This window comes from Ooceraea biroi, chromosome 10, assembly GCF_003672135.1.
Source record: "Ooceraea biroi isolate clonal line C1 chromosome 10, Obir_v5.4, whole genome shotgun sequence".
Lineage (NCBI taxonomy): Eukaryota > Metazoa > Arthropoda > Insecta > Hymenoptera > Formicidae > Ooceraea > Ooceraea biroi.
The window spans coordinates 9,813,264-9,957,442 of NC_039515.1; the positions used below are offsets into that span (position 1 = coordinate 9,813,264).

At 33.1% G+C, this 144,179-nt stretch overlaps 6 protein-coding genes, 2 long non-coding RNA genes and 2 pseudogenes across 21 annotated transcripts; 6 read left to right on the forward strand and 4 right to left on the reverse strand.

Annotated features, from left to right (window-relative positions):
* The first annotated feature begins 4,621 nt into the window (after positions 1 to 4,621).
* LOC113562795 lies at positions 4,622 to 6,648 on the forward strand. The gene is made up of 2 exons (XR_003407180.1): positions 4,622 to 5,622; positions 5,705 to 6,648. It is a non-coding gene; the product is annotated as an uncharacterized LOC113562795 (long non-coding RNA).
* Positions 5,644 to 17,955, reverse strand: LOC113562794. 3 transcript variants are annotated; one of them, XR_003407179.1, is made up of 5 exons: positions 17,773 to 17,955; positions 17,589 to 17,686; positions 16,993 to 17,461; positions 6,007 to 6,125; positions 5,644 to 5,898 (listed from the first exon to the last, which is right to left on the reverse strand). It is a non-coding gene; the product is annotated as an uncharacterized LOC113562794 (long non-coding RNA). The 3 variants fall into 3 exon arrangements; XR_003407178.1 differs by having other exon boundaries at positions 5,644 to 6,125; positions 17,589 to 17,645; XR_003407177.1 differs by having other exon boundaries at positions 5,644 to 6,125.
* LOC113562789 lies at positions 7,275 to 10,930 on the forward strand. Of its 5 annotated transcripts, none has more exons than XM_026973242.1 (3): positions 7,275 to 7,386; positions 7,476 to 7,625; positions 8,298 to 10,930. In XM_026973242.1, the coding sequence occupies exon 3, from the start codon at positions 8,317 to 8,319 to the stop codon at positions 10,486 to 10,488; it is 2,172 nt and encodes a 723-aa protein (XP_026829043.1). In that variant the 5' UTR covers positions 7,275 to 7,386; positions 7,476 to 7,625; positions 8,298 to 8,316; the 3' UTR covers positions 10,489 to 10,930. The 5 variants fall into 5 exon arrangements, with proteins under 5 accessions (XP_026829043.1, XP_026829044.1, XP_026829041.1 ...); XM_026973243.1 differs by having other exon boundaries at positions 7,275 to 7,380; XM_026973241.1 differs by having other exon boundaries at positions 7,280 to 7,386; positions 7,471 to 7,625.
* Positions 11,021 to 14,549, forward strand: LOC113562791 (annotated as a pseudogene).
* Positions 17,956 to 20,976: 3,021 nt separating the features above from the next.
* Positions 20,977 to 98,672, forward strand: LOC105278895 (cytochrome P450 4C1). The gene is given in 17 exon segments (XM_026973257.1): positions 20,977 to 21,695; positions 22,300 to 22,547; positions 22,854 to 22,963; positions 23,204 to 23,294; positions 23,586 to 23,651; positions 23,654 to 23,770; positions 23,991 to 23,996; positions 23,999 to 24,086; positions 24,306 to 24,340; positions 24,343 to 24,407; positions 24,646 to 24,739; positions 24,846 to 24,947; positions 25,269 to 25,339; positions 25,538 to 25,601; positions 25,604 to 25,705; positions 97,511 to 97,690; positions 97,757 to 98,672. Coding segments are annotated over 16 exon segments (1,533 nt in total). The 5' UTR covers positions 20,977 to 21,695; positions 22,300 to 22,390; the 3' UTR covers positions 97,942 to 98,672.
* LOC105287430 lies at positions 32,210 to 33,130 on the reverse strand (annotated as a pseudogene).
* LOC113562792 lies at positions 88,702 to 93,404 on the reverse strand. Of its 2 annotated transcripts, none has more exons than XM_026973255.1 (3): positions 93,266 to 93,404; positions 89,481 to 90,544; positions 88,702 to 88,857 (listed from the first exon to the last, which is right to left on the reverse strand). In XM_026973255.1, the coding sequence occupies exons 2-3, from the start codon at positions 89,769 to 89,771 to the stop codon at positions 88,711 to 88,713; spliced, it is 438 nt and encodes a 145-aa protein (XP_026829056.1). In that variant the 5' UTR covers positions 89,772 to 90,544; positions 93,266 to 93,404; the 3' UTR covers positions 88,702 to 88,710. The 2 variants fall into 2 exon arrangements, with proteins under 2 accessions (XP_026829056.1, XP_026829057.1); XM_026973256.1 differs by having other exon boundaries at positions 93,157 to 93,404.
* LOC113561403 (protein Tube-like) lies at positions 91,889 to 95,015 on the forward strand. Its single transcript, XM_026973251.1, is given in 6 exon segments — positions 91,889 to 92,444; positions 93,583 to 93,762; positions 93,911 to 94,042; positions 94,044 to 94,078; positions 94,247 to 94,429; positions 94,526 to 95,015. Coding segments are annotated over 6 exon segments (699 nt in total). The 5' UTR covers positions 91,889 to 92,316; the 3' UTR covers positions 94,567 to 95,015.
* A 1,209-nt stretch (positions 98,673 to 99,881) lies between the features above and the next one.
* On the reverse strand, positions 99,882 to 102,933 carry LOC105278893 (protein Tube). 5 transcript variants are annotated; one of them, XM_011338332.3, is made up of 5 exons: positions 102,533 to 102,915; positions 101,203 to 101,382; positions 100,884 to 101,053; positions 100,530 to 100,712; positions 99,882 to 100,433 (listed from the first exon to the last, which is right to left on the reverse strand). In XM_011338332.3, the coding sequence occupies exons 1-5, from the start codon at positions 102,658 to 102,660 to the stop codon at positions 100,147 to 100,149; spliced, it is 948 nt and encodes a 315-aa protein (XP_011336634.2). In that variant the 5' UTR covers positions 102,661 to 102,915; the 3' UTR covers positions 99,882 to 100,146. The 5 variants fall into 5 exon arrangements, with proteins under 5 accessions (XP_011336634.2, XP_026829048.1, XP_026829051.1 ...); XM_026973247.1 differs by having other exon boundaries at positions 99,882 to 100,712; positions 102,533 to 102,933; XM_026973250.1 differs by having other exon boundaries at positions 99,882 to 100,712; positions 102,552 to 102,639.
* On the forward strand, positions 101,363 to 106,295 carry LOC105278894. Of its 3 annotated transcripts, none has more exons than XM_026973252.1 (3): positions 101,363 to 101,811; positions 104,451 to 105,514; positions 106,140 to 106,295. In XM_026973252.1, the coding sequence occupies exons 2-3, from the start codon at positions 105,224 to 105,226 to the stop codon at positions 106,284 to 106,286; spliced, it is 438 nt and encodes a 145-aa protein (XP_026829053.1). In that variant the 5' UTR covers positions 101,363 to 101,811; positions 104,451 to 105,223; the 3' UTR covers positions 106,287 to 106,295. The 3 variants fall into 3 exon arrangements, with proteins under 3 accessions (XP_026829053.1, XP_026829054.1, XP_026829055.1); XM_026973253.1 differs by having other exon boundaries at positions 101,363 to 101,701; XM_026973254.1 differs by lacking the exon at positions 106,140 to 106,295 and having other exon boundaries at positions 101,363 to 101,701; positions 104,451 to 105,604.
* The last annotated feature ends 37,884 nt before the right edge of the window (positions 106,296 to 144,179 follow it).

The following is a 144,179-nucleotide window of genomic DNA, read 5'->3' on the forward strand; positions in this document are numbered from 1 at the left end:
TACCATTAGAACTCTTTACCTTGATATTTCTTGATATATATATATATATATATATATATATATAATATATATATATATATATATATATATATATTATAGAGCAATTTATTTGTTAATATTCAGCGTCAAACATGCACTTGTTTAGTTTCATTAGAATTTTTTCGGTTTTCATACGTGCAATAGAGTTAAATATTGTATTAAACTATTTAGATTAATTGATAAGCGTCTCAAGATCAATATGAGACTGTGTACTTCCGACTGGGAGATGGCTCCTGTGGATTGCGTGCGAATTTGACTGCGTTTTTTGTCTGCATCTTACATTGATTGTTATACACACGGAAGATGGTCTAATGGTAGACCGAAATGTTTGTGGCGATTTATATGCATTTTGATTAAAGTATAAGCACGCATATTCTGCTTTGCTCTTTATCTTGATATTTCTTGATATCTATATAATTAACATGTATGTTTGGAAAGAAGATGAATAATTTAATGTTGCCTATAACTTCTACCAAACAATAAATAACGAATGTATATTTTACAGCAAATCATTTGTTCTAGATTATTGCGGAAAGAAACGATATCACGAATCCACTGGTGCACGATATCTAAGTTTTTAAAATGAAACAAAAGTTGACGACATGACTGGGAGTATGTATAGGTATACAAATTAAAAAACAATATCTCTATTATTATATTAAGAGGATTTTTGATTTTTTTTGGTTCATTTTTAGCACGTTCTATTTTTATTATTTGTTTAAGGTTGAAAGAAGCGGCTTATCATGCTGGATCTCTTGATAGCGGCGTACAAAAATAATCAAATGAGTGATTTAGGTATCAGAGAAGAAGTTGATACATTTATGGTTGAAGTAAATTCTTTCACGTTTTTCGGAAAATACTATAAGACATTTGGATAAATCGGACAGACAGATTAAAACAAATAGAAATTGTTTCAACTATGTTTCATGTTTTTAAATTATCATTTCTCTAGAACACTACAATTCAAAAAAGTTTCGGTAAATATTGACAATAACGGAAACCGCCCCGATGATCTTGACCTTGACATTATTGTCAGGGTAACCCTTCTGAGTGACCTTCAAAAGGTTTTAGCTGTCGCTCATTGTTTATTAAAAAGTTATTAACAAAAGAAGTTTAATAATTTTGCACGAATTTTCAACTGTCCACGCGAAGCAAGGACTTGAGTTTGACATATATTACAAAGATCACCTTCCCGAATAACCCGCACTAGGTTTCACCCTTCGCTCGTTGTTTGTTAAAAAGTTATTAACAAAAAAGTTTAATGAATAAAGCATAATTTTACGAACTATATACGTTTACGAAAGAGTATATTTGATGGAATTTTAGCTTTAAATCAGAAATAGGTGTGGGTTAGGTTATATTTTCCGAAACTGGAGCCCTGGACAACATACACTCGTTCTCAGCCCGCTTTGCGGGAGGGCGGGGTAGCCCTCCTTCCGCCGGGGCCAGTGTAACAGATTTCACCGTACAGATTTTGTCACCTGGTACACGGCACGGATCCTGGCGGGGGGAGAGAAGCGCAGCCCCCCCCCCCGCCCTCCCGCGAAGCGGCTGAAAACGAGCGTATGTATCCGGGGCTCCAGTTTTGGAAAATATAACCTAACCAGTTAGATTAGGTTAAGTTAAAGCAGAGACTACTTTGTATTTAACTGTTTATGCTTTGGTTAAAGTGAAGAATATTTGTACTTAATAAAAGAAACTATTTTATATATTAACGATTCACTGCTTTAAATGACTTTCCTTCCTTCGTTCATATGCATATTCGTCGTTTATATCTTTCAATATTCAAAATAATTACTATATTTCCGAAATTTCTTTTGTTAATAACTTTTCATAAACAACGATCAACGACTAAAACCTAGTGCAGGTTATTCGGGAAGGTGACCTTTGTAATATATGTCAATATCACCCAGATAGCACAATGGATTCCTAACGTATTCCAGAAGTTTTCTTTTTTCGAATTGTAATTCCTTAAGAATACATAGGAGTATACTTTAAGAATGTATCAGGAAGTTACATGCACCATAATTGGACTTCCTGACAACTTCTTAGAGTATTCATTTCGAAGTACTCCTCATCAACAGATGTATACTTTATGAATTCAAAAGGAACAGTTTGAGAACAGAGAAAGAACTTAAAAATATGCACTAAAAACAATGATTACGTTTACACATCACTTTTAATTAGGTCTAATAACATCCGTACTTCTACAGCCACCTTCTGAAGAATGGAATGGCTGTATTTGGCCAGCTTTAGAACTACGAATGTATTAAACCTGATTAAAAGTGACGTGTAAATGTGTTCAACAACATATAATTTTACTAATGTTGTATATAATACTTACGTCTATTTTTTTGCCATCTCGATAATTCATTGAATGGTTTTACTCGACGTTTCATTTTTGCAAACTAAAGTTTCAATACAAATAATGTAAAACGTTAGATTAAATAGGTTAGAAGTAGCAGAAATTTGTATAAATATATTAAATTACGTCCAATCATATATACTCATAATTTATAACTGTGGATTTGGTTTCTCGTTGCGAATATCTCGTCAATATATGACAAATAATGCACACACGTAAATATAACGTAACACTTCACTACGACCCCGCGGATGCCGTATCATTATAATCAGAATTACTTCTATGATTTTCACCTACACGTTTTCAAAATCATGTAATCCTCCATTTAGGATATTCCTCACGAATTCTTAGAGTATTCGCGTACTGAATCGTGAAATATTTATTATCATGAATTTATAATGAATACTTATGTATACTTCTAGATGAATTTGATTGTGAGCAATTCTTAAAGAATTCTCCAGATATTCATCTCTCTATTTCTGTAGGTACTCTTTAAAATGAATTCATTATGAACTTCTATTCACCTTTGTGCTATCTGGGCATGTTCTTGCTTCGCGTCGACAGCTTCGACAGCTAAAAATTCGTGCGAAATTATTAAACTTTTTTTGTTAATAACTTTTTAATAAACAACGAACGACGGCTAATACCTTTTGAAGGTCACTCAGGAGGGTCTATACTATATGTCACGGTCAAGGTCATCGGGGCGGTCTCCATTATTGTCAATATTTACCCTCGTACATTAGTGTTTTCATAATATGGAAATTAGAAGAGGACGTAATGTTACGTGAGCAGTTAATAGTTAGTATACACAGAGAGGTATACATTATATATTTTTTGTATCACAGCAAAAAAATAACACGTGCAAATCAAGAATAGAATAGAAATTAAGTGTTTCATGCAATAATGTAAACTCATGATGACGTTGATCCACAAAAAGTTGTCTTATTATCATAGCAAAACATTTCTAATAAGTAAACCTTACCAAGTGTTATACGCCGATTTTCTTCATCTTGTGGGGTTTGATTCAGGAACCCAACAGATAATACTTTTTGCAAACAAAATTAGCTCAATATTGTTTAGACCAGTCATACAAGGTATTCAGTTTGAAAGAAGGTATGATAAAATATCATGCAAACAAGACATTTTAGAAAAACAAGACATTTTAGAAAAAGACTTTTGAAACAAAAGTTGCTTGGTTTCAAAGGATGTGTAAGGCGGTGACCTTTGTTTGGCCTTGGGAGTCTCTTCCAAGGTCACGATAAGGTCGCTTCAAATCTTTTTCAATAAAATCGTAGCATTTTATAATATAGCAATTAATTTATCTCATAATTTTGCATTACGATAAGTAAATAAATAAACAAATCTACATAAGTAAATATATCTTTAAATATACGAGGATAAGAAGGAAAATATCCAATAGCGAACTTCCGCATCACTCTAGAGATTTCGCTAGCGGTGCGTTAGGTTTTTTTAAAGTAGTTCTTCACCTGGAGTCCTATCTCACCAGTCACTCATGTAATCACTTGTAATTGCGTTCTCGTAAACATGCGTGTTCAGGTTGAGCTAAAAACGTTATGTTGAACTAAAAACAAGAAAAAAGTTTCACTATTGTTCAAACTTTCAAATCAATATTTCTGATAGAATTAATGTTTCGAATAGAAATTATATCAAATAAAAAATTATCGTATCCTTATTCTATATAATTATTACGTATATGAATATTTTCAATTAAAAAGTAATTGCCACGAAAAACAAATTGCACCACCCTAGTAGAAATTTCGTGCAGTTTTTAAGCAGTTATTGAACAGTTATGTTATATCTGTCCAGTAACTAACGAATAAAATTGTTGGGATCCCGATCAAGATGTAACGCTTTTCCTGCAGTTACTGGGCACAAACGATACACAAAATCTGACCTCATTTACTGAACAATAAGTGGATAAAGAAACTATTTATCCGATTAATACAAGTTTGCTGCTTATAAAATGGGCAGTTGCGGCCTAGTAAAATTCATATTTTGTGCATACTTGCTTATTTGTACAAAAGGCGTGGAAAAACTTTGTTTTCTATTCATGTAGATAATAATTAATAAATATTAGACAATATAGATATAATAATAGATAATAATTAATAATATAGATATAATAAATATTAGATAATATAGATATAATAATAGATAATAATTAATAAATATTTACTCTGCACACTCTGCACATGCATATTACTTTTTAATTATAATAACTGCTTTTATATAAATAAAGTACTATGATTCGCCAGTGGAATATTAAACTAAGTAAGAATTTTTGATCGATTATAACTGGCAAGCATTAGACAAGATGATCAGTCATAATAAGCAGATAGTTGGATTAGATGGTCAGTCTTAATTAATAGAAGAATCATTTTTTCAAATCCGAGTTTTCTGCGTGCCGACAGGATTCATCAGTCTTTAAAAACTGCGTTTTAGTATAATTGCTTTTATTTTTATAATCTACACTTGGTCGTCGACTTACGACCGACTTCCGTTCTGACTGACAGGTCGTAAGTCGATCTGGTCGTATGTCGGCCATATAATTATTAACAGTATTTTTTAATATTTTTATCATCTTTATAATTTATTTTTATAATCTTTTAAATTTATAATTATATTGCACATAATGTGAAAAATAATACTGTACATACTGTACTGTAAACACAAAAATTCAATCTAAAATGAATGTAAAAAATTTGAGTTTTCCTTGACTTCTTAGCTGGCGTATCTGTAGATGAAGCCATTTTTCTTTTACTAGACATTTTATGGGTAGTATTTCAGTAGAATTTTAATTAATACACCACACGCAACAGATGCTTGAAAGCAACTGAGTGTATGTGAGAGAGAGAGAGAGAGAGAGAGAGAGAGAGAGAGAGAGAGAGAGAGATACCTGCGTGTTGTGTTCTTCGTGTTATCGTGCGCGCAGCTGTCTGATGTATTATTGTTTTTTTGGTCGTAAGTGCGGACCGTCGTAAGTCGCATAGGTCGTAAGTCGACGACTAAGTGTATAAGATTATGCTATTTTGAGACTCGTATCTGGTGCCTGCTTGTATACTGCGGACTTGTATATTGATATTTTAAATCTTCACAAAAATCCTGAATTCTGGCCAAAACCAGACAGAGTTTTGCCGGAGCTGGTATAAGATCGTCATCCTTTCGCTTATGTAGCGCTGGTTCACGGAATTGCATAGGTAATTTACGAGATTATAATATTTTGAGATCATAATATCTTGTTGCGTACAAAGCAGATTATAATGCGTTTTCTCATAACAGGTCAATAATTCGTCATGATGGAGCTGAAAATTGTAATTGGTACTTTGCTACAACTTTTACTTGGAGCCCTCACTTGAAAGACGTCCGATGTTTTATCGATATAGTCATTCGCCTTCGACAATCGATGCGCGTAAAATTCGTCTCAATCGAAGATGTTCAATTAGTATAACGGAATGCGAATTATACGTGAAAACCTGATGATAAGAAATGACGAATTTATTAAACGAGCATTATTGTATTACTTCAGTAGTATCACAAGATAGATATTGCACAATATTAGTCGTAACTTATGGTTTACTTACTGATTTAGGAAAATCTTTTTGTTTGCTTTAAGCTTGTAAGTCAGACATTTCTTCGAGTAGTGCAGAGAGTGCTGTGTCGAGAAGTGTAGCTTAGAGCAGCCCATACAGCAAAGAATATGCTAAGAATGTGTTAAAAATATGTTATAAATATTCTAATATTCGATGGGTCATTGAGAATATTCTATAGACGTTCTATGAATATTCCATGGAATTTTGTTCATTCAGAATATGCATATAATATTCTATAAATATTCCAATAAATATAGTATATATCGCAATTGCCTGGAATGTTCTATAAATATTTTGACAAATACAGAATATTTCGAAATATTTGAAATATTCATAGAACATATTGTAAATATTCTTAAAGTATTTATAGTATGTGCTATGAATATTCTGAAAAATTTTATATAACTTGCTATAAATATTTCGATAATATTCTATGATACATTTCGATTCACATGGAATATTCAGAATATGATTATAATATTCTCTAGATATTAGTAGAACGTTCTTAGAATGTTCTATAAACATTTTAGGAAAACATTGAAAACATTTTGATTATTTCAGGAATATTTAAAGAATATTCTTGAAACATTCTATGAATATTCTGGAAACATTAATAAACACTTTTTAAAAATATTTCATCAATATTTATACAATATTTCGTAGTTTTCTTGAAGTATTTACAACTAGCTGGCGCTTGTTCCTCGCGCGCTTTGAAATTCTCAACTTCATTTCACTTCTTAAAGTAATCAGTTAAATCAATTAATTAGTTGAAACAACCAAGTGATCTTATTTAAGCCCGCCAAATTTTTTGCGCCCATAAGCTGATACATCACTGGTTAACCGTCACTACTATTCGCGAATGCGCGAAAATTCCGCAGCGTCCCGCCTAACATCATTGATTGTCATAGACCGGATCGCTATGCCGTTTTCCCCAAAACAAGCAGATACTGTCTATGTCTAGCTGTCTAAAGGAAAAATCGTAGCATAGAGTATAGAGAGAAAAATATTTATACGTATATAAACAAAAACATAGATATATATATATATATATAAACAATATATATAAATATATAAATTATTCGTTAGATCTGTAAACTTAAAATTTAATAATTTAAGTCAATATTTCATTATATATTATTCCAGATCCAACAAATAATTTATATATTTATATGTATTGTTTATATACATATATATATACATATACATATATATTTTTTATATAATTAAAAATATTTTTGTATACTTTATGCTGCGGTCTCCCCTTTAGAACATTAGACCAACACGGCGTAGACGATACTGCTTCTTGCGGCGCTTAGTCGCTAACGCGCACTTGTTTGGAGGAAACGGCACAATCCGGTCTCGCAGGTAATCGTACGTGTTCATTTCTGTTACAATCTTATTTCCTCCTTGGGAGATTAATTGTAAGACTAGACCATACCACCTGTTTTTGGCCAGTGTAGGCAGGTTTTAGCTTGCCAGGCGGTGCCACTAAATTCGAAGAGGAAAGATATATAATCGTACGGTGTGCATGAAGAAAATTTTAGAAATATCTAGTATCTACGTAATCGTCGTGACCAAGTGATTACCAAAAATATTTAAATTTATTGCAGGTAAGTTAATGATAACTTTAATATTTCTACATATAAATTCATAAGATCTATAATTTGAGAGGTTATATAACCCAGTCAGAAATGACTCGTCGATCGACGTCGAAACGATGTCGTTTGACTTAACTAGATGTTGATGTGACGGTTTCGACATCGATTCGGCATCGTTTCGACATCGATCGACGAATTATTTCTGACTGGGAAGTCACAGCACATATTTAAATATAATTTAGTACAGAAGAAATTTAATATAGACTGCAATCCGATATGCATTGCCAGTACTGAAAATCTATAGTTCACGTAACGTATACTGTAGATTTTTAGTACTGGCAGTGAATTTCGGAACGCAGCCATAGAAGTAGAAATTATAAAATTATTAAATATTCGTTATGAGTATAACTTTATAAAACAATTTGAGGTTATAAATCGCAACACGTATTTAAAAATTATCATATTAAAATTGTAGATTTTAATTATATAATTTTCTAAAGATTTCTATCTTGCCTAATATATTAAAATGTTATAAAAATGTTGGAAATGTAATATAATATGAAGAAAATTTATGTTTATGTTTTTAATTATTGTTTCAGATATTTTACGTAGACCTAATACACACATTATTATAATAGTCCTAAGTTTAAATCCTTAAATAAATCTTTATTATTTCAATTATAGGTAATATTTATCTCTAAACATGCCAAAAATAAAAATGAAGACTAAACGACATTTCAATCGAAAGATAGCTGACAATGTAGAAGCTTCGATGGCTTTAATTGAGTTACAAAGCCAAATTAACTCACTTGAATCGACCGAAAGTACTTGTTCAAGCAACAAAGGGATGAATATCAGTGAAGACATAAATAATGTGAATATTGATACACGGCATGGCTTTCAGTCAACCAATGTATCATTAAATAAAGAGGTTTGCGAAAATGTCGCTGAATTAAATTTGCATGTCAACAATATGGAGGAGAGTTTTCCAAATGATACATCTCTTTTAAATAATTCTATAATATCTTCAAATAGCATTGATAGTGATAGGGACATAATAAATAGTAATAATGATTTATCCACTTATGCCAAAAATGAAAATAAAGATACATCATTGCGAAAAAAATTAGCATCATGGGCCATTGAGGAAAATATTCCTCAAAATAGTTTTAAAAAACTTTTAGAAATTCTTCGGAATGAAAATGATTTGACCCCATTTCATAACTTACCTAAAGATCCGAGGACAATGTTATTAACTCCAAGCAATCTTACTTCTATAAAAATGAATACAGGTTCTTTTCATTACTTTGGGATTGCACAGTCAATTAATATATTAATTAATCAGTGTGGTGTATCCCTTCTTAATTGTACATCTTTTGAATTAGCCGTAAATATAGATGGTTTGCCGATTAGTAAAAGCAGTTCAAATTGTTTATGGCCAATATTAGTTCAAATAAAGTCTATTGAAGTTTTGAAAAAATATGTTTTAATGGTAGCCCTGTATCATGGTAATGGTAAACCGGAAAACCCAAATGAATATTTAAAAGAATTTGTAAATGAAGCAATTTACTTGACTACGAATGGAATTTTTATAAACAATCAAAAATATGATTTAAAAATAAAAGTTATAATATGTGATACGCCTGCTAAATCTTATATTTTGAATGTAAAAAGCCATACGGGTTATTATAGCTGCACTAAATGCAAAGTGGAAGGTTGTTTGATAAATAAAATTTTGTGCTTTTCACACACAAACGCTATGAAAAGAACAGATGTTGAATTTAGACAACAACATGATGAAGATTATCACAAAGGGATGACTATTTTGACGAATTTGCCTCATTTTGATATGATTAAAGATGTTATACTAGATTACATGCATCTTATTTGTTTAGGGGTAATGAAAAGATTGATTACACATAAAAAATATGGTTGGGTATATGGTAAACAACCATATAAACTTTCATATAGACAAGTAGAATCGATTTCAAATAAAATTAAAAACTTAAATAAATATATTCCTGTTGAATTTCCACGTAAAGGTAGATCGCTTGAAGAATGTCCTCGTTTTAAAGCAACGGAATTTAAACTCATACTATTATATACAGGACCTGTAATTTTCAAACAAATTCTTGCAAAAAAGAATTATTATCATTTCTTGACATTACACGTTGCTACTCTAATAATGTGTAGTAATGAATTCTGCAAAAAAATAGACATGGTGAATTATGCAAAAGATCTAATGAAATGCTTTGTTGAAACAAGTATCGATATTTATGATCAAGATTTTGTTTCTTATAATGTACATAATTTATTACACATACATGAAGATGTCATACGATTTGGCAATTTAAATGAATTTTCAGCTTTCCCGTTCGAAAATTATATGATGCAATTAAAAAAAATGATAAGAAAGAAAGAAAAACCACTTGAACAAATAATACGTCGTGTTTTCGAATATAATAATATTCCAAGATTAGAAAATCAGTTTGAAAATAATATTGTCGCCAAAGAATATTATATCGGTCTCTTATTACCAAATTGTGTAGGTCAATACAAGGAATTAAAATTAAAATCCTGTGTTTTCAAATTAAACACTGCTGATTGTTATGTACAAATGTTTGATAATGACATTGTAAAAATATGCAACATAACATACTATAATAATATTATTTGTATTATTGGGCAAAAGTTTCTCGAGAAAAAATCATTTTTTATGAAACCTTGTGATTCTGCAATTTTAGGTATTTATATTGTAAGCCTTGACAAACTTAGTAGTTTAAAAATATATTCATTAGTAGACATTAAATGCAAATTAATGTTGTTGCCATATGAAGATAATAATGCAGTAATTTTTCCTTTGTTGCACATGTAAATAAAATTTTAATATTCTGCATACTTTTTTGTAATAAGTTCCATCAAAGTGTAAAAATAAAGGAAGATTTAACTTAATTAATTAAGTAATTAAACTTTTGTATCAGTTACTTGTATCTCATTAAATTATATCCATTTCTGGTAAGCACTATGTGACAGTGATAGTAACGATTTAATGGTTGCTGTCAGGTTACGTAACTTACCAGAAATGTTGCGAGGGTATTAATTCTTTAAAGTGTTAAATGTTTTATTATTAATTCGATTGTAAATCTAAAACGAGATTTTCATTTATTATCTTTTTAAATATTTAATTCATTGACTTTTACGTTACGCTCTATATCTCATTAATGGACAGTTTATGTACAAATTTTCGTACATTTTTTGCATTCTTTCTATCCAATATTAAATAATTGTATAAAATAAAATATGTCATTTCAATAAAAGCAGTCTTTATTTTTGAGTACCTCGATTCCATTATATATTGTATTTAGAATTTAGCTTCATCAGTTATACAAATTGATTTTTAATTTTAGGTTATTTTTTAAAGAAAATTATTGATTTTTCTGTAAGAGATCTTTAATATCAATTATTTTTATACATGGATTAAGTTTCATTTTATAAACTCCATATGATTGATGCAACTTATCTTGTAAGCATCTTTCTTTTATTCTTTATTTTCATATTCTCAATGTCATTATTTATTACTATTATATCATCTCAAATTTACTTTTCTCTACTTTTAACATTTTTAATATTAATTTTAATTCTGTTAGTTTAACTTATGATTGTACTTCTTGTTCTAATGCATTATTAATTTATTTTTTATTATTTAGTTTAATATTATTAACAGAATATTTACATATTTTTTTATCCTTATGTTATTTATGTTTTCTGTGTTATTTACTGCATTACTCTTAAAAGTTTATTGCTTGACAGATTGCTTTGAATATTTATTAAAGTAATAATTTTATTCATTTGGATTTTAAGCATGCAACTCTCAAATCACATACATATCTTCATATTGTATCATCAATGATATGTGTAGATATATTACCAATTTGATATAGAATGAAAAAGCAACTGGCTCGTGCAACCTGTGTACATTTTTTACACTTGTCTATCTGTTGTCGTATCACCTCTTTGATTTCAACGAAATACATTGATCAAGTAATCCATTATGTATCATTAACTCTAGCTTCTGATATGCAATATTGCAACCAGTCTCATCTTAACTGTGATGGTACAAAGATACGATACGAGCAACAAGTCCATACGTAACTAAACTTCACTCTTCCTGAACAGCTATTTGCATTTTTCAGAAATATGGAATGGTGCGTTTGCCATTTTGTAATAGATAACTCTGTAGAAGTTATCCCAAAGAAGTGGATAATTAATGAAAGCCAATGTGTGTGGCCATTGACAACAAAATCATCTAAATTATCCGAGCTTATTAAAAAAAGAGAGATTCCACAAGATAATTGGAAAACAATTAGTGTCAAAATTTTAGGACAATATGGTAAATATTATACCAAAGTACTTTAATATATTTAAATTAAAATTGCATCTTATGTTTATATATTTTTAAAAATTTGTATATTTTTTATAATTTAAAGAGTACGTAAAACCGAATAAATTTAATACTGAAGTTGAAACAATTTTGCAACAGTTTAGATTTTGTACAATTTGTTATGGAAAAAGATCTTTTAAAATTTATAATAAGTTTGAAAATCTATCATACTTTACCTATAATATAATCTTACTTTATGTATTTTTTTCATAATTATTAATATGCATTTAACACTATCAATTTGGATATATTTAATTAGATAAATATATATGTTTTAACTAAATAAGAAAGTGTTATTATGATCGTAACTGGCAAAGTTAGACAAGATGGTCAGTCATAATGAACGAATTGTTAGACTAGATGGTCAGTCTTACTTTGGAATAATTTTCCTCAAATCCGAGTTTTCTGCGCGCCAACAGGATTCGTTAGTCTTAAAACGCAGATATTAATTGCTGAAAGGCAACAACCCTATTGATAAAATTCATCCGGAATAATTAATTAGTTAAAATCCTACTGCGAAAAATAACTCCTCAGCCAGGGTTCGAACCTGGAGCCTCCTACATACCGGGCAGGCGTCGTACCAATATCGACCACCAGCATCTTGTCTAACTTTGCCAGTTACGATCATAATAATACTTTCTTACTTATTGTTAGTTAATATCTCACTGGCGGATCATAGTACTACATATATATATATATATATATATATGTTTTGTTGATATTTTTATAATTTGAGCTTTCAGTTTATTAAAAATTCAGTTAATTGAATAATAAACAGAACTTTATTATGTGAATAACAATTTTTAAAGACATAATTTTTAAGTAACTATAACTTTATTATATTCTTCCTAGACGACTATAAAACAGCTCAAAGAAAATGCAAAAGAGCATTGGATAGAGATAATCTCTCATCACTATCTGAATGTACTGAATATGGAAAAGGACTTCGTGTACCGAAACGTAAAAGAAAAAAACAGTGATACAGACATAGATACGGAAAGCAAGTCTAGCGAAGAGGAATTGTCATCCATTAATTTTCCGACATACAGGGCAGATAATGCAGATAAGACTGTATTTTTATCAAATTTGGCACATAAAGGTACGGTTAAGTGAAAAAAAATGAACAATTGTAACGTTATTTTTCTAAGAAGTTTGTTTTCAGATTCAGCTAATAAAGCACATATCAATAAATCGAATAATAATGTTAACCAATTGAGCAAAACAAGCAGCAAAATTCTGACAATATTTTAATTGAAATCCATACGAATTTTCAAAAACATGCGAATGAAATGAAAGGTAATGGAGAAAATATGTTCTATTTATGAAGAATGTATGTTTCAAGGCATATTGTTATGCATACTTTCTAATTCGCTTGCAACAGCAATTCGTAAAATGTGCTAAGACTGTTTTGTGTTCATTTATATGTTTTGAATTTTTAAGAATTTCAACGCCAAGTTCTGAGACATCTACATAGCATTAATGGCCGAATGGGGGAATTAAATGAGCTCGTAGAATCATTAAAGCAGTCTAATTTTACCATTGATCAAGATAATGCCAATCAAAATATCACTAATGAAGTCTCATTACAATGCATTGAAAGTTTGCCAGTAAAATCAAACATCGAGCTTCAAAATATTGAGAGAATCTTACAAGATAAACAAATATTCCATGATGTAGTAAGATGATTGTTATGTTATTAAAATTATATCATAATTACATAAATGAATATACATATATTTTAATGTATGTTAATCTTTTAGGCTATGGAATTATCGAAAATAGGTGGTAATAATCTTAAAATCATTGTCAAGAAAGTGATGTGTCGAATTTTAACACCGGAAATTGGAAGAGAATATAGCTGGGAAGGACACAAGGGAAACCTGATTTTTAAGGATTTAATCCTGGCAAAGTTAGTCCTTAGTAAGTAAAACAAATTTTTTCTTAATTTCTATATGATGTTTTGAAAGGTTGTATTTTATTTATTAATTAAATTAATTAATAAATTAAGAATACTTAAACTACTCAAGATTTTAATGAAATTTATTTCTTCAAAAATGTTTGAATTGCAATGGAAAATAAAAGAAATTTCAAAGAAATTTACTAGAATATCTATTTAAAAAAAAAAACAAAATACTATTCCTTATCATTTCAGAATCCGTAAGACTCACCACAAAAAAAGTCAGGAAAATATAACAGAAAATGATATTATCAACGCCATTAAAACTTGGTTGGTGAAAGCCAAATTAAAAACAAAACAACCAGTACAGCAGAATGAAGCCAATCGTTCAACATATGATAGCGAACATTAAAAATATTCAATGTTTCTTGAAGTATCTGCCTTTAAGTACAAATTTAATATTGATATTTATTCTGAAGGCCTGCATATAATTGAATAATATATTGCATTTATGATAGTTATTAAGTACTAAATTTAAGCAAAATACCAAAGATGCAACCTTAAAGCAAATATAGTTTTTTTATGTTTTTATATAATATACTTCGATAAGATTTTATTAATAATTAGTATGATTTATTTTATGTTGCGTTAAAAATAATATGATTATAATACATAATATTATAATTCCAAATAAATATAGATATATACATATAATTTTAAAATTTCAGTTATTGAATTTCACTTTTCCAGTACTTTAATAATACTTACAATATAGCATAGAATATCGTATAAATATTGTTTAGAATATTCGTGAATAATCTAATTGTTTTAAGTATGTGCATAGAACATTTGGTATCCCTCCTTTAAATGTTTTATTAATATTTTCGAATATTCCATATTTTTTAAATATTCGAGAATATATTCGTAGAACACTTATAGATCTTTCTGGGAACATTCAAAATGGGGCATCGCACATTCTATATATATTCATAGAACATTTATAGAATATTTGCGAATATTCGTAAAACATTCTTAGAATATTGACATTTTTCTTAATATATTCGAGAATATTCACAAAACATTTGTACATTATTCGAGAATGTTTATAGAAATTTCTAAGAGCATTCAAAGCGGGACATCGTACGTTCTTTACACATTCATAGAACACTCATAGGATATTCACGAACATTCTAAAGAATATTCATAGAACATTTTTGGAATATTCCATACTGTATGGGAGGGATCGGCAAAAGTCTGAAATTGGGCGCGGGCGCCCGCGAGTGCCCAGCTGCTGGGCATATCGACAATTGAATGAGACTGCAATTAATGTGTTAAGTTTTAAATTATTAATTAAATGTATTAAAAATTTTTAATTAAATTTATTATATAACTTTAATTTATTATTAAAATGCTATGTCACACACGCAAATATTATTTGTTACTATGTTATATGTTATTATTTAAGGGGTTATGCCACCTTGAAACTTTCAAGTTTTCAAAAACAATTTTTTTGTTTAATTTCAAAGTTTGAACATTTAAAAATAGTTTAAAACAAGTTGCATGTAAAAATTTGTAAAATTGACGAAGTTATAGCCATTAACTGAAATAGTGTTCAGTTCGGTCGAAAACCGGTACGGTCCGCTTAGCGCCGGTTCGGTTCGACCGCCTAACTACAAAGGGCTTTTGTGTGTTCACCTTTCAGCTGAGTTTGCCCCTCACAGTATCTAGTTTCAAGAACCTAAAGCTGAGCAAACGAATTCTCTCAGTTCAAATCTTAAACAACGTAAGAATTTATTAATGTTATATCGATGTAAACTCTTACGAAAACTTTAAAGTTGTTTTTCTCGAAATCACTTTTTTCCGAACGGTGGGCCTTCTAACTCCTTTTTGTAATGCACGGATCGCTTTATAATTTTACAGCAATATTTGTTATTATGTTCTTTATCGCTTATCGGGAGCTCTTTTCGATTTTTTTCCTCGTTTTTTTGGCATTAGAAAGAAGGCGCATTTTTTCGCCAAAATTCCACTTTTTTCATTTGTTTGTAATTTCTGTAATTTTGTAAAAATTAAAAAAGTAGCCTGATAACCGATAGCGACAAGTTCAAACATTAAGAAGCAGTTTAACTTTTTGCTTTCAGATAACAGTTGTGAGCTGAATCAGGCCCACCACTGACTCCAATTTTTTTTTCGGCGTTCCACTGCAAGAAATATATCTTTTTATTTATTATCATAATTAATGTCTTTTAAAATTTTTTTAATACTTCAAAGTATGGCAAATACATATACAAAAACATATACGAAATTATGATTGTTGTTAAGATACATTCCACAGAAATTCACGAAAATGGTCTATTTTTGAGCGCGTCAAGGTGGCATAACCCCTTAAGAATCGTCATATATATATATATATATATATATATATATAGTGCGACATATTTGTGGGGGCTGCGAGTGCGTATCTCCGCCCCTGTTTCAATCTCCCTTCTTTTCACTCGCGGGCATCTAACGCATTCAGCTTTGCCCGCGGGCAACTGGCGCCCGCGGGCAGTGCCCACTTGCCAATTCCTGGGCTTAGAGAATGCTTATAGAAAGAATGAACAGCATTTATAAAATCTGTGAGACATTATGAATTTTTTTACAATATTAATTTATGATCGACAACCTTGTTTGTCGCATTCTTCAGAATATAATTACGATTTGTATCCGCCATAGTCTCTCTCTTTCTCTCTCTCTCTCTCTCGCGCGCGCGCCTCTTCAAGCTGTCCGCGAACGTCATATAAATATTGCAAAAGTTTTCCGAACTAAATTCTTCAATTGTTCTTTAGTCACGGAAATTCCTATTAAAAATTGACTAGCCAAGTACCTAGAAGCAATTCTAGTTGAGTATTTTACCCAAACGTTTTCCATACATATATTCTCTCATCGCATGACAATATTAAAGTACTTGACGTGCGCAAATCGCAGTGGTTATGTATTGCAAACTGTTACAAGGAAGAATGGAGATATAAAAATATTTTACGTTTTGACACTTATGCACGTACCTCCAGTCAGGTTACCATTCTTATATGTAGGCCGAAACAAGGAAAAATGATTAACGTCAGCACCAGTAACACGTATTCACAGATTATTACGTATCCACAGAGTATCGAGCATCTCATGCGTGGCTTCTCGTTACATTCCTCTCACAATCCATCCAACTTTGACATCATGCAATCTTTCGCTTTCATTCTCACCATCAAGAAAAGAACAGAAATGCAATAAAAGGTTATTAGTTTGCAAAATGTTACAAGGAAGAATGGAGATATAAAGATATTTTACGTTTTGATACTTATGCACGTACCTCCAGTCAGGTTACCATTCTTATATGTAGGCCGAAACAAGGAAAAATGATTAACGTCAGCAGCAGTAACACGTATTCACAGATTATTAGTATCGAGCATCTTATGCGTGTCTTACAATTCCTCTCTGCATCCATCCACCTTTGACGTTATGCAATCTTCCACCATCATCCTTACCACCGATAAAAGAACAAAAAAGCAAGAAAATAGTATAAGCTTTTAAAATTGATATAAGCTTTTGAAATGTTACGATGGAGAATGTAGATAATTATTTTACGGTTTAAAAATGATGCACGTACCTTAAAAATGATGCCCGTCAGCACCAGTAAAACGTGTCCGCATATTGATTAATCGAACTAATCAACATAACCAAAATATAGTAAGAGCATTCGCAACACTACACCAGAAAGAAGGTTGAAGTGTATTCATTAAAAATTAGACTGGTTGTCGATAATTGTTTACACTATTGTTGACGTAACTCACTTTCGTGCCACGGCGATATTCACACATGGCGCGAGACATTATCGTGCCTTGATTGGCCAAGTCTCTAGCCAATGAAGAACGTTCTGTAGCACATTTCTTCTCCCCTTCCCCGACTCCCCTTGCCAACACTTGACGATGACGGAGAAAACGGAGTATCTTAATCGTAAAATCTTTATATTGATCGAAAAAACTTTGCATGCATTGCAATATCTCCGCTCCTAGAGCTCGTAGGAGAAAAATAAAAACACTTTTCTTATACATATCGAACCCAAACTTTCCATTGAGCCTACTTAGAAGTTAATCGGATCAGCCGTATTGAGATCTGATAATCTTGGTTACTCGCAACTCGCGTACTCGCGTACTCGCGTAATAGAGTCACGGTGCGGTCTCGCGCTGCGCATATACTTGGCGCGAGACACTATACCGTGTCTCTTGATTCTTGTAAATTTGAACAGTATTTTGATCATTTTCAATAATGATTTGCAAATGATTTGGGTGGAGTTCCGTAAAGGGTACGGCTCCGATTTCGATCAAACTTTGTAAAACGCTTTCTCTTAGGTTAAAATGAAAGTATTTAAAAGGAATTTTGGCGACTCCCATAAAGAAGGTCATTTTTTAAGGGAAAATAATAAAAGGTATAATTACTAGAAATTTGAGTAAGTATTCCAGTTTTGATAAAACTCTGTGAAAAGGTTTCTCTCAGGTTAAAATGGAAGTTCTTAAAAAGAATTTTGGCAATTCCCATAAAAAAGTTATTTTTTATGGGAAAATGATAAAAGGTATAATTATTAGAAACTTGAGTATATTATTGAGTAGAGGAGAATCCCCTATTATGAGATATGCTCCTAATATGAGATAATGGGGTTTCTGCTAAACTAGTGAGCACCATCTGTTAGTTCCACCATGAACTTATTACTCTTAGTGTAAAATGTATTTAGTGAAAAATTCATTGTTCGTTATTGCGTTTAGCCTTTGCAAGAAAAGATTTGTGAAATTGTGAACATGTCAAAGGAACTTGAGGTAAGTCTTTAAACCTTGTTTATTATATAATAAAAAAATGGTTGGCAATAAATTCAGTATGCAATGATAGAGTAGAATCGTAGTAACAGGAAAATACGCAATTTGTTGAATTGCTTAATTGTAGAGGTTAGATTTCATGATCGCGGAACCGCTAGGCGTGTGGCTCGTATAATGATATTCAGCGTACTCTTAATATGAGATAATTATTGTTCGAATATGAAGATTATGTAGTGTAATAAAAAGAAAGAAATACTACTTAAGGTTAATGAAAAGTTAATACGAATTTATATTACGTATTTTTGTGTATTTAATTTTTATAGAATCTGACTATGGAGGTTAGAGATACGAGGAAGCGTTGACAGTGGAATCGTGAAGATTTGGCGAAGGCTGTGGCAGCAGTATTTTTATAAAACTATCTAATAAAGTTTTTTAATTGCAATACTGATGTATTTTGCACTTTTAACACCGATTTCTCGAGGTATCTTATATTAGGAGCACACTTTCTCGATCCTGCGTAAAGCTCTTTTTTCAAATTTTTTTAATTTTCAGAAAAAATATTTAAGTTAGATTTTCCATTTCACCAACCTAAAGCTTATTAAATTCTCTTCAAGATAACGTATTACATTTTAAAATTCTGCCTATAGATTTCCTTACATTCGGCAAAATCGATATGGTATCTCATAATCGGGGACTTTTCTCTATATTATTCAAATATTGTATTGTGGAGATTTGTAAAGTTTAGTATGCTATTGTTTACATTCTGTTCACACATTGAAGGACGAATTTGTTTCTATTTGGTAATTATATAATTTAACGGAGCACCCTCGGACGACCTTGACCTTGACATATATTATAAAGGTTACCTTCCTGAGTACTGTAAAAAAGATTTTAACTGTCGCTCGTTGTTTAACTAGGTTAGATTAGGTTAAAGCAGAGAATACTTTGTACTTATATTAAAACAAACTATTCTAAATATTAACGATTCACTGCTTTAAATGACTTTCCTTCCTTCGTTCATATACATATTCGTCGTTTATGTCTTTGAATATTCAAAATATTACTTCAACATAACTACTACATTTTCGAAATTTCTTTTGTTAATAACTTTTTAACAAACAACGAGCGACGGGTGAAACTTAGTGCGGGTTATTCGGGAAGGTAACCTTTGTAATATATGTCAAACTCAAGTCCTTGCTTCACTCAAACAGAATGGCTGAACATATGTGTGAATTTATGTGGCGTCGTCGTGTACATAAACTTAATATAGATCTATTTGAGCAACTTTTGAAAGATATTAAAACTATTTACCCAGAAAAAACCAATTAAAATTTATTATAACATGTATTACTTTTTGTAAAAACATAAAAAAATCAATACAATCAATACATATTCACTTAAATACAAATAGAGATCATTGTTAATTTTCTGAGAATTTATTATTAAAAAATGACCTTTTTATGAGAGTCGCCAATAATCCTTTTAAAGACTTTCATTTTAACCTGAGAGGAAGCTTTTTACAAAGTTTCATTAAAATCGGAGCCGTACCCTTTTCGGAACTTTATCCAATGATTTTGTGTCTCTTATAGGTAGGACAGTACATTTTAATGCAATTCATTTTTATAATGTAAATTGTTTTTATATATTTTATAACTTTTTTTCTGTTCTGCTAGTAAATTTTCTCTATGTGATTCATAATATTTTTTATTATAAATACCTTTACTTTCAAATAAATCATTTTTACGAGTTTTATAATTTTATGCAATGAATATGGTAGCGCTCGTCGTTTATGCAGTGAATTTGATAACGTTCATGACAATGAATATATACGTGTGTATGTGAGACTGAAAACTGAATACTGGAAATCAAAAGTGTTATTTTACATGGACGCGAGATCTCAGGATTGACTGCACCAAATTTACTCGCAATCGAAAGAGCGTATTAACATTATGTAATAAAAGTATATCATTAGATTTTTTATTTCTGATCTTTGCTCCGAGATTATTTTATCGGAAACTCTGACAAGTCAAAAACTCGAGATAAAGCTACTTGGTAGGACCTCGACCATGCAGCGCCAATGCCGTATCAAACGGCTATTTCTCATGCGACTATGTAGTTTTGTACTTGGCGTCGCGACGCTGATCAGTAAAAATTTCTTTACGTAGCGAAATTTTTTTCGAGACGGATCTAATTAGATTGAATGATATGCAGAATTATACATACCGAAAACTATAAGACGAAATCAGAGACATGGTTTGGGTTTTGGCTTATGGGCAGTAACGTGCTCTCTTTTCTCTCTATTGCGTTGACTTGCAGTGGTTAAAGCTTAACATATTGCACTAAAAACTGTTTTTGCGAAAGTCGTCAGTTAAAATGGCATCAGTTATCATATTCATGCATATGTTATTTGGATAAAAAGTATAAAAAGTCATAAAGAATTACTTTTTATAAAATGTAGTATTTACATCATGATCACTTGTATCAAGTTAGCAATAAAAAAGGGATAGTGTAAAAACAGTATCGCTTATTTTATAATTATGATAATTCTGCAACATGGAACATGTTATGTCTACCTTATTATCTTATATAAGATTTATCTTATATAAGATGTTACTCGCAACTTCGCAGAAGTGTTGCAGTAACGATAGTGGCATCATCATTGTCGGCAACAGACATAACGATATTAAACGAACGTTATAACATATAATAACTCATAAATAATCAATAACTCCTTAATTATCGAAATTGTAGTTATCTCGTTATCATATCGTAACTTCAAAGAATTAATATAGTATTCAAGTGCATGTGCCTTTAAAAGTTTTCTGGAGCGAAAGAAGTAAGCAGAAATTTCACGATTTACATCATTTACTTTTTAAGAAGAACGTGGACTACTACTTTGGATTCTTGTAAGTTTATAAATTTGTCTTTCCAGTTATTGTATTCTGATATTATTTTATATTATTTCCGCATATTTCGGTTATTATTTCCGTACCATATGTGAGGATATTCGATTAGTTCGTAACAAATTTTAAAATAAAATTTAACTTAAAATATTTGTAAGTGTGACTCATTGTAATCATACATGTACTATGACTATGTACATTGTTGTAGGTATATAGTTGTAGTTTTGTCTCATAACCTTTCCCCATCCCATTTTCAGTTTATGATTGTCAGCAATGATAATACTGAACTTGTTCAAATATAATCTAAATAAAAATGTTGCTGTGCAAAAGGTATCGCAAGAATAGTTACACGAAAAATGTCATACTAATTGTCATATAATATACTCATTTTTTAAAAAATATTATAAGATTTAATAGTAAAGTAAGATGTTTTTATTATGCACTATTGTCGACAAATTCTAAATACTAAGGCGTATTTTACGTATTCTCCTATTTTCTTTCTGCATACATTATTTGTGCAGTTATCTTCAGATTTTCTTTACTAGTGAATAAAATCTTTTGTGAAACTAAATTCTTTTATTATCAAACAATTTACCATTTTTTACAGAGTATTACAGATAGAACATAATTAACATTTCACAAACCCAGAGAGACGAAGCGAAGGAAAGTCGGATACCATTTATATTACCCAATAAACGATGATTACCAGTGTACTACTCTCATGTGCTGTTATCGTATTTTTATATTATTATGTTATCCACCTTGCAAGATTTAGGCGTCTTATCAATCTTATTCCGGGACCACCAATGTTTCCAATTATCGGTGATCTTGAAATCATGTCTCTTACTTCACGTGGCAAGTTGAAAGTTTGCATAAATCTTCAATCTGATTTGTTACACAACTAATCAGAATTATTTATTAGCAAAATACAAAATAATAGTAAAATACAAAATAAGAGACTAAATTAGACAATGAGAGGTACATTATTAACATAATGCTTTGCAGTTAATAATAGTTATTGAATTTAATATTTTAGTAAGTAAACTGATCGACTCTATTTTCTACAAATTTCTTAATTTTATAATGTGTACTCTCTATTACTAATATTAAGTGTTCAAACGTAACATCTTCGTAAATTGTTTTGTATTTTCTATATTTCAGAGAAATATATGGAAATAATAGTAACACGATTTAAAAAATATAATCCCATTTATAAATTTTGGCTCCTTACGATCGCTTATATTAGCATTAGCCATCCGGATGACATGCAGGTAAATTGATTGTAGATCAAGTTTATTTGTTATATAAAAGTTTCTCGATACTGACATAGATATTTTCTATCAATAATCATAAGTAAGAACTGATCAAATGATCCTTAATATATTTGCTCAAGTAGAACTTTCTAAGAACTTATCACGGAGTGATAAGTTTTCGCCTTACATTTTATTATTTGAACCTTGCTCTGTTTCTTAATTAAAATTATCATTTAATTTGATTTCTCTTGTTTTTAGACATTAATGAACAGCACGAGAAATAACGAGAAGGGCATGGCGTACAAATTACTTCATACATGGTTAGGAGACGGTCTTCTGCTTAGTAAAGGTATCACAATAAACTTAAAATTATTTTTCAGATCTAATGTATAAATATACACATATACACAGAAACTTGTTTTTGAATAATAACTTATACAGAGTATTTATATTTTCTGTTACTTAATATTCATGTGGCTCATATACTGTATGTAATAGTTTAAAAAACAGATCGATGAAAAAGTAAATTATATATATATATGCATATTTTAATAATAATAAACTTAAATAAGTGGATAAATTTATTGTGTATCTCGTTAAAAACATCTTGATTAAAAGTGCCATCTTATTTTTATTTCAGGAGCAAAATGGCAAGAAAGGCGAAAGATTCTAACGCCTGCGTTTCACTTTCATATATTAAAAGATTTTTTGATATCTTGATCGAGGAAAGCAATAATATGGCGAAATCATTGAAAGATATAAAAAACTCAACTGTCGAGGATTTAGAGTCTTTCATTAGCCGCCATACCTTGAATATAATAAGCGGTAAAACGAAAAGACTTGTAAATACAGGATAAAGAGAGGAAATAATTTGCTTTGCTTTGATCTAACTTTTTTAAAAAAACTGATAAAATTTATTTGAAAAAAATTATTAAATCAGACATTTGTTATGCGCTGTATTCCTGCATTAAATTAATATGGATAAGTACGTATGGTATATTACGTTAGCAAATGTTTGTTCAATCTTAACTCTTAAATTTATTAGAAACTTCTATGGCACTTCCTTGCGAAATCTAGATGAACTTGAACAACAGCAGTACCGCGAAGCAGTCTATGAGTTAGGAGACATACTATTTTACAGGTAATAATGCAAGAAATATTAAACATTAAACAATACATTCTATGTGATATATGATAAAAATTATAAGAAGATTTAAATTTAAATATATAAATTCTACGAATCCGCAAAAGTTTGAAACGCTTAAACAAGAGATATAGTTATATATTTTTCCGTACAATTATTATTAACTTAATTAAATTAAATTAATAATATTAAATTAATATTATATATTTTTCATAGGGTCTTCCGACCGTGGTATTACAGCGACATGACATTTCGATCTCGCCGAGATACAAGGATCACGTTAAATGCCTGAAAATACTACACGAATTTACGGAAAAAGTAAGTAAAAATAGTAAAAATGTATTATACAAAATAAAAGTTGATAAGCAGAATTTTTGGAAGACAGATAATAAAGAATTTCATATAATACAGATGTATACATATATATCGCGTACGTTTTTGCGTTCATATGCGTCTAATGCGTTGCCGACGCTTTTTTTAATAATGTTCGATTCATAAATTTGCATATAAATTATAGTTATATTATAGTTCTGTTATAATATATCTTATTATACAGGTTATTAAGGAAAGGAAACAATATCACGAATCCACTAATGGACGATTTCTAAATTTTGAAAAAGCTGGAGAAGATGAAGAAATGATAGGAGGAGGTGTGTCTAATGCAGAATATACATAGAATATCTACATTACCGAATTATTAATCTTTTTACTAAGTTATTTGTCTAAAGAAATTTTATTTGTTCTGTTTTATTTAAGGGAAGAAGAGACTTGCCATGTTGGATCTTTTGATAGCGGCGTCCAAAGATAGCAATTTGAGCGATCTGGATATTAGGGAAGAAGTCGATACCTTCATGTTGAAGTAAATACTTCGCCTTCTTTATATTTTACAAAAATACTATCCAAACAGCGGTATGAACTGAACAAATAAAATAAAATAGCAAAAAGTTGTCAGTGCAGTATTCTGCGTTCCAAACTCTTTCTTGAAATTATTAAAACAATTCTCGATAAATATACCTAACATCTACAAAGACTGTTTTCAAGTAAAACTGTAAGCTAATTGTTGTTGATTTTATTAGTATATGATACGGTAAACGGTAGTTAATTAGAACAACTTATTCGATAATTACATGTGATTGTATACATATATAGGAAAACCATAATTTCTTCTTGTTATATTATAGGGTCATGATACCGTAGCAATGGCATTGATTTTCGCTATATTACTGTTAGCCGAACATAAGGATATTCAGGTTTTTATAATAAATTGTCATATTAGGATAGATATGATTAAGTAAGATCGACTAATTTCTTAAATTTTCATATTCTCATGTTAAAATGAAATTATTTATATACAGAATTGCATGCTTATTACGGTATTTTTATTTAATTATTAACTATACGGATAGTTAAATGATCCAAACGTATCAAAATCTATTTTATGATGATAGGATCGTGTCAGAAATGAAGTCAATGCTGTGATGGAGGAGAACGGAGGAAAACTTACTATGGCAGCGTCACAGATTTGACATATTTGGATAGATGTTTGAAGGAAGCGTTGAGATTGTATCCCAGTGTTTTCTACATTCTCCGAAAGTTAACGGAAGACGTAATGATGCGTAAGTAATTAAGTATAATAACTATACTTATGTATATTGTGTATTTTGTATCGGGAGGTGCAAAGAAAATAACACATAGAACATAGAAATTAAATGTTTCATGCAATAATGTAAAGATGTTGCCGGCATAAAAAGTTATCGTTCTTGGAACGACAATTTATTAAACTTAGTTTTCTTCTAAGGTATAATGAATTCATCAATACATAATTGAACGAAGTTATAAATTTAATCTAATATGCGAGAACGGTGTTTATTAGGTGTTTTGGTTAATTTCCGCTGTTCGCATGTAGATGGCTTCAGCTGCAAATGTAGTGAACTGTGACAACTAGAACTCATGCTATATTAAAGGTTAGACATTTTTCAATAGAATTCAGTCCATTAAGGTTTACTTTTGCAAGCAGTAATATTTTTTTAATGCAATTCAAAATGGAACGCGATAAGTTGTTTTTCGATATGTTCTCCTCCACTACTTTGATATAAAGAAAACTACAGCTGAAGCACATTGAATATTAGTGGAGTCACCTTATGGTGACTCTGCTCCATCAGAAACAACATGCAGAGATTGGTTCGACGATTCAAAAGTGATTTTGATGTGAAAGACAAGGGACGTCCAGGTCAGCCAAAAAAGTTTGAAGACGCCGAATTGCAAGCATTATTGGACCAAAATCAATCTCAAACACTCAGGAATTGGCTGAAGCACTAAATGTTGCAGTTTCGACAGTTTTCTGACCGTTTACATGCAATGAGAAAAATTCAAAAGGAAGGAAAATGGGTGCCACATGAAACTGACCAAAGCGAACATGCTGAACCGTGCATCCATCGCCACTGCTTGCCAGACAGAAAAAAAAAGTTTTTTGTATCGGATTGTCACTGGTGATGAAAAGTGGATCCATTATGACAATCCTAAACGCAAAAAATCATGGGTAGATCCAGTCAACCATTCACGTCGGCGCCAAAACGCAATATTTACGGTCATAAGGCATTGCTCTGTATTTGGTGGGATCAAGAAGGTGTTGTGTACTATGAACTCTTAAAACCGAATAAAACTGTTACGGTTAACCCGTACCGACAACAATATTATACAGTTTGAAGCTAGCGTTGGATAACAAACGACCACAAATCGCACACAACAAAAGAAAGTAATTCTGTTACACGACAATGCCCGGCCACATGTTGCAAAAGTCATCAAGGAAACGCTGACAGAGCTGAGAGGTTCTTCCTCATGCCGCGCATTCTCCAGACCTGGCCCCGTCTGATTACCACTTGTTCCGTTCAATGCAGTATAGAAGACACACGCTTTCGAGATTACGAAGAAGTCCGAAAGTGGGTGGATTGCTTCAAACCTGAGTTGTTCTATTGCCGCGGAATTCATCTCTTACCAGAAAGACGGGAAAAAGTAATAACAAAACGATGGAAAATATTTTGATTGACTAATCAGTTCACTTATAATTGAAATAAATGTGTTTTTCAAGCAAATAACAGCGGAAATTAATCAAACACCTAATATTTATATAAGTGATAATTTATACGTGAACATTTACTTGGCACACACTGTAAATCCTATTTATTTACTATTTATTGCTGTTTTATTAGAACAATCTGTAAGATATGCTTTATTTTGCTATTTTTAGAATCATATCTAGTGCCTGCTGGAACGCAAGTGTATGTTGACATTCTCAGTCTCACAAAAATCCTGAATTCTGGCCAAATCCAGAGGTGTTCGATCCAGATAGATTTTTGCCAGAACTGGTGCAAAATCGTCATCCTTTTGCTTATGTACCGTTTAGCGCAGGATCGCGGAATTGCATAGGTAATCCACGAAATGCTTTTACTCCTTTGCGTGCAAGCAGATTATATGCGTTTACTCATAACAGGTCAACGATTTGCCATGATGGAAATGAAGGTTGTAGTTGCTTTCCTGGTGCATAAATTTTATTTGGAGCCCATGCAACGCGCGGCAGACGTTCGACTTACAGGCAATATAATACTTCGTCCTGCGCACCCGGTACGCGTAAAATTTGTCCCAGTCCAAGGTGCACACGCAACGAAAGTTGCATAGGAACACGAACATACATAAAAACCTAACATGTTTAAAGGAAAAATGATAAATTATTTCGTGCATTGTCGCATGACATGAATCAATATCACAAATAAGATAATTATTGTATACATATGAATGTCTAATAGGAATATGCATGATACTTATTCAGATTGATTGGCTTGCTTTGAGTACTTTTTCTTGACTAGTCTAATTTAGGATATGATAAGGGGAAAAACAATATTTTTTTTATATACTAGACATTAATCACTTTTATCGCGTTGATTTATAATCAAGGTTTCTTTTTCATTCTTATATTCTCGATAATAAAATATCAATGTATATTTATTACAATTTGTATTGCTCTTGCTGTGTCTCCAAGCTGCCCGCAAGTCTGTAGTGCTCAAGGTTTTTCTTAGTGAGTTCACGTGTACTATTTTGAACAAAGGATTATTGGTTACAATAGTACCGGTTAACGCAGTTTAGACAACATTACGTCATGACTTTTTATTATAATTTATGGCCTGTATTCGAGAATCCATGGCGAGTCACTAGTACCATAACGCTGAACCGTTTTGAAATTACACGATAAATTCAGCAGGATAGGATTTCAGCAACGCAGGATGGTTGACGCGACTCGATATAACAAGGTACAAAGGGTGGGAATCGAAAAAACTCTTCCTTTATCGACACACCTGGCAATTTATTAATCGTCAAAGAACACAACGTTTCAACCAGTAGTTTTGGTCCTTTTCAAGTGTGAATGTCCAAGAATTAAATATTATAATGTCTTTTTCTAAAATAAACAATCAATTAACACATACACAGCATAAATATAATAAAAACTTTTCTTTTCTCCGAGTACCTATCTGTTACTTAATATAATTATTGGTGTCTTTTTCTGGCAGTAAGTGTGGTTAATCTATTAGTTTTTATTATATTTATGCCGATAATTACTTCCAAATCATCTGTTCATAGCTCTATGCAAATCTATGCAAATGATTAATGCAGTATAGCGTAAAGTATTACGTGCAAAACCTCATCTCAGAGAGAAATCATAAGAAAAAATTTATTATCTCCAAACCCAGAATATTATATGAAAATGTATTACGATTAAAGAAAAAATATAGACGTTTGAAGAATATAGTCAACGAAATAAAAAGAAAAAAATACATCACGAACAGTGAACAGACATTATGCACAAGTGACAATAAAGAAAGAATAACAAAACTGCATCTGCGATGCAACAACAATTTATAGACATGGTATTGAGAAACAATAATGTAGCACCACAGGTATAAAATTTCCATACGTTCCTAATAATTCCTAATAATGTCATTACAATTAATGTTATTACAATTAATAAAATATAACTTATCACTTATTAGTTATTGTTTTTTTTCAAATTTTGTATAACATTTTTTATAAACAGCTATACATTTCGCAAATTATCATTTTATAATTGAAATTGAATACATGTATCAGAAGTACAATAAATTAACATTTTTAATTAATTGTATTATAATAGGAGCTTACTGATATTTCTTGCAATTGTGGTAAGTGATTTAAATGTATTATATTAAATTTAAAATTTAATCATTTTTCAATCAAGTATGATTTATTTTCTTCAATCAAGTATGAATTATAATCGTTATATAAATATATTATATATATATAATGTATAGTATTATTTTTTAATTGTAATAATAAATTAAAATTAAAATAATTGTAATATAATTCTGCAATACTAATGTTTTTACATACTCATTTGAATAAATATTTGAATAATACACCGTATTAATATTATTTCTCCAATATTTATTATTATGTTACGTTCCGACTGTCCGTGATTATAACTGCAGGTATGTTTAGATACGAGGATACTTCCCGAGGATCGCGAAGCTAATTGTTTTCGAGGCGAGGGAAAGAAATCCCCGTCGACTCTTCTCGTGATCAAATTACTGTCGGGTCTGAAAGCTCAAAAATATCCTCTCCGGTTGAATTTAATTGATCGAGCAACTCTAAATATCCGTCGGAGCAGATTTCGCAATTGTAAAACGGCGCGTACCCAGCAAGGTCTCTATCACAAATTACGCACGTAGGAACGTGCCGTCTCAATCCCACTATTAAATCGTGTTTTGATAACAAAGTATAATTTTGTTTTTGTGAAGGAAAAATTCTGTTAACGAAGCAAATGGTACAAAATAGAGAACCGTCTATAGGTCGGAGATACGCCGTATATCTCATGCACGCGACCACGCCGGATCGCCGGTTGATACTCTAGTACTAAATCGGTACGCCGGGAAGGGTTCGATATTCCGCGACACATCACACGTTTGGTTTACGGTTTTATTCCGTTGTGATTAGAACTTGTTTGTATATTTAAAACTCTTGGATGGGTGGTAACACTGGATATGAACTCGGAATCTCGATTTCTTTACGGTTCAATCCGAACAACTCTCGTAATTTATAAACAACTCGACGAGGATCACCCTTACGGATGTTGCGGTAATCAGGATAATTGTAGTCCAAAGTGAATTCGCGGGTTACGTACGGAATTTGCTTTGATAATGCTCGGTCGGTTTCTAGATTCGTTAATTTTTGGATGAGAGGAAACGGGTCCTGATTATTTGAGTAAGCAAGTCGGAGATGATAACGGAGCTTCTTTTCCTGGAATCTACGCCCCTTTTTAGTAGGCATGGAAATGAATTGAATTATATTTATCCGCGGATTCCTGTAGGATTATGGTCACAAATTAGGGCCACACTCTTCGGCAGCGCCAACCTGAACAACTAGGGCCACACTCTTCGGCAGCGCCAGTTGCAAATCCTCCAGGAAATCAGAATGAACAATTTGAACGAAAACAAGAAATATAGAGAAGAAGCTTCATTAATTTTCAGTAACTGTTCCTTTAAAGTAAAGTTATTTATTGATACTATATGAGTGTGATGATCGGGTTCGGAAACGCAGTGTCGCAAATAAATCTACCTTGTCGTGGCTCTGGAGTGAGAGCAGTCGCCACAGTCTCGCTAACACTAGATGCTCGGAATTTATTCTTAAACGTAGAGATCAGACTCGACACCCAAGACTACGAAACGCTTAACGAAATTGATTACTTATTGCTGCACTTATAACTGAGTTCCCTGGCCTTCTGAAGGCCCTTTTATATTGTGGACGAAGAGGCGGGTGGTTGAAAATATCGATGGTGGGACTGATTTTCCACCAATAATGTTTAGGAAAATCGGGCCCGCGTCTTCGTCTCGACGGTTATCTCGGTTCTGTGGAGGGAGGCCCTTCGCGTAAACATCCCTGTACAGAACCTTAATACCTAAGTTAATTAATTACGTAGTTCGCCTTATGATTATAATATTTTCCTCTCGGTATTAATTTCCTGATTGCAAAATGGATCTTCTGGGATTTTGAATGATTGTTGTATCTGTTTTTAATCCAAAGATATGTGTATTAAAAGAAATAATGCTTATTTTGAAGACTGTAATCGTATTAAATTCCGTCTATATGATCATTTGCATTCAGGAAAATAATAATATAAAGTTTCCTAATTATAAAATCGCTATATATATATATATATATATATAGCGATTTTATAATTTAGGAAACTTTATATTATATATATATATATAATATGATATTATATATATATTTTAAGGTTTTAGAACGTGCTAGAAGGTTCTAGAAAGATGCTGGTATGCGCGGATGTTTACACTATTTTATTGCCGGGCTCGCGATAACGCTCGCTACGGCTAGCAGGCTTGCTGCCGGAGCCTTCGAAAATCGTTCGAGAACCTTCCATCCGATGAAGGGTTACTGACGTAACAATTAATTAATTATATACTTATTATTATTTTAAAGTAGTCAAGTGTACCCTAATACGAGGGCGGTTTGATAAATAACTTGGTTTGATATTAAAAAGACTAATTTGAGTTTGAAACGTACTTTATTTTTCGACATAGTCCCCTCAAAGTTCAACGCACTTGTTCCAACGTTTTTTCAGGTTCGTGATTCCTTCGCAGAAGTGGGTTTCTTCGAGGCCTCAAAATACGCGTTTACCTCTTGTATGACCTCTTCATTTGATCCAAATTTTTGTCCAGCCAGGAAAGTGTTAAGTTTGGGAACAGATGGTAATCCGAGGGAGCTAGATCGGGTGAATAAGGTGGGTGCGGAAGCATTTGAAATCGTAGTTCTGTCAATTTTCGCTGAGAGACACGGCTTGAATGCGAGGGTGCGTTGTCATGGTGGAACAACACCTTCTTTTTGGCCATTCCCGGACGTTTTGCCGCGATCGCTGCCTTTAGTTTCTCCAAAAGTGATGCGTAGTATGCTCCAGTAATGGTTTTCCCCTTCTCCAAGTAGTCAATCAGGAGAATTCCTTTCGCGTCCCAAAAACTGAAGCCATCACTTTTCCAGCACTTCGCCTTTTTCAGAGCCGATTCCCCTCGTGCGGTCCACTATTTAGACTGTTGTTTCGTTTCCGGCATATTGTAATGAATCCAAATTTCATCCATAGTCACAAACGCCGCAAAAAATCTGTTGGATTCTTCTTAAACACTTCCAAACAGTCGGCCGATATTCGCATGCGATTCGCTTTTGCTCCGGAGTGAGCAGACGCGGTACCCATCTTGCGCAAAGTTTTTTCATGTCTAATTCATTATGCAAAATAAAATGAACCCGCTCAGTTGAGATGCCCATGCCTCTGTTAACTTGCGCACTTTTACTCGTCTGTCAGCCAAAACCATATCATGGACTTTATCGATAATTTCTGGCGTCACAGCTGTTTTTCGAGCTCCAGGACGTGGTGCATCTTCGATGCTTGTTCTGCCACGCTTGAACTCATTTACCCAAAGTCGAACGGTTTCATAAGAAGGGCATGAGTCACCCAATGTAAGTAAAATCCTCTCATGAATTTCCTTCGCTGTTTTCCCTTCCAGAAAAAAGAACTGAATTACATCACGAATTCCTATTTTATCCATTTCTTACTGGCACTTAAAACACTTGTGGTTAAGTAACTGCCAAACAACGAATTAACATCAGAATGACTTGTGACCATAGAATATTCATCCTTAAGAAGGAAACTTTATGACCACATATACGAATGTCGCTGTCGCTCTCTATTAGTATGCGAACCAAGTTACTTATCAAACCACCCTCGTATTTCTTGTACTCTAATATTGCTTTATTTGAATTTTATTTCAGGCAAGATGTTATGCAGTAGAAGATAAATTGTTTTGTATTAGTATTTATCGAAGAATACGTTTCTCGTAAAATTTTTTATCAAAATATCTATTATGTCCATCTAGCAACACCTTAGATACTCAATTAAGAAACACAAGTACCTAAAAGCAATTCAATTTAAGTATTTTACCTAAAAGCAATTCAATTTAAGTATTTATCTAAATATTTCTCATGCATACTCTCTTATCGCATGACGACATTGAAGTACTTGGCGTGCCCGGGTCGCATTAAAATATACAAAACTGATCTACCTATTATCTGTACTTTAAATGTAAATTATTTGTATCGACTTGTAAGTAATGAAAAGAGATATTTATAATCACTTTACTAGTCTGTACAACTGTAAATATGTTTATTTTAATATTATCTAACTAAAAAGATTTGCGAGTCATTATTGCAAATCGAGATGCAAGATACAGTACAAATCAAGATACTGTAGAAATTTATACGAATTTATAAGAATATTTACAAGAAAACATGTCCAATGCGACCCGACTGACGTCCCAGCTGATACGTGCAGCGAAAAGTGTGAAAAGAATTTCAGAAAAAATGCAAGAAGGAGAAGATGTAAGTATTGTTTATGTCATATTTATATTAATATTCTTTATCCCCAATACAAGAAGGTTAATCAGCCAGAAATCAATGATTAAATCAAACAAACTTGTCGACGAATACTGGCAGTTTTATTTCCACACAATGAGTGCACAACGTTTCGATCTTTCATCAGGTCCTTATCAAGTGCTTAATATAAGTCAATCTCTAAAATAATACAAAAATGCATGTAAGAAAACAAGGGGGGTTATTATAATGATATAAAAGGAACTTACTGATTGAGAAAGACTTAACAATATTCACTAAGAAGATGGAATTAAATCTTAACGTGTCCGTATTATAATAACCCCCTTGTTTTCTTACATGCATTTTTGTATTATTTTAGAGATTGACTTATATTAAGCACTTGATAAGGACCTGATGAAAGGTCGAAACGTTGTGCACTCATTGTGTGGAAATAAAACTGTCAGTATTCGTCGACAAGTTTGTTTGATTTAATATTCTTTATATTATATTTAATAGTGTTGTGCCCGGGGATGACGGAGCCATCCGGTGTGTCGGGCAGTCGACCATCGCACAGTGTCGGATTTTATCAAAAACTTGGCCATAATTCTAAATCATGTTTTAAATGCAAATTTATAAGATTTTAAGTGTACAATTACTTTAAATGCATTAATAATACATAAGATGAATACATAAGTTGAATTAAATAACTATATATTATTATACATACTATAGCAACACAGGCGCGCGCTATGCGCGCGCTATTTTATTTTATTTTTCACGATGAAATAAATAACACAAATTTATCAATATAACCGCACTGACAGCCACTATGACATTCTGACATTCGCAACACGAAGTTTGAGCCAAGCGAGATAACCAATCAGCATCGCGGAAAAGAGGCCTCAATATTCGATAAAAAAGAACTTCAAGAAGTTAACACGCCTTTTTTAGAATAGGATAAATTAACTACATATTGTTATTATTATTATTATGTACAATTATTCTGCGCTTGCATTCGGCGGTAGGTCGGACTAATATAGCGATTGTTAATAATTAATAACTCGTTAACTATTGCGAAAATTTCAAAACGGCAAAGGACTTTTCTTCTCAGTTCGATGCGTTCTACCCGCTCACGAGCGCTTCATACACAATTCTGGGACACCCTGTATATGGATCAGACGAAATCAAAAGTCTTTTCATTACATCTTCTATATTTTTGCTGCGTGAGCATTTTCTTGCATAATTTTCTCTATATTTTCTTATATCTTTATGCCTAGCTTCTTGGGCCTCTTCCGAAAGCATACCAATTGGTAAAATGCATGATGATATTACTATGGGACTATGAATTAGTATTTTATGTACAGTAGTACTCATATAATACCATGGATATAATTCTACATACATTTTAGCAGTATCCAAACTAAATTGTTCAAATTTAGATATATTTATAGAATATCCTGAAGAAATAACTTGTAAAATACATCGAAACCTGTTAATTATATTAAGATCTAATCCTGTTATTTCAGTCGATATCTCAGCATCATTAAAAAAGCGACGAGCAGTGTTTCCATCATCAGAATTTCCATATGTGGATTTAGGTATATCAACTATTAGTCCCATTTTAATCTTAAATTCATGTTGAATACGCTTTTTATTTTCAGCAACTATTTTTTTCTCATTAACAACTCTAACTTGTCACTATTTTATTGGTAATTTATAAGATACATGTAACAAATTTTCAAAAAAACGTATCCAAGCATGTAACGTAGACAATCCGAATTTTGAGGCCGTCTCATCAACATTAGTTTTTAAAACTAAATCAATATTATTAAAATGTTTTTTATATGTTGTATATAAAATTGAATGTTTAGATTGTGATGCGTGTTACGTTGACCAAACTAAGAGGCATCTCGATCGAAACGGATCAAGGAGCATAGATCTGACATTTTAAAACGCGATAGTTGTCTTTCCGTGGTCAGTAAACATAGAGTTAATATAGATCATGAATTTGACTGGGACAATGTTAAAGTTTTGCATCACGAAAGTCATTTAAGGAAAAGAGAAATCGCGGAAATGTGTTTCATTAAAAGACACTCTAATGCGATAAACATACAGAGGGACACAGACAATTTGCCAGGTGTTTATGACTCCATCCTGAAAAATACCTAGTTGTGTGGTGGAATGTTAGTCGATAGATGATCACTGTACAATTATTGTCACATTGAGATGCTCCTTGAAAAGTTTCCAGTTATTTTCAGCCAGTGAGTGCTTTTCGTTTTCTTTCGTTTTTTATATTAAATTGTTTCTTAGATTAACTTGTAATTGAATATTGTTTCAGAAAATAACTGTTATTGTATTGTGCACTTGATAAAGGCCCGAAACGTCGTGCTTTTTCGAATAATAATAATAAACTAGCCAGAATGGTCGACTAATAAATGTTTTTTTCCTGAGTTAAATTTGTCTGGCGAAAGTAAAGTATTCTTTGTGAAATTATTAAAATTTGTTGGTGTTAAACCACATAAATAAATACAAAAAATAAACAGAAGCGAGAGCGAAGCTGGGTGTAGTTGCTTATTATTATTATTATAGATTGAACATCAATCTTGTGACTCACAAACGTTTCGGTCTACGTTAGACCATCATCAGTGTGCAGAATTAACGGAATGGGTTGACGGCTACTCAACCTGTGTTTTTTGGATGTTAAACAATATAATGCATATAAAAATATAACAATAAATAAAAATAAAAAAGTAAGAGAGAAAAGAGTTAAAATAGCAGTGCAAATAGTTAAACAGTGAGATAAAATGATAAATCATAAAAGGCTCAACATACCGTAAACCAAGAATCCAGCACTAATACATATAACGTAAATCGCAGAACAGATCGCATTCGTTTCACCTGACGCATGTGGGAGCTCATTACCCTGTATTGTTTATAATATATTATAATAGTTATACAATAAAATGTGGTATCGAAAAATAAATATTCAACAATAAATAATCAACAGTAGAGAGTCAGATGTAAATAAAATTAAATAAAATAAAAGAATAAAAAACAATATAATACGTCGTACAATAACAGTGTATAAGAACAATAACTAAATAACAATAATCCGGTCATGGAATAAAATGTATAAAAGTGTATAAAAAATAAATAATAATTAAAATGTGTCGAAGTGTATAAGAAGTAAACGTGTATAATAACAGTAAATGATAACAGGTAATAAATTAGATATAAATCCGGTCATGAAATGAAATGTGTAAAAGTGTATAAAAATAAATAATAATTAAATGTGTTGAAGTGTATAAGCAGTAGACGTGTATAAAAACAGTAAATAATAACAGGTAATAAATTAGATATAAATAACAATACGAAAATATACATATAACTAACCATTGAGCGCAACAAGATGGTCAGGAACCGCTTCCGTTGAGTGTTATAGAGCGAGTGAGCATAACGTGTAAAGTCGCGCACACAAACAGACTCATGTACCGACAAGCAGAGGCTAGGGGTCGGAAAATAAGTTTAAAATGGGAAAATACTCAACGAGTAAATAACTTTGTCGAATACGTATTAGTAACAGCATTACATATTTTTCCATCAATCATGCTAAATATCATTACATGTTGAACATTATTATACTCGCCTGTATCTAAATCTTACTAGGAATCAATTATTGTATTTGATTTTCAATGTAGGTCTTTTCTTGGACAGATACGTTTGTATCTTCGTGAATACATTGGAGTCTTATGGGTCTACAAAATCTAGCAGAAGATGGTCGAGGATTTTGCCAAATAATTTTGTATCTTCTATTGCTACAAGCTAAAGAGGCACAAATGAGGTTAAAAACATATTTTGATCTGAATTTTCAAAATTCTTAAATTTTTGTTTGTACATGGTACGACCTGTGCTACCATCACATCCCCACTTTGAAATTAAACACAATTCTTTATTTACTAAATTATATTGTTCTAGAATCGCTTTTTGAGACAAATTATTCTTTCTGTAGTATGATTAATATATCTTGAAGTTTTACTTCTGCCTTTATCTCTGTAGCAACTATGTTTGGATAGCAGCGCATTTTTTCTTCTTTAATTTTGTCATACGAAGGAAATATATCGCAGCCAATTTCTTTAGTTACAGCCCGTATTATATCATATTGGTTTGTAGATAAACCGGCCTCGATAATCATTGACAAAGTTTTTTTTACAGACAATTTTAGAATCGTAAAATCATTTTTTAATAATTAGAGTAGAGGAACTAATATTAATATTTTTTTACTATATTTGCTGCATCTACTTTTCCAGATAATCTTAAATTCATTTGTGCCGCATACAAAAGTTCATTTGATTCATAATTTTGTCGCAAAGATGCCGTCTTTCTTCTTTTGGAACGCTCGCTACTATTATTAAAAGCTATTTTAGGTCTTTCGAGAACTGATGTTGTAGATATTGCTGCTATCGATACATTATTAAGTTTAATGCGAATTCTGAGTCTAACCATTTTTTGTTTGCCTTTAAAAATCTTTTATGATTTCGTTGTACAGTACGCCACTTCTGTTGAACTTCACTTATAAATCGTGATAATGTTCGTTTAATGTCTGGATAGCAGAACGAGAAGCATGAACAATGTCTATAACACGTTGCGTCAGATGCTCACGTTGCATCTTGTCGCAAAAGTCTTGGGTGAACTTCTCCAATAATATCCCTCACGGAAAATAACTTATAGTAACTACTGAAATTACAACTATTAAAAACTATTAGTGCACATTACATTAGTAATTTCGCGCACTGTTGAACTTCGCACTAGTAGTCTGCACTAATAGTTTTACATTGGTACTTGTGCGTTTGGAAAACCATTGACTGCGTTCAGCAGAAAAAGCAGCTTTGCGCGCAACTGTTGTAATTTCTTGTGCTAAGATTAATTATTCCTCTAGATCCATCTAGAGCCAAAAGAATAATCCAATCTCAACACAGAAAATTGCAACAATTGCAAAGCTGCTTTTTCTGCTAAAAATGATTTTTTTCATAAAATCCGCAAATTTTTACAATTGCAGAATAAACTACATTAAAAAAGCTTTAAGTACATACGTAAACATTATTTGGGGAATGCCCGGAAATGTAATAAAAATCTAATCAAAGATTGTAATTTAACGATCCATGAATGAGGTTAATTTTTATGCAATAGAAATAAGAAACGCTTTTATAATATTCTTTACATACTTTCTGGTGGCACCTCCATGATGTTAAAAGGCGATGAAATGATAAAACTTTGTAGGACTTACGTAGCGAAACACTGACTATTTCTTCGGAACAGGTGGCAGGTTGATCTTCTTTACGCTTATATAACTTAACAATGTCTTTATTTGCTGAATACAGTTTCTTGTTTAAAGTTCGTCACTCGCACTCGCTCTGATATCGATTATCGTCACTATATATCTCTACGTCTAGATCGTCCGAAAGCCAAGGTACGACTATCTCTTATTTTCACATTTGGATGCCCTGTCGAATTCTCTCGAGTTTTCTTTTACATAGGATGGATCCGCTTAGGCTTGCCGATACGCGGATACATACATCAGGGCCGTATGCCGGCACTCTTGTACGCTTTCCCTTACAACTTAGTACAGTGTACAATATACAAGAAATAAATAGACAATACAAAATATATATCGTGTCTTTTTATCCGAACGTTGTAAGAAATATTAAAGTTTATATTTATGCTAGTTGCCTAGCAACTAATGTGATGAACTAATGATTATCATTCTAGCTAATACATATATTTATCTTTCAATTTAGATATTCAAGATCATTCAATATTTCTATACAAAAGTATACAAAAATTTTTATTTTTGACCAGATTTTTTCAAATTTCCGACACTGTGCGTCGGCATCGTCGGCCCGGTCCCGTTGTCAAGAGACTCCCGTCCTCTTGTTCAGGACCAGGCCGACGACGGTCGACTGCCCGTCGCACCGGATACTACCGCCACCCTCGGACACAGTAATATTACATTATATAACAATAAATTATAATTTATTTCAAAGTTTAGAATCTAAACTTTAGATGATAATAGAAGAAGATTTCTTCAATAAAATTTTCGAAGAAGATAGCGTCGGCGCGGCTCCCGACACCGCACCTACACGTCCCATCGCGGCGCGTTCCGTAGCGACGCATTCCGTTGCCGAGGAACCCGACGATCAGGACAATAGACGAGGTATATTTTAATTATTATATACTTTTAATTCATCTAGAATTTATTTATTACTTTTTTATACTTCCTTTTTATTTATATTTATAGTTCAATGACCAAGAGGAACGGCAGCAGGCGTTCGCCGTCAACAGGAACGCTTTATGCGATTCCTCTATCAATTGTCCTCGGCCCATTATAATTGGGACAGACGAGGAAAACGAGGTAAGAGAGTTTTTATTATTATTTTGGAATAATAACGTCCTTCTAAAGTTCTTCAACTTTATTAACTATTCCGTTTTGACTAGTCCATTTGATTTCAGCAGACCGTGGCGAGAAAAGCTAACAGAATGACAGAATAAAATACAATAGAAATATAATGGAATAATAATACAGAAGTGTAAATAAAAACATACAATAAATATAATGTAAAAACCATTTTTTTATTTTCTCACTTGCGTGAGGGCAAGAGTACGAGAGAACGAAAGGATGAGAGAGAGAGAGAGAGAGAGAGAGAGAGAGAGAGAGAGAGAGAGAGAGAGAGAGGGCGAGAGGGCGAGAGAGAGAGAGAGAGAGAGAGAGAGAGGGCGAGAGGGCGAGAGAGAGAGGGCGAGAGAGAGAGGGCGAGAGGGCGAGAGAGAGAGGGCGAGAGGGCGAGAGGGGCGAGAGGGCGAAGAGGGCGAGAGGCGAGAGGGCGGAGAGAGGGCGAGAGGGCGAGAGAGAGATTATAAGAACGTGAGACAGAGTTTATGAACAGCATTAGTTATATCTTATTATATATTATATAGTCCTACCTATAATCTCTGTCTCTCTTTCTCTCTTTCATTAAATAATGTTTAAATTATTTTAATTATATAATGTATAATATTTATAAAATTTATAAAAACAGAATATTATGTTTTTAGTAAGCTTTATATCACGACTCTTATATTAGGTTGGCAAATAAGTTCGTTCGGTTTTTGCTTCGGTGCAACTTCTTTCCAATTCACTCTTGTTTTTCTCGACACTATCGCGCAACTTCAGAGTGCATTTGAAAGTACATGTTTCACATAACCTTTCTGTAAATTTTGGTTTGACTAACATCAATATTGTGTGTGCTGCGTAGCTGTAAAAATGGAAGTAAATAACGTGCATTATCGTCATATTTTGCTCTATTATTTCAAGAAGAGCAAACGAGCTGCAAAGGCTCATAAAAAGATATGCCGTGTTTATGGAGATGATGCCTTAACAGAACGCGTATGTCAAAAGTGGTTCGCCAAATTCCGTTCTGGAGATTTCGACGTCAATGATGCGCCTCGCTCCGGTCGCCCGATCGAGATTGATTCAAGTAATGTCAAAGCTATCATCGATAAAAATCCATCCCAATCGGTGCGAGAGATTGCTACAGCACTTAATATATCTCATACAAGCGTAGAAAACAATTTGCGCCAACTGGGATACGTTCTCGGCTCAATGTATGGGTGCCGCATGAATTAACCGAGGCCAACTTGGCCACTCGCATATCCATCTGCGATTTGCTGCGGAAACGTCAAGAAAACGATCCATTTTTGAAGCGGTTAGTGACAGGAGATGAAAAATGGGTCGTCTATGAGAATGTAACGCGGAAAGGATCATGGGGACACAGCAGCGAGCCACCACAAACAACCTCGAAGGCAGGATTGCATCCGAAGAAGATCATGCTCTCCGTATGGTGGGATTTCAAAGGTGTCATTTACTACGAGCTGTTACCGTCAAGCAAAACGATTGATTCAACTACATACTGCTCGCAGTTAACAAAATTGGACCAAGCACTCCGCAAAAAACGTCCAGAATTGATAAATCGAAAAGGTGTTGTTTTCCACCACAATAACGCCAGACCTCACACATCATTGACAACTCGGAACAAATTACTCAGTCTTGGCTGGGATGTTTTGCCTCATCCTGCGTATTCACCGGACCTGGCCCCTTCCGATTATCATTTATTCCGGTCGTTGCAGAACTCTTTGAACGGAAAAATCTTCAAGGATGAAGAGAACGTCAAAAGACACCTGGATTGGTTTTTCGCCGATAAGCCTCAGATGTTTTACGAACGCGGCATAATGAAGTTGGTGGAAAGATGGCAAGAAGTCATCAATAAAAATGGTCAATATATAATTGATTAAAATTTATTTTGTGTATCAAAAAAATTGTATTTTATTCCACCTTAAAAAACCGAACCAACTTATTTGCCAACCCAATATTTTATTATATAATTCTATCTATAATTTCTCTCTCTCTCTCTCGCTCTTTCACTCTAATAGCTTTAACATCATACTTGAAATTTATATCTTTATCGTGAAATAAAATATTTCCCATGTATTAAAATTATTTTCAATTCCTAATAAAGTAAAGCGTGCATGTGTGAAGGCACATTGAGGGACAAAATCGCTTTGCTTGTGTGCGTGCGAGAATACGTACGTGAGTCTGAATCAGAATATGGAAATGGAGAAAAACGGAATGTCACAATTTTTACATACGATTACAATATCTCAGCATTGACTGCACCAATCTTTTTCAAACTGATCGCAATCGAAAGCTTGCACCCATATTATCTTATAAAAGTGCCGTTAGATTTTTGATAACGGCTTTAGTTCCTGAGATAATGTAGTCAAAAGTTTGTGTAACAGGAAATTCCAGATAAGCTATACGGTAGCGCTCGACGTCTATGCAGTGGCTCTTATCGTTTGGAATCTTGTTTTTTATGTACTTGGCGTCGTGATGTTATCGCGTCGCTTGATGGTCCGAGAACAAAACATTATCTCATTGTACGATTATGTTCATCTCCAAAAAGGAGTAGGTAATAATTTATTAATAAAATACCTGCTTGTCGATAAATATAAGAAAAAAGGAGATAAAATGTTTGTGTTTTGGAATCATATTATAGTAACATATGAACATAGATCAATATTCACATTATAGACAACGACAGCCATCAAAATTGAATGATAAACATATTTTTTCAAATGTAATCCCAAAAATAAAAGTAAAAGCTGCAAGTTCTTAACCATACGGTAGCAAAGGCCATAGCCGGATAAGCATATTAAAAGTGCCCCGGCGAGTTTTAGAACGACACTTGGACTGTTATTTTGTCATTATAACAAAAACATTTCTCAAAATTTCAGTCCTTTAATTGTATTATTTCTCGAGTTATTGAAAAAAATGCGATTTTCAGTTTTTATTTTTTTCTTCCATAGATATTATAGATGGACTTCTGTCGATTTTTTTTAAAAGACTTATTAATATAAGACATAAAAAAAACTTTTTTTCATAGTTCCCGATTTAAAACTCCATTTACAGAAAAATAATAAAATTAAAAGTAACTTTTCCGAAATGTTCTCTTCGAGGTACAATCACTAAACTTTCACAGAAAACTCTTCTCTTTTATGAAATTGTTCTCAAATTTTTTCAATTTTTTCAAGTTGGTGCAACATCATGAAAAAAATAAAAATCAATTTTTCCTTTTATTTTTGCAGTAAAATAGAAAATTATTTATTTCTCTCAATACAAATGTAGTTATAATTATACAAACAAGATTCTAGAAAGAATTTTTATACAAAAATCATAATTTTTATCGAATGTGATCAACAAATTAATTTTTTATCAGTCTTCATCACTATCTTCAGTAATTACTACGGTGCTACCCTGTATCGTAAACAGATGGCTCAAAATTTCAGCTGGTTTTATTATTTTTGCTAAATATCTCGCATAAGATAAGTAATATACAGCTAGGGTGTATTACTAAAGGTGTTACAAGCTTATATTTTTAAAACTAGATGAAGTATGAAATTTTTGTTTTCCAGCAAATATTTGGTATCGAAAATAACATCATATGATGAAGTTAGTCTTTTCTTAGGTGGAGTGGTTAAAGTCACATCAAGGACATTTTGATTTTTTAACTGTCGACATATAGTTTTTGAATGGCGCTAATTTCGAACATTTGCTAAGGATTTATTACTTTGTTTTGTTATTTCTATTTGTTTTGTTATTATAACTTTGTGGTCAATCTACTCTTCAGGAGACGGGCTACAATCGTATGCAATAAAAAATATATGTCGACAGTTAAAAAATCAAAATGTCCTTGATGTGACTTTAACCACTCCACCTAAGAAAAGACTAACTTCATCATATGATGTTATTTTCGATACCAAATATTTGCTGGAAAACAAAAATTTCATACTTCATCTAGTTTTAAAAATATAAGCTTGTAACACCTTTAGTAATACACCCTAGCTGTATATTACTTATCTTATGCGAGATATTTAGCAAAAATAATAAAACCAGCTGAAATTTTGAGCCATCTGTTTACGATACAGGGTAGCACCGTAGTAATTACTGAAGATAGTGATGAAGACTGATAAAAAATTAATTTGTTGATCACATTCGATAAAAATTATGATTTTGTATAAAAATTCTTTCTAGAATCTTGTTTGTATAATTATAACTACATTTGTATTGAGAGAAATAAATAATTTTCTATTTTACTGCAAAAATAAAAGGAAAAATTGATTTTTATTTTTTTTCATGATGTTGCACCAACTTGAAAAAATTGAAAAAATTTGAGAACAATTTCATAAAAGAGAAGAGTTTTCTGTGAAAGTTTAGTGATTGTACCTCGAAGAGAACATTTCGGAAAAGTTACTTTTAATTTTATTATTTTTTCTGTAAATGGAGTTTTAAATCGGGAACTATGAAAAAAAGTTTTTTTTATGTCTTATATTAATAAGTCTTTTAAAAAAAATCGACAGAAGTCCATCTATAATATCTATGGAAGAAAAAAATAAAAACTGAAAATCGCATTTTATGGACATCCCAGCCAGCAAAACGATAACATAATGAGCTCTTAAAGAGATTATATTTGAGAGTATGATGTCTTACAATACCATCAAAAAGATATCATAATGATATCATAATGTTGCCCAATGCGTCGATTTTAGAGGAAATGAAGACATCATAGAAATGATATCGTAAAGAGCTATTCAAAGTGACATGTAATAGATGTCACAAAAGCCTTTATATTAGGAGGTGGACAGTGACCAAAATAATGTTATTAATAACAGGGCAGCGATCACTTAACTGTTCTCTTAGAGAGGAAACGTGATAAGTTTCATTAATATATATGGAATTTATCAATGACACTTTTCGCGTTTCTTCTTTAGCAGAACAGTTATAAGTGATCGCTGCCCTAGCTGTTATTAATTATTTCTGTGGAATATTTTCTATAAAATAAGTGTAGAATATAACGTATAATTATTTATTTTTTCTTAAAAATTTGGCTGAACAGTTTTTAACAGATCTAAAATGGCATTTTTGAGTCCATAATGAACATATTCTCCAGGAGGAACATCACGCACAATAATATTTTTTGGAGTCTTCAGCAATGTCTTAGGATCAAGTGGAAGATTTTTCACGTCTTCTCCATTAACATTTTTTAATAATTGCAGTAGTGCACCAGCTGCTGCATGAGAAATGTTGTATTCACATATCCATTGACTTAATTGCTCGTTAAAGTTAATACTTTCCTGGCGTCTTAGAATATTTACATCACAATTTTCTCGATTATCACTATCCGACTCTGATTCCATATCAGAATAACATTGGAACACACATTATATTTTTCTTATCGAGTCTGATTTGGGTTTCTGGATGTGCTTGCACATGGTTATTTTCAATATTTTCACTTTGAGCAACTTCACTTTGAACAACTTCAATATTTTCACTTTGAGTTGCATGATTATGCAACTCACAAACTTTACGAAGTCTTCTGGTTTTTTGACTTGCTGACAGGCTTTTAAAATCTTTGCGGAAAGACATTCTGACATTCACAATAACAGTTTTGCAGGTTATCAAATCTAGCTATAATCAGAGAGAAGCCTGAGAGCGGTCACGCTCGCGTTTTAACTGTAACGCCTCAAACGTGGACATATGCGTTCCACTTGACACTCCCAACGCTCGCGGCGTCATTCTATCTTTATTCAATATTCAGTGAGCAATAAAGACAGAATCACTTCAATCACTTCAATGTCCACGTTTGAGGCGTTACAGTTAAAACGCGAGCGTGACCGCTCTCAGGCTTCTCTCTGCTATAATATACCGAGGTCATCGACTATACTGAGAACACATTATGATCTCGTTTCCATGATATCTTTTATATTTCTTTCTAAGGATAACATCGCGAGTTCTCTTATTAGACACCTCTACAAATAGACAACATAAAGAGCTCGTTTCAAAGATGTTTCTTAGAATGACAACTTAAAGAACTCATGTTCCCAACGATGCTGACTGGGATGATATTGCCTTTGAAGCAAAGTAAAATACATTCATTCATTGATGTTCATCAATAAAATAATTCATCAGTAATAACTGAAAAAATAATGGGTTTACTTATAAAACATAATGATTTCTGAATATATAATATATAATATAAGAATGGCTCTTTGTCAATGTGCCAACAATTCACGCTTTTTAAAGGGAAACTTGGTGAATACTTGGTTTAGCTATGTATGTGTATATCTATATATCTTATATATATAGATATATATGCATATCTATATACATCTTATATATATTATGTATTTTTTTCATTAAGTATTTTTCAGAAATCATATTTATTATATTAATTAGATTGCAAATATTAAATAAAAACGTACAATAAAAATAATAAATACATTTTATATATAATGTTTTTATAACTTTTTAGTATTTACAATCTTCTGAATACTCGTATAATAAATTTAAATATAATTTCTGAAGTATTTTCAATTTATTTTAATAAGAGCTTTGTAATTTGTGTGCAACATCATAGGAAAGTTTCAAAATTATTTCAATTAACCTTTAGTAATATATCAAAAAGATTTCAGCTATTTTAATAATCTTTCGGCAATATTTCAGAAAGGTTGCAGATTGATCTATACCTTTCAGCAACCTTTCTATAAGGTTTTGAATGCAAGTGTCGCGGACATTTTGCTATTCCGGAGTTGTCTCATAACTGTTGCAGAAACATTTTGCAATATTTCTGAGATGCTTTCATCTGTCAGATGAAATACTTCTGAAATATTTCTGAAATGTTTTTGTGCTGTATGGGTATTAATATTGAGGCTACATAATATCCTTTTATAACTGTAATATTACTTTGTTTTAAAACTTTATTATAACTGTGTTATTTCCTGGTTATAATAATATAACAGCAATATAAATGGAACATAACACGTGATATTACAAATGCTATATTATTATTACTTTGATGTTATACAACGTGTTATATAGAGATGTTATATTCATTTTATATTATATATATTTAAAATGTTGCCTCTTTTCGTTGTTGGTATCCTTGCGTTCTTTTCAGTTTTTGCTGGTTTTTTATCGTGTCAGCGTGTTGTTGCGTGATATGGAAGTGCTCTCTTTATCCAAGGTAATCCTTAATTTCGAACATTGATTAAAAGTATTATTATAAAGACTAACTATTTGTGCATATATTTTTACTAGTATTTTTTAACTTATTGCAGTTAACCTATGTATATGTAATTAAAATGGTGTAGTAGGTTATGTATGCAAAAGTCACATTGCAAGAATACAATACCGGTCGTCTTCACTTCTACGGAACATTTAGAAATGCTTATCATTATCAAATGTACACAACTCTAAAGATTGATAATGAAATTAAGTATTTCTAAATGCTCCGTAGAAATGGAAATGATTCGGCGTTGCATTCTTGCAATGCGACTTTTGCATCTATATCCATTTTACATATGCATAGATTAATTGCAATAAGTTAAAGAATACTGGTAAAATTATATATGTACAAATATTTAGTTTTCTTTATAATATAATACTTATTTTGAATACTTTTAATATTAATGTTACTGTTAGAAAAGATTACCTTGGATAAAGAGAACTCTTCCATAACACGCAACAACATGCTGTGTATATTTTATATGTATATGTTTAGAGTGCAAAATATAATGATTAAATATTTCTATTTTTCCCTTTCCTCTGGAAAAACTGCGTCATTATAATATAACTATAGCGTGATTGTATCGTATATGGTACTGTATTAACTTATGTATTTTATACACACTAATTCCAGGAAAGGTCTTTGAATTAATTTCGAGCGAAAGCAAATGAAATAGTTTGTTCTCGCTTAGAATTAATTCAAAGACCTTTTCTGGGATTAGTATGTATAAAATATATACATAAGTTAATACAGTAACATATACGATAACAATCACGCTATAGTTATATTACAATGACGCAGCAAGTTATATTTCTGCTATATAACTGTTATATAACTGTTATATAACATTTTAATTACTTGTTATATTTATATTATATTACTGTAATAATCCATGAGTGGGAAATTACAACTAACGTATACGTTACATGTAACGTATACGTTATATTACCTGTTACATTTCGTTATATAGTGGCAATATAATAGTAATATGTCTGTGTTTGCTGGGTTTTCTGCTCCAAAATGCTTAAACAATTGGATTTGGAACTTTGCAAAATGTCAGATTTTCACATTTTTATTTAAAATATATCAAAATCCTATTGAAAACTGCTTTAGACAAATAAGAGATAATGAACATTAATTCGCCTCCGTTTGGAGAGTCTTTTAAGATTTTGATTACGACGAATGATATCCCGATTGTAGAATCTTTGTATCTTTTAGTTTATGGCGTTATGGCGTTGTTATATAGAGAGTCCGCTAGATGGCGAGACCAGAGTTGGCGGTTTTTAGACAAGCAAGAAGAAGCTAAGCGCGCGAACAAGCAAGCGAGCGAGCTGCTGCGTACAGTCATAGTTTTCTTTTATATAATAAACTTTTGTTTAGTTGTAAAGTCGTAAGAGAGTTATTAATTGACATTCCTTATGTAAGTGGATATCTTACACTTTTATTATATAATTTGACCCCAAGCTATCCATTGAGCCTACTCTGAACTTGATCCGTTCAGCGGTTATTGAGATCTAATAATCTGAGTGCCTGCGAAAGCGTCGCTTCGCGTAATAGTGTCACGGTGCGGTCTCGCTGCGCGTATACTTGGCGCGAGACACTACCGTGTCTTGATATTTCCGACGATACAGTAGTTTTGTCAGCGCTAAACCAGTTAAAAGGCCGTGCTCTTGATTGGTATAACAGACAACCGATTGATTCAGTAGCGACGTGGGAAGAGTTTAAATTTCGCATATGAGGATATTTTGAGCGAAAGGAGTCATATACCATGACGTTGGCGAGGATAAATGCGCGTACCTGGAAGGCCCGTACGGAAAGATTCGTGGATTACGCGGAGGATAAGTTAAAGTTGATGCAATTTCTGAGACTGTTCCGAGAAGGAAGAAATAGAATTATTAACCGATGGAGTGAGAGAGCCGTGGTTGAGAAAGCTAGTGTTGAATTCCTGGGCGGTTACAGTGTCGAAATTTATAGAACATGTCCGAAAGATAACCGAGGATAGTATTCAGCAAAGGCGAACGAGTTTTGTAGGAGGAACCTCGTATAAGAAACCAAAGACAGCGGGAGTTAGCCAGGAAAAAACGTGTTTCACGTGCAAGAAGCCAGGACATTCGGCTAAGGACTGTAAGATGGCAGGCGTTACTTGTTTCAAATGCGGACAACCAGGGCATATCAGTTCGTCATGTCCGAAGAAAAATACAGGCAAAAGGGAAACATTGAACTTAGTAGAGGAAGCCAAGTCATCAGCAACAACAACTCCGATGATTGAGCAGGAAGAAGAAGCGGCTGCGTCAATTTATAAAATAGTGAAAAGTAAAGAAAAGGGACTGTGCGTTAGAGTAAAAAGCGTGGACAGTGAATTAAATAATTTTGGAGCATTGGTGGATACGGGTAGCCCAGTAAATTTAGTTAAAAAGTCAATATTTGATAAATTTTATAAAAGGTAGAAAATTTTTTAGAGTACAAGAAAATTTACGTTTAAAGGGAGTAAATGATTCAATAATTAACGTGCAAGAAAAGATATATGATCAAATTATTTTAGATAAATTGCCAGGAGAAATTTTCGATATAAAGTTATTGGTAGTAGACGATGTAACAATGCAGTACGATATGATATTAGGATGCGAATTTTTTAACGAATCAAATGTTAAGTTGTGGTATCAAAATGAGGAATTTAATTTTGAGAAAATCAATAAAAGTAGTCGAGGTATTGAAACTATATTACCGATAAATGCGATAGAAAAAGAAGATATGAATGAATGAATGAAAGGAAGAAATGCGATAGAAAAGGAAATAAATATTGTATGATTCCGTGATTGACAATCTGGAGGAAAGCCTTGATCTGAAATCTAAGGATAATTTGTTACATCTCTTACAGGAAATTGATCAGATGAAAGTGGAACCGATAAAAGACGATCATTATGTGAGAGTTTACATCAAGGACCATTCATTGTTTAGATATGCGCCTAGAAGGATGTCGATAACGGAAAAGAAAGAGTTGGATGAGATAACAGACGATTTGTTGAGGAGAGGCGTAATAAAACCAAGCATATCGCCGTATTGTGCCAGAGTGGTATTGGTAGCCAAACGGAATGGAAAAAAGCGTATGTGCGTAGATTTAAGGCCGTTAAACCAGTATATTTTTCTGCAAAAGTTTCCGTTTCCGATACCGGAAGATCAAGTAGATAAGTTATACAATAAGAAATGGTATACAAAGCTCGACCTTAAAGATAGTTTTCACCAAATAAATATACATCCCGACTATACTAAGTATTTTGCTTTTGTAACACCAACCGGTTAATTTGAATTTATTAAATTACCTTTTGGGTATTCTGAATCCGCTGCCGAATTCCAAAAAGTAATATTATCAGTTTTTCAAGGATTAATTTGTGCAGGAATAATTATTATTTATATTGATGATATCTTAATAGCCACTGAAGATCTTGCAGAACATTTTGAAATTTTAAAAGAAGTATTGATTATATGTAAGAAACAGAATTTTCAACTAAATTGGGCAAAATGTTTATTTATAAGGCAGGAAATTGAATATTTGGGATATTCCATTTTAGCAAAGGAAGTAACATTAAGTAAAAGGCATGTACAAGCGATTATAGATTTTCCACAACCACAATCGGTTAAACAAGTGCAAGCATTCCTTGGTTTGACTAATTATTTCCGTAAATTTATAAAAGATTATACATTAAAAGCAAGACCGATACAATTGTTAACTAGAAAGGAATTTAAATTTTCGGAAGATTGTATGAAAGCATTTGAACAGTTAAAGAAGGAATTAATATCTATGCCAGTTTTACATGTATACAACCCAACAGCCGAAACGGAATTGCATACGGATGCAAGTAGTCATGGTTTTGGTGCAATAGTATTGCAAAAGCAAAAGACAGGGAAAATGGCACCGATTGCGTACTTTAGTAAAGCAACTACCGAAACAGAGAGAAGGTATCATAGCTACGAGCTTGAGACATTAGCGATCGTAAAATCTATCGAAAGATTTCATGTGTATTTGCAGGGAATACCATTTAAAGTAGTGACTGATTGTAATTCACTTGTTCTAAGGAATACCATTTAAAGTAGTGACTGATTGTAATTCACTTGTTCTAGTGATGAAGAAAATTAATATTGGGTCGTCCGGAAAGTTCGTGCTGATTTTGAAGGAAAATTCAAAGGTAACATTTTTTTATGTCGATAAATATTTATTGACTTATGTATGCACCGTTTTGTTTCACAACCTTTGTCCATCTTTCACGCAACTGGAAGATTCCATTCTCCCAGAACTTCTTAGGTTTCTCGGCGAAAAACTCCTCAAGGTGGTTTTTTATGTCGATCAAAGAGTTGAAGTTCTTGCCGCTAAGAGAATTTTGCAAAGACCTAAATAAGTGAAAGTCTGAAGATGCAATGTCTGGTGAATACGGTGGGTGAGGTGGCACATCCCAGCCAAACTCCAACAATTTTTGTCGGGTAGTCAAAGAAACATGAGGTCTGGCATTGTCCTGATGGAACACGACGCCCTTCCTATTAGCTAATTCTGGACGTTTTTCCCGAATCGCTGTCTTTAATTCGTCCAGTTGCGAGCAGTACTTATCTGCATTTATCGTTTGGTTGTGTGGTAGGAGCTCATAATATAGGATTCCTTTCCAATCCCACCAGACACAGAGCATGACTTTTTTTGGATGAAGGCCGGCTTTCGGAGTGGTTAATGTTGGTTCATTTCGCTTATCCCAGGATCTTTTTCGTTCTACATTGTTGTAAATGATCCATTTTTCGTCACCCGTCACTAATTGCTTCAAAAATGGTACGTTTGCGTTGCGCTTGTACAGCGAGTCGCAGATGGAAATGCGATCCATTAAATTTTTTCGGCTAAATTATGCGGAACCCATACATCATAGCGATTTACGTAACCAAGCTTCACTACATGATCGTGGACAGTGGTTTTCGATATTTTCAGTATCTCTGCTAATTCACGTGTCGTGTAGCGCGTGTTATTCTCGATCAGTGTCTTGATTTGGTCATCATCAGTAGTAGAGGGTCTGCCCGAGCGTTCTTGGTCTTTAAGGTTAAAATCACCAGCTCTAACCTTAGCGAACCACTTACGTACGGTTCTTTCAGCTAAAGCGCCTTCTCCGTAAACAGAACATATCGAATTTGTTGCTTGTGAGGCATTTTTGCCTTTCCGGTAATAGAAAAGCATCAAGTGTCTAAAATGTTCTTTGTTTTCTTCCATCTTCAAAAGAGTACAAAACTGACACGAATCAATTTATCTCAAACAACTTTTTTCCTAAAGATGCGTTGAAATGTCACCTTTAAGCATATGTATATAAATCGTATGTTTTCAATAACATTGATATATTCAGACATGTTCCAACGCCATCTATTAAAAATCGGCACGAACTTTCCGGACGACCCAATATTAACCCGCGTATAGCTCGATGGAGTTTGGCACTCCAAAATTATAAATTTGAAATGATACATAGACCAGCTGAAAAAATGACACACGTAGATTGCCTTAGTAGAAATATAATGAATATTAGTATAGAAACAATTGAAAACGAGTTATTATATAAGCAATTAAAAGACGATAAAATTAAGCAAATTGCGGAGAAAATTGAATGACAAGGAAGTAAAGAGTTCACAATGACTAAAGGGTTAGTCTTTAGAATACACAAAGATAGAAATTTATTTGTAGTACCGGAAGGAATGATCAATAATGTAATTCGAATATATCACGATGACATGGGTCACGTAGGAGTGACAAAAACTATGCATGGTATTTTAGGACATTATTGGTTCCCATGCTTAAAATTAAAAGTTCGTCAATACATAGATGATTGCATTAAATGTTTATCATATTCAATAGTTGCGGGAAAGTCAGAAATGCAAATTTTTGAAAAAGATACAGTACCATGTAAAACGTTACACATTGATCATTTCGGACCATTGGAAAATACCGTAGAAAATTATAAATATATATTGGTAATAGTGGATGCATATACAAAATTCGTATGGCTCTATCCAACAAGATCAACAGGTAATGAGGAAGTTATATTGTTAGTAGGTATAAGTTAAAAGTTAGGTTGTAAAGTTCGAGGACGAACTAATTCGTCAGGCTGGCCGAAACTGTAAGAATATCGAGAGAAGCCAGATAGAAGGAGATATATATATATATATATATATATATATATATATATATACCGAGTTTATCACATATTCCTCTACATACGGAATAGTAATAAAACTTTTATGCTTATTATCATTTAATTGTACCTCATCGTCATTATTGTTCTTATTCCTATGTTTAATAATTTTCAATCTATTTGTGATGTGTTCATGTATAAAGTCCGGACGACAGTTATTAGTCAGAATCGATTTTACAATGTCTAAATTACTTTCGTGAAATCTGTTGTCAGATAATAAAATTGCTCTGTCGACGAGACTAGTTATAACACTAACCTTGTGTTTCAACGGGTTACTGACAAAGAAATTGATATAACGACCGGAAAAGGTCGGCTTCCTGTACCAATTGTTAATTAAGATTCCACTGTCACGGATGACGGTCGTATCAAGAAAACGTACACTTGGCGCGAGACACTACCGTGTCTCTTGATTAAGAAAGTCATTGCATTCACGTTCCACCGTAAACTTTAATCTTGGGTGGTAGTTATTAAAGATATCTAAAACGTATTGTATCTTGTCAGTTGGTAAAATGGTAAAAATGTCGTCGACATATCTATAAAAGATTTTGACTTCAAACTCCAGACTTCCAATGCAACAACTCTCCAAGTCACTCAAAACCATATCCCCTAAAATTGGTGACAACGATGAACCCATAGGACTGCCAAATATTTGTTTATAATATTGTCCATGAAACACAAAGCTAGTAGAGTCCAAATTCAGGTCAATTGCATAAAGAAATATAAGAAGCCAACTGGTTTCTGTTTAATAACTATATATGTAATTTAGGTTATATATATATATATATATATATAGGTTAGCAGATAGATATAGAGATAGATAGCAGATAGGTACAGAAAACAGGTGAGACAAATAAGGTAGTGAGACAAACAAGGTAGTGGTAGGATAAGCGTAAGAAGAAGAAAGCAAAGTAAGGACACTCGGTATCAGGCGCTCATTACCAAAGGAAACAAGGGACCGCTATTCCGGAAGTAAAGATTGAGACGTGGAGAAAGAGAGGACTCGAGGCATCGGGATAAAGATTGAAGGAGGTCACTGATAAAGGAGCTTCGGTGAGGCCATTCCAATTTATAATCAGCATAAGGAAGAATTTGCGTGATTAGGCGAAAAAGACAATAGTGTAGGAACATTGATAACTGTAAGAGACGAACATTGTTAAATTACATATATAGTTATTAAACAGAAACCAGTTGGCTTCTTATATTTCTTTATGCAATTGACCTGAATTTGGACTCTACTAGCTTTGTGTTTCATGGACAATATTATAAACAAATATTTGGCAGTCCTATGGGTTCATCGTTGTCACCAATTTTAGGGGATATGGTTTTGAGTGACTTGGAGAGTTGTTGCATTGGAAGTCTGGAGTTTGAAGTCAAAATCTTTTATAGATATGTCGACGACATTTTTACCATTTTACCAACTGACAAGATACAATACGTTTTAGATATCTTTAATAACTACCACCCAAGATTAAAGTTTACGGTGGAACGTGAATGCAATGACTTTCTTAATCAAGAGACACGGTAGTGTCTCGCGCCAAGTGTACGTTTTCTTGATACGACCGTCATCCGTGACAGTGGAATCTTAATTAACAATTGGTACAGGAAGCCGACCTTTTCCGGTCGTTATATCAATTTCTTTGTCAGTAACCCGTTGAAACACAAGGTTAGTGTTATAACTAGTCTCGTCGACAGAGCAATTTTATTATCTGACAACAGATTTCACGAAAGTAATTTAGACATTGTAAAATCGATTCTGACTAATAACTGTCGTCCGGACTTTATACATGAACACATCACAAATAGATTGAAAATTATTAAACATAGGAATAAGAACAATAATGACGATGAGGTACAATTAAATGATAATAAGCATAAAAGTTTTATTACTATTCCGTATGTAGAGGAATATGTGATAAACTCGGTAGAATGTTTAGGCGTTGTCAACTTAATGTCGCTTATACAGTCTCAAACAAATTGGATTGCATAATTAAACGCGGTAAAGATTGTCTTGATAAAGGAAAGATAACTGGCGTAGTCTATAAGATTAATTGTAACGCCTGCTATATCGGATAGACGAAAAGACATCTCGAGACACGTATAAATGAACATAAGTCTGATATAAAGAAACATCATGATAGTTGGTCTGTGGTTAGCAGACACAGAATGGTTCATGGTCATAGTTTCGATTGGTCAAACATTAACATCCTCCACCAGGAGAAACACCTGAGGAAAAGAGAGATGGCTGAAATGATATTCATAAAAAGATATAGTAATTCGATCAATCTCCAAAAAGACATTGAAAGCTTACCCAGTATATATGAGTCTATTTTGACAAACATCATAACATCTCCTTGAATTCACTTGCCTGTTGACTGCCACCAATTACAGACGTGTTTCACCGCAAGTCGATCTTTGTCATATACAGAATTTTTAATCTTTTTCTGTCAGTAAATGTTTTAAATTGTGTTATTTTTGTACTCCAATAAATTGTATAGCTTGGTTTTTCTGTCCATTTTAGAATAAGATCAAAAAACACGGTAGTGTCTCGCGCCAAGTATACGCGCAGCGAGACCGACCGTGTACTATTACGCGACGCGACGTTTTCAGAGACGCTTAGATTATTAGATCTCAGTAACGGCTCATCCGATCAACTTCTAAATAGGCTCAATGGATAGCTTGCGGTCGAATTATGTAATAAAAGTGTTTTCATTTTTTCTCCTACGTGCCCTACGAGCGGAGATATTGCGATGCAAAGTCTGAAATTGGCAAATTTCCGATTAAGAAACGTCGTCGTCATCATTATTATGTCATCGTCGTTTGTACAGTACAGTTTTGCTCCGATAGGTGGCAGCAGCGCCGATCTCATGCTGTTGGTATATCCGTGTACAGGCATAGAAGTTAGAAATATAGAACGAGTAAGTTAGCGTCAATTTTTACTTGTGAGGCGATGGCCATTTGTTGTGCCCTTAGACATTCCCAATCAACGGAAGTCAAAACGATTTCGGTTTTTTCAGATTCTCTTAGCGTGTTACAAGCAATTGTATCGTTTAATCTTTTAAGTAATAAATCTTATTTAATTAGAGAAATAATTAATTTAGTACAAAATCTGTTACAAAATGGCAGACAGGTCACAATTTACTGGATACCTACTCATGTCGGCATACAGTATAACGAATTAGCGGATACGTTGACGAAGAATGCAATTAGAACAGGTATAGATACCGACTTGCTTATACCAGCACAAGATATAAAAGCGCATTGGAAAGAAAAAATGTTCTCTGATCTTGATAATTATGTTAGAAGGGAAGGTAGGAGTAAGGGGATGAAATACTGTGATATGTTTTATAGTAATACCAGAAAACCGTGGTTTTACGATGTACACTTAGATAGAAGACAAATAGTTATAATCAATAGGCTGCATTCCGGACATACTTCTCTAAATCAAAGCTTATTTAATCACCACATAGTTGATTCTCCGTTATGTTTGTGTAATGACTACAATCAAACAGCGAATCATGTTTGTTGGCAATGTTTTCTATTCGATAATGAAAGACAACAGCTCCTCAGGGAGTTAAAGAGGCATAAGTTTTATAGTCCTTATAGTATTGAGCAAATTTTATATACAATGAACTTAGGTGCTATTACAGCGTTAACTAACTTTCTAGAAACGATTAAAATCGCAGTCTAATAATGAGACTTATGCAAAGGAATTTATAAGTAATGATATGGTTGTGTACTGAATGAGTTTTGTATTCTTCGATAATCTTTGAATTTCATAGTTATTAAGGTGGTTATTGTTATACAACATATGTGCGAGAGGTTAAGAGTTCATATCACTCATGTTTTTCTTAAAAAAGTTTAAGGAATGTTTTTTTTTAATTTGTAAAGAGCGGGCAATATGGGCTAGTTCCCAGCGCCATATGTATTTATATTTTGTTTTAATAAAAAAAAGTCGGTATATCCGTGTGACTCACACATAACGATCATATGTAGAGGCTCTACATTAGAAAACTCTAACTTATCGACCCGACCGTCATGTTAAGTCACATGGATATATGGACAGCATCTCCGCTGGTCGGTGTACAAGTGTACAACGCGATGTAGTCAGCCCTGGATCTACACACAAGCTAGATAAGCTGTAGCTTAGGGCCTCACATTATAAGGGGCCTCCTAGACTCATTATTTCTTGTTAATAAAATTGGTATTATAAAATAATTTTTTAAAATTATTTTTTGTTATTATGAACTACTTTTTATTAATTACATTTTTTATATTTATCACAAAAAATAATGTATTATAATATTTCTTCGTGAAGAGCTATAGATTATAAAATCTTAGTTTTTTCTATTGGCTACAACTAAGGCTGTGTTTCGTTATTCACTGCCAGTACTGAAAATCTATAGTATACGCACGATGTAAACTATAAATTTTCAGTACTGTCGTCAGTGTATTTCAGAACGCAGCCTAAAATATATGAAAACTTATTTATTTGTAACTATGGAGACGGTATGGTACGTCCGCGCCGCGGACTCTGCGGTTGCACTGAGGCAATTGTTTTTACGTTCGATATCCAGAGAGAACAGCCAGAGCGCTTGAATGCATTTCTAGTACAGAAGACAGTTTATCACTGATTTACTTCCGTGCTTGGTTCAAGTTTTATTTAAGATATCTAATATTAAAAATGAAGAGAAGGTTTACAAGTGGATGTGAAAAGAGGAAGAAGAAGAAGTTATTAGAAGCTGAATTATCTAATTTACCCCAAATTGACAGTTACTTTAAAATAACACAAAATGAGGATTTATTTATTGGGAATCAACCTGATGTACCAACTACTTCTACAAATATTTCTATAAATACTCCTACAGATACTACATCTGAAACTGTAGACAGTAGAACGGACGTTATTTCTCCTAATACTTCTAAAGGTGAGTATATACTAAAAAATGAACAATGAACGAACAACATGAAAGACATAAGGATTTTGTTTTATTCTGTCTCGATTTTTTAAAGTCAATATGCCGAAATCAGATAAACAAGAGTTGGTCACCCTAGTTCATGCCTTATTCGTTTCTTTTCATATTTCATTTAACATATCCGCTTTCAATTCAATTTTGTATTCGTATTTACAAGCAATAAAAGCAAACATGTCAAACAATACAATAATTAATGTAAAATTTATTATAATTACTAATATAAAAGTCTACTCGAATTTGAAAAATTATTATTAATATAGTTAAAGTATAATTTGCAAAGCTAATAATTATTATCATCAAATTTATTCAGGTTTTATTTATTCGACCTTTTTATTGTATTATTTTAAATAATTTGAGAACTTTAAATGATTTCCACTTAGCATTATTTTGTAACTTTTTAATTTGTAACTTTTTCAACTTTTGTTATGAATAATAACACGAAAATGAAAAACAATACGGATTTTCTTCCGAACAATAACGAATAAATATGTGATATATAATATTTTCATACAACTTATGAACATTTTTTATTAACAAGTTAAACCAAATACGAATTGAAAGTTCTTCGCATTCACATTCGTATTTAATATACATTTCGTATTATAATATACATATTTTTCAAATTATATGCAAAAAAAAGAAATTTGCATTTTCTTTTTCGTTTAGTGTTCTTTTGGTATATATCCACTTTAAAGAAACTACGATTATATTTTAGATGAAACAAGAAGCTCTCAAGAAAACATCTATATAAAATATAATGATGTCGGCCTATGGAAAACTTGAACGAAGGATGATATTTCGTTTTGGGTTCAAAAAGGACCTGTTGATTGCCAACATTGGACGGATTCATTTAAAAACTCCAAACAGATATATAAAAATCAAATAAGATATTGCTCTCGAGGGCTTTTCTATTCCACAAAAATTAATGGTGAAAAATATAACGAGAATGGTTAGTGTATTCTCCATCAACTGGATGTGTTTATTGTTTCGTATGCAAACTTTTTTCAACTTCAAACTGCGCTTTAGCTAATAATGGTTTTAATGATTGGCGAAATCCTATTATAATTAAACAACACGAGAATTCCAGTTATCATAGAGCAGCTTTACTCACATATTTAACAAGAAAAGGTGAATCTACTTTAAATACAAAATTAGATAAACAAATCATGAAAGAACAAAAATATTGGAGACAAGTGCTTCAGCGTGTTGTTGCAGTTATATCTACATTGACAGAACGAGGATTGCCATTTCGAGGCACTGATGAAAAATTTGATTTACCTCGAAATGGAAATTTTCTCGGATTATTAGAATTAATTGCTCAATTTGATCAATTTCTTGCTGATCATATTGACCGTTATGGGAATTCTAAAAAGTTATCATATCTATCTAAAACAATATATGACGAAATTATTGATTTAATGGCTAAAAAGGTAAGAGATTCCATTTTTGAAGATTTAAGAAAAGCTGGATATTTTAGTTTATCTGTTGACTCTACACCTGATTTGTCACATATTGATCAATTAACTGTTATTGTGAGATATGTTTCTCCTCATGATGGTTATCTCGTTGAACGATTTTTAACATTCATACTAATAGAAAACCATTCTGGAGAAAATTTAGCCAGTGTAGTACTTAATTATATTACAAATGGGTGTAACATTGATTTTAATAAATGTAGAGGTCACTCTTATGATAACGCGGCCAATATGTCAGGAAGATATAAGGGTATGCAGAAAAAAATTTTAGAAAAATATAAATATGCTACATACAGGGTGATTCAAAACAACTTCATGTCCTTGAAATGTCGTATTCCTGGTTGAATTCTGAGACGATTTTTCCTTTACCAAAATTTTCTCCGAAGCTTAGTTTTTGAATTATAAAAAGAAATAATTGTCGAATAACAGGCCGCGCGTGAGAGGCAGACAGGGGCGGCGCGCGGCGCGACTCACCGCGGCGCTTACGCGGGACGCTCAGCTGATCGCTACATACGATCTCTCATAATTCTCTCTCATGATTCTCTCTCTCACTCACTCACTCTTTGTTTTTATAATTGAAAAACTAAGCTTCAGGGACAATTTGGAAAAGAGAAAGTCTCAGAATTGAGTCAGGAATACGACATTTCTCTCACTCACTTACCTTGTAGAGAATGACTTCGTGTGTTGTAGTTCCTTGGAAAAGACGAATCGATCATAATCAATATTTTATTCTTCCACACACAAATTTTACGCAGATATTCAATCACAGTTTCGAGACACTGAGAGTTCACAGCAGAGTAATTAATCGAAAGTTTTTTTTATAAACTATTACGTTTCACTCACTCGATCAATGAAACGAGAAATGTACTAATGACTCTCAATCACTCGCCGACTAAAAATCACTCACAAGAAAGAAAGAAACACGCAACACAACACAACGCACGGTACACAACATGTTTCTAACCTCAACACATGTTTACGCGGTGACAGGAAGCAGTCGACTGATTTTTTATTATGATTGTACTAGCGTTGTCCAACTTGTGATCGGTTGAGGCCTCAGTATTCAGATCGTGGCAATTCGAAAAGTATAAAACGTATAATGCCGTATGATGTTCGTTTTGAGTTTAATTAAAATAGTGTTTTTAAAATATTTAATATTTTATTACACTTTATTATTTAAAAGCAATCATAATATGAAAAAATTTGAATTAAAACTCTTGTAACTTTTTCTTACATTTTGATAAATGTAAGATATTCGACGTAAAAAATATTAGTCGCCCTGAAAAGGGCGAATTACTTTTGATCGTCCTGAAAAGGACGGATTGTTTTTGGTCGTCCTGAAAAGAACGGATTGTGATTCTCTTTTACAAGAGATGCTCAAAATGGCCCCCGTCCATTCGAATGCAGGCCCTCATCCGTCGTAACAAATTTCTTTGCACATTTTCCATCACGTCGTCTTCGATGGTCCATATGGCTTCCCGCAATCTTCCTTCAAATCTTCTAGGCTTTCGGGATGCGTTTTATAAATCATCTCTTTTGCAATGACCCCAAAGGAAGAAGTCCAGCGGATTGAGATCCGGGGATCTCGCAGGCCAACGTATCGGGCCATATCGACCCATCCAGCGTCCAGGGAACTGCCGATTTAGAAAATTGGTCACAATTCTTCCGTTGTGTGGCCCAGCACCGTCTTGTTGGAATATTATTTTGCTTCTTTCGTACAACGGCACTTCTTCTAAAAATTCTGGTAAATTGTCGCTTAACAATTCCAGATATGTTGCGGCAGTTAAAATGTCTGGAAGAATAATTGGACCTAGGATTTCAGTTCCAAAAATTCCACTCCAGACATTCATCTTCCAACGAGTCTGAAAGTTCCTGACTCGTGTACCGCCGGGATTTTCCTTGCTCCATAAGTGCATGTTGTGCGAATTAAATACCCCTTCTCGTGTATAGCGTTAAATAGCGTAAATAGCGATTCATCGCTAAATATCACACGAGAAGGGAATGTGGGATCTTGTTCTGTTCTTCTTATAAAATCTTCGCAGAACCTTCTTCTCAGAGGATAATCTTCTGGTTGTAAATGCTGTACGCGGGTGTAATGAAACGCGTGCAGCTTTTCTTCTTTTAAGATCCTCTGTACGGTTGAATATGCTAAATTGTGTTCTCGAGCAATGATCCGAATACTTGTTTCGGGATTTTGCTCGACAGCGCAAACAACTGTCTCTGTATTTCGAAAATTTCTTGCGCGACGATCTCTCCCTGTGTCGTGTTTGTTCGGCAGGACATTCCCTGTTTCGTACAACCTTTGCGCTGCACCAAGTATGACACGGGCCGACGGATGTCTTGGTCTATTTGGGTATAATTCGACGTATCTTCTTGCAGCAACGTTATGCTGCCCGTTGCATTCGCCGAGTGCCATCAGCATATCGTAGTATTCTTCGTATGTGTATGCTGCCATGTCGTTCTCCTAATGCTTCTTCTAATGTCGTTCTTCTAATAATCAAGGGATTATTGATTGCAGTATCGATCGCTTCATCCTATTTATACGATCTTCGCGGGGAGTCGATACCCCCTCCGCGACCCCCCTGACGAATCGCGGATTTCGCGACACGCGACACGCGACACGCGACACGCGACACGCGACTCGCGAAATCCGTGATTCGTCAGGGGGGTCGCGGAGGGGGTATCGACCCCCCGCGAAGATCGTATAAATAGGATGAAGCGATCGATACTGCAATCAATAATCCCTTGATTATTAGAAGAACGACATTAGAAGAAGCATTAGGAGAACGACATGGCAGCATACACATACGAAGAATACTACGATATGCTGATGGCACTCGGCGAATGCAACGGGCAGCATAACGTTGCTGCAAGAAGATACGTCGAATTATACCCAAATAGACCAAGACATCCGTCGGCCCGTGTCATACTTGGTGCAGCGCAAAGGTTGTACGAAACAGGGAATGTCCTGCCGAACAAACACGACACAGGGAGAGATCGTCGCGCAAGAAATTTTCGAAATACAGAGACAGTTGTTTGCGCTGTCGAGCAAAATCCCGAAACAAGTATTCGGATCATTGCTCGAGAACACAATTTAGCATATTCAACCGTACAGAGGATCTTAAAAGAAGAAAAGCTGCACGCGTTTCATTACACCCGCGATACAGCATTTACAACCAGAAGATTATCCTCTGAGAAGAAGGTTCTGCGAAGATTTTATAAGAAGAACAGAACAAGATCCCACATTCCCTTCTCGTGTGATATTTAGCGATGAATCGCTATTTACGCTATTTAACGCTATACACGAGAAGGGGTATTTAATTCGCACAACATGCACTTATGGAGCAAGGAAAATCCCGGCGGTACACGAGTCAGGAACTTTCAGACTCGTTGGAAGATGAATGTCTGGAGTGGAATTTTTGGAACTGAAATCCTAGGTCCAATTATTCTTCCAGACATTTTAACTGCCGCAACATATCTGGAATTGTTAAGCGACAATTTACCAGAATTTTTAGAAGAAGTGCCGTTGTACGAAAGAAGCAAAATAATATTCCAACAAGACGGTGCTGGGCCACACAACGGAAGAATTGTGACCAATTTTCTAAATCGGCAGTTCCCTGGACGCTGGATGGGTCGATATGGCCCGATACGTTGGCCTGCGAGATCCCCGGATCTCAATCCGCTGGACTTCTTCCTTTGGGGTCATTGCAAAGAGATGATTTATAAAACGCATCCCGAAAGCCTAGAAGATTTGGAAGGAAGATTGCGGGAAGCCATATGGACCATCGAAGACGACGTGATGGAAAATGTGCAAAGAAATTTGTTACGACGGATGAGGGCCTGCATTCGAATGGACGGGGGCCATTTTGAGCATCTCTTGTAAAAGAGAATCACAATCCGTTCTTTTCAGGACGACCAAAAACAATCCGTCCTTTTCAGGACGATCAAAAGTAATTCGCCCTTTTCAGGGCGACTAATATTTTTTACGTCGAATATCTTACATTTATCAAAATGTAAGAAAAAGTTACAAGAGTTTTAATTCAAATTTTTTCATATTATGATTGCTTTTAAATAATAAAGTGTAATAAAATATTAAATATTTTAAAAACACTATTTTAATTAAACTCAAAACGAACATCATACGGCATTATACGTTTTATACTTTTCGAATTGCCACGATCTGAATACTGAGGCCTCAACCGATCACAAGTTGGACAACGCTAGTACAATCATAATAAAAAATCAGTCGACTGCTTCCTGTCACCGCGTAAACATGTGTTGAGGTTAGAAACATGTTGTGTACCGTGCGTTGTGTTGTGTTGCGTGTTTCTTTCTTTCTTGTGAGTGATTTTTAGTCGGCGAGTGATTGAGAGTCATTAGTACATTTCTCGTTTCATTGATCGAGTGAGTGAACGTAATAGTTTATAAAAAAACTTTCGATTAATTACTCTGCTGTGAACTCTCAGTGTCTCGAAACTGTGATTGAATATTGCGTAAATTTGTGTGTGGAAGAATAAAATATTGATTATGATCGATTCGTCTTTTCCAAGGAACTACAACACACGAAGTCATTCTCTACAAGGTAAGTGAGTGAGAGAAATGTCGTATTCCTGACTCAATTCTGAGACTTTCTCTTTTTCCAAATTGTCCCTGAAGCTTAGTTTTTCAATTATTAAAAACAAAGAGTGAGTGAGTGAGAGAGAGAATCATGAGAGAGAATTATGAGAGATCGTATGTAGCGATCAGCTGAGCGTCCCGCGTAAGCGCCGCGGTGAGTCGCGCCGCGCGCCGCCCCTGTCTGCCTCTCACGCGCGGCCTGTTATTCGACAATTATTTCTTTTTATAATTCAAAAACTAAGCTTCGGAGAAAATTTTGGTAAAGGAAAAATCGTCTCAGAATTCAACCAGGAATACGACATTTCAAGGACATGAAGTGTTTTGAATCACCCTGTATATTCCTTGTGCTGGATATTCGTTAAATTTGGTTGGATGCACTGCGGTTAATTTTTGTATAGATGCAGTAAATTTTTTTGCGATTTTGCAACAAATATAATATATTTTTCTTCTTCGACAAAACGATGGTCCATTTTAAAATCCAGTTTGGGATCTAATTCTGAAATTCCAAAACGTCGTTCTGATACAAGATGGGAAGCAAATGTTAGAGCTACAAGAGCAGTTTTGAAAAATTATGATTTAATTATTGACGCTTTAAAAACATTTGAAGATAATGAATATGAAAACAGAGAAACTAAAAGAGAAGCATCTATTATTCACGAGAAAATGGAAGAATTGGAATTTATGTTTATGCTTATATTATACAATAATATATTGGAAAAAATTTCAAAAAACTAGCAAAATATTACAAGATCCTCAAACATCATTAAATAAATGTTCAAACTATATGCATATTTATCAGGATTTATAAAAGAAACCAGAAATAATTTCGATCAATTTGAACAAAATGGCGAAAGAAAAATTACGAGATGATATAGATTATAAGAGCGCAAAAAAAGAAAAAGATTGAGAAAAGTACAAATTAATGATGGAAGTGCACCAGACATCAATGATCTTTCATCTAGAGATTAATTCCGAATAAAATCTTTTATTCCTATTATGGACTCTTTAGAAGCCAATTTACGGGGATACTACGATTTCCGGAGCGCCAAGTTTTTGACCATGGATTCTTCATCTACAGGTCATCACAAACAAACTTAAAGAGTGGTGAAAGTGGCTATCTGGTTTAGTTTAGGAGATATAGAGGTTTTTAGTTGGAATTTGAGAAATCGACAAAAACGCTTTTTTGCCAGTTGTAGACTATTTTCGCGTTATTCAGAACAATATAGGGTAAATATTGACAATAACGGAGCCCGTCCCGATGACCTTGACCTTGACATATATTATAGAGGTCCTACTGAGTGATCTTCAAAAAGTTTTAATTGTTGTTCGTTGTTTATTAAAAGTTATTAAAAAAAAAGAAAATTTAATGATTTTGCACGACTTTTCAACTGTCCACGCGAAGCAAGGACTTGCGTTTGACATATATTATAAGGTCACCTTCCTGAATAACCCGCACTTGGTTTCACTTGTCGCTCGTTGTTTGTTACAAAATTATTAACAAAAAAGTTTAATGACTAGAGCATAATTTTATGATACCATATACGTTTACGAAAGAGTATATTTGATGGAATTTTAGCATTAAATCAGAAATAAGTTTGAGTTAGGTTATATTTTCCGAAACTGGAACCCCGGACACATACGATCGTTTTCAGCCCGCTTCGCGGGAGGGCGGGAGGAAGGGGCTTTACTCCTCTCCCTCGCCGGAGCCGGTGGAACAGATTTCACCGTACAGATTTTGATCACCTAGTTCATGGCACGGATCCCGGCGGGGGAGGGGCATCGCCCTTCCCCCCCGCCCTCCTGCGAAGCGGGCTGAAAACGAGCGTATAAGTCCGGGGCTCCACTTTCGGAAAATATAACCTAACCAGATTAGGTTAAGTAAGGTTAGGTTAGGTTAAATGACTTTCCTTCCTTTGTTCATATTCGTTGTTTATGTCTTTCAATATTCAAAATAACTACTGTATTTTCGAAAGTTCTTTTGTTAATAACTTTTTAATAAACAATGAGCGACGGCTAAAACCTTTTATAGTCTGGAACTAGCAAAAAAGCGTTTTTGTCGATTTCTCAAATTCCGACTAAAAACCTCCATATCTTCTAAACTAAACCAGATAGCCACTTTTATCACTCTTTAAGTTTTGTTTATAATGATCTGTAGATGAAGAATCCACGGTCAAAACTTGGCGCTCCGGAAATCGTAGTCTTGCCCAATTTACAGAAAAGAGCTGAAGTATATGAAAATATTTCTAACAAATTTTCATTTCTTCTAAATTTTGAACTCACACAAGAAAACGACAAATTAAAAGAAAATGTACAAATATTAGTAAATAATTACCCTGATGATATAGATGATAATTTATGCGAAGAAATAAAACATTTTCACTTATACGTAAAAACAAATTATTCTGATATAAAAGAATATACCTTTCAAAGCTTATATAATATAATAATAAAAGATAATATACAGTCAGTCTTTCCAAATGTCGAAACTATATTTCGAATCTTTCTAACTTTAATGATAAGTAATTGCTCTGGAGAAAGATCATTTAGCAGGTTGATAAGGATAAAAAATGAATGCCGTATAAGCATACTTCAAAGCAAACTATGTTCTTGATATTTATATATAGAGAGTGATAAACTAAGAACTTTGTCATTCGATGATATTGTAACAGACTTCGCGATAAGGAAAACACGGAAACAAATGTTTTAAATAAAATTGGATCCCAATTAAACGTGTTTTTTATTGTCCAAATTTACTATTTTGGGAAATATAGGGGGCTTCTGAAAAATCATAGCATAAGGGCCACAAAATCATAGATCCGACCCTGGATGTAGTGCAAGAAGTTGGAGTGAGAAAAGATATATTTGCGAGAGAACGAGTGAGTGAGAGAGCAAGAGAGCGAGTGAATGAGAGAGCGAGAGGGCGAGTGAGTGAGAGAGCGAAAGGGCGAGTGAGTGAGAGGGCGAGAGAGAGAGAAAGAGAATGAGAGAGCGAAAGAGCCAGTGATATTATTTACTTTATTATCAGGCATAATACATAAAATTACACAATAAAAATTAAAATTATTTATTATCGAGAAAACTAGAGAGCAAGTGAATGAGAGCGAGACAGCGAATGAATGAAAGAGCGACAGAGCGAGAGAACGAGAGGACGAGGGAGGGAGAGAGTAAGAGAACGAGAAGGCGAGAGGACAAGGGAGAGAGAGCGTGAGTGAATGAGAATATATTTAACGTATTGTGCATAATATAGACATATAAGTGATTATGAATTAAGGAATTTTAATGAAATTCTGATTGACAATTGATATGATATTGACATTTGATCATGTAATAATTAAATAATTTCACCATTTTTACATACATCTGTTTATGGCATTCATCTCCTCATATAGTATAAAAAAGAATACTTCACATTACAAAATGTGTGAAATCACAACAAAATTACCTTTTTACAAAAGGTACAAAAAAGCGCCAAGTATACGCGCCCGAAGTTCTTTCAAAAAAGAACTCTACGCACCCGAAGTTCTTTCAAAAAAGAATTCTACGCGCCCGAAGTTCTTTCAAAAAAGAACTCTACAAAACTAATGATATCAACAAATTGCGCCAACTACAATGGGTATTTATGCAAACCAGAAAATCTATTACTTTTTATTATTACTCTTTGGCCGATATTCATTGTTGATTCTTATTTAAGACCATCTTAAGTACATTCATAAGATATTTGAATTGATACGAATAAATATTTTAATACATATACATATATAAATATGTCAATACAAATGTGTTTTTTGAAAATACTTCGCGCTGCTAAATCGAATAAAAAATTCTCAACAAATTGAACCAATATGTTAATTGCCTTATTCTCTTTCTTCCTGTCTTGTGAATGTGTGTGTGTATTTCGGCGATTGTGTTATGTAAATTAGGTGTGTGTGTGTGTCTCTCTCTCGTGCGCGCGCGCGTGTGTGTGAGACATTAGAGTTAAGTATAGAATAAGTGTAATTAACTACATTTGTACATATATTTTATGTATTTCGGCAAGTTGTTGTGTAAATTAGAGTCTAAGCAAATTATTGTAATGTTTAGATTATTTAAATACTAAGAGAATTTTTTATTCGGTTTAGCAGCGCCAAGTATTTTCAAAAAACACATTTGTATTGACATATTTATATATGTATATGTATTAAAATATTTATTCGTATCAATTCAAATATCTTATGAATGTACTTAAAATGGTCTTAAATAAGAATCAACAATGAATATCGGCCAAAGAGTAATAATAAAAAGTAATAGATTTTCTGATTTGCATAAATACCCATTGTAGTTGGCGCAATTTGTTGATATCATTAGTTTTGTAGAGTTCTTTTTCAAAAGAACTTCGGCGCGTAGAGTTCTTTTTTGAAAGAACTTCGAGCGTGTAGAGTTCTTTTTTGAAAGATTATTTAATACGTGAGAAGGACCCGATTAGAGGTCGAAACGTCGTGAGGTTTTTAACAAAAATAAACTGCCAGTATTGGTCGACAAATTGATTTTGTGTATTGTGATTCTTCCTGGCTGAGTTAATTTTCTTCATCGTCTAATAATAAAATATAATTTTTCATGTTTTCCACATTAGTATATTCATATTAATATTTTCATATAATGACATCCTGAGAAAGTTTGATACTTTTCTAATATATTTTTCTTTACTATATTTTAGTTTTACATTATTTTGTAATATATCATAAGCATTACATAATTTCTTTTTGTGTGTTTTATTATTAATTTCTTGTATGCTAACATCGTCACGTAATTTGTAATATTTTTTTATTAAGAATAATCTTTGGATTTTTATAATGTAAATTATTTTTATATACCTATTTTATAATTTTTTTCTATTTTACTAGCAAATTTTCTGTATGTGATTTATAATATTTTTTATTATAAATACCTTTTCAAGTAAATCATTTTTATCTCAAAAGATTTAAACAATTCGCCAGTGATAATGATGTAAACATGGAAATTTATTGATGACCAATCTGATAATACATGGCATATAAGCACTACGTTTCGGCCGTACTTTTCGGTCCCTTTTCAAGTACACCTCACAATAAAAATAAGTCACATTCTAAAACAATAATAATACATAAACGTGTTGACCAAAAATAACAAAGTATGTAATCAAATCCGAACTTTACTTAACGAATATGACCTATGAATAAAGTCTTTACAAACAACGAGAGAAAATAACGAGGATCAACTAGACTTCGACTAGACCACCGCAAACTCGATACCTTCAAACAAAGTGTCTAAGTGTTTGTCAAGATGTTATCATAGACACTCGGCAAATCCTCAGTGTCTCTTTGAGAGTTAATAGCGTTCTCATGACCCTTGATAAAAAACATTTCCGCTATTTCTCGCTTTCTGGTATGATTTTCGCGGTGTAAAACAGTCACGTCCGACCAATTAAAATCATGATCGCCGTCAAGCCTATGCCTACTAACAACAGAATGTTGATCCGGATGTTTTTTTAATGTCATTTATATGCTTCTTGATGCGAGTCTTCAGATGTCGCTTCGTCTGACCAATATAGCACGCTGTACAATTATTGCAGTCAACTTTATAAACAACTCCATTCATTAATTCAGTCTCTAAGTTATCTTTGCCAAGTTTAACAATATTATTTAATTTTTTTAGTATCGAAAAAACCGTCCGCCTGCCCTTGCCTAAAAGCTAGTTGATCCTCGTTATTTTCTCTCGTTGTTTGTAAAGAATTTATTCATAGGTCATATTCGTTAAGTAAGTTCGGATTTGATTACATACTTTGTTATTTTTGGTCAACACGTTTATGTGCTATTACTGTTTTAGAATGTGACTTATTTTTATTGTGAGGTGCACTTGAAAAGGGACCGAAAAGTACGGCCAAAACGTAGTGCTTGTATGCCATGTATTGCCAGATTGGTCATCAATAAATTTCCATGTTTAAATCATTTTTACGAGTTTTATAATTTTATGCAATAAATGTGGTAGCGCTCGACATTTATGCATGTGAAGGTAGTAGCGCTCATGAAAATGCGCCTTGGCAGACAAATTCATTTTGAATGTATACGTGTATACGTGAGACTGAAACTGAATACTGGAAGTCACAAGTGTCATTTTACATGGATTTTACATGGACTCGACTCGAGATCTCAGGATTGACTGCACGAATTTCATTCGGGGTACTCGCAATCAAAAAATCGTATCAACATTATATAATAAAAATATCATTAGATTTTCTATTACGACCAGGAATCGGCATCATCGATATTTTCAGTAATATTTTCAGCTTTGATTAACAATTATTTTGATAATCAGTAATCACCTTCGAGAAATTTTTTATTAATTGATTAATTAGTAATCAAGATAAACAATTTTTTAATTGCTCGGTTAATCAGTAATTAAAATGAACAATTTCTTAATTACTCGATTAATCAGTAATCAAAATAAACAATTTTTTAATTACTCGATTACTCAGTAATCAAAATGAAAAATTTTTTAATTATTCGATTAATCAGTAATTATAGTATAAAATCTTTTTGTTACTTAATTAATCAGCAATCAGAACGTAATAATTTTAATTACTTGATTAATCAGTAATCAGACCGAAAAATTTTTCAATTATTTCATTACTCAGTAATCAGTGTCAGATGTTCCTTGATTATTTAGTTGATTATTTTTTTCTGGATTATTTTCTTAATTATTTAAGTAGGCATCAGCGTACAGCACCAATTACATACAGAAAAAAATAAAATTCAACGCAATATTTTTCTAATAAAAGTAGTTGAAGTAGGATTTTTTATGATTGATAAAAAAATAATTTAAATAGTGAAATTTTTCTGTTTTCAACAAATATGTAATGAATGAAAAAGTCTTCGTTTATGTAACAAATTTTCGCGGAATTCAGTGATTGTTTCCATGAGTCATGGAGCAGTATCTAACAAATATTCAGTAAATAGTATATAAAGAAATATAATCAAATTGACGAGAACTAAAAGTAGCAATATCAAGTATTTTTTATTTTATACTCTTGAAGGTACAGTTTGCTTTTGAAAGTACTTTTTTCAAAGTTTTAATCTGTGAGACAATTCAATTTCGCAATATTAAACATTGTCGCGAAACTAAACATTCTTTCGACTGGAGCTGAAGATGGTAACAAAGTATTAAATTTAAGAAATGCTGATTGGATGATAGGATAGGCATGCAAAATCGATAAATCATTTTTCTTCTCTTAACAAAAACGTTGAAACTTGATTTCATACGCAGTAATTCCTAAAGTTATTTCAATATTTGATTTGTCTTCGTGATCTTGAAATCCCAAGTCAGAATTTACTTCATAATTCATAGCCCTCAATTCATAATGTATAATTAATAACGAATACTTTTGTTGTTATCTGCCACAACTATAATTACAAATTATAATTACTAATTAGCACTCATCAATTTGATGATAAGTATTTCTTTATACACTATTCACTGAATGTTTGCTTTAGGTACTGCACTCCTAGAAACAATCACTGAATTCCGCGACATTTTTTTACATAAACGAAAACATTTTCATTCAGATTACATATTTGTTGAAAACAGAAAAATTTCACTATTTAAATAATTTTTTATCAGTCATAAAAAATCCTACTTCAACTAATTTTATTAGAAAAATATTGCGTTGAATTTATTTTTTCTGTATATAATTGGTGCTGATGACTACTTAAATAATAATAAAAAAATCAATTAAATAATCAAGGAACGTCTGACATTGATTATTGAGCGAGTAATGAAATAATTGAAAGAATTTTCGGTCTGATTACTGATTAATTAAGTAATTAAAATTATTTCGTTCTTATTGATGATTAATCAAGTAACAAAAAGATTTTATACTATAATTACTGATTAATCGAATAATTAAAAAATTTTTCACTTTGATTACTGATTACTCGAGTAATTAAAAAATTGTTTATTTTGATTACTGATTAATGGAGTAATTAAGAAATGTTCTTTTTGATTACTGATTAACCGAGCAATTAAAAAATTGCTTATCTTGATTACTGATTAATCAATTAATCGGGAATTATTTTTTCCTGTTAAATAAATAATTAAATACTCAAGTAATATTAATTTATTATTAATTTTTTGCCGATCCCTGATTACGACTTTTGTTGCTGAGATTATGTTATCGGAAAATCTGACAAGGCGAAAACTCGAGATAAAGCTATGCGGTAGCGCCTCGACGATGTAGCGTCAGTGCCATACTGCCATATCAAACGGCTATTTCTTATGCGGCTATATACTTTTTTATGTACTTGGCGTCGCATTGCTACCGCGTCGCGGGAGGGCGGGGGGCAGGGGCTTCGCCCCCCCCCCCCCGCCGGAGCCAGTGTAACAAAGGAGGAGGCCCGATAAGCCACGATTTCGGCCCTCTCTAGATTTTATTGTAAATTATCAGAAACAATTTCTTAATACATAAAACACTAATTAAACTGTTTTCAGCCTAAACGGACATGTTCAACGTGGTTGTTATCTTGTTTAAACATAGAAATTCGTATTTGTGGGTATTTTGTGCAGTACTACACAACTCGTGAAAATCGTGGATATTATATTGGAAAATCATGAACATCATAATATAATTATGTTTGTACGTAAAATTGATGCTGACAGTGAAATAGGTCAGATAGCACACACATACCTGGCTGCAAAACCGTGAAAAATGAACTCGCCTTTTATCGTACTGAATGAGGTAAAAAAAAGTGACTTTGTGTAAGGAATATGTTATGCAAAAGAATATTTAGTTGGTAAGGAACGGTGTTGGTGTATGGATTTTGGCTGGTATCGTTGTCGAGAGCGAAGGCGAGGACGATCAGTTTTTGTTTTGAGGAGAGCGAAGCGTGAATCAAGCACCCCGAATCATGAGAGGCAAGGGGACTCACGTGAATCAAGCACCCCGTACGTTTCACTGTCAGCATCAATTTTACGTACAAACATAATTATATTATGATGTTCATGATTTTCCAATATAATATCCACGATTTTCACGAGTTGTGTAGTACTGCACAAAATACCCACAAATACGAATTTCTATGTTTAAATAAGATAACGACCACGTTGAACATGTCCGTTTAGGCTGAAAATAGCTTAATTAGTGTTTTATGTATTAAGAAATTGTTTCTGATAATTTACAATAAAATCCAAAGAGGGCCGAAATCGTGGCTTATCGGGCCTCCTCTTTTCACATAGATTTTGATCACTTGGTACACGGCACGGATCCCGGCGGGGGGAGGGGCGAAGCCCCGCCCTCCCGCGAAGCGGGCTGAAAACCGAGCGTATGTGTCCGGGGCTCCAATTTCAGAAAATATAATCGGTAATTATGCACATAAGGAGACATAAGTTTCGAAAATATAGTAGTTATTTTGAATATGAACGAACAAAATTTATTTAAAGCAGTGAATTATTAATATATAGAATAGTTTATTTATAAATACAAAGTATTCTTTATGTTAACCAAAAGCACAAAACAGGTGTATACAAATTATTTTCTGCTTTAATCGAGTTAATGTTAAGTTTGATTTTTGTTAATAACTTTTTATAAACAAAGAGCGCCGGCTAAAACCTTTTGAAGGTCACTCAGGAGGGTACTGTTGACAACATATGTCAAGGTCAAGGTCATCGGAGCTGACTCCCCTGTAATGCATAATTACCAAAGTTCTGTACCATTTTGCGATTTGCGCAATAGTTAACGAATTATTAATTATGCAAGCGCGCGGTGAGATGCCTAGCGATCGAGGTTGCTAAGCGCGCGGGGAGTTGTTTATCACAAGTGGTAATGGTTAGGCAGGAGCGGCGCGCCTAGCAATCCCGATCTCTAGGCGGGTCGCATCTCGCCGCGCGCTTGCATTCGGCGGTAGGCCGGACTAATACAGCAAATTTTAATAATTAATAACTCGTTAACTATTGCGCAAATCGCAAAATGGTACAGGACTTTTTAATTCAATTTGACGTGATCTACCTGTGGGCGAAAGGTTTTTACCCTTATGTGAAACACCCTATATAATATCTACATTTTATTCTTTTTTATGATTATTTTTTATAATTCTTTTTTATAATTATTATCAATTTAGACAATTAATCACGATTGACAATTGATCAGTTACTTTTTTAATTTATAACCCTTATTTAATTTATAAAATTTATAAATAATATTTGTAAATTTATAAAATTTTTAACTTTATAAACCAAAAAAAACAATAAGTTTTATCAAATATGCATATACATCAACAATATACAGATGACATATTTCGACATACAGTACGATAACAATATTCATATTTTAAGAACTAATAAGCATGTATATTTCGAAACTTGCCTATTGTTATAAATACATAGCTTTTTTTCTTTTACTTAAAATTAAGAATTTTATACTTACATTTCTTATTGAAATAAATAATTGTTTTATGTACTGTTATACATATTGCATAATATGTAATACAACATCAAGAGACACGGTAGTGTCTCGCGCCAAGTATACGCGCAGTGCGACACCGCACCGTGATGATGTGTGAATCATTTACGCGAGTCGACAAGTTGCGAATACCCGAGATTATCAGATCTCAATAACGGCTGAATTGATCAAGTTCTAAGTAGGCTCAATCGATAGCTTGGGTATGATTTACATAATGTTCCGGATTCGATTAAAAGTCGTGATAATTTAGACGTAATTCTACAGGAATTTCATCGCGGATTCGTTGAGCTACAAGAACGACCGAGCTTGTACCGTCTCACATGTTTGCGCGATCCATCGCCGAGTTTTTATATATTTGCGACCACCGACGGGCTAGCCGAACGGTCGATCAGCTGGTTCTCGCGGACGAGCGACAAGGATAGATCGAGTTCGAATTCAAGCCGTAAGTCGAAAATAGTTTCTTTTCACAAATAATGCCGTGTGTTTGCTCGGTCGGTCGTTCGTTAGAATACAGTTCGAACTTGTCCGTCGCGCTTGCCACAGCCACGATCAGTCGAATCTCATTGTTCTTTGTTCGAACACTTGCGCCGTATTCGTTTCGACAGTCAATCGGTCGAGTGCAACCAGAACATTGACTTATTACAAAGTCGAGCCTTTATATCCGCGGCAAGATTTCCGCCGGTCGCGACCAAGATTTCCGATCCGGACGAGCGATTCGCTCATCGCTCCGCAAGATCTCCGTTCCGTTCACATAATAGATTCGCGTTTGAAGATTTCCGATAGTCTCTTCTTTGTCCTTTTTTGTTGTGCTTGTATTGATACTTGGTTTTTTTGGGGTTCACACTCGTTATAATAAAGTGTTTCGTGTGCAACCTACTTGAGTCAAGCAAATTTTGTTAAATACCGACCCGCCTTTCCAACGTTCCTTCGGGAGAGTGTAACTGTCGTCTCGTGCTCCATTCGGAGCTTGTACTCAGCATATCAAATCACCACCGCCTCCAGCGGAGGCAAGCGCGAACACATAAGAATAGTGTTTTTAGTTTTGTCCTACATGCCCTACGAACAGAGATATTGCGACGCAAATTCGAAATCTCGAAATTTTACATTAAGAAACGTCGTCGTCGTCGATAGAGTCTCTCTAGTTGATACTTTTGCCGTGAGAGGCGCTAGCGGTATATCTAGATATCTTAGTAATTTCCGGTTTTATAGAGGTCTTATTTTAATTATAACGTATAGGGTATCTCACTTTATCTTATTTTATAATATACTGGGTGTCGGCTTTCGATTATAATATATAGGGTGTCCGATTTTAATTGACCAACCCGAAAAACTTAGATTTGTGTTTCGAAAAAAATTTGACACGATACATTAGACTTTATTTATTCCGATGATTAAAATGTGAAAATAAAATCTGTTAAGCTATGTTAATTCGCTTTCCTCTTTTAACTTCCTTATCACTCAATTATATTATAATATACAGGTCTCATTTTAACCCATACAGCACAGAACCTTCCAGATATATTGCAACAGTGTTACAACGTTGCAAGTTGCAATGTAATGTAACAGAGATATTACAGAGACATTGAAATTGTAATATAACATTAACAATATTTCAGAAATATTGAAAAAAATAATGCTATCAATTAACACTAAATTAACATGAAAAATTTAATTTTAGGGTATTAATTTATATGACATACATATGGATTTATGTTTGAGATTCTCAGGAAGACAGATATTATTGTTTAAAAAGGAATTAATAAAAAAATTTCTATTTTTGTTATTTTATCAAAATAAATCAATAGGAAGATAAAATGAGAAATTAAATAAATAATGTTGTTAGATATATACAGGATGTCCCAGAATTGATGCAAAAAACTTTAAGAGCATATTCTACAGGCCAAAATAAGAAACTTTTCTCATATCAACATGTGTGCGGAAATGCCTCCTCTTTGAGCTAGAGCGCCCCAAAGTTGCCGAAAAAAAGTCAAATTTTTAAATTTTCTATCCACTGTCTAAACTTCAACTTCAAATTCTACGAAAATTAATATATTTACGTATCAAAATATGCTCTTACCATTTTTGGTGCCAAAACTTTTCTAAAAATTTTCTAAGGGGGGTTTTTGAGGGGGGGGGGTTGCATTTAAATGAGCAAAATTTATGTGTGAATGCAAAAAAATGTAAAATATGTTAACATTTCTCAAAAGAAAATTCAACAATAAGCATTTTTTGTCTACTACATTTTTCTCGTACGACGAACCGTTTTTAAAATAATGAACCTATAAATGAAGAGACCTGGTTCCAGGCGAGCTGCAAACTGATTCGTGCACAGAGCGGTTTTCGTTCGTTCCACTAGTACTAGTAGATACTAGAACTATTTATGCATTAATTAGAAGTGTGAACGAAGATAATTTCAAATAACATCGCAATCAATTTTGCCGCTCCCCTGAAACATACGCCAAAATAATATTTTGAAAACGTAATATTTTTATTAACATTTTTAATTTTCGTTTCTGTTAGCTTTATTTTTTTATAAAAAATGCTTGAAATGCCCTCCTCTTGCTGCGATGCACACATCAATTCTCCTTTTATGAATTGACGAACTCTTTCAAAAATTCCAGGTGTAGTTTTTATGACTTCAAATGCGTTCAAAATTCGTTCCCGAAGGACTTGAATATTTGGGATTGGCTCAGAGTAAACCAGTGTTTTTAAATGTCCCCAAAAATAAAAATCAAGTGGGTTACAATCGGGGGACCGAGGTGGCCAAGCAACTGGTCCTCCTCTTCCGATCCACCGATTCGGATATTGATTATTTAAATATTCACGCACAGTGATTCTAAAATGTGGCGGGGCACCGTCATGCATAAACCATCCTTCCTGACGTATTCTTAAAGGTACTTCTTCCAATAAATTGTGCAAACCGTGTTCCAGAAAATCTAAATAATCTCCTCCATTAAAGATACGAAGTAAAAAACATGGTCCTATTAAGTGATCGCCTAAAATACCAGCCCATACATTAACACTAAATTGCTGCTGGTGTTTGGATTGTTGTACGGCGTGTGGATTCTCAACGGCCCAAATGTGGTTATTGTGGAAGTTCTGGATTCCATCCGCGCAAATTGTGCCTCATCAGTAAAAAGAATCAATGACATAAATTATGGATTTCTGGCACACTTTTGTAAAATCCATCAACAAAATTCTAGCCTTCATGCAAAATCTCGTTTAAGCAATGCTTGCACACGTTGCATATGGTAAGGATAATATTGCTTGTTGTATAATACTCGCCATACGGTTGATTTTGAAACTTGCAAGGTATTTGCAATTTACCTCGTACTTGTTGAAGGAGTTTCCTGAATACAGTCTAAAATTTGTTCTTCAATTTGTGGTGTACGCACTACTCTGTCTCTTCCTGCATTATTTCTAGATATCTCGAATTTTCCGTGTTCTCTCAGGTGTTGATGAATACGTGTAAATGTTGTATGATATGGGAGTCTACGATTTGGGAATGCTTCGGAATAAAGTCGCCGAGCAGCGAGAGCATTGCCATTTGCACGTCCGTAATAGAAATGGATATCAGCAAGTTCTTGAAAGCTGAATGCTGGCATTTTGCTACACACAAGTAATAGAGTAAAAAAGCTGATAAAAAAGAAACTAAGAAAGAGAAATTGTGAATTTACTTTTAAACGTATTGTACCTTTTGAACGTATTATCACTTAAGAAAATCAAATTTCGGTGCTCTTTCCTCTTAAGTCTTGAGAACGACTAATTCCTCACGATCGGCAATAGATACGTCAAGCAGTAACCATGTAGGATTATGGTTCGACAATACATGAAAACACATACATATGACGTGTTTATTGCTGATCGTGAGGAATTAGTCGTTCTAAGCCTTATTAGAAGAGAGCACCGAAAGATTGACTGCGAATCTCGTTGATACGTGCATCGCAGCAAGAGGAAGGCATTTCGAGCACTTTTATAAAAAAATAAAGCTAACAGAAACGAAAATTAAACATGTTAATAAAAATATTACGTTTTCAAAATATTATTTTGGCATATGTTTCAGGGGAGCGGCAAAATTGATTGCGATGTTATTTGAAATTATCTTCGTTCACACTTCTAAATAATGCATAAATAGTTCTAGTATCTACTAGTACTAGTGGAACGAACGAAAACCGCTCTGTGCACGAATCAGTTTGCAGCTCGCCTGGAACCAGGTCTCTTCATTTATAGGTTCATTATTTTAAAAACGGTTCGTCGTACGAGAAAAATGTAGTAGACAAAAAATGCTTATTGTTGAATTTTCTTTTGAGAAATGTTAACATATTTTACATTTTTTTGCATTCACACATAAATTTTGCTCATTTAAATGCAACCCCCCCCCCTCAAAAACCCCCCTTAGAAAATTTTTAGAAAAGTTTTGGCACCAAAAATGGTAAGAGCATATTTTGATACGTAAATATATCAATTTTCGTAGAATTTGAAGTTGAAGTTTAGACAGTGGATAGAAAATTTAAAAATTCGACTTTTTTTCGGCAACTTTGGGGAGCTCTAGCTCAAAGAGGGCATTTCCGCACACATGTTGATATGAGAAAAGTTTCTTATTTTGGCCTGTAGAATATGCTCTTAAAGTTTTTTGCATCAATTCTGGGACACCCTGTATATCTAAAGAAAGTAATTAAACTTCAAACGCCGTTATCAGTTATTTAAAAAATATTGCTCTAATCCGCGGCCTATTCTCCAGGTAGTATACGAGTGTCATTATAAACAAAAAAAGCGCCAAGTATACGCGCCTGAAGTTCTTTCAAAAAAGGACTCTACAAAACTAATGATATGAACAAATTGCGCCAACTCTAATGGGTATTTATGTAAACCAGAAAATCTATTCCTTTATTATTACTCTTTGACCGATATTCATTGTTGATTCTGATTTAAGACCATCTTAAGTACAATCACAAGATATTTGAAACCAATCATACAGTCGTATCAGCATCTTAAGGAATTACTTCAGATCGTCTGGAAATAAGAACGGACTATGAATACTAGCCTTTAATATTAAAAAATAAAGGACATAATAATATTAAGCAGATATTTTTATACGAATAAATATTTTAATACATAGAAACATATTTATTAATACAAATAAGTGTTTTTTTTCAAAATACTTGGCGCTGCTAAACTGAATCATTATGTTAATTGCCTCATTCTCTTTCTTTCTCTTTTGTGAATGCGTGCATGTGTGTGTATGTGTGTGACATTAGAATTAAGCATAGAATAAGTTTAACTACATTTGTACATATATGTATTTCAGCGAGTTGTTATGTAATTTAGAGTTTAAGGAAATTATTGTAATCTTTAGATTATTTAAATACTAAGACAATTTTTGATTCGGTTTAGCAGCGCCAAGTATTTTGAAAAAAACACTTATTTGTATTAATAAATATATTTATATTGTTACGTCCGGGCTGGCCACCCAGTGTAACGGAGTCGATCGCTTCAGCTGACAGTCAGCTGCGTGAGAAGAGGCCGATCTCCGAGCGACGAGGTCTCCGAACGACGGATAATAAACAAGACGGAAGAGAGAGTTGAAGCTCAGCTGGGATCTCAGCTGGACATGTCGCGAGCTGCTCTGATTGCTTTATAAATACATCGCCTATCTGTAGAATAAAGTCCTGTTCTTTTCTAATAACGCGAGTGTTATTTCCGCGAGCGCGCGAGTGAAAGAGAGTGAGTGGTGAAGCGTGTGTGGAGCCGAGGCTGACCGGACACGTAACAATATGTATTAAAATATTTATTCGTATAAAAATATCTGCTTAATATTATTATGTCCTTTATTTTTTAATATCAAAGGCTAGTATTCATAGTCCGTTCTTATTTCCAGACGATCTGAAGTAATTTCTTAAGATGCTGATACGACTGTATGATTGGTTTCAAATATCTTGTGATTGTACTTAAAATGGTCTTAAATCAAAATCAACAATGAAAATCGGTCAAAGAGTAATAATAAAGCAATAGATTTTCTGGTTTGCATAAATACCCATTAGAGTTGGCGCAATTTGTTCACATCATTAGTTTTGTAGAGTCCTTTTTTGAAAGAACTTCAGGCGCGTATACTTGGCGCTTTTTTTGTATCTTTTTTTAAAAAGATAATTGTGTTGTGATTTCACACATTTTGTAGTGTGAAGTATGTTATTCTTTTTTATAATATATGAGGAGATGAAAGCCATAGTCCTGTCAGTCAAGGTTTTTAAAAGTATTAACTTACATGTTTATAAAATATAAAATTATATTAAGTATATTTATGCACAGAAGTCAATATATGCAAGAAAAAAGAGTTTACCCCGTCGTTTTTTATTTCGTTTAATAAATAAATATAAATATACATTCTGTAAAAAAAGTATCCGGAATTAGTTAATAAAACACAAATTACTTGTTTATTCATCAATATTGATTTTGTCACCTTCAAAATAGGCCCCATCGGATGCAATACACATGTGCCAACGCTTAAGTCCTCAAAACACTTTTCAAACGCTGAAGCTAGTATTGCTTTGAGCTCCTCGTCGTCATCGTCGTCGTCGTCGTCGACGTGGTCCTCTCACTCACGCCCTCTCGGTCTCTATCCACTGGCTCTCTCGCTCTCTCATTCACTCGCTCTCTCGCCCTCTCGCTCTCTCATTCACTCGCTTTCTTGTCCTCCCGCTCTCTCGCTCTCTCACTCTCTATCGTCATCGACGTGGTGCAACGTCGTCGTCGTCGTCGTCGTCCTCGACGTGGTCCTCTCTCTCTCTCTCTCTCTCTCTCTCCCTCTCCCTCGCCCTCTCGCTCTCTCTCTCGCCCTCTCTCTCTCTCTCTCGCCCTCTCTCTCTCTCTCTCTTTCTCGCCCTCTCTCTCTCTCTCTCTCGCCCTCTCACTCACTCGCCTGTCGCCCTCTCACTCACTCGCCCTGTCGCTCTCTCACTCACTCGCCCTCTCACTCACTCACTCACTCACTCGTTCTCTCGCAAATATATCTTTTCTCACTCCAACTTCTTGCACTACATCGTGTCGTACACTTGTCGTACACCGACCGGCGGAGTTGCTGTCCGTATATCCGTGTGACTTACACATGACGGTCGGTCGAACGAACTGTACAAACGACGATGACGATGACGTCGACGTTTCTTAATCGAAAATTTGCCAATTTCAGACTTTGCATCGCCATATCTCCGCTCGTAGGGCACGTAGAAGAAAAATGAAAACACTTTTATTACATAATTCGACCCCAAGCTATCCATTGAGCCTACTCTGAACTTGATCCGTTCAGCGGTTATTGAGATCTAATAATCTGAGTGTCTGCGAAAGCGTCGCTTCGCGTAAATAAAAGAGTCACGGTGCGGTCTTGCTGCGCGTATACTTGGCGCGAGACACTACCGTGTCTCTTGATGTTCTTTTTACAAGCTACGTATCGTGTCTGTGTGCGCGCACCGACACATAGATTGTGTACGTCGCGAGACTATCTTCACTTCATCTCTATAGCCATGCCACGGTCCAACATGCTACCAAACAAGTGTCAATGTAGAGTTTCTGGCATTAGTGAATATACCACATATGAATATGCCACGAGCACGATAAAGTTGCGGGTAAGAGACGAACATAACCTTTTTTGTTTTGTAATAAACTGATTGTATTATTACCAATCAATTTTATGTCCGTAAAATCTTTCACCATGAATATTTATTTATAACATTAATTTCATTATAATATTGTTGTGCATGGATTACAGTCAGATGTGCTGACACATATTTAATCTTTAATATTATTAACCTCTGACATCATCTTCATATCGTTTTAATAGATACAAATAATTTTATAATAAAATTGTTAGTCTAAAAGCAAACAGCACTCTACTACCATAAAGATATAATAATATTAAAGCTTAAATATTTGTGTCAGCATAGCTCATTTGTAATCCATGGACAACAATATTATAATAAAATTAATATTATAAATAAATATTCATGATAAAAGATAATAAAAGACGGACACACAATATTGGTTGTTAATACACTCAGTTTATTATAAAACAAAAAAGGTTATGTTCATCTTTTACCCACAATCTTATCGTGCTGATATTATTACAAATACATTGCATCATAATGTTACTATAATGTTACATTGCAATATTTCTTAGGGCGGACATTTTACTGTTGCTGCAAGCTTGCAACAACGTTGTCGAAACATTTCGTAACTTCCATGCAATATTACAATCTTTCAATGTAAGGTGTATGCAATGTTTCTGGAATCTTTCAGTGCTGTATGGGAATATATATGGTATCTCACTCTATCGTATTATTATATTATACAGGGTATCGACTTTTGATTATACTATATAAGGTGTCCGATTTTAATTGACCAACCCGAAAAATCTGTATTTGTGATTCGAAAAAAATTTGACACGATACATTAGACTTTATTTATTCCGATGATTAAAATGTGAAAATAAAATCTGTTAAGCTATATTAATTCGCATTCCTCTTTTAACTTTCTTATTACTCAATTATATTATAATATACAGGTCTCATTTTAATATATATGGTATCTCACTTTATCTTATTATAATATACTGAGTGTCGACTATTGATTAGAATATATAGTGTGGCCGATTTTAAGTAACCAATCCGAAAAACTTCTATTTGCGATTCTAGAAAAATTTGACACGATAAGTTAAACTTTATTTATTCCGATGATTAAAATGTGTAAATACAATTTGTTAAGCTATATTAATTCGCTTTCCTCTTTTAACTTCCTTATCAGTCAATATATTTTTCTTTAATAAATTATTCTAATATACAGCGTGTATCGCTTTATTTTCCACTTTCATTGAATAATAATATACAGAATGTCCTATTGTAATTATAATATACGGAGTATCCTATTTTAATAGATTACCAACAACAATCTTTATTTGTGATTCTATAGAAGGTTGAAATAACAAAAGTTATTCAGTCCGATGAAAAAAATGTAAAAATGAAATTCCTTTATTAAGCTATATTAATGCTTTCTCTTTTAACTTCTTTATCAGTCAAAATCACTATTACAATTAAGAATGTTATTTAATAAGAGGACCACTTTACTACTTTAATGGAGCAAGATTATACTGTGGTTTGTTTTACTTGATATTATAACATGCATTTATTTCAATCGTAGGTTCTTTTTCAAAAAAGAAAATTCATTTGTGAAGATGGTTAGAAAACAGACTTCTACACAAGTCCGAAAAGTAATTGTGAAAGACATCGAGAAAGGTATTTCACAGAGGAAAGTAGCAGCAAATGTAATGTAAGCAAGATTCAAGTGCAAAAGCTATAGAAAACATTTCAAAAAACAAGTTCAATTGCGAACAGAGCAGGAAGAGGTAGAAATCGGGCAACCATAGATCGAAATGACTCTCGTATTCTATGAAAAAGTAAAAAGGATCCATATTTAACGGTACGAGCTAGTAAAGAGAACCTTCAGCTGGATGTATCATATAAACCAATGTGGCGAAGACTTCGAGAAGCGGATTTGCACAGCCGATTTGCAAGAGAACGGCTCTTGATCAGCAAACGAAATAAAATAAATCGCTTGGAGTTTGTGAAAAAGTTTGCAGAAATACCAATGCCAACTTTTGAAGGAAAATTCTATAGTCCGATCAAAGTAAATGTGATGATAAATAAAAGTCGGTTTGGTCACTTAAAATCGGTCGACATCCAGTATATTATAATAGAATTGAGTGATAAGGAAGTTAAAAGAAGAAAGCGAATTGATATAGCTGAGCAGATTGTATTTTCACATTTTAATCATCGGATACATGAAGTTTAATTTATCGTGTCAAATTTTTCTAGAATCGCAAATAGCAAGTTTTTCGGTTTCGTCACTTAAAATCGGACATTCTATATATTCTAATCAAAAGTCGACACTCACAAGTAACACTACCCAAGTGCCACTCGCCGATTTTCTTGAAACTTTGCACACACGTAGTACATAGAAAAACATTAGACACATGTCTTTTTATTTGTGCTAACAACACTTTTTAAGGTTAGAAAACGCATTCGAAAATTTAACACTCTATAGCACAATGGTAACTAACGCTACTCCTGAGCGTTATTCTCTTACAGCTTTTACAACATTACTCTATTATGATTTCATTGTCTGAATGTTTGGTATTAATTTTACGAGATTCGGAATGGCAGATTTAAAATCGCGGATCGAAATCGCCGAATTTTCAAAAATGTATTCAAAGTCAGTTTCAAAGAAGTGTTTTAGACCCGTGATTACGATTGTGGTAACAGTTATATCAATCTAGAGGTGAAGGATGAAAAATGGCAAATTCAATATGGTGCATCCAAAATGGCGGACCCAAATTCCAATTGTTTTAAATTAGTTTCAAAGACCATTTTTGTGGTGGTTTTCGAGGTTACAATGTTAATAGTAGTTGACAAAATTTCAAATTTCATAAACCTGTCTTCAGCAGATTAAATTGCTTAAAATTTCGTTAACTTGATTTGTTTGTTTCCGTCATTTAAAATATTGTCAAACTACTATTAACGTTGTAAACAGTGATCTCGAAAACAACTACAAAAATGGTCTTTGAAACTAATTTAAAACAATTGGAATTTGGGTCCGTCATTTTGGATGTACCATATTGAATTTGCCATTTTTCATCCTCCACCTCTAGATTGATATAACTGTTACCACAATCGTAATCACGGGTCTAAAACACTTCTTCGAAACTGACTTTAAATAAAAGTTTTGAAAATTCGGCGATTTCGGTCCGCGATTTTGAATCTGCCATTCCGAATCTCGTAAAATTAATGCCAAACATTCAGACAATGACTGTGTTCGGCAGAAAAAGCTGCTTTGCAACCGTTGTAAAATTCGTGAATATGATTTGCGTATGCTTTTAGATTCAATCAAAATTAAGCGCATACGCCAATCAGATTCACGATTTTTACAACGGTTGCAAAGCAGCTTTTTCTGTCGAACGCAGCCAATAAAATCATAATAAAGTAATGTCGTAAAAGCTGTAAGAGAATAACGCTCAGAAGTAGCGTTAGTTACCATTGTGCTATAGAGTGTTAAATTTTCGAATGCGTTTTCTAACCTTAAAATGCGTTGTTAGCACAAATAAAAAGACACGTGTCTAATGTTTTTCGATGTACTACGTGTGTGCAAAGTTTCAAGAAAATCGGCGAGTGGCACTTGGGTAGTGTTACTTGTCAGTATATTATAACTCTTTCTGCCACCTTCTGTAGTGTTCGCACTTTGATTAAGTGTGAAAAATGTAAGTAACAGCTAATATATACATATAGCTAATGTCTATGCGGATGATCTGAATCAGAAGAGGATGTCCATTGTCGTCACTCTGATTCTAGGCTCTTTAGTGATATGTATAGGAAAGGGGAAGGGAGGCGGTACGGAAGAGATACTGAGGATATTGAAGAATAATGGGAGTGGGGAGAAATGGATAAGATATTTCATACTACAAAATGTGTGAAATCACAACAAAATTACCTTTTTAAAAAAAGGTACAAAAAAGCGCCAAGTATACGCGAGCGAAAAAAGAACTCTACAAAATTAATGATATCAATAAATTGCGCCAACTATGAAAATGAGTATTTATGCAAATCAGAAAATCTATTACTTTATTATTATCTATACTACATACAGACACATGCATATATACATACATAGGTACACAGTTGGAAAATTTGTGTTTTCGTGTTAAAAAATATGCCGGTTAACATTTTTGTGTTAAATATTTAATACATTCATGTGTTAATTTAACATGTTGCTGTTGTGTTAATTCAACTCAAGTGTTAAATTTTTAAAACAACTAATTTTTCAACAAGAAATTTTTAAAACAACTAAAAAAAAGTGTTAAAATTACTCATTGTGCACCTATTTTTAATTTTACACAATAGATATGTTCCGTATTATTAGTGACAAGTTTTATCTCTTAAAATGTACAGAAAACTATGTTGAGAGTAAAGATGTATGTAAAAATAACTTTTTTTTCGAGTTAATTTTATCATTAAAAATATGTTGATTTTACATAAACTTTATTTCAAATTATTTCGCAGTTTGCATTCATTTTGGGTTCAAAAATTTACATAATATTAGTGTCACCATTTAACATATCCATATTATGTTAAATTAACACAAAAATTTATGTGGACCGTTTGGGACATGTGATATCTATTAAAAACACAAATTTTTCAACTGTGTATGTACATGATATCGACTACAAATGCGGAAGAATTATTGCAATACAAATAAGTATTTTTGCAAAATGCTTGGCGCTGCTAAACCGAATCAATATGTTAATTAGTAATTAAATCCTTATAATTTGAAGATTATAACAATTTTCTTACTATCTAACTTACATTACAAACAAACAACTTCTTAAATTCGACTGAACTGACAATTTATTAGATGGTAAAGTTACACATAACCAGCCTCCGAATAGCCGGATTACAGGAGCCGCCACATTCTCAGCTGGTTGAATTTAAGTTGTTTGTGTACATGTCAACTCCTAGCGAATTAACGACTTTACTTTGATTACATAACAAAATTCGGTGAAGCACATAAATATGTCTATATGTTACGAATTTAGTTAAAGTTATTCTATACTTAATTCTAATGTCACGCACATACATACACGCGCGCACGAGAAAGAGAGAGACACACGCACATGCACGCACGCATCCACAAGAGAGAAAGAAAGAATCATCATTTAACATATTGATTCGGTTTAGCAGCGCCAAGCATTTTGCAAAAATACTTATTTGTATTGCAATAATTCTTCCGCATTTGTAGTCGATATCATGTACATATGTATATATGCATGTGTCTGTATGTAGTATAGATAATAATAAAGTAATAGATTTTCTGATTTGCATAAATACTCATTTTCATAGTTGGCGCAATTTATTGATATCATTAATTTTGTAGAGTTCTTTTTTCGCTCGCATATACTTGGCGCTTTTTTGTATCTTTTTTTAAAAAGGTAATTTTGTTGTGATATTAATTACTCAAATATATATAATATAATAATAATTCAAAATTTCTATTAAATAAATAGCTATAAATTGTGATCAATTGTTATAAATATTATGTTTACTGCATAAATGTAAAGAATGCCTTAATATTATTTATACCCACTAAAAAAACCTCACAAAGGTGAAGACATACGCCAAGTAGAAAGTCCCAACTTGTATACAACAAAAAGTTTAACAAATTATTTATTATAAAAATCAAAATTAAATATGACATCAATTGTTAACTATAATCAAGTACTGAGAAGCAATTCAGTTTGAGTATTTTATCTAAATATTTCTCATGCATACTCTCTTATCGCATAACGACATTGAAGTACTTGGCGTGCACGGGTCGCAGTGGTCATGTATTCTTGTAAATTTGTACAGTATTTTGCTTTGTAATGTATCTTGTATCTTGATTTTCAATAATGACTCATACATCTTTTTAGTTAGAAAATATTAAAATAAACACATTTACAATTGTACAGACTAGCAAAGTGATTATAAATATCTCTTTTCATTACTTGCAAGTCGATACAAATAATTAAGATGTAAAGTACAGATAATAGGTAGATCAGTTTTGTTTATTTTAATGTGACCCGGGCACGCCAAGTACTTCAATGTCGTCATGCGATAAGTGAGTATGCATGAGAAATATTTAAATAAAATACTTACATTGAATTGCTTTTAGGTAAAATACTCAAATTGAATTATTTTTATGTACTTGTGTTTCTGAATTGAGTATCTAATAAGGTGTTGCTAGATGGACACAATAGATATTTTGATGAAAAATTGTACGAGGAACGTATTCTTCGATAAATACTAATACAAAACAATTTATCTTCTACTGCATAACGTCTTGCCTGAAATAAAATTCAAATAAAGCAATATTAGGGTACAAGAAATATTAGGATACCACTTGACTACTTTAAAATAATAATAAGTATATAATTAATTAATAATAAATATTGGAGAAATAATATTAATACGGTGTATTATTCAAATATTATTCAAATGAGTATGTAAAACATTAGTATTTCAGAATTATATTTACAATTATTTTAATTTTAATTTATTATTACAATTAAAAAATAATACTATACATTATATATATATAATATATTTATATAACGATTATAATTCATACTTGATTGAAGAAAATAAATCATACTTGATTGAAAAATGATTAAATTTTAAATTTAATATAATACATTTAAATCACTTACCACAATTGCAAGAAATATCAGTAAGCTCCTATTATAATACAATTAATTAAAAATGTTAATTTATTGTACTTCTGATACATGTATTCAATTCAATTATAAAATGATAATTTGCGAAATGTATAGCTGTTTATAAAAAAATGTTATACAAAATTTGAAAAAAACAATAACTAATAAGTGATAAGTTATATTTTATTAATTGTAATAACATTAATTGTAATGACATTATTAGGAATTATTAGGAACGTATGGAAATTTTATACCTGTGGTGCTACATTATTGTTTCTCAATACTATGTCTATAAATTGTTGTTGCATCGCAGATGCAGTTTTGTCAATTCTTCCTTTATTGTCACTTGTGCATAATGTCTGTTCACTGTTCGTGATGTATTTTTTTCTTTTTATTTCGTTGACTATATTCTTCAAACGTCTATATTTTTTCTTTAATCGTAATACATTTTCATATAATATTCTGGGTTTGGAGATAATAAATTTTTTCTTATGATTTCTCTCTGAGATGAGGTTTTGCACGTAATACTTTACGCTATATTGCATTAATCATTTCTTGCTGTTGTTCTAATCGCTGTTCTAGTTTGCTTTCAAATTGTTCTTGTTGTTTTTACATTAATTTCATTTATTCGTCCATTTAAACTTCTAATAAATTATACTTCTCTTTACAGGAATATACATATATGTGCAGAAGAATTTTATCTTGTTCTTTGCTTTGAGATGTCACGTTGAAATCAGTGATTTGCATAGAGCTGTGAACAGATGATTTGGAATTAATTCTACTAGTATCTATATATCTCATAGATTGTTCATACTCGTCTAACAATGTCAGATCTTGAGCTATGAATGGATTCCTTCAACATGTCCAATGTCTTCGTGTCAGCAATGTTGATGCTGTTAGATTTATATTCGTTACTGTTTTGCAGTTTGTAACAGTTGCAGCTTGCCACAACTTTGCACTTCTTCATTATTTCCTCTTTTTCATTTCCTATTTCTATTTCAGATACATATTATGATAAAGCTTATAAATGTAGTCGTTGTTGTATTTGCAATATGTTTAACATTATCTTCTGGCACATATAGAAAAGGAATTGCAGTTCATAATAAACATCGTCCCACAAGAGTGATATTATAATCACTTTCACGAAAGTGCTTAGAACACATTCGTAATTTTTGTATTTCGCTTTCTTGTAATACAGGTGTCATTTGTAAACTTTGCAATCACTGCACTCTACGTTCCATTCTTTTTCGAAATCTGCGATGGTATTTTTTCCCAGATCCATATCCAGGAACACAGTATGCTCTTCCTATCATTTTCTCTGTAAGATTTAATAAGTTAATATTTACAATACTGTACTTTCAGATTCAGATGTGTATATCTAATGACAATTACCACTATTATTAGAGGAAAGGCGCCGAAAACTGACATAAACCTTCTAAAGAGACAAACCTCTATTTCTCAGAAAGTAAATGTCACACTTTATCAAGACTAATATAAACGCGATCTATTTAGTTAGTTAACGTATTAAGAATTCATAGTTATATATTCTTGTTTGTTTATATGTTAAATGAGCTTATATCGAGTTCTTGAAGTTTTTTTTGTCGAAGTTTTTTTTCTATAAATTTTCTATAAGTTCTTTGACAAATTATGTAGTTTAAACAACGGTAGTTAACTTTTTTTATAATCAAGTTCTTCTACATGCTTCCCATCAGCACGAAAACATTTCAGAAATATTTCAGAAGTATTTCATCTGACAGATGAAAGCATCTCATAAATATTGCAAAATGTTTCTGCAACAGTTATGAGACAACTCCGGAATAGCAAAATGTCCGCGACACTTGCATTCAAAACCTTATAGAAAGGTTGCTGAAAGGTATAGATCAATCTGCAACCTTTCTGAAATATTGCCGAAAGATTATTAAAATAGCTGAAATCTTTTTATATATTACTAAAGGTTAATTGAAATAATTTTGAAACTTTCCTATGATGTTGCACACAAATTACAAAGCTCTATTAAAATAAATTGAAAATACTTCAGAAATTATATTTAAATTTATTATACGAGTATTCAGAAGATTGCAAATACTAAAAAGTTATAATAAAAATATATATAAAATGTATTTATTATTTTTATTGTACGTTTTTATTTAATATTTGCAATCTAATTAATATAATAAATATGATTTCTGAAATATGCTTAATGAAAAAATACATAATATATAAGATGTATATAGATATGTATATATCTATATATATAAGATATATAGATATACACATACATAGCTAAACCAAGTATTCACCAAGTTTCCCTTTAAAAAGCGTGAATTGTTGGCACATTGACAAAGAGCCATTCTTATATTATTATTTTCCTTTTTCTTCCTCCAAATAGTTGATTAAAAGGAAAGAATTATATAGATATATAATTCTCTGTTCAACCAACACTTATATTTGAAAGAAAAAAAGGATACGTGAAGATAATGCATTTTTTTGTCAACTGGTTAGCTTCACTAAAGATCGAATACTTGGTCTAGGTATATATATATATAATTTTACTTTTTACAATATTCACATTTTTTCAAATTTATTGCATGTGGTAGGTTTTAGAAACATTTCTGTTGCAACATTTCATATAACATATTGCGGAATCCTTTCAGAAATGTTGCATATGAAATGTGAAATCTTGAAATGATTTTAAAACCTTCCTGAAAGCTTTCTGTATTAATCGGTTGCTGTATGGGTTGTAGCTTTCTAAACATTTTTATTTTTTTTATCTTTATTACTTTTTTTACGATATGAGTTCAAAGATTTAGAATTTAAATTTGAGAGTTTGCCGTAAACCGACATACTCTAGAGCTCGGCAAGATTTGCACGCGATGGCCGATTTTCAGCTAGCTCCACCTTCCGCTATTCTCCTTACCTCGGGGTTCAGAGTGCAGCCTACAAGCTGCTCGAGGCTCAGGATCGTATGATATGCATATATCAGCGTATATTTCCAATAGCTTTCCACGTCACCCGTGAAGTACTATTATTGACGTGTTTTTTTGTTACTTTTGACGTGTTTCAAAGATTGCACACGCATCGCTTGAAGTAATGGGTCCTACTATCACAAAATCATCGAAATTTGAAGATTTTATTGATATATGCATGTCATACGGTCCTGAGCCACGAGCAGCTTGTCGGCTACGCGCGGGACCCCGAGGTGAGGAGAATAGCAAGAGGTAGAGCTAGCTGAAAATTGGCCGTATCTTGCCGAGCTGAGTCTATGCATGCGATACATGCGCCAACATAACCTTTGCGATCAACATAACCTAATTTCGATCCTTGACTACATAATGCTCTGCTGCCAGTGATTCGATGTGATTTTTTCAATTGTTACTTAAAATTCTGTTTAATGTTAAATATATTATCACATTTTAACATGTTTCATAATTTTAATAAATATGTCGGTGTGGCGTTCAATTTCTCAGAGCTCAGTTTTTATGTGTCTTAGAAAAATGTTATTTTCTTAAAAACTAGAAATGATATTATAAAAAATATAATATTATCTAATAGAAGGCAATTTCTAGTATGTGTGTGTGTGTATGCAAATTTTTATTTCGAACTTTAAGTTAAGAAATAACCCTAAATACAAAATGGTATGTCAGTATTGGCGCTTTTCCTCTACTATTACAATTGTATTGCTCTGTTATTTCTTCTTTTTGCAAAAGGCTTTTGGCACAAATATATTAGCACCACAGTGTAAGAAAGTAAAATGGTGTAACGAAGCACTTTTAAGCATAAGAATCGTGTGATGTTAGCAGAGTGCTTCGCATAGCGTCTGCACATAGCGCTCAGTTGGAAGCTCACATATAAAGTGTGTACTAGGCGTGTATGCGTGTGTATATCCTCACTATTACTATACACTACTACTACTACTTATTATACACGTACTTTCAACTGCCAGTGCTTCTAGCGAAAAGTTACGAACTACTTCATTAAAATCACAGGACAGGCAGGCCGTTACGTTATCTTACTTTCTTACACTGTGATTAGAACTTACTCATTGTGCACAGAACATTATAGAAAGTTATAGAACACTGGAATGTTACAGAACACTGGACTGGAATGACGTGACAAGTTACTTTATCCATAAAATACTTTATCGACTGGAGACTACGCGCATATTGATACTTAATTCAGATTTCAAGGCACTTACTTTGCGAAGGCAGCACAAACGCTGTCTCCTATAATCCATAAGAGTTTGTTTGGTGGCCCTAGTGCAAGCGTTTCCAAGACAGATACTCGGATGTTACTCTCAGGCTTTCTTCTTCTTTCCAGTTACTGTTTGGCTTAAATATTGTCTCCTTTAATTCATAGATATTTGCTATTAACAATGTCCTGTGCTTGTGTGTGTGTAAATACGGAAATACAAGATTTGAAACCTGCCGAGCTGCACACATTAGGAATTATATTAAACTATTCTGATTCCTGGAAAAAATTAATGGTCATCGTTCCTGCAGAAAGAAATGGTTTTAAATTTAATAATCAACATGTTAGGTAAAATACAAAATGTATGCTATAGTATAATTGTTATTTTACGGAACATTATTTTATTATAATTCTTAATAATGTTCTTTTAACACTGATGAGCATTAAATTTTTATTTAAGACTGATGATATAATAATTCATATTTTTCTTATACAGCATAATTGAACAAGCAACAGAAACCGATGATCGTAATGCAGCGGAAATATTTATAGATGAATGGAGCACTATGGGAAAAAAGGCACCAACATTAGGATTATTACTGGACCTTCTCATAAAAGCAGAATTAGTGAGCTGCTGATTATGTATCATGTGATATATTAAAACGTAAGATTTAAAAACATATAATTTTCATTACTTTTATATATTAATTTTTGACATTTATTACTTTATTCACATTATTACATTTCTACATTTATTAACATTTATTAATAATTTTTCTTATTATTATATAATATATGCAAATTAAACTATTTTATTTTATTTTGATCACAGAAGAAAAACCAAAGAGACCAGATAAAGGTCCAGCTGCTCCTATTGATATAAGTGATTCATTTATAGAGAAATTATTAGAGGAGCACCAAATGTTACAACACAGTGTACCTACCGATCCTGTGATGTCAGAATCAAACTTAATATTCAATCAAGAGATGTGTCTTGGTGATAAGGCAGATAATGGTATAAATAAAACTGGCATCATAAATTTGCCGGACATGATTGATAATCTTTTAAATTGTGGAAAAACTAGAAATGACTTACTTAAGAGTGTTTCAGATTTAATAAATTCAGTACTACGAACACTTGTGAAGCAGTGAACAACTACGTGGAACACACATTTGCTTCAACACCTAGATCTGATCCTGCAAAAATTAAGAAAAAGATAAGCGATTCAGTAGAACAACAGTCACCGAACGTAGCAACTCATTACTACGAATACAAGGAAGTATCCTCTCAAGAAATACCAGTATTTCTTAATAATTATAAACAATCCGCGCTAAGTAGTGAAATACTTAATTCATCTAATATTCCACTTTGTTTAAAAGATTTATCTTTAGAATAATATAAAGTTTTAAGAAATATTATGTGCAATTTTATGTAATGCAATATAAATACAGTAATAAATACAACATGAATATTTCAACATTTTTAATAAACACAACTAAGAAAGATATTAAATATTAAAATACAATACTAATCTGGACCGGAATTATAATACACATATTTAGCAAAGATCAAATTCGAAAACTGCTAAGCAGAAAAAAAACATTAGGAGTTTCCAACTAGACGCAGGCACATGAAAGAGAGTATTTATATTATAAACAAAATAAAAGTGTTTGTTCCAGAATAAATTAACAATAATTCTTCCTTTATCGATACACCTGGCAATTTATTAATCGTCAAAGAACACAACGTTTCGACCAGTAGTTTTTCCTTTTCAAGTTTGAATGTTCAAGAATTAAATATTACAATGTCCTTTTCTAAAATAAATAATCAATTAACACATACACAGCATAAATATAATAAAAACTAATATAATAAAACTGATATAATAAAATATAATAAAAACTAATAGATTAACCACACTTATGCTAGAAAAGACACCAATAATTATATCAAGTAACAGATAGGTAATCGGAGAAAAGAAAAGTTTTTATTATATTTATGCTGCGTATGTGTTAATTGACTGTTTATTTTAGAAAAAGACATTATAATATTTAATTCTTGGACATTCACACTTGAAAAACTACTGGTCGCGAATTGTGTTCATTGACGAATTAATAAATTGCCTAAAGGAAAAGTTTTTGTTAATTTATTCTGGCGGATCAAACACTTTTATTTTGATTATATTATAAAATAATGTACATATAAATATTATCTTAGTAAAACTATTTTAGTCAAATTAATTTAGTCAAAATTATGAAAATTTGTATTAAAAATTGAGAAGTTGTATGTGAGTATGTAAAAAGAGAGGGGTACAATAAATAGTAATACTATATCATGTTTATTTTCATTACATTATATAGTAAGTTGAAATAAATGGTTTCCTCTTAGTGGCTGTTCACAAAATCCTCGTGCGAGATTCTCTCATTCTCACGTATCGCGAAAAACTTGGTTCTCCACGCGAGAAAAGTAACAAGTGCAACTGGACCAGCTGCATCGCGTAAAATACGCAGACACATCACGCGCGTGTCACTGTTTATAAATCAGTCATGAGAGCACGCGGACGCTCTTGCGAAATATTTAACGACGATTCCCATCCTTCGTACCTTGTTATATCGAGTCGCGTCAACCATCCTGCGTTGCTGAAATCCTATCCTGCTGAATTTATTGTGTAATTTCAAAACGGTTCAGCGTTATGGTATTAGTGACTCGCCATGGATTCTCGAATGCAAGCCATAAATTATAATAAAAAGTCATGACGTAATGTTGTCTAAACTGCGTTAACTGGTACTATTGTAACTGTTGGGCTTATCGATAAATAATAAGTGCAGCGAATGTATTAATGCTTACAACTGATTTAATGTCACATAAATAACTGTGCTTGTTAAACATAAGTCTTGTATAACTAAATGAACATCGTATAAATCAAGTCCTAATCTCTTATGCGCACGAGGTAAATATAACGCAAGGACTGAACGGTTACGCGCCAAAAGCGATCGAAAAACAAAAACATACATCCACATAGGATCGATATCGATCCTCACTCATCGCCATCGCTCACACAAAGTCGCATTCACATAACGCGCTCTATTCAAACAGCAAGATTTGAGAATACTCTTTAACAGTAACCAGTAATCCTTTGTTCAGAATAGTACACGTGAACTCACTAAGCAAAAACTTGAGCACTACAGATTTGCGGGCAGCTTGGAGACACAGCAAGAGCAATACAAATTGTAATAAATATACATTGATATTTTATTATCGAGAATATAAGAATGAAAAAGAAACCTTGATTATAAATCAACGCGATAAAAGTGATTAATGTCTAGTATATAAAAAAATATTGTTTTTTCCCTTATCATATCCTAAATTAGACTAGTCAAGAAAAATACTCAAAGCAAGCCAATCAATCTGAATAAGTATCATGCATATTCCTATTAGACATTCATATGTATACAATAATTATCTTATTTGTGATATTGATTCATGTCATGCGACAATGCACGAAATAATTTATCATTTTTCCTTTAAACATGTTAGGTTTTTATGTTCGTGTTCCTATGCAACTTTCGTTGCGTGTGCACCTTGGACTGGGACAAATTTTACGCGTACCGGGTGCGCAGGACGAAGTATTATATTGCCTGTAAGTCGAACGTCTGCCGCGCGTTGCATGGGCTCCAAATAAAATTTATGCACCAGGAAAGCAACTACAACCTTCATTTCCATCATGGCAAATCGTTGACCTGTTATGAGTAAACGCATTATAATCTGCTTTGCACGCAAAGGAGTACAAGCATTTCGTGGATTACCTATGCAATTCCGCGATCCTGCGCTAAACGGTACATAAGCAAAAGGATGACGATTTTGCACCAGTTCTGGCAAAAATCTATCTGGATCGAACACCTCTGGATTTGGCCAGAATTCAGGATTTTTGTGAAGACTGAGAATGTCAACATACACTTGCGTTCCAGCAGGCACTAGATATGATTCTAAAAATAGCAAAATAAAGCATATCTTACAGATTGTTCTAATAAAAACAGCAAATTGCTGTTTTTATTAGAACAATCTGTAAGATATGCTTTATTTTGCTATTTTTAGAATCATATCTAGTGCCTGCTGGAACGCAAGTGTATGTTGACATTCTCAGTCTTCACAAAAATCCTGAATTCTGGCCAAATCCAGAGGTGTTCGATCCAGATAGATTTTTGCCAGAACTGGTGCAAAATCGTCATCCTTTTGCTTATGTACCGTTTAGCGCAGGATCGCGGAATTGCATAGGTAATCCACGAAATGCTTGTACTCCTTTGCGTGCAAAGCAGATTATAATGCGTTTACTCATAACAGGTCAACGATTTGCCATGATGGAAATGAAGGTTGTAGTTGCTTTCCTGGTGCATAAATTTTATTTGGAGCCCATGCAACGCGCGGCAGACGTTCGACTTACAGGCAATATAATACTTCGTCCTGCGCACCCGGTACGCGTAAAATTTGTCCCAGTCCAAGGTGCACACGCAACGAAAGTTGCATAGGAACACGAACATACATAAAAACCTAACATGTTTAAAGGAAAAATGATAAATTATTTCGTGCATTGTCGCATGACATGAATCAATATCACAAATAAGATAATTATTGTATACATATGAATGTCTAATAGGAATATGCATGATACTTATTCAGATTGATTGGCTTGCTTTGAGTACTTTTCTTGACTAGTCTAATTTAGGATATGATAAGGGAAAAAACAATATTTTTTTATATACTAGACATTAATCACTTTTATCGCGTTGATTTATAATCAAGGTTTCTTTTTCATTCTTATATTCTCGATAATAAAATATCAATGTATATTTATTACAATTTGTATTGCTCTTACTGTGTCTCCAAGCTGCCCGCAAATCTGTAGTGCTCAAGTTTTTGCTTAGTGAGTTCACGTGTACTATTCTGAACAAAGGATTACTGGTTACTGTTAAAGAGTATTCTCAAATCTTGCTGTTTGAATAGAGCGCGTTATGTGAATGCGACTTTTGTGTGAGTGATGGCGCTGAGCGATGAGTGAGGATCGATATCGATCCTATGTGGATGTATGTTTTTGTTTTTCGATCGCTTTTGGCGCGTAACCGTTCAGTCCTTGCGTTATATTTACCTCGTGCGCATAAGAGATTAGGACTTGATTTATACGATGTTCATTTAGTTATACAAGACTTATGTTTAACAAGCACAGTTATTTATGTGACATTAAATCAGTTGTAAGCATTAATACATTCGCTGCACTTATTATTTATCGATAAGCCCAACAGTTACAATAGTACCAGTTAACGCAGTTTAGACAACATTACGTCATGACTTTTTATTATAATTTATGGCTTGCATTCGAGAATCCATGGCGAGTCACTAATACCATAACGCTGAACCGTTTTGAAATTACACAATAAATTCAGCAGGATAGGATTTCAGCAACGCAGGATGGTTGACGCGACTCGATATAACAAGGTACGAAGGATGGGAATCGTCGTTAAATATTTCGCAAGAGCGTCCGCGTGCTCTCATGACTGATTTATAAACAGTGACACGCGCGTGATGTGTCTGCGTATTTTACGCGATGCAGCTGGTCCAGTTGCACTTGTTACTTTTCTCGCGTGGAGAACCAAGTTTTTCGCGATACGTGAGAATGAGAGAATCTCGCACGAGAGGATTTTGTGAACAGCCACTAAGAGGAAACCATTTATTTCAACTTACTATATAATGTAATGAAAATATAACATGATATAGTATTACTATTTATTGTACCCCTCTCTTTTTACATACTCACATACAACTTCTCAATTTTTAATACAAATATTTTCATAATTTTTGACTAAATTAATTTGACTAAAATAGTTTTACTAAGATAATATTTATATGTACATTATTTTATAATATAATCAAAATAAAAGTGTTTGATCCGCCAGAATAAATTAACAAAAACTTTTCCTTTATCGACACACCTGGCAATTTATTAATCGTCAATGAACACAACGTTTCGACCAGTAGTTTTGGTCCTTTTCAAGTGTGAATGTCCAAGAATTAAATATTATAATGTCTTTTTCTAAAATAAACAGTCAATTAACACATACGCAGCATAAATATAATAAAAACTTTTCTTTTCTCCGATTACCTATCTGTTACTTGATATAATTATTGGTGTCTTTTTCTAGCAATAAGTGTGGTTAATCTATTAGTTTTTATTATATTTTTATTATATCAGTTTTTATTATATTAGTTTTTATTATATTTATGCTGTGTATGTGTTAATTGATTATTTATTTTAGAAAAGGACATTGTAATATTTAATTCTTGAACATTCAAACTTGAAAAGGACCAAAACTACTGGTCGAAACGTTGTGTTCTTTGACGATTAATAAATTGCCAGGTGTATCGATAAAGGAAGAATTATTGTTAATTTATTCTGGCGGAACAAACACTTTTATTTTGTTTATAATATAAATACTCTCTTTCATGTGCCTGCGTCTAGTTGGAAACTCCTAATGTTTTTTTTCTGCTTAGCAGTTTTCGAATTTGATCTTTGCTAAATATGTGTATTATAATTCCGGTCCAGATTAGTATTGTATTTTAATATTTAATATCTTTCTTAGTTGTGTTTATTAAAAATGTTGAAATATTCATGTTGTATTTATTACTGTATTTATATTGCATTACATAAAATTGCACATAATATTTCTTAAAACTTTATATTATTCTAAAGATAAATCTTTTAAACAAAGTGGAATATTAGATGAATTAAGTATTTCACTACTTAGCGCGGATTGTTTATAATTATTAAGAAATACTGGTATTTCTTGAGAGGATACTTCCTTGTATTCGTAGTAATGAGTTGCTACGTTCGGTGACTGTTGTTCTACTGAATCGCTTATCTTTTTCTTAATTTTTGCAGGATCAGATCTAGGTGTTGAAGCAAATGTGTGTTCCACGTAGTTGTTCACTGCTTCACAAGTGTTCGTAGTACTGAATTTTATTAAATCTGAAACACTCTTAAGTAAGTCATTTCTAGTTTTTCCACAATTTAAAAGATTATCAATCATGTCCGGCAAATTTATGATGCCAGTTTTATTTATACCATTATCTGCCTTATCACCAAGACACATCTCTTGATTGAATATTAAGTTTGATTCTGACATCACAGGATCGGTAGGTACACTGTGTTGTAACATTTGGTGCTCCTCTAATAATTTCTCTATAAATGAATCACTTATATCAATAGGAGCAGCTGGACCTTTATCTGGTCTCTTTGGTTTTTCTTCTGTGATCAAAATAAAATAAAATAGTTTAATTTGCATATATTAATATATAATAATAAGAAAAATTATTAATAAATGTTAATAAATGTAGAAATGTAATAATGTGAATAAAGTAATAAATGTCAAAAATTAATATATAAAAGTAATGAAAATTATATGTTTTTAAATCTTACGTTTTAATATATCACATGATACATAATCAGCAGCTCTAAATAATTCTGCTTTTATGAGAAGGTCCAGTAATAATCCTAATGTTGGTGCCTTTTTTCCCATAGTGCTCCATTCATCTATAAATATTTCCGCTGCATTACGATCATCGGTTTCTGTTGCTTGTTCAATTATGCTGTATAAGAAAAATATGAATTATTATATCATCAGTCTTAAATAAAAATTTAATGCTCATCAGTGTTTAAAAGAACATTATTAAGAATTATAATAAAATAATGTTCCGTAAAATAACAATTATACTATAGCATACATTTTGTATTTTACCTAACATGTTGATTATTAAATTTAAAACCATTTCTTTCTGCAGGAACGATGACCATTAATTTTTTCCAGGAATCAGAATAGTTTAATATAATTCCTAATGTGTGCAGCTCGGCAGGTTTCAAATCTTGTATTTCCGTATTTACACACACACAAGCACAGGACATTGTTAATAGCAAATATCTATGAATTAAAGGAGACAATATTTAAGCCAAACAGTAACTGGAAAGAAGAAGAAAGCCTGAGAGTAACATCCGAGTATCTGTCTTGGAAACGCTTGCACTAGGGCCACCAAACAAACTCTTATGGGATTATAGGAGACAGCGTTTGTGCTGCCTTCGCAAAGTAAGTGCCTTGAAATCTGAATTAAGTATCAATATGGCGCGTAGTCTCCAGTCGATAAAGTATTTTATGGATAAAGTAACTTGTCACGTCATTCCAGTCCAGTGTTCTGTAACATTCCAGTGTTCTATAACTTTCTATAATGTTCTGTGCACAATGAGTAAGTTCTAATCACAGTGTAAGAAAGTAAGATAACGTAACGGGCCTGCCTGTCCTGTGATTTTAATGAAGTAGTTCGTAACTTTTCGCTAGAAGCACTGGCAGTTGAAAGTACGTGCGTGTATAATAATAGTAGTAGTAGTAGTGTATAGTAATAGTGAGGATATACACACGCATACACGCCTAGTACACACTTTATATGTGAGCTTCCAACTGAGCGCTATGTGCAGACGCTATGCGAAGCACTCTGCTAACATCACACGATTCTTATGCTTAAAAGTGCTTCGTTACACCATTTTACTTTCTTACACTGTGGTGCTAATATATTTGTGCCAAAAGCCTTTTGCAAAAAGAAGAAATAACAGAGCAATACAATTGTAATAGTAGAGGAAAAGCGCCAATACTGACATACCATTTTGTATTTAGGGGTTATTTCTTAACTTAAAGTTCGAAATAAAAATTTGCATACACACACACACATACTAGAAATTGCCTTCTATTAGATAATATTATATTTTTTATAATATCATTTCTAGTTTTTAAGAAAATAACATTTTTCTAAGACACATAAAAACTGAGCTCTGAGAAATTGAACGCCACACCGACATATTTATTAAAAATTATGAAACATGTTAAAAATGTGATAATATATTTAACATTAAACAGAATTTTAAGTAACAATTGAAAAAATCACATCGAATCACTGGCAGCAGAGCATTATGTAGTCAAGGATCGAAATTAGGTTATGTTGATCGCAAAGGTTATGTTGGCGCATGTATCGCATGCATAGACTCAGCTCGGCAAGATACGGCCAATTTTCAGCTAGCTCTACCTCTTGCTATTCTCCTCACCTCGGGGTCCCGCGCGTAGCCGACAAGCTGCTCGTGGCTCAGGACCGTATGACATGCATATATCAATAAAATCTTCAAATTTCGATGATTTTGTGATAGTAGGACCCATTACTTCAAGCGATGCGTGTGCAATCTTTGAAACACGTCAAAAGTAACAAAAAAACACGTCAATAATAGTACTTCACGGGTGACGTGGAAAGCTATTGGAAATATACGCTGATATATGCATATCATACGATCCTGAGCCTCGAGCAGCTTGTAGGCTGCACTCTGAACCCCGAGGTAAGGGGAATAGCGGAAGGTGGAGCTAGCTGAAAATCGGCCATCGCGTGCAAATCTTGCCGAGCTCTAGAGTATGCCGGTTTACGGCAAACTCTCAAATTTAAATTCTAAATCTTTGAACTCATATCGTAAAAAAAGTAATAAAGATAAAAATAAAAATAAAATATGTTTAGAAAGCTACAACCCATACAGCACCGATTAATACAGAAAGCTTTCAGGAAGGTTTTAAAATCATTTCAAGATTTCACATTTCATATGCAACATTTCTGAAAGGATTCCGCAATATGTTATATGAAATGTTGCAACAGAAATGTTTCTAAAACCTACCACATGCAATAAATTTGAAAAAATGTGAATATTGTAAAAAGTAAAATTATATATATATATACCTAGACCAAGTATTCGATCTTTAGTGAAGCTAACCAGTTGACAAAAAAATGCATTATCTTCACGTATCCTTTTTTTCTTTCAAATATATTGTAAGTGTTGGTTGAACAGAGAATTATATATCTATATAATTCTTTCCTTTTAATCAACTATTTGGAGGAACAAAAAGGAAAATATATAATATAAGAATGGCTCTTTGTCAATGTGCCAACAATTCACGCTTTTTAAAGGGAAACTTGGTGAATACTTGGTTTAGCTATGTATGTGTATATCTATATATCTTATATATATAGATATATATACATATCTATATACATCTTATATATATTATGTATTTTTTTCATTAAGCATATTTCAGAAATCATATTTATTATATTAATTAGATTGCAAATATTAAATAAAAACGTACAATAAAAATAATAAATACATTTTATATATCATTTTTATTATAACTTTTTAGTATTTGCAATCTTCTGAATACTCGTATAATAAATTTAAATATAATTTCTGAAGTATTTTCAATTTATTTTAATCAGAGCTTTGTAATTTGTGTGCAACATCATAGGAAAGTTTCAAAATTATTTCAATTAACCTTTAGTAATATATTAAAAAGATTTCAGCTATTTTAATAATCTTTCGGCAATATTTCAGAAAGGTTGCAGATTGATCTATACCTTTCAGCAACCTTTCTATAAGGTTTTGAATGCAAGTGTCGCGGACATTTTGCTATTCCGGAGTTGTCTCATAACTGTTGCAGAAACATTTTGCAATATTTATGAGATGCTTTCATCTGTCAGATGAAATACTTCTGAAATATTTCTGAAATGTTTTCGTGCTGTATGGGAAGCATGTAGAAGAACTTGATTATAAAAAAGTTAACTACCGTTGTTTAAACTACATAATTTGTCAAAGAACTTATAGAAAATTTATAGAAAAAAAACTTTCGACAAAAAAACTTCAAGAACTCGATATAAGCTCATTTAACATATAAACAAACAAGAAATATATAAACTATGAATTCTTAATACGTTAACTAACTAAATAGATCGCGTTTATATTAGTCTTGATAAAGTGTGACATTTACTTTCTGAGAAATAGAGGTTTGTCTCTTTAGAAGGTTTATGTCAGTTTCGGCGCCTTTCCTCTAATAATAGTGGTAATTGTCATTAGATATACACATCTGAATCTGAAAGTACAGTATTGTAAATATTAACTTATTAAATCTTACAGAGAAAATGATAGGAAGAGCATACTGTGTTCCTGGATATGGATCTGGGAAAAAATACCATCGCAGATTTCGAAAAAGAATGGAACGTAGAGTGCAGTGATTGCAAAGTTTACAAATGACACCTGTATTACAAGAAAGCGAAATACAAAAATTACGAATGTGTTCTAAGCACTTTCGTGAAAGTGATTATAATATCACTCTTGTGGGACGATGTTTATTATGAACTGCAATTCCTTTTCTATATGTGCCAGAAGATAATGTTAAACATATTGCAAATACAACAACGACTACATTTATAAGCTTTATCATAATATGTATCTGAAATAGAAATAGGAAATGAAAAAGAGGAAATAATGAAGAAGTGCAAAGTTGTGGCAAGCTGCAACTGTTACAAACTGCAAAACAGTAACGAATATAAATCTAACAGCATCAACATTGCTGACACGAAGACATTGGACATGTTGAAGGAATCCATTCATAGCTCAAGATCTGACATTGTTAGACGAGTATGAACAATCTATGAGATATATAGATACTAGTAGAATTAATTCCAAATCATCTGTTCACAGCTCTATGCAAATCACTGATTTCAACGTGACATCTCAAAGCAAAGAACAAGATAAAATTCTTCTGCACATATATGTATATTCCTGTAAAGAGAAGTATAATTTATTAGAAGTTTAAATGGACGAATAAATGAAATTAATGTAAAAACAACAAGAACAATTTGAAAGCAAACTAGAACAGCGATTAGAACAACAGCAAGAAATGATTAATGCAATATAGCGTAAAGTATTACGTGCAAAACCTCATCTCAGAGAGAAATCATAAGAAAAAATTTATTATCTCCAAACCCAGAATATTATATGAAAATGTATTACGATTAAAGAAAAAATATAGACGTTTGAAGAATATAGTCAACGAAATAAAAAGAAAAAAATACATCACGAACAGTGAACAGACATTATGCACAAGTGACAATAAAGGAAGAATTGACAAAACTGCATCTGCGATGCAACAACAATTTATAGACATAGTATTGAGAAACAATAATGTAGCACCACAGGTATAAAATTTCCATACGTTCCTAATAATTCCTAATAATGTCATTACAATTAATGTTATTACAATTAATAAAATATAACTTATCACTTATTAGTTATTGTTTTTTTTCAAATTTTGTATAACATTTTTTTATAAACAGCTATACATTTCGCAAATTATCATTTTATAATTGAATTGAATACATGTATCAGAAGTACAATAAATTAACATTTTTAATTAATTGTATTATAATAGGAGCTTACTGATATTTCTTGCAATTGTGGTAAGTGATTTAAATGTATTATATTAAATTTAAAATTTAATCATTTTTCAATCAAGTATGATTTATTTTCTTCAATCAAGTATGAATTATAATCGTTATATAAATATATTATATATATATAATGTATAGTATTATTTTTTAATTGTAATAATAAATTAAAATTAAAATAATTGTAAATATAATTCTGCAATACTAATGTTTTTACATACTCATTTGAATAATATTTGAATAATACACCGTATTAATATTATTTCTCCAATATTTATTATTAATTAATTATATACTTATTATTATTTTAAAGTAGTCAAGTGGTATCCTAATATTTCTTGTACCCTAATATTGCTTTATTTGAATTTTATTTCAGGCAAGACGTTATGCAGTAGAAGATAAATTGTTTTGTATTAGTATTTATCGAAGAATACGTTCCTCGTACAATTTTTCATCAAAATATCTATTGTGTCCATCTAGCAACACCTTATTAGATACTCAATTCAGAAACACAAGTACATAAAAATAATTCAATTTGAGTATTTTACCTAAAAGCAATTCAATGTAAGTATTTTATCTAAATATTTCTCATGCATACTCACTTATCGCATGACGACATTGAAGTACTTGGCGTGCCCGGGTCACATTAAAATAAACAAAACTGATCTACCTATTATCTGTACTTTACATCTTAATTATTTGTATCGACTTGTAAGTAATGAAAAGAGATATTTATAATCACTTTGCTAGTCTGTACAATTGTAAATGTGTTTATTTTAATATTTTCTAACTAAAAAGATGTATGAGTCATTATTGAAAATCAAGATACAAGATACATTACAAAGCAAAATACTGTACAAATTTACAAGAATACATGACCACTGCGACCCGTGCACGCCAAGTACTTCAATGTCGTTATGCGATAAGAGAGTATGCATGAGAAATATTTAGATAAAATACTCAAACTGAATTGCTTCTCAGTACTTGATTATAGTTAACAATTGATGTCATATTTAATTTTGATTTTTATAATAAATAATTTGTTAAACTTTTTGTTGTATACAAGTTGGGACTTTCTACTTGGCGTATGTCTTCACCTTTGTGAGGTTTTTTTAGTGGGTATAAATAATATTAAGGCATTCTTTACATTTATGCAGTAAACATAATATTTATAACAATTGATCACAATTTATAGCTATTTATTTAATAGAAATTTTGAATTATTATTATATTATATATATTTGAGTAATTAATATCACAACAAAATTACCTTTTTAAAAAAAGATACAAAAAAGCGCCAAGTATATGCGAGCGAAAAAAGAACTCTACAAAATTAATGATATCAATAAATTGCGCCAACTATGAAAATGAGTATTTATGCAAATCAGAAAATCTATTACTTTATTATTATCTATACTACATACAGACACATGCATATATACATATGTACATGATATCGACTACAAATGCGGAAGAATTATTGCAATACAAATAAGTATTTTTGCAAAATGCTTGGCGCTGCTAAACCGAATCAATATGTTAAATGATGATTCTTTCTTTCTCTCTTGTGGATGCGTGCGTGCATGTGCGTGTGTCTCTCTCTTTCTCGTGCGCGCGTGTATGTATGTGCGTGACATTAGAATTAAGTATAGAATAACTTTAACTAAATTCGTAACATATAGACATATTTATGTGCTTCACCGAATTTTGTTATGTAATCAAAGTAAAGTCGTTAATTCGCTAGGAGTTGACATGTACACAAACAACTTAAATTCAACCAGCTGAGAATGTGGCGGCTCCTGTAATCCGGCTATTCGGAGGCTGGTTATGTGTAACTTTACCATCTAATAAATTGTCAGTTCAGTCGAATTTAAGAAGTTGTTTGTTTGTAATGTAAGTTAGATAGTAAGAAAATTGTTATAATCTTCAGATTATAAGGATTTAATTACTAATTAACATATTGATTCGGTTTAGCAGCGCCAAGCATTTTGCAAAAATACTTATTTGTATTGCAATAATTCTTCCGCATTTGTAGTCGATATCATGTACATACACAGTTGAAAAATTTGTGTTTTTAATAGATATCACATGTCCCAAACGGTCCACATAAATTTTTGTGTTAATTTAACATAATATGGATATGTTAAATGGTGACACTAATATTATGTAAATTTTTGAACCCAAAATGAATGCAAACTGCGAAATAATTTGAAATAAAGTTTATGTAAAATCAACATATTTTTAATGATAAAATTAACTCGAAAAAAAAGTTATTTTTACATACATCTTTACTCTCAACATAGTTTTCTGTACACTTTAAGAGATAAAACTTGTCACTAATAATACGGAACATATCTATTGTGTAAAATTAAAAATAGGTGCACAATGAGTAATTTTAACACTTTTTTTTAGTTGTTTTAAAAATTTCTTGTTGAAAAATTAATTGTTTTAAAAATTTAACACTTGAGTTGAATTAACACAACAGCAACATGTTAAATTAACACATGAATGTATTAAATATTTAACACAAAAATGTTAACCGGCATATTTTTTAACAAGAAAACACAAATTTTCCAACTGTGTACCTATGTATGTATATATGCATGTGTCTGTATGTAGTATAGATAATAATAAAGTAATAGATTTTCTGATTTGCATAAATACTCATTTTCATAGTTGGCGCAATTTATTGATATCATTAATTTTGTAGAGTTCTTTTTTCGCTCGCGTATACTTGGCGCTTTTTTGTACCTTTTTTTAAAAAGGTAATTTTGTTGTGATTTCACACATTTTGTAGTATGAAATATCTTATCCATTTCTCCCCACTCCCATTATTCTTCAATATCCTCAGTATCTCTTCCGTACCGCCTCCCTTCCCCTTTCCTATACATATCACTAAAGAGCCTAGAATCAGAGTGACGACAATGGACATCCTCTTCTGATTCAGATCATCCGCATAGACATTAGCTATATGTATATATTAGCTGTTACTTACATTTTTCACACTTAATCAAAGTGCGAACACTACAGAAGGTGGCAGAAAGAGTTATAATATACTGACAAGTAACACTACCCAAGTGCCACTCGCCGATTTTCTTGAAACTTTGCACACACGTAGTACATCGAAAAACATTAGACACGTGTCTTTTTATTTGTGCTAACAACGCATTTTAAGGTTAGAAAACGCATTCGAAAATTTAACACTCTATAGCACAATGGTAACTAACGCTACTTCTGAGCGTTATTCTCTTACAGCTTTTACGACATTACTTTATTATGATTTTATTGGCTGCGTTCGACAGAAAAAGCTGCTTTGCAACCGTTGTAAAAATCGTGAATCTGATTGGCGTATGCGCTTAATTTTGATTGAATCTAAAAGCATACGCAAATCATATTCACGAATTTTACAACGGTTGCAAAGCAGCTTTTTCTGCCGAACACAGTCATTATCTGAATGTTTGGCATTAATTTTACGAGATTCGGAATGGCAGATTCAAAATCGCGGACCGAAATCGCCGAATTTTCAAAACTTTTATTTAAAGTCAGTTTCGAAGAAGTGTTTTAGACCCGTGATTACGATTGTGGTAACAGTTATATCAATCTAGAGGTGGAGGATGAAAAATGGCAAATTCAATATGGTACATCCAAAATGACGGACCCAAATTCCAATTGTTTTAAATTAGTTTCAAAGACCATTTTTGTAGTTGTTTTCGAGATCACTGTTTACAACGTTAATAGTAGTTTGACAATATTTTAAATGACGGAAACAAACAAATCAAGTTAACGAAATTTTAAGCAATTTAATCTGCTGAAGACAGGTTTATGAAATTTGAAATTTTGTCAAACTACTATTAACATTGTAAACCTCGAAAACCACCACAAAAATGGTCTTTGAAACTAATTTAAAACAATTGGAATTTGGGTCCGCCATTTTGGATGCACCATATTGAATTTGCCATTTTTCATCCTTCACCTCTAGATTGATATAACTGTTACCACAATCGTAATCACGGGTCTAAAACACTTCTTTGAAACTGACTTTGAATACATTTTTGAAAATTCGGCGATTTCAATCCGCGATTTTAAATCTGCCATTCCGAATCTCGTAAAATTAATACCAAACATTCAGACAATGAAATCATAATAGAGTAATGTTGTAAAAGCTGTAAGAGAATAACGCTCAGGAGTAGCGTTAGTTACCATTGTGCTATAGAGTGTTAAATTTTCGAATGCGTTTTCTAACCTTAAAAAGTGTTGTTAGCACAAATAAAAAGACATGTGTCTAATGTTTTTCTATGTACTACGTGTGTGCAAAGTTTCAAGAAAATCGGCGAGTGGCACTTGGGTAGTGTTACTTGTGAGTGTCGACTTTTGATTAGAATATATAGAATGTCCGATTTTAAGTGACGAAACCGAAAAACTTGCTATTTGCGATTCTAGAAAAATTTGACACGATAAATTAAACTTCATGTATTCCGATGATTAAAATGTGAAAATACAATCTGCTCAGCTATATCAATTCGCTTTCTTCTTTTAACTTCCTTATCACTCAATTCTATTATAATATACTGGATGTCGACCGATTTTAAGTGACCAAACCGACTTTTATTTATCATCACATTTACTTTGATCGGACTATAGAATTTTCCTTCAAAAGTTGGCATTGGTATTTCTGCAAACTTTTTCACAAACTCCAAGCGATTTATTTTATTTCGTTTGCTGATCAAGAGCCGTTCTCTTGCAAATCGGCTGTGCAAATCCGCTTCTCGAAGTCTTCGCCACATTGGTTTATATGATACATCCAGCTGAAGGTTCTCTTTACTAGCTCGTACCGTTAAATATGGATCCTTTTTACTTTTTCATAGAATACGAGAGTCATTTCGATCTATGGTTGCCCGATTTCTACCTCTTCCTGCTCTGTTCGCAATTGAACTTGTTTTTTGAAATGTTTTCTATAGCTTTTGCACTTGAATCTTGCTTACATTACATTTGCTGCTACTTTCCTCTGTGAAATACCTTTCTCGATGTCTTTCACAATTACTTTTCGGACTTGTGTAGAAGTCTGTTTTCTAACCATCTTCACAAATGAATTTTCTTTTTTGAAAAAGAACCTACGATTGAAATAAATGCATGTTATAATATCAAGTAAAACAAACCACAGTATAATCTTGCTCCATTAAAGTAGTAAAGTGGTCCTCTTATTAAATAACATTCTTAATTGTAATAGTGATTTTGACTGATAAAGAAGTTAAAAGAGAAAGCATTAATATAGCTTAATAAAGGAATTTCATTTTTACATTTTTTTCATCGGACTGAATAACTTTTGTTATTTCAACCTTCTATAGAATCACAAATAAAGATTGTTGTTGGTAATCTATTAAAATAGGATACTCCGTATATTATAATTACAATAGGACATTCTGTATATTATTATTCAATGAAAGTGGAAAATAAAGCGATACACGCTGTATATTAGAATAATTTATTAAAAGAAAAATATATTGACTGATAAGGAAGTTAAAAGAGGAAAGCGAATTAATATAGCTTAACAAATTTTATTTACACATTTTAATCATCGGAATAAATAAAGTTTAACTTATCGTGTCAAATTTTTCTAGAATCGCAAATAGAAGTTTTTCGGATTGGTTACTTAAAATCGGCCACACTATATATTCTAATCAATAGTCGACACTCAGTATATTATAATAAGATAAAGTGAGATACCATATATATTAAAATGAGACCTGTATATTATAATATAATTGAGTAATAAGAAAGTTAAAAGAGGAATGCGAATTAATATAGCTTAACAGATTTTATTTTCACATTTTAATCATCGGAATAAATAAAGTCTAATGTATCGTGTCAAATTTTTTTCGAATCACAAATACAGATTTTTCGGGTTGGTCAATTAAAATCGGACACCTTATATAGTATAATCAAAAGTCGATACCCTGTATAATATAATAATACGATAGAGTGAGATACCATATATATTCCCATACAGCACTGAAAGATTCCAGAAACATTGCATACACCTTACATTGAAAGATTGTAATATTGCATGGAAGTTACGAAATGTTTCGACAACGTTGTTGCAAGCTTGCAGCAACAGTAAAATGTCCGCCCTAAGAAATATTGCAATGTAACATTATAGTAACATTATGATGCAATGTATTTGTAATAATATCAGCACGATAAGATTGTGGGTAAAAGATGAACATAACCTTTTTTGTTTTATAATAAACTGAGTGTATTAACAACCAATATTGTGTGTCCGTCTTTTATTATCTTTTATCATGAATATTTATTTATAATATTAATTTTATTATAATATTGTTGTCCATGGATTACAAATGAGCTATGCTGACACAAATATTTAAGCTTTAATATTATTATATCTTTATGGTAGTAGAGTGCTATTTGCTTTTAGACTAACAATTTTATTATAAAATTATTTGTATCTATTAAAACGATATGAAGATGATGTCAGAGGTTAATAATATTAAAGATTAAATATGTGTCAGCACATCTGACTGTAATCCATGCACAACAATATTATAATGAAATTAATGTTATAAATAAATATTCATGGTGAAAGATTTTACGGACATAAAATTGATTGGTAATAATACAATCAGTTTATTACAAAACAAAAAAGGTTATGTTCGTCTCTTACCCGCAACTTTATCGTGCTCGTGGCATATTCATATGTGGTATATTCACTAATGCCAGAAACTCTACATTGACACTTGTTTGGTAGCATGTTGGACCGTGGCATGGCTATAGAGATGAAGTGAAGATAGTCTCGCGACGTACACAATCTATGTGTCGGTGCGCGCACACAGACACGATACGTAGCTTGTAAAAAGAACATCAAGAGACACGGTAGTGTCTCGCGCCAAGTATACGCGCAGCAAGACCGCACCGTGACTCTTTTATTTACGCGAAGCGACGCTTTCGCAGACACTCAGATTATTAGATCTCAATAACCGCTGAACGGATCAAGTTCAGAGTAGGCTCAATGGATAGCTTGGGGTCGAATTATGTAATAAAAGTGTTTTCATTTTTCTTCTACGTGCCCTACGAGCGGAGATATGGCGATGCAAAGTCTGAAATTGGCAAATTTTCGATTAAGAAACGTCGACGTCATCGTCATCGTCGTTTGTACAGTTCGTTCGACCCGACCGTCATGTGTAAGTCACACGGATATACGGACAGCAACTCCGCCGGTCGGTGTACGACAAGTGTACGACACGATGTAGTGCAAGAAGTTGGAGTGAGAAAAGATATATTTGCGAGAGAACGAGTGAGTGAGTGAGTGAGTGAGAGGGCGAGTGAGTGAGAGAGCGACAGGGCGAGTGAGTGAGAGGGCGACAGGGCGAGTGAGTGAGAGGGCGAGAGAGAGAGAGAGAGAGGGCGAGAAAGAGAGAGAGAGAGAGAGGGCGAGAGAGAGAGAGAGAGAGAGGGCGAGAGAGAGAGCGAGAGGGCGAGGGAGAGGGAGAGAGAGAGAGAGAGAGAGAGAGAGGACCACGTCGAGGACGACGACGACGACGACGACGTTGCACCACGTCGATGACGATAGAGAGTGAGAGAGCGAGAGAGCGGGAGGACAAGAAAGCGAGTGAATGAGAGAGCGAGAGGGCGAGAGAGCGAGTGAATGAGAGAGCGAGAGAGCCAGTGGATAGAGACCGAGAGGGCGTGAGTGAGAGGACCACGTCGACGACGACGACGACGATGACGACGAGGAGCTCAAAGCAATACTAGCTTCAGCGTTTGAAAAGTGTTTTGAGGACTTAAGCGTTGGCACATGTGTATTGCATCCGATGGGGCCTATTTTGAAGGTGACAAAATCAATATTGATGAATAAACAAGTAATTTGTGTTTTATTAACTAATTCCGGATACTTTTTTTACAGAATGTATATTTATATTTATTTATTAAACGAAATAAAAAACGACGGGGTAAACTCTTTTTTCTTGCATATATTGACTTCTGTGCATAAATATACTTAATATAATTTTATATTTTATAAACATGTAAGTTAATACTTTTAAAAACCTTGACTGACAGGACTATGGCTTTCATCTCCTCATATATTATAAAAAAGAATAACATACTTCACACTACAAAATGTGTGAAATCACAACACAATTATCTTTTTAAAAAAAGATACAAAAAAAGCGCCAAGTATACGCGCCTGAAGTTCTTTCAAAAAAGGACTCTACAAAACTAATGATGTGAACAAATTGCGCCAACTCTAATGGGTATTTATGCAAACCAGAAAATCTATTGCTTTATTATTACTCTTTGACCGATTTTCATTGTTGATTTTGATTTAAGACCATTTTAAGTACAATCACAAGATATTTGAAACCAATCATACAGTCGTATCAGCATCTTAAGAAATTACTTCAGATCGTCTGGAAAGAACGGACTATGAATACTAGCCTTTGATATTAAAAAATAAAGGACATAATAATATTAAGCAGATATTTTTATACGAATAAATATTTTAATACATATTGTTACGTGTCCGGTCAGCCTCGGCTCCACACACGCTTCACCACTCACTCTCTTTCACTCGCGCGCTCGCGGAAATAACACTCGCGTTATTAGAAAAGAACAGGACTTTATTCTACAGATAGGCGATGTATTTATAAAGCAATCAGAGCAGCTCGCGACATGTCCAGCTGAGATCCCAGCTGAGCTTCAACTCTCTCTTCCGTCTTGTTTATTATCCGTCGTTCGGAGACCTCGTCGCTCGGAGATCGGCCTCTTCTCACGCAGCTGACTGTCAGCTGAAGCGATCGACTCCGTTACACTGGGTGGCCAGCCCGGACGTAACAATATAAATATATTTATTAATACAAATAAGTGTTTTTTTCAAAATACTTGGCGCTGCTAAACCGAATCAAAAATTGTCTTAGTATTTAAATAATCTAAAGATTACAATAATTTCCTTAAACTCTAAATTACATAACAACTCGCTGAAATACATATATGTACAAATGTAGTTAAACTTATTCTATGCTTAATTCTAATGTCACACACATACACACACATGCACGCATTCACAAAAGAGAAAGAAAGAGAATGAGGCAATTAACATAATGATTCAGTTTAGCAGCGCCAAGTATTTTGAAAAAAAACACTTATTTGTATTAATAAATATGTTTCTATGTATTAAAATATTTATTCGTATAAAAATATCTGCTTAATATTATTATGTCCTTTATTTTTTAATATTAAAGGCTAGTATTCATAGTCCGTTCTTATTTCCAGACGATCTGAAGTAATTCCTTAAGATGCTGATACGACTGTATGATTGGTTTCAAATATCTTGTGATTGTACTTAAGATGGTCTTAAATCAGAATCAACAATGAATATCGGTCAAAGAGTAATAATAAAGGAATAGATTTTCTGGTTTACATAAATACCCATTAGAGTTGGCGCAATTTGTTCATATCATTAGTTTTGTAGAGTCCTTTTTGAAAGAACTTCAGGCGCGTATACTTGGCGCTTTTTTGTTTATAATGACACTCGTATACTACCTGGAGAATAGGCCGCGGATTAGAGCAATATTTTTTAAATAACTGATAACGGCGTTTGAAGTTTAATTACTTTCTTTAGATATACAGGGTGTCCCAGAATTGATGCAAAAAACTTTAAGAGCATATTCTACAGGCCAAAATAAGAAACTTTTCTCATATCAACATGTGTGCGGAAATGCCCTCTTTGAGCTAGAGCTCCCCAAAGTTGCCGAAAAAAAGTCGAATTTTTAAATTTTCTATCCACTGTCTAAACTTCAACTTCAAATTCTACGAAAATGATATATTACGTATCAAAATATGCTCTTACCATTTTTGGTGCCAAAACTTTTCTAAAAATTTTCTAAGGGGGGTTTTTGAGGGGGGGGGGGGTTGCATTTAAATGAGCAAAATTTATGTGTGAATGCAAAAAAATGTAAAATATGTTAACATTTCTCAAAAGAAAATTCAACAATAAGCATTTTTTGTCTACTACATTTTTCTCGTACGACGAACCGTTTTTAAAATAATGAACCTATAAATGAAGAGACCTGGTTCCAGGCGAGCTGCAAACTGATTCGTGCACAGAGCGGTTTTTCGTTCGTTCCACTAGTACTAGTAGATACTAGAACTATTTATGCATTATTTAGAAGTGTGAACGAAGATAATTTCAAATAACATCGCAATCAATTTTGCCGCTCCCCTGAAACATATGCCAAAATAATATTTTGAAAAACGTAATATTTTTATTAACATGTTTAATTTTCGTTTCTGTTAGCTTTATTTTTTTATAAAAGTGCTCGAAATGCCTTCCTCTTGCTGCGATGCACGTATCAACGAGATTCGCAGTCAATCTTTCCGGTGCTCTCTTCTAATAAGGCTTAGAACGACTAATTCCTCACGATCAGCAATAAACACGTCATATGTATGTGTTTTCATGTATTGTCGAACCATAATCCTACATGGTTACTGCTTGACGTATCTATTGCCGATCGTGAGGAATTAGTCGTTCTCAAGACTTAAGAGGAAAGAGCACCGAAATTTGATTTTCTTAAGTGATAATACGTTCAAAAGGTAACAATACGTTTAAAAGTAAATTCACAATTTCTCTTCTAGTTTCTTTTTTATCAGCTTTTTTACTCTATTACTTGTGTGTAGCAAAATGCCAGCATTCAGCTTTCAAGAACTTGCTGATATCCATTTCTATTACGGACGTGCAAATGGCAATGCTCTCGCTGCTCGGCGACTTATTCCGAAGCATTCCCAAATCGTAGACTCCCATATCATACAACATTTACACGTATTCATCAACACCTGAGAGAACACGGAAAATTCGAGATATCTAGAAATAATGCAGGAAGAGACAGAGTAGTGCGTACACCACAAATTGAAGAACAAATTTTAGACTGTATTCAGGAAACTCCTTCAACAAGTACGAGGTAAATTGCAAATACCTTGCAAGTTTCAAAATCAACCGTATGGCGAGTATTATACAACAAGCAATATTATCCTTACCATATGCAACGTGTGCAAGCATTGCTTAAACGAGATTTTGCATGAAGGCTAGAATTTTGTTGATGGATTTTACAAAAGTGTGCCAGAAATCCATAATTTATGTCATTGATTCTTTTTACTGATGAGGCACAATTTGCGCGGATGGAATCCAGAACTTCCACAATAACCACATTTGGGCCGTTGAGAATCCACACGCCGTACAACAATCCAAACACCAGCAGCAATTTAGTGTTAATGTATGGGCTGGTATTTTAGGCGATCACTTAATAGGACCATGTTTTTTACTTCGTATCTTTAATGGAGGAGATTATTTAGATTTTCTGGAACACGGTTTGCACAATTTATTGGAAGAAGTACCTTTAAGAATACGTCAGGAAGGATGGTTTATGCATGACGGTGCCCCGCCACATTTTAGAATCACTGTGCGTGAATATTTAAATAATCAATATCCGAATCGGTGGATCGGAAGAGGAGGACCAGTTGCTTGGCCACCTCGGTCCCCCGATTGTAACCCACTTGATTTTTATTTTTGGGGACATTTAAAAACACTGGTTTACTCTGAGCCAATCCCAAATATTCAAGTCCTTCGGGAACGAATTTTGAACGCATTTGAAGTCATAAAAACTACACCTGGAATTTTTGAAAGAGTTCGTCAATTCATAAAAGGAGAATTGATGTGTGCATCGCAGCAAGAGGAGGGCATTTCAAGCATTTTTTATAAAAAAATAAAGCTAACAGAAACGAAAATTAAAAATGTTAATAAAAATATTACGTTTTCAAAATATTATTTTGGCGTATGTTTCAGGGGAGCGGCAAAATTGATTGCGATGTTATTTGAAATTATCTTCGTTCACACTTCTAATTAATGCATAAATAGTTCTAGTATCTACTAGTACTAGTGGAACGAACGAAAACCGCTCTGTGCACGAATCAGTTTGCAGCTCGCCTGGAACCAGGTCTCTTCATTTATAGGTTCATTATTTTAAAAACGGTTCGTCGTACGAGAAAAATGTAGTAGACAAAAAATGCTTATTGTTGAATTTTCTTTTGAGAAATGTTAACATATTTTACATTTTTTTGCATTCACACATAAATTTTGCTCATTTAAATGCAACCCCCCCCCCTCAAAAACCCCCCTTAGAAAATTTTTAGAAAAGTTTTGGCACCAAAAATGGTAAGAGCATATTTTGATACGTAAATATATTAATTTTCGTAGAATTTGAAGTTGAAGTTTAGACAGTGGATAGAAAATTTAAAAATTTGACTTTTTTTCGGCAACTTTGGGGCGCTCTAGCTCAAAGAGGAGGCATTTCCGCACACATGTTGATATGAGAAAAGTTTCTTATTTTGGCCTGTAGAATATGCTCTTAAAGTTTTTTGCATCAATTCTGGGACATCCTGTATATATCTAACAACATTATTTATTTAATTTCTCATTTTATCTTCCTATTGATTTATTTTGATAAAATAACAAAAATAGAAATTTTTTTATTAATTCCTTTTTAAACAATAATATCTGTCTTCCTGAGAATCTCAAACATAAATCCATATGTATGTCATATAAATTAATACCCTAAAATTAAATTTTTCATGTTAATTTAGTGTTAATTGATAGCATTATTTTTTTCAATATTTCTGAAATATTGTTAATGTTATATTACAATTTCAATGTCTCTGTAATATCTCTGTTACATTACATTGCAACTTGCAACGTTGTAACACTGTTGCAATATATCTGGAAGGTTCTGTGCTGTATGGGTTAAAATGAGACCTGTATATTATAATATAATTGAGTGATAAGGAAGTTAAAAGAGGAAAGCGAATTAACATAGCTTAACAGATTTTATTTTCACATTTTAATCATCGGAATAAATAAAGTCTAATGTATCGTGTCAAATTTTTTTCGAAACACAAATCTAAGTTTTTCGGGTTGGTCAATTAAAATCGGACACCCTATATATTATAATCGAAAGCCGACACCCAGTATATTATAAAATAAGATAAAGTGAGATACCCTATACGTTATAATTAAAATAAGACCTCTATAAAACCGGAAATTACTAAGATATCTAGATATACCGCTAGCGCCTCTCACGGCAAAAGTACAACTAGAGAGACACTATCGACGACGACGACGTTTCTTAATGTAAAATTTCGAGATTTCGAATTTGCGTCGCAATATCTCTGTTCGTAGGGCATGTAGGACAAAACTAAAAACACTATTCTTATGTGTTCGCGCTTGCCTCCGCTGGAGGCGGTGGTGATTTGATATGCTGAGTACAAGCTCCGAATGGAGCACGAGACGACAGTTACACTCTCCCGAAGGAACGTTGGAAAGGCGGGTCGGTATTTAACAAAATTTGCTTGACTCAAGTAGGTTGCACACGAAACACTTTATTATAACGAGTGTGAACCCCAAAAAAACCAAGTATCAATACAAGCACAACAAAAAAGGACAAAGAAGAGACTATCGGAAATCTTCAAACGCGAATCTATTATGTGAACGGAACGGAGATCTTGCGGAGCGATGAGCGAATCGCTCGTCCGGATCGGAAATCTTGGTCGCGACCGGCGGAAATCTTGCCGCGGATATAAAGGCTCGACTTTGTAATAAGTCAATGTTCTGGTTGCACTCGACCGATTGACTGTCGAAACGAATACGGCGCAAGTGTTCGAACAAAGAACAATGAGATTCGACTGATCGTGGCTGTGGCAAGCGCGACGGACAAGTTCGAACTGTATTCTAACGAACGACCGACCGAGCAAACACACGGCATTATTTGTGAAAAGAAACTATTTTCGACTTACGGCTTGAATTCGAACTCGATCTATCCTTGTCGCTCGTCCGCGAGAACCAGCTGATCGACCGTTCGGCTAGCCCGTCGGTGGTCGCAAATATATAAAAACTCGGCGATGGATCGCGCAAACATGTGAGACGGTACAAGCTCGGTCGTTCTTGTAGCTCAACGAATCCGCGATGAAATTCCTGTAGAATTACGTCTAAATTATCACGACTTTTAATCGAATCCGGAACATTATGTAAATCATACCCAAGCTATCGATTGAGCCTACTTAGAACTTGATCAATTCAGCCGTTATTGAGATCTGATAATCTCGGGTATTCGCAACTTGTCGACTCGCGTAAATGATTCACACATCATCACGGTGCGGTGTCGCACTGCGCGTATACTTGGCGCGAGACACTACCGTGTCTCTTGATGTTGTATTACATATTATGCAATATGTATAACAGTACATAAAACAATTATTTATTTCAATAAGAAATGTAAGTATAAAATTCTTAATTTTAAGTAAAAGAAAAAAAGCTATGTATTTATAACAATAGGCAAGTTTCGAAATATACATGCTTATTAGTTCTTAAAATATGAATATTGTTATCGTACTGTATGTCGAAATATGTCATCTGTATATTGTTGATGTATATGCATATTTGATAAAACTTATTGTTTTTTTTGGTTTATAAAGTTAAAAATTTTATAAATTTACAAATATTATTTATAAATTTTATAAATTAAATAAGGGTTATAAATTAAAAAAGTAACTGATCAATTGTCAATCGTGATTAATTGTCTAAATTGATAATAATTATAAAAAAGAATTATAAAAAATAATCATAAAAAAGAATAAAATGTAGATATTATATAGGGTGTTTCACATAAGGGTAAAAACCTTTCGCCCACAGGTAGATCACGTCAAATTGAATTAAAAAGTCCTGTACCATTTTGCGATTTGCGCAATAGTTAACGAGTTATTAATTATTAAAATTTGCTGTATTAGTCCGGCCTACCGCCGAATGCAAGCGCGCGGCGAGATGCGACCCGCCTAGAGATCGGGATTGCTAGGCGCGCCGCTCCTGCCTAACCATTACCACTTGTGATAAACAACTCCCCGCGCGCTTAGCAACCTCGATCGCTAGGCATCTCACCGCGCGCTTGCATAATTAATAATTCGTTAACTATTGCGCAAATCGCAAAATGGTACAGAACTTTGGTAATTATGCATTACAGGGGAGTCAGCTCCGATGACCTTGACCTTGACATATGTTGTCAACAGTACCCTCCTGAGTGACCTTCAAAAGGTTTTAGCCGGCGCTCTTTGTTTATAAAAAGTTATTAACAAAAATCAAACTTAACATTAACTCGATTAAAGCAGAAAATAATTTGTATACACCTGTTTTGTGCTTTTGGTTAACATAAAGAATACTTTGTATTTATAAATAAACTATTCTATATATTAATAATTCACTGCTTTAAATAAATTTTGTTCGTTCATATTCAAAATAACTACTATATTTTCGAAACTTATGTCTCCTTATGTGCATAATTACCGATTATATTTTCTGAAATTGGAGCCCCGGACACATACGCTCGGTTTTCAGCCCGCTTCGCGGGAGGGCGGGGCTTCGCCCCTCCCCCCGCCGGGATCCGTGCCGTGTACCAAGTGATCAAAATCTATGTGAAAAGAGGAGGCCCGATAAGCCACGATTTCGGCCCTCTTTGGATTTTATTGTAAATTATCAGAAACAATTTCTTAATACATAAAACACTAATTAAGCTATTTTCAGCCTAAACGGACATGTTCAACGTGGTCGTTATCTTATTTAAACATAGAAATTCGTATTTGTGGGTATTTTGTGCAGTACTACACAACTCGTGAAAATCGTGGATATTATATTGGAAAATCATGAACATCATAATATAATTATGTTTGTACGTAAAATTGATGCTGACAGTGAAACGTACGGGGTGCTTGATTCACGTGAGTCCCCTTGCCTCTCATGATTCGGGGTGCTTGATTCACGCTTCGCTCTCCTCAAAACAAAAACTGATCGTCCTCGCCTTCGCTCTCGACAACGATACCAGCCAAAATCCATACACCAACACCGTTCCTTACCAACTAAATATTCTTTTGCATAACATATTCCTTACACAAAGTCACTTTTTTTTACCTCATTCAGTACGATAAAAGGCGAGTTCATTTTTCACGGTTTTGCAGCCAGGTATGTGTGTGCTATCTGACCTATTTCACTGTCAGCATCAATTTTACGTACAAACATAATTATATTATGATGTTCATGATTTTCCAATATAATATCCACGATTTTCACGAGTTGTGTAGTACTGCACAAAATACCCACAAATACGAATTTCTATGTTTAAACAAGATAACAACCACGTTGAACATGTCCGTTTAGGCTGAAAACAGTTTAATTAGTGTTTTATGTATTAAGAAATTGTTTCTGATAATTTACAATAAAATCTAGAGAGGGCCGAAATCGTGGCTTATCGGGCCTCCTCCTTTGTTACACTGGCTCCGGCGGGGGGGGGGGGGCGAAGCCCCTGCCCCCCGCCCTCCCGCGACGCGGTAGCAATGCGACGCCAAGTACATAAAAAAGTATATAGCCGCATAAGAAATAGCCGTTTGATATGGCAGTATGGCACTGACGCTACATCGTCGAGGCGCTACCGCATAGCTTTATCTCGAGTTTTCGCCTTGTCAGATTTTCCGATAACATAATCTCAGCAACAAAAGTCGTAATCAGGGATCGGCAAAAAATTAATAATAAATTAATATTACTTGAGTATTTAATTATTTATTTAACAGGAAAAAATAATTCCCGATTAATTGATTAATCAGTAATCAAGATAAGCAATTTTTTAATTGCTCGGTTAATCAGTAATCAAAAAGAACATTTCTTAATTACTCCATTAATCAGTAATCAAAATAAACAATTTTTTAATTACTCGAGTAATCAGTAATCAAAGTGAAAAATTTTTTAATTATTCGATTAATCAGTAATTATAGTATAAAATCTTTTTGTTACTTGATTAATCATCAATAAGAACGAAATAATTTTAATTACTTAATTAATCAGTAATCAGACCGAAAATTCTTTCAATTATTTCATTACTCGCTCAATAATCAATGTCAGACGTTCCTTGATTATTTATTGATTTTTTTATTAATTATTTAAGTAGTCATCAGCACCAATTATATACAGAAAAAATAAATTCAACGCAATATTTTTCTAATAAAATTAGTTGAAGTAGGATTTTTTATGACTGATAAAAAATTATTTAAATAGTGAAATTTTTCTGTTTTCAACAAATATGTAATCTGAATGAAAATGTTTTCGTTTTATGTAAAAAAATGTCGCGGAATTCAGTGATTGTTTCTAGGAGTGCAGTACCTAAAGCAAACATTTCAGTGAATAGTGTATAAAGAAATACTTATCATCAAATTGATGAGTGCTAATTAGTAATTATAATTTGTAATATAGTTGTGGCAGATAACAACAAAAGTATTCGTTATTAATTATACATTATGAATTGAGGGCTATGAATTATGAAGTAAATTCTGACTTGGGATTTCAAGATCACGAAGACAAATCAAATATTGAAATAACTTTAGGAATTACTGCGTATGAAATCAAGTTTCAACGTTTTTGTTAAGAGAAGAAAAATGATTTATCGATTTTGCAATGCCTATCCTATCATCCAATCAGCATTTCTTAAATTTAATACTTTGTTACCATCTTCAGCTCCAGTCGAAAAATGTTTAGTTTCGCGACAATGTTTAATATTGCGAAATTGAATTGTCTCACAGATTAAAACTTTGAAAAAAGTACTTTCAAAAGCAAACTGTACCTTCAAGAGTATAAAATAAAAAATACTTGATATTGCTACTTTTAGTTCTCGTCAATTTGATTATATTTCTTTATATACTATTTACTGAATATTTGCTTTAGATACTGCTCTCATGGAAACTCATGGAAACAATCACTGAATTCCGCGAAAATTTGTTACATAAACGAAGACTTTTTCATTCATTACATATTTGTTGAAAACAGAAAAATTTCACTATTTAAATTATTTTTTTATCAATCATAAAAAATCCTACTTCAACTACTTTTATTAGAAAAATATTGCGTTGAATTTTATTTTTTTCTGTATGTAATTGGTGCTGTACGCTGATGCCTACTTAAATAATTAAGAAAATAATCCAGAAAAAAATAATCAACTAAATAATCAAGGAACATCTGACACTGATTACTGAGTAATGAAATAATTGAAAAATTTTTCGGTCTGATTACTGATTAATCAAGTAATTAAAATTATTACGTTCTGATTGCTGATTAATTAAGTAACAAAAAGATTTTATACTATAATTACTGATTAATCGAATAATTAAAAAATTTTTCATTTTGATTACTGAGTAATCGAGTAATTAAAAAATTGTTTATTTTGATTACTGATTAATCGAGTAATTAAGAAATTGTTCATTTTAATTACTGATTAACCGAGCAATTAAAAAATTGTTTATCTTGATTACTAATTAATCAATTAATAAAAAATTTCTCGAAGGTGATTACTGATTATCAAAATAATTGTTAATCAAAGCTGAAAATATTACTGAAAATATCGATGATGCCGATTCCTGGTCGTAATAGAAAATCTAATGATATTTTTATTATATAATGTTGATACGATTTTTTGATTGCGAGTACCCCGAATGAAATTCGTGCAGTCAATCCTGAGATCTCGAGTCGAGTCCATGTAAAATCCATGTAAAATGACACTTGTGACTTCCAGTATTCAGTTTTCAGTCTCACGTATACACGTATACATTCAAAATGAATTTGTCTGCCAAGGCGCATTTTCATGAGCGCTACTACCTTCACATGCATAAATGTCGAGCGCTACCACATTTATTGCATAAAATTATAAAACTCGTAAAAATGATTTAAACATGGAAATTTATTGATGACCAATCTGGCAATACATGGCATACAAGCACTACGTTTTGGCCGTACTTTTCGGTCCCTTTTCAAGTGCACCTCACAATAAAAATAAGTCACATTCTAAAACAGTAATAGCACATAAACGTGTTGACCAAAAATAACAAAGTATGTAATCAAATCCGAACTTACTTAACGAATATGACCTATGAATAAATTCTTTACAAACAACGAGAGAAAATAACGAGGATCAACTAGCTTTTAGGCAAGGGCAGGCGGACGGTTTTTTCGATACTAAAAAAATTAAATAATATTGTTAAACTTGGCAAAGATAACTTAGAGACTGAATTAATGAATGGAGTTGTTTATAAAGTTGACTGCAATAATTGTACAGCGTGCTATATTGGTCAGACGAAGCGACATCTGAAGACTCGCATCAAGAAGCATATAAATGACATTAAAAAACATCCGGATCAACATTCTGTTGTTAGTAGGCATAGGCTTGACGGCGATCATGATTTTAATTGGTCGGACGTGACTGTTTTACACCGCGAAAATCATACCAGAAAGCGAGAAATAGCGGAAATGTTTTTTATCAAGGGTCATGAGAACGCTATTAACTCTCAAAGAGACACTGAGGATTTGCCGAGTGTCTATGATAACATCTTGACAAACACTTAGACACTTTGTTTGAAGGTATCGAGTTTGCGGTGGTCTAGTCGAAGTCTAGTTGATCCTCGTTATTTTCTCTCGTTGTTTGTAAAGACTTTATTCATAGGTCATATTCGTTAAGTAAAGTTCGGATTTGATTACATACTTTGTTATTTTTGGTCAACACGTTTATGTATTATTATTGTTTTAGAATGTGACTTATTTTTATTGTGAGGTGTACTTGAAAAGGGACCAAAAAGTACGGCCGAAACGTAGTGCTTATATGCCATGTATTATCAGATTGGTCATCAATAAATTTCCATGTTTACATCATTATCACTGGCGAATTGTTTAAATCTTTTGAGATAAAAATGATTTACTTGAAAGGTATTTATAATAAAAAATATTATAAATCACATACAGAAAATTTACTAGTAAAATAGAAAAAAATTATAAAATAGGTATATAAAAATAATTTACATTATAAAAATCCAAAGATTATTCTTAATAAAAAAATATTACAAATTACGTGACGATGTTAGCATACAAGAAATTAATAATAAAACACACAAAAAGAAATTATGTAATGCTTATGATATATTACAAAATAATGTAAAACTAAAATATAGTAAAGAAAAATATATTAGAAAAGTATCAAACTTTCTCAGGATGTCATTATATGAAAATATTAATATGAATATACTAATGTGGAAAACATGAAAAATTATATTTTATTATTAGACGATGAAGAAAATTAACTCAGCCAGGAAGAATCACAATACACAAAATCAATTTGTCGACCAATACTGGCAGTTTATTTTTGTTAAAAAACCTCACGACGTTTCGACCTCTAATCGGGTCCTTCTCACGTATTAAATAATCTTTCAAAAAAGAACTCTACACGCTCGAAGTTCTTTCAAAAAAGAACTCTACGCGCCCGAAGTTCTTTTGAAAAAGAACTCTACAAAACTAATGATATCAACAAATTGCGCCAACTACAATGGGTATTTATGCAAATCAGAAAATCTATTACTTTTTATTATTACTCTTTGGCCGATATTCATTGTTGATTCTTATTTAAGACCATTTTAAGTACATTCATAAGATATTTGAATTGATACGAATAAATATTTTAATACATATACATATATAAATATGTCAATACAAATGTGTTTTTTGAAAATACTTGGCGCTGCTAAACCGAATAAAAAATTCTCTTAGTATTTAAATAATCTAAACATTACAATAATTTGCTTAGACTCTAATTTACACAACAACTTGCCGAAATACATAAAATATATGTACAAATGTAGTTAATTACACTTATTCTATACTTAACTCTAATGTCTCACACACACGCGCGCGCGCACGAGAGAGAGACACACACACACACCTAATTTACATAACACAATCGCCGAAATACACACACACATTCACAAGACAGGAAGAAAGAGAATAAGGCAATTAACATATTGGTTCAATTTGTTGAGAATTTTTTATTCGATTTAGCAGCGCGAAGTATTTTCAAAAAACACATTTGTATTGACATATTTATATATGTATATGTATTAAAATATTTATTCGTATCAATTCAAATATCTTATGAATGTACTTAAGATGGTCTTAAATAAGAATCAACAATGAATATCGGCCAAAGAGTAATAATAAAAAGTAATAGATTTTCTGGTTTGCATAAATACCCATTGTAGTTGGCGCAATTTGTTGATATCATTAGTTTTGTAGAGTTCTTTTTTGAAAGAACTTCGGGCGCGTAGAATTCTTTTTTGAAAGAACTTCGGGTGCGTAGAGTTCTTTTTTGAAAGAACTTCGGGCGCGTATACTTGGCGCTTTTTTGTACCTTTTGTAAAAAGGTAATTTTGTTGTGATTTCACACATTTTGTAATGTGAAGTATTCTTTTTTATACTATATGAGGAGATGAATGCCATAAACAGATGTATGTAAAAATGGTGAAATTATTTAATTATTACATGATCAAATGTCAATATCATATCAATTGTCAATCAGAATTTCATTAAAATTCCTTAATTCATAATCACTTATATGTCTATATTATGCACAATACGTTAAATATATTCTCATTCACTCACGCTCTCTCTCCCTTGTCCTCTCGCCTTCTCGTTCTCTTACTCTCTCCCTCCCTCGTCCTCTCGTTCTCTCGCTCTGTCGCTCTTTCATTCATTCGCTGTCTCGCTCTCATTCACTTGCTCTCTAGTTTTCTCGATAATAAATAATTTTAATTTTTATTGTGTAATTTTATGTATTATGCCTGATAATAAAGTAAATAATATCACTGGCTCTTTCGCTCTCTCATTCTCTTTCTCTCTCTCTCGCCCTCTCACTCACTCGCCCTTTCGCTCTCTCACTCACTCGCCCTCTCGCTCTCTCATTCACTCGCTCTCTTGCTCTCTCACTCACTCGTTCTCTCGCAAATATATCTTTTCTCACTCCAACTTCTTGCACTACATCCAGGGTCGGATCTATGATTTTGTGGCCCTTATGCTATGATTTTTCAGAAGCCCCCCTATATTTCCCAAAATAGTAAATTTGGACAATAAAAAACACGTTTAATTGGGATCCAATTTTATTTAAAACATTTGTTTCCGTGTTTTCCTTATCGCGAAGTCTGTTACAATATCATCGAATGACAAAGTTCTTAGTTTATCACTCTCTATATATAAAATACTCAAAGAACATAGTTTGCTTTGAAGTATGCTTATACGGCATTCATTTTTTATCCTTATCAACCTGCTAAATGATCTTTCTCCAGAGCAATTACTTATCATTAAAGTTAGAAAGATTCGAAATATAGTTTCGACATTTGGAAAGACTGACTGTATATTATCTTTTATTATTATATTATATAAGCTTTGAAAGGTATATTCTTTTATATCAGAATAATTTGTTTTTACGTATAAGTGAAAATGTTTTATTTCTTCGCATAAATTATCATCTATATCATCAGGGTAATTATTTACTAATATTTGTACATTTTCTTTTAATTTGTCGTTTTCTTGTGTGAGTTCAAAATTTAGAAGAAATGAAAATTTGTTAGAAATATTTTCATATACTTCAGCTCTTTTCTGTAAATTGGGCAAGACTACGATTTCCGGAGCGCCAAGTTTTGACCGTGGATTCTTCATCTACAGATCATTATAAACAAAACTTAAAGAGTGATAAAAGTGGCTATCTGGTTTAGTTTAGAAGATATGGAGGTTTTTAGTCGGAATTTGAGAAATCGACAAAAACGCTTTTTTGCTAGTTCCAGACTATAAAAGGTTTTAGCCGTCGCTCATTGTTTATTAAAAAGTTATTAACAAAAGAACTTTCGAAAATACAGTAGTTATTTTGAATATTGAAAGACATAAACAACGAATATGAACAAAGGAAGGAAAGTCATTTAACCTAACCTAACCTTACTTAACCTAATCTGGTTAGGTTATATTTTCCGAAAGTGGAGCCCCGGACTTATACGCTCGTTTTCAGCCCGCTTCGCAGGAGGGCGGGGGGGAAGGGCGATGCCCCTCCCCCGCCGGGATCCGTGCCATGAACCAGGTGATCAAAATCTGTACGGTGAAATCTGTTCCACCGGCTCCGGCGAGGGAGAGGAGTAAAGCCCCTTCCTCCCGCCCTCCCGCGAAGCGGGCTGAAAACGATCGTATGTGTCCGGGGTTCCAGTTTCGGAAAATATAACCTAACTCAAACTTATTTCTGATTTAATGCTAAAATTCCATCAAATATACTCTTTCGTAAACGTATATGGTATCATAAAATTATGCTCTAGTCATTAAACTTTTTTGTTAATAATTTTGTAACAAACAACGAGCGACAAGTGAAACCAAGTGCGGGTTATTCAGGAAGGTGACCTTATAATATATGTCAAACGCAAGTCCTTGCTTCGCGTGGACAGTTGAAAAGTCGTGCAAAATCATTAAATTTCTTTTTTTTAAATAACTTTTTAATAAACAACGAACAACAGTTAAAACTTTTTGAAGATCACTCAGTAGGACCTCTATAATATATGTCAAGGTCAAGGTCATCGGGACGGGCTCCGTTATTGTCAATATTTACCCTATATTGTTCTGAATAACGCGAAAATAGTCTACAACTGGCAAAAAAGCGTTTTTGTCGATTTCTCAAATTCCAACTAAAAACCTCTATATCTCCTAAACTAAACCAGATAGCCACTTTCACCACTCTTTAAGTTTTGTTTGTGATGACCTGTAGATGAAGAATCCATGGTCAAAACTTGGCGCTCCGGAAATCGTAGTATCCCCGTAAATTGGCTTCTAAAGAGTCCATAATAGGAATAAAAGATTTTATTCGGAATTAATCTCTAGATGAAAGATCATTGATGTCTGGTGCACTTCCATCATTAATTTGTACTTTTCTCAATCTTTTTCTTTTTTTGCGCTCTTATAATCTATATCATCTCGTAATTTTTCTTTCGCATTTTGTTCAAATTGATCGAAATTATTTCTGGTTTCTTTTATAAATCCTGATAAATATGCATATAGTTTTGAACATTTATTTAATGATGTTTGAGGATCTTGTAATATTTTGCTAGTTTTTTGAAATTTTTCCAATATATTATTGTATAATATAAGCATAAACATAAATTCCAATTCTTCCATTTTCTCGTGAATAATAGATGCTTCTCTTTTAGTTTCTCTGTTTTCATATTCATTATCTTCAAATGTTTTTAAAGCGTCAATAATTAAATCATAATTTTTCAAAACTGCTCTTGTAGCTCTAACATTTGCTTCCCATCTTGTATCAGAACGACGTTTTGGAATTTCAGAATTAGATCCCAAACTGGATTTTAAAATGGACCATCGTTTTGTCGAAGAAGAAAAATATATATATTTGTTGCAAAATCGCAAAAAAATTTACTGCATCTATACAAAAATTAACCGCAGTGCATCCAACCAAATTTAACGAATATCCAGCACAAGGAATATACAGGGTGATTCAAAACAACTTCATGTCCTTGAAATGTCGTATTCCTGGTTGAATTCTGAGACGATTTTTCCTTTACCAAAATTTTCTCCGAAGCTTAGTTTTTGAATTATAAAAAGAAATAATTGTCGAATAACAGGCCGCGCGTGAGAGGCAGACAGGGGCGGCGCGCGGCGCGACTCACCGCGGCGCTTACGCGGGACGCTCAGCTGATCGCTACATACGATCTCTCATAATTCTCTCTCATGATTCTCTCTCTCACTCACTCACTCTTTGTTTTTATAATTGAAAAACTAAGCTTCAGGGACAATTTGGAAAAGAGAAAGTCTCAGAATTGAGTCAGGAATACGACATTTCTCTCACTCACTTACCTTGTAGAGAATGACTTCGTGTGTTGTAGTTCCTTGGAAAAGACGAATCGATCATAATCAATATTTTATTCTTCCACACACAAATTTTACGCAGATATTCAATCACAGTTTCGAGACACTGAGAGTTCACAGCAGAGTAATTAATCGAAAGTTTTTTTTATAAACTATTACGTTTCACTCACTCGATCAATGAAACGAGAAATGTACTGATGACTCTCAATCACTCGCCGACTAAAAATCACTCACAAGAAAGAAAGAAACACGCAACACAACACAACGCACGGTACACAACATGTTTCTAACCTCAACACATGTTTACGCGGTGACAGGAAGCAGTCGACTGATTTTTTATTATGATTGTACTAGCGTTGTCCAACTTGTGATCGGTTGAGGCCTCAGTATTCAGATCGTGGCAATTCGAAAAGTATAAAACGTATAATGCCGTATGATGTTCGTTTTGAGTTTAATTAAAATAAAGTGTTTTTAAAATATTTAATATTTTATTACACTTTATTATTTAAAAGCAATCATAATATGAAAAAATTTGAATTAAAACTCTTGTAACTTTTTCTTACATTTTGATAAACGTAAGATATTCAACGTAAAAAATATTAGTCGCCCTGAAAAGGGCGAATTACTTTTGATCGTCCTGAAAAGGACGGATTGTTTTTGGTCGTCCTGAAAAGAACGGATTGTGATTCTCTTTTACAAGAGATGCTCAAAATGGCCCCCGTCCATTCGAATGCAGGCCCTCATCCGTCGTAACACATTTCTTTGCACGTTTTCCATCACGTCGTCTTCGATGGTCCATATGGCTTCTCGCAACCTTCCTTCCAAATCTTCTAGACTTTCGGGATGCGTTTTATAAATCATCTCTTTGCAATGACCCCAAAGGAAGAAGTCCAGCGGATTGAGATCCGGGGATCTCGCAGGCCAACGTATCGGGCCATATCGACCCAACCAGCGTCCAGGGAACTGCCGATTTAGAAAATTGGTCACAATTCTTCCGTTGTGTGGCCCAGCACCGTCTTGTTGGAATATTATTTTGCTTCTTTCGTACAACGGCACTTCTTCTAAAAATTCTGGTAAATTGTCGCTTAACAATTCCAGATATGTTGCGGCAGTTAAAATGTCTGGAAGAATAATTGGACCTAGGATTTCAGTTCCAAAAATTCCACTCCAGACATTCATCTTCCAACGAGTCTGGAAGTTCCTGACTCGTGTACCGCCGGGATTTTCCTTGCTCCATAAGTGCATGTTGTGCGAATTAAATACCCCTTCTCGTGTATAGCGTAAATAGCGTAAATAGCGATTCATCGCTAAATATCACACGAGAAGGGAATGTGGGATCTTGTTCTGTTCTTCTTATAAAATCTTCGCAGAACCTTCTTCTCAGAGGATAATCTTCTGGTTGTAAATGCTGCACGCGGGTGTAATGAAACGCGTGCAGCTTTTCTTCTTTTAAGATCCTCTGTACGGTTGAATATGCTAAATTGTGTTCTCGAGCAATGATCCGAATACTTGTTTCGGGATTTTGCTCGACAGCGCAAACAACTGTCTCCATATTTCGCAAATTTCTTGCGCGACGATCTCTCCCTGTGTCGTGTTTGTTCGGCAGGACATTCCCTGTTTCGTACAACCTTTGCGCTGCACCAAGTATGACACGGGCCGACGGATGTCTTGGTCTATTTGGGTATAATTCGACGTATCTTCTTGCAGCAACGTTATGCTGCCCGTTGCATTCGCCGAGTGCCATCAGCATATCGTAGTATTCTTCGTATGTGTATGCTGCCATGTCGTTCTCCTAATGCTTCTTCTAATGTCGTTCTTCTAATAATCAAGGGATTATTGATTGCAGTATCGATCGCTTCATCCTATTTATACGATCTTCGCGGGGGTCGATACCCCCTCCGCGACCCCCTGACGAATCGCGGACGCGACGCGTCGCGTGTCGCGTGTCGCGAAATCCGCGATTCGTCAGGGGGTCGCGGAGGGGGTATCGACCCCCGCGAAGATCGTATAAATAGGATGAAGCGATCGATACTGCAATCAATAATCCCTTGATTATTAGAAGAACGACATTAGAAGAAGCATTAGGAGAACGACATGGCAGCATACACATACGAAGAATACTACGATATGCTGATGGCACTCGGCGAATGCAACGGGCAGCATAACGTTGCTGCAAGAAGATACGTCGAATTATACCCAAATAGACCAAGACATCCGTCGGCCCGTGTCATACTTGGTGCAGCGCAAAGGTTGTACGAAACAGGGAATGTCCTGCCGAACAAACACGACACAGGGAGAGATCGTCGCGCAAGAAATTTGCGAAATACGGAGACAGTTGTTTGCGCTGTCGAGCAAAATCCCGAAACAAGTATTCGGATCATTGCTCGAGAACACAATTTAGCATATTCAACCGTACAGAGGATCTTAAAAGAAGAAAAGCTGCACGCGTTTCATTACACCCCGCGTACAGCATTTACAACCAGAAGATTATCCTCTGAGAAGAAGGTTCTGCGAAGATTTTATAAGAGAACAGAACAAGATCCCACATTCCCTTCTCGTGTGATATTTAGCGATGAATCGCTATTTACGCTATTTAACGCTATACACGAGAAGGGTATTTAATTCGCACAACATGCACTTATGGAGCAAGGAAAATCCGGCGGTACACGAGTCAGGAACTTTCAGACTCGTTGGAAGATGAATGTCTGGAGTGGAATTTTTTGGAACTGAAATCCTAGGTCCAATTATTCTTCCAGACATTTTAACTGCCGCAACATATCTGGAATTGTTAAGCGACAATTTACCAGAATTTTTAGAAGAAGTGCCGTTGTACGAAAGAAGCAAAATAATATTCCAACAAGACGGTGCTGGGCCACACAACGGAAGAATTGTGACCAATTTTCTAAATCGGCAGTTCCCTGGACGCTGGATGGGTCGATATGGCCCGATACGTTGGCCTGCGAGATCCCGGATCTCAATCCGCTGGACTTCTTCCTTTGGGTCATTGCAAAGAGATGATTTATAAAACGCATCCCGAAAGCCTAGAAGATTTGGAAGGAAGATTGCGGGAAGCCATATGGACCATCGAAGACGACGTGATGGAAAATGTGCAAAGAAATTTGTTACGACGGATGAGGGCCTGCATTCGAATGGACGGGGGCCATTTTGAGCATCTCTTGTAAAGAGAATCACAATCCGTTCTTTTCAGGACGACCAAAAACAATCCGTCTTTTCAGGACGATCAAAAGTAATTCGCCCTTTTCAGGCGACTAATATTTTTTACGTCGAATATCTTACATTTATCAAAATGTAAGAAAAAGTTACAAGAGTTTTAATTCAAATTTTTTCATATTATGATTGCTTTTAAATAATAAAGTGTAATAAATATTAAATTTTTAAAACACTATTTTAATTAAACTCAAAACGAACATCATACGGCATTATACTTTTATACTTTTCCGAATTGCCACGATCTGAATACTGAGGCCTCAACCGATCACAAGTTGGACAACGCTAGTACAATCATAATAAAAAATCAGTCGACTGCTTCCTGTCACCGCGTAAACATGTGTTGAGGTTAGAAACATGTTGTGTACCGTGCGTTGTGTTGTGTTGCGTGTTTCTTTCTTTCTTGTGAGTGATTTTTAGTCGGCGAGTGATTGAGAGTCATTAGTACATTTCTCGTTTCATTGATCGAGTGAGTGAAACGTAATAGTTTATAAAAAAAACTTTCGATTAATTACTCTGCTGTGAACTCTCAGTGTCTCGAAACTGTGATTGAATATCTGCGTAAAATTTGTGTGTGGAAGAATAAAATATTGATTATGATCGATTCGTCTTTTCCAAGGAACTACAACACACGAAGTCATTCTCTACAAGGTAAGTGAGTGAGAGAAATGTCGTATTCCTGACTCAATTCTGAGACTTTCTCTTTTCCAAATTGTCCCTGAAGCTTAGTTTTTCAATTATAAAAACAAAGAGTGAGTGAGTGAGAGAGAGAATCATGAGAGAGAATTATGAGAGATCGTATGTAGCGATCAGCTGAGCGTCCCGCGTAAGCGCCGCGGTGAGTCGCGCCGCGCGCCGCCCCTGTCTGCCTCTCACGCGCGGCCTGTTATTCGACAATTATTTCTTTTTATAATTCAAAAACTAAGCTTCGGAGAAAATTTTGGTAAAGGAAAAATCGTCTCAGAATTCAACCAGGAATACGACATTTCAAGGACATGAAGTTGTTTTGAATCACCCTGTATGTAGCATATTTATATTTTTCTAAAATTTTTTTCTGCATACCCTTATATCTTCCTGACATATTGGCCGCGTTATCATAAGAGTGACCTCTACATTTATTAAAATCAATGTTACACCCATTTGTAATATAATTAAGTACTACACTGGCTAAATTTCTCCAGAATGGTTTTCTATTAGTATGAATGTTAAAAATCGTTCAACGAGATAACCATCATGAGGAGAAACATATCTCACCAATAACAGTTTAATTGATCAATATGTGACAAATCAGGTGTAGAGTCAACAGATAAACTAAAATATCCAGCTTTTCTTAAATCTTCAAAAATGGAATCTCTTACCTTTTTAGCCATTAAATCAATAATTTCGTCATATATTGTTTTAGATAGATATGATAACTTTTTAGAATTCCCATAACGGTCAATATGATCAGCAAGAAATTGATCAAATTGAGCAATTAATTCTAATAATCCGAGAAAATTTCCATTTCGAGGTAAATCAATTTTTCATCAGTGCCTCGAAATGGCAATCCTCGTTCTGTCAATGTAGATATAACTGCAACAACACGCTGAAGCACTTGTCTCCAATATTTTTGTTCTTTCATGATTTGTTTATCTAATTTTGTATTTAAAGTAGATTCACCTTTTCTTGTTAAATATGTGAGTAAAGCTGCTCTATGATAACTGGAATTCTCGTGTTGTTTAATTATAATAGGATTTCGCCAATCATTAAAACATTATTAGCTAAAGCGCAGTTTGAAGTTGAAAAAAGTTTGCATACGAAACAATAAACACATCCAGTTGATGGAGAATACACTAACCATTCTCGTTATATTTTTCACCATTAATTTTGTGGAATAGAAAAGCCCTCGAGAGCAATATCTTATTTGATTTTTATATATCTGTTTGGAGTTTTTTAAATGAATCCGTCCAATGTTGGCAATCAACAGGTCCTTTTTGAACCCAAAACGAAATATCATTCTTCGTTCAAGTTTTCCATAGGCCGACATCATTATATTTTATATAGATGTTTTCTTGAGAGCTTCTTGTTTCATCTAAAATATAATCGTAGTTTCTTTAAAGTGGATATATACCAAAAGAACACTAAACGAAAAAGAAAATGCAAATTTCTTTTTTTTGCATATAATTTTGAAAAAATATGTATATTATAATACGAAATGTATATTAAATACGAATGTGAATGCGAAGAACTTTCAATTCGTATTTGGTTTAACTTGTTAATAAAAAATGTTCATAAGTTGTATGAAAATATTATATATCACATATTTATTCGTTATTGTTCGGAAGAAAATCCGTATTGTTTTTCATTTTCGTGTTATTATTCATAACAAAAGTTGAAAAAGTTACAAATTAAAAAGTTACAAAATAATGCTAAGTGGAAATCATTTAAAGTTCTCAAATTATTTAAAATAATACAATAAAAGGTCGAATAAATAAAACCTGAATAAATTTGATGATAATAATTATTAGCTTTGCAAATTATACTTTAACTATATTAATAATAATTTTCAAATTCGAGTAGACTTTTATATTAGTAATTATAATAAATTTTACATTAATTATTGTATTGTTTGACATGTTTGCTTTTATTGCTTGTAAATACGAATACAAAATTGAATTGAAAGCGGATATGTTAAATGAAATATGAAAAAGAAACGAATAAGGCATGAACTAGGGTGACCAACTCTTGTTTATCTGATTTCGGGATATTGACTTTAAAAAATCGAGACAGAATAAAACAAAATCCTTATGTCTTTCATGTTGTTCGTTCATTGTTCATTTTTTAGTATATACTCACCTTAGAAGTATTAGGAGAAATAACGTCCGTTCTACTGTCTACAGTTTCAGATGTAGTATCTGTAGGAGTATTTATAGAAATATTTGTAGAAGTAGTTGTACATCAGGTTGATTCCCAATAAATAAATCCTCATTTTGTGTTATTTTTAAATAACTGTCAATTTGAGGTAAATTAGATAATTCAGCTTTTAATAACTTCTTCTTCGTCTTCTTTTCACATTCACTTGCAAATCTTCTCATTTTTAATTATACATTTTAAATAAAACTTGAATCAAGCACGGAAGTAAATCAGAGATAAACTGTCGTCTGTACCAGAGATGCATTCAAGCGCTCTGGCTGTTCTCTCTGGATATCGAACGTAAAAACAATTGCCTCAGTGCAACCGCAGAGTCCGCGGCGCGACGTACCATACCGTTCCATAGTTACAAATAAATAAGTTTTCATATATTTTAGGCTGCGTTCTGAAATACACTGACGACAGTACTGAAAATTTATAGTTTACATCGTGCGTATACTATAGATTTTCAGTACTGGCAGTGAATAACGAAACACAGCCTTAGTTGTAGCCAATAGAAAAAACTAAGATTTTATAATCTATAGCTCTTCACGAAGAAATATTATAATACATTATTTTTTGTGATAAATATAAAAAATGTAATTAATAAAAAGTAGTTCATAATAACAAAAAATAATTTTAAAAATTATTTTATAATACCAATTTTATTAACAAGAAATAATGAGTCTAGGAGGCCCTTATAATGTGAGGCCCTAAGCTACAGCTTATCTAGCTTGTGTGTAGATCCAGGGCTGACTACATCGCGTTGTACACTTGTACACCGACCAGCGGAGATGCTGTCCATATATCCATGTGACTTAACATGACGGTCGGGTCGATAAGTTAGAGTTTCTAATGTAGAGCCTCTACATATGATCGTTATGTGTGAGTCACACGGATATACCGACTTTTTTTTATTAAACAAAATATAAATACATATGGCGCTGGGAACTAGCCCATATTGCCCGCTCTTTACAAATTAAAAAAAAACATTCCTTAAACTTTTTTAAGAAAAACATGAGTGATATGAACTCTTAACCTCTCGCACATATGTTGTATAACAATAACCACCTTAATAACTATGAAATTCAAAGATTATCGAAGAATACAAAACTCATTCAGTACACAACCATATCATTACTTATAAATTCCTTTGCATAAGTCTCATTATTAGACTGCGATTTTAATCGTTTCTAGAAAGTTAGTTAACGCTGTAATAGCACCTAAGTTCATTGTATATAAAATTTGCTCAATACTATAAGGACTATAAAACTTATGCCTCTTTAACTCCCTGAGGAGCTGTTGTCTTTCATTATCGAATAGAAAACATTGCCAACAAACATGATTCGCTGTTTGATTGTAGTCATTACACAAACATAACGGAGAATCAACTATGTGGTGATTAAATAAGCTTTGATTTAGAGAAGTATGTCCGGAATGCAGCCTATTGATTATAACTATTTGTCTTCTATCTAAGTGTACATCGTAAAACCACGGTTTTCTGGTATTACTATAAAACATATCACAGTATTTCATCCCCTTACTCCTACCTTCCCTTCTAACATAATTATCAAGATCAGAGAACATTTTTTTCTTTCCAATGCGCTTTTATATCTTGTGCTGGTATAAGCAAGTCGGTATCTATACCCGTTCTAATTGCATTCTTCGTCAACGTATCCGCTAATTCGTTATACTGTATGCCGACATGAGTAGGTATCCAGTAAATTGTGACCTGTCTGCCATTTTGTAACAGATTTTGTACTAAATTAATTATTTCTCTAATTAAATAAGATTTATTACTTAAAAGATTAAACGATACAATTGCTTGTAACACGCTAAGAGAATCTGAAAAAACCGAAATCGTTTTGACTTCCGTTGATTGGGAATGTCTAAGGGCACAACAAATGGCCATCGCCTCACAAGTAAAAATTGACGCTAACTTACTCGTTCTATATTTCTAACTTCTATGCCTGTACACGGATATACCAACAGCATGAGATCGGCGCTGCTGCCACCTATCGGAGCAAAACTGTACTGTACAAACGACGATGACATAATAATGATGACGACGACGTTTCTTAATCGGAAATTTGCCAATTTCAGACTTTGCATCGCAATATCTCCGCTCGTAGGGCACGTAGGAGAAAAAATGAAAACACTTTTATTACATAATTCGACCGCAAGCTATCCATTGAGCCTATTTAGAAGTTGATCGGATGAGCCGTTACTGAGATCTAATAATCTAAGCGTCTCTGAAAACGTCGCGTCGCGTAATAGTACACGGTCGGTCTCGCTGCGCGTATACTTGGCGCGAGACACTACCGTGTTTTTTGATCTTATTCTAAAATGGACAGAAAAACCAAGCTATACAATTTATTGGAGTACAAAAATAACACAATTTAAAACATTTACTGACAGAAAAGATTAAAAATTCTGTATATGACAAAGATCGACTTGCGGTGAAACACGTCTGTAATTGGTGGCAGTCAACAGGCAAGTGAATTCAAGGAGATGTTATGATGTTTGTCAAAATAGACTCATATATACTGGGTAAGCTTTCAATGTCTTTTTGGAGATTGATCGAATTACTATATCTTTTTATGAATATCATTCAGCCATCTCTCTTTTCCTCAGGTGTTTCTCCTGGTGGAGGATGTTAATGTTTGACCAATCGAAACTATGACCATGAACCATTCTGTGTCTGCTAACCACAGACCAACTATCATGATGTTTCTTTATATCAGACTTATGTTCATTTATACGTGTCTCGAGATGTCTTTTCGTCTATCCGATATAGCAGGCGTTACAATTAATCTTATAGACTACGCCAGTTATCTTTCCTTTATCAAGACAATCTTTACCGCGTTTAATTATGCAATCCAATTTGTTTGAGACTGTATAAGCGACATTAAGTTGACAACGCCTAAACATTCTACCGAGTTTATCACATATTCCTCTACATACGGAATAGTAATAAAACTTTTATGCTTATTATCATTTAATTGTACCTCATCGTCATTATTGTTCTTATTCCTATGTTTAATAATTTTCAATCTATTTGTGATGTGTTCATGTATAAAGTCCGGACGACAGTTATTAGTCAGAATCGATTTTACAATGTCTAAATTACTTTCGTGAAATCTGTTGTCAGATAATAAAATTGCTCTGTCGACGAGACTAGTTATAACACTAACCTTGTGTTTCAACGGGTTACTGACAAAGAAATTGATATAACGACCGGAAAAGGTCGGCTTCCTATACCAATTGTTAATTAAGATTCCACTGTCACGGATGACGGTCGTATCAAGAAAACGTACACTTGGCGCGAGACACTACCGTGTCTCTTGATTAAGAAAGTCATTGCATTCACGTTCCACCGTAAACTTTAATCTTGGGTGGTAGTTATTAAAGATATCTAAAACGTATTGTATCTTGTCAGTTGGTAAAATGGTAAAATGTCGTCGACATATCTATAAAAGATTTTGACTTCAAACTCCAGACTTCCAATGCAACAACTCTCCAAGTCACTCAAAACCATATCCCCTAAAATTGGTGACAACGATGAACCCATAGGACTGCCAAATATTTGTTTATAATATTGTCCATGAAACACAAAGCTAGTAGAGTCCAAATTCAGGTCAATTGCATAAAGAAATATAAGAAGCCAACTGGTTTCTGTTTAATAACTATATATGTAATTTAACAATGTTCGTCTCTTACAGTTATCAATGTTCCTACACTATTGTCTTTTTCGCCTAATCACGCAAATTCTTCCTTATGCTGATTATAAATTGGAATGGCCTCACCGAAGCTCCTTTATCAGTGACCTCCTTCAATCTTTATCCCGATGCCTCGAGTCCTCTCTTTCTCCACGTCTCAATCTTTACTTCCGGAATAGCGGTCCCTTGTTTCCTTTGGTAATGAGCGCCTGATACCGAGTGTCCTTACTTTGCTTTCTTCTTCTTACGCTTATCCTACCACTACCTTGTTTGTCTCACTACCTTATTTGTCTCACCTGTTTTCTGTACCTATCTGCTATCTATCTCTATATCTATCTGCTAACCTATATATATATATATATATATATATATATAACCTAAATTACATATATAGTTATTAAACAGAAACCAGTTGGCTTCTTATATTTCTTTATGCAATTGACCTGAATTTGGACTCTACTAGCTTTGTGTTTCATGGACAATATTATAAACAAATATTTGGCAGTCCTATGGGTTCATCGTTGTCACCAATTTTAGGGGATATGGTTTTGAGTGACTTGGAGAGTTGTTGCATTGGAAGTCTGGAGTTTGAAGTCAAAATCTTTTATAGATATGTCGACGACATTTTTACCATTTTACCAACTGACAAGATACAATACGTTTTAGATATCTTTAATAACTACCACCCAAGATTAAAGTTTACGGTGGAACGTGAATGCAATGACTTTCTTAATCAAGAGACACGGTAGTGTCTCGCGCCAAGTGTACGTTTTCTTGATACGACCGTCATCCGTGACAGTGGAATCTTAATTAACAATTGGTACAGGAAGCCGACCTTTTCCGGTCGTTATATCAATTTCTTTGTCAGTAACCCGTTGAAACACAAGGTTAGTGTTATAACTAGTCTCGTCGACAGAGCAATTTTATTATCTGACAACAGATTTCACGAAAGTAATTTAGACATTGTAAAATCGATTCTGACTAATAACTGTCGTCCGGACTTTATACATGAACACATCACAAATAGATTGAAAATTATTAAACATAGGAATAAGAACAATAATGACGATGAGGTACAATTAAATGATAATAAGCATAAAAGTTTTATTACTATTCCGTATGTAGAGGAATATGTGATAAACTCGGTATATATATATATATATATATATATATATATATATCTCCTTCTATCTGGCTTCTCTCGATATTCTTACAGTTTCGGCCAGCCTGACGAATTAGTTCGTCCTCGAACTTTACAACCTAACTTTTAACTTATACCTACTAACAATATAACTTCCTCATTACCTGTTGATCTTGTTGGATAGAGCCATACGAATTTTGTATATGCATCCACTATTACAATATATATTATAATTTTCTACGGTATTTTCCAATGGTCCGAAATGATCAATGTGTAACGTTTTACATGGTACTGTATCTTTTTCAAAAATTTGCATTTCTGACTTTCCCGCAACTATTGAATATGATAAACATTTAATGCAATCATCTATGTATTGACGAACTTTTAATTTTAAGCATGGGAACCAATAATGTCCTAAAATACCATGCATAGTTTTTGTCACTCCTACGTGACCCATGTCATCGTGATATATTCGAATTACATTATTGATCATTCCTTCCGGTACTACAAATAAATTTCTATCTTTGTGTATTCTAAAGACTAACCCTTTAGTCATTGTGAACTCTTTACTTCCTTGTCATTCAATTTTCTCCGCAATTTGCTTAATTTTATCGTCTTTTAATTGCTTATATAATAACTCGTTTTCAATTGTTTCTATACTAATATTCATTATATTTCTACTAAGGCAATCTACGTGTGTCATTTTTTCAGCTGGTCTATGTATCATTTCAAATTTATAATTTTGGAGTGCCAAACTCCATCGAGCTATACGCGGGTTAATATTGGGTCGTCCGGAAAGTTCGTGCCGATTTTTAATAGATGGCGTTGGAACATGTCTGAATATATCAATGTTATTGAAAACATACGATTTATATACATATGCTTAAAGGTGACATTTCAACGCATCTTTAGGAAAAAAGTTGTTTGAGATAAATTGATTCGTGTCAGTTTTGTACTCTTTTGAAGATGGAAGAAAACAAAGAACATTTTAGACACTTGATGCTTTTCTATTACCGGAAAGGCAAAAATGCCTCACAAGCAACAAATTCGATATGTTCTGTTTACGGAGAAGGCGCTTTAGCTGAAAGAACCGTACGTAAGTGGTTCGCTAAGGTTAGAGCTGGTGATTTTAACCTTAAAGACCAAGAACGCTCGGGCAGACCCTCTACTACTGATGATGACCAAATCAAGACACTGATCGAGAATAACACGCGCTACACGACACGTGAATTAGCAGAGATACTGAAAATATCGAAAACCACTGTCCACGATCATGTAGTGAAGCTTGGTTACGTAAATCGCTATGATGTATGGGTTCCGCATAATTTAGCCGAAAAAATTTAATGGATCGCATTTCCATCTGCGACTCGCTGTACAAGCGCAACGCAAACGTACCATTTTTGAAGCAATTAGTGACGGGTGACGAAAAATGGATCATTTACAACAATGTAGAACGAAAAAGATCCTGGGATAAGCGAAATGAACCAACATTAACCACTCCGAAAGCCGGCCTTCATCCAAAAAAAGTCATGCTCTGTGTCTGGTGGGATTGGAAAGGAATCCTATATTATGAGCTCCTACCACACAACCAAACGATAAATGCAGATAAGTACTGCTCGCAACTGGACGAATTAAAGACAGCGATTCGGGAAAAACGTCCAGAATTAGCTAATAGGAAGGGCGTCGTGTTCCATCAGGACAATGCCAGACCTCATGTTTCTTTGACTACCGACAAAAATTGTTGGAGTTTGGCTGGGATGTGCCACCTCACCCACCGTATTCACCAGACATTGCATCTTCAGACTTTCACTTATTTAGGTCTTTGCAAAATTCTCTTAGCGGCAAGAACTTCAACTCTTTGATCGACATAAAAAACCACCTTGAGGAGTTTTTCGCCGAGAAACCTAAGAAGTTCTGGGAGAATGGAATCTTCCAGTTGCGTGAAAGATGGACAAAGGTTGTGAAACAAAACGGTGCATACATAAGTCAATAAATATTTATCGACATAAAAAAATGTTACCTTTGAATTTTCCTTCAAAATCAGCACGAACTTTCCGGACGACCCAATATTAATTTTCTTCATCACTAGAACAAGTGAATTACAATCAGTCACTACTTTAAATGGTATTCCTTAGAACAAGTGAATTACAATCAGTCACTACTTTAAATGGTATTCCCTGCAAATACACATGAAATCTTTCGATAGATTTTACGATCGCTAATGTCTCAAGCTCGTAGCTATGATACCTTCTCTCTGTTTCGGTAGTTGCTTTACTAAAGTACGCAATCGGTGCCATTTTCCCTGTCTTTTGCTTTTGCAATACTATTGCACCAAAACCATGACTACTTGCATCCGTATGCAATTCCGTTTCGGCTGTTGGGTTTGTATACATGTAAAACTGGCATAGATATTAATTCCTTCTTTAACTGTTCAAATGCTTTCATACAATCTTCCGAAAATTTAAATTCCTTTCTAGTTAACAATTGTATCGGTCTTGCTTTTAATGTATAATCTTTTATAAATTTACGGAAATAATTAGTCAAACCAAGGAATGCTTGCACTTGTTTAACCGATTGTGGTTGTGGAAAATCTATAATCGCTTGTACATGCCTTTTACTTAA

Bases quoted from the DNA above. Each gene is read 5' to 3' on its own strand.
- LOC113562789 (XM_026973242.1), top strand. From the start codon at position 8,317: ATGCCAAAAATAAAAATGAAGACTAAACGACATTTCAATCGAAAGATA.
- LOC113562792 (XM_026973255.1), bottom strand. From the start codon at position 89,771: ATGCAATATAGCGTAAAGTATTACGTGCAAAACCTCATCTCAGAGAGA. The intron at 88,858-89,480 runs GTATAAAATTTC...ATTTTATTTCAG, and splicing joins ACAATAATGTAGCACCACAG to GCAAGACGTTATGCAGTAGA.
- LOC105278893 (XM_026973247.1), bottom strand. From the start codon at position 102,660: ATGGGTCCTACTATCACAAAATCATCGAAATTTGAAGATTTTATTGAT. The intron at 101,383-102,532 runs GTAGAGCTAGCT...TTTAATTCATAG, and splicing joins GGTGAGGAGAATAGCAAGAG to ATATTTGCTATTAACAATGT. The intron at 101,054-101,202 runs GTAAAATACAAA...TTTCTTATACAG, and splicing joins TTTAATAATCAACATGTTAG to CATAATTGAACAAGCAACAG.
- LOC105278894 (XM_026973252.1), top strand. From the start codon at position 105,224: ATGCAATATAGCGTAAAGTATTACGTGCAAAACCTCATCTCAGAGAGA. The intron at 105,515-106,139 runs GTATAAAATTTC...ATTTTATTTCAG, and splicing joins ACAATAATGTAGCACCACAG to GCAAGACGTTATGCAGTAGA.